Genomic DNA, 144,179 nt, shown 5'->3' with positions numbered 1-144,179 from the left:
TATTGCAGTATAGAAGAAGACGAAGACCTAGTGGGTGGATACGTGTCTGCTTCTAGGTGTGTGTTTTCGCTTTTCGCTGTCTTCTCGTGTGTGGCGTGGGTCGGACAGTGCCCTCCGTGCGACCGAATGCTGACGACGCCCCTACGGAGAAATTCCCGGCACGGCGGGCGCATTCTCAAGTGAGAAAACCCAACCGGAACCCTCAGGGGCAAGCTAGGCTTAGCTCGGCGCTGCCGAGCGAGGCCGCGCTACGCGTCTTCATGGATTCTGCGTTGTCGACGACGGCTACGCGGATGCCCGCTGTGTTGCCACCTGACGTAGCCTCCACGTCCACGCAATCGTCAGCGCCTCTAGGCCTCCAGCCTGCGCCGTCTTCCGATGCTACGACTTTGGCCTGTGACATGGACTGCTCTACCGCCTCCGTGCCCGTGGCACTCCCTCAAGAAACTGTGCCCGTCGCGCCAGTTCAGTATTCCCACCAAGGGCCGTCACCAGCGTCTGAGCTTCCTCCACAGATGCCTCCCGTGAGTCAAGGCTCTCTTTCGCCTGCTGCGAACTCGTTCCGCGTTACCATCAAGCCTACATTGCGCTTTGATATGACTGCCATCCCTGCCCGGAATGTTCAAGCCACAATTGACCATGCCCTTGGCTCTTCGAACTACTGCGGGTTTGTCGTCCATCGCCCGTCGAACACCATCACGGTAAACTTGTCATCCTTGATGGACGCCCAGAAACTTTGCGCAGTTACGCGGATCCCCCTGGATGACAGCAAGCATGTCCCGGTGCAAATATATTTTGCATCTGGTCCTGACACACTCCGCTGCATGGTTTATCATGTCGACAGCACGAGCCCTCCCGAGGAGGTGCGCGCAAATATTCGCTGCTCAACTCATGTTGTACTGCAAGCACGGCCTATGGGTCGCCGGGGCTCATACCTGCTCATCCTGCAAGGCCCGTTGACTCTCCCGAAGTACCTTACCTACTACGGTGCGATCGTCAAACCACAGCCCTTCCGACCTCGTCGTATTTTTTGCTATCACTGCCACAAAGAAGGACATATGCAAAATACCTGCCCTAATCCAGCAGCTGTGGCCGACATGAATGAACCAACAGCTCATTGTGCCCTGTGCAAATCGCCGGACCATGACATTCGCTCCCCCGCTTGTCCAAAGAAGAAGCAAGCGAAGAAGTTTCACAAGTCGCCTGCAAAAATGGATGTCCCTACAAGTAATCGCTTTGCAGCTCTCGCATGTGACGACAACGACTTCCCTGAACTTCCTTTATCTGAGCCTGCTGCTCACCATACGTCTCCTCGCCAGCGTACATATGCACAAGCGGCTCACCTTCCCGGATCAAATGGTACGCCCAAACGTCCAGTGCATCCATCACATGTGGATACTATAGATGAAGACACAGCTTTAGACAATGCAATCGCGGAGGCTCGCCGCCGACTAGACGAACTCACCCAGCGCCGGGAACAGCGTCGTTCTCAATCCTCTCGAAGAATTCTCATAACTCGGGAGCAATCATCAGAGGAATCACCTAGGGTAAGCACTGGCCCACAATCAGGTGCCGACCACCTGTTAGCCGTGACTACCCCGACAGTGGACAAGATATTAGCGCTGATGAAGCAGGTGACATCCCTCATCGTGGAAGCTCTTCGGCCTCGTCATGGATAGCGCATCATCATCGGTGGTGGTGCAGTGGAACTGTCGAGGTTTCGCTAATAAGGCCTCTGAAGTGAACATCCGCCTTCGCGACGGAAAGCTGAGGGCATGGGCGTTCCTACTGCAAGAGCATAATGCACTCCCACGCCTTTCAGGTTTCTGCGCATACCATTCACCATCTATCCCTGATCGCCGTTGCACCGCCTCCTCCCTCAGCCCAGGTAAATCTGCAATTTATATTCACAGTTCAGTTCCGCACACACCGCTCGACCTTTCACGGTGGTGCAACACACGTCAAGAGGTTGTCGCCCTTCTCGTAAAACCTGCACGCACACCCCTTATTCTAGTTTCTTTTTATAGTCGTCCTGGCTCCGCATCTCCCAATCTGGGATGGGTTCGTTTTCTACGTTCTACCAACTCGGGTATCCCTATTCTAGTTGGCGGTGACTTCAACGGCGCACACACTGCGTGGGGTTACCCATCGGATTCCTCAAGGGGTTCACACATCCAAGGGAGCTTTTCAGATCATTCCTTTCAACTTTTAAACCACCCGAATACTTCTACCCGCCCACGAGGTGGCCCGTATTCACCTGATTTGACTTGGTGGTTAGGCCCCGGTAACCCTCGTTGGGCTGTTGATTCTGATACTTGGGGTAGCGATCACAGCCCTATTTTTATCTCCCTCACGCCTACGCGTCTACGGAAAATACGCCGCACTGTACGAATAACATCATGGGATTCTGTACGCGCAGACAATCATTTATCTACATTCAACCCCTCTTCAGCATTGTCTACTCTATCTGATGTTCTCGCTACTCACACTATTACCACTACTGTAAATGAAGATGACCCAAACCCGGACATACATCTCTTGAATCTGTGGGCTCTTCGTCGCCAGGCGGATCTTTACGCTACTCGTCACCCCGATGACCCTTCGGCTCTTCCTACTCTTCACCGCGCTACCGCACGGGCGCGGCGCTATGCAAAGCGGCTAGGCAGGCAACGCTGGGCTGCATGGTGTGCCCGCCTGTCCTCTACGCAGGGCAATCGACATCTTTGGAGAGTGTTTCACGCCATGGAGCGCCCTTCTCAGGTTGCAGATTACACAGAGAGCATTCGCCTCGCGCTAAATGTGGATGAGGACACATTTGCACAACAAGCGGCCCGTCAATTTTTTCCAAACCATGACTGCACCGCTACGTCTCCACCTGACTTATCGGTAACAGAGCCCCCCGATGGGATTACTTCTGACCTCACCATGGCAGAGCTGCTGGCCTCCATTGACCGTTTAAAAACTACTACTACTCCCGGGCACGACGGCATACCTAACTCCTTATTCCGTAACTTGGAAGGGAGGGCTTTGGAAACCCTACTTGATACTTTTAACGAAGTGTGGCTTTCTGGCATCATGCCGGGAGACTGGAAGCATTCTATTGTGGTTCCAATCCCCAAGTCAGGTCAGCCTCCAGTATCTCTCTCGGCCCATCGTCCAATTTCCCTTACCCCTACCATCTGCAAGCTTTATGAAAACATTCTAGCCGCACGCTTATCATGGTGGCTGGAATCCCATGATTTTTACCCAGATTCCCAAATTGGTTTCCGCCCACATATTGGAACGGAGGACGGCCTTGCTACTTTGGCTGCTGACGTGCTTGACCACTCTCCACAGAGTCACCTTGTACGAACCGTAATCGCTACAGACATAACAAAGGCATATGATAACATCCTTCACTCTGCCATTCTTGCCTCCCTTCAAACTCTTGGTCTCCCTCACCGGTTCCTCCTCTCCATTCACGCCTTTTTAGCAAATCGAACCTTCAGCGTGCGTGTCCACGGAAAGCCCTTTGGTAATTTCACTTCCAATAGAGGAGTGCCGCAGGGCTCCGTTCTCGCCCCCACATTATTTAATGTGGCTTTAATTCCTCTGGTTCGAGCCCTAGAGACCATCCCTTCTATCCGCGCGCTTGCATATGCCGATGATATCACCTTGTGGTGCTGTCATCCAGATGCGTCTATTCATCAGTCGGTCCTTCAACACGCGCTGGATGTATTGACATCTCGCCTCCCACCTTTGGGTCTATGACTCTCTCCTACTAAATCATGTTTCATTCGAATTGGAAATAAAGCCGCCTTACGGAAAGCTCCCCCTTTAAATTTTACGGTACATAATTCTCTGATTCCTCAGGTAGAAACTGTTCGTATTCTTGGTCTTCTCCTCCATACATCTGGGACTGGCACCCCGTGGCTGACAGCCACCCGTAAATCGGCTCACGCTACTCTAGGTCTGATTCGTCGCATAGCTATGCGCTCTGGTGGCGCACGTGCTCATACGGCCCGCCAGCTTGTGCGCTCTATCCTTCAGCCACGGATAGTATATCAGGCTCAATTTCAACGTCTCACCCGCAGACAGTGGGACTCCCTTGAAGCTATCAATCGTGAGGCTATGCGCGTCATAACATATCTGCCTCGTTTAACACCCATACCTGTGCTACAGGAGTTCGCCCAACTTAATACACTCAGTGAGATCATCGACCAACGGGTGGCAAATAGAGCTCGAAAACAGTCTCTCAAACTTCATCGTTTAAAGACACTTCCACCGTGGTCCTATTGCCAGCTCACTGACAATCGCCCCACTGTTTCCCCGTCGGTATCAGCAGCGTATCTGCCTGAAGGGTGCATATTATACACGGATGCATCTCATTCTGCAGAGAGGGGAGTTACTGCTGTGTATAGTCCATCTCATCCGCATCTCAACTCTCGCGCGACGTATACTGCGGATACGTGCACTCCCCTGGCATTGGAACTTCAAGCCATTTACAATGCCATTGCTTCCCTTCCGCTCGTTCCAACATTCAATACAGTTCACATTTACACCGACTCCCGCGCCGCCCTTAAACAGCTGAAGGCTGTTCGACGAACGTTCCAGATTTCACAATCTATTCATGTGCTCTGCGCAAAGTATCCATGTCCTGTGCGCATACACTGGATTCGCGGCCATGCCCAGGATCCACATAACATTCAAGCGGATGCTATGACTCATCTTCATACATTAGACGATCCGCCACCTTCCCCTCTTCCCCCAGATCCGTTCCTGTCCCACGTTTCCGATTCCGAAGTTCTGCGCCAGCGAACACGCGCTCTAATTCCTCCGTGTTCGCACCCTCTCCCCCGTAGTCTTACTCGGCAGGAGGAGGTATCCGTGCGCCGGATTCGGGCAGGGGCGGCTCTGACACCATCTGTCCGTCATCGGTGGCGTGCCAAAGATCTGCCACTACCTGACAGGTGCCCTCACTGTGGCGCTGCACCGGACATATGTGATGTGCGGCACTTGTTGTGGACGTGCCCAGCGACGGCTGCTATCAGAAAACGGCTCCTCAGGGAGGTTGGCCTGCGGTGGAACCGCGAAAGTGACTTCGTGAAGTGGACAATGGACAACCGTTTCATTAACAACCTCTGCGACTACCTCAGCGCAACGGTTCTTCACTCCTTCTTTTAACTTTCAATCCCGTGCATTCCTTCCCCCCTTTCCTTTTTCAACTTATGCCTCATGGCACACTTCTCGAATAATAAAAAAAAAATATTGCAGTTTAACACCAGGCGTAATCGGCTGCGGCAATAGCCTATTTTTTTTCCTTTTTATGAATGGAAATGAAACTCGCTAATCTACCAAATGATTTACGTACAGGTGCCCACAAAAGTTTTCGGAACGCCGAAATAACGAAAAACGTCAAATTCCTCGCTGACTAGAAGCGCAATCTGCAATTTAAATAGTCACCACCTGGTTATGGCCAATCCCCCTTGTGGGTATGTGCCATTTTGTGAGGGGAACAACAATAACAGCGCAGCGAGGCGCTGAGTGCTGCATTGAGTAGGTCACGCTGTGAACTACAAAGCATATCCTCCAGTTCATGGCTGCATGTTTAGGCTGTAGAGTAATGAGCCTTTGTAGTAATTTTCGTGTTCCGAAAAATTTTTTGGGCGCCTGTACATGGATACTATTCCGCGATGCAGACACACATTATCATGTCTTCGTAGACTGCACTCCACCAGCATATAAAGATTGCGGGAGACATACAACCACCATTCAGGCGGCGGGTCCTGCGCAGCATAATTCCCCCGCTCCAAGGCGCACTCATAGAGAAAGGAACTTATAAAGAGTGGACACTGGGCGAAATCTGGCCCCAGGAAATGCGTAGCAGATGCAGATGCGTAGCGGGGCTGCGCCTGCGAGCGTGCAGCGTTTTCTTAGCGCGCTGTGTTTTTGTGTAAGCCTCGGTCTTTGACCCGAAACTCGCGCGGTTTCTTGTGACCGGAAGGTGAGAAATGCTTTTTTCCCAACTGCATTTCAAGCAGTTTACGCTGACCACGCCGGCCGGTGCATTGAATTACGCAGTTCGTGAAGAGGCGCACACGCTTCGTGGCCTGCCGGCTGTTCTGGCGCAGTTAGTGTCACTCTTTCCCTTTCTTACAGCGGCAAAGTGAGGAACGTTTAGTTTTTGCCGAACTACGCTGCATTTCAAGCAGTTTCGCTGAGCACGCCGGCCGGCGCATTATGGCGGTTGTGAAAGGAACGCCTACCTCATCCTGCTCGCGCCATGGCGCCAGTCGGTGCGCAGTTAGCGAAGGGTCAGCCCATGTTATGTGCGCTTTGCCTATAGCGGGTAGTTTCGCATGGTTGAGCGTTGAGTTTTACGTGACGCGAAGCTTTTTATGGCCCCCAACGATACTCAGCTTTCGAGTGGATTTGCAGACGGTGGACTGAAATATGTCAATTTGAAAAAAAGGCAAACTTGCCGAAAATGAGCGCACTCGCGTCGTAAGTACGGGCGCGTAATTTTCAAGGCTGCCGGGAAAAAAAAGTGTCTTAAAAGCTCACTAACTAGAAACTTGTGCGTTGAAGACTCCGTCGTCTGTTCCAATAAAAACGCGCATTGCGCCCCGCGCAGTGACAACACCGGAGTGCGATATTCAAAACGACCAGGGGGAGAAAGTTAACTCGTATAAAAACAAGAACCTGGAGCAGGAGTACTTGCTGTTAGGCTAGTTGGTTCATAATAAATTTGAATGACGTTCCTTTGTGCCATTCAAATTTATTAAGGACCTGGTGCGCCGAAAATTGTCTTCTTGGCTTCTGAAGACATGCAAATTGCATCTGCGCATTTGTTCTCAGTGCTTCGACCTCCTGTGAGCGACTGATTGGGAGCCCGCGTTGTAGCCGTCACGGTGCCAAACATTTGTCGAACAAAAGCACAGTTGGCCGTGGAATAGGACTTATAGATTTTGAGGGGCAGAGAATAACTCCGGGGAACGGAAGAATGCTTGTAAATCATTGGGAGATACCTTGTAGTATTGTGAATGGTGCACAAATTTTCCGCATGCGAGGTTCGTAAATGCATGTTTTCCTTGTTCGTAATTTCGTCGCTTTCACGTGTTTAGCCTGTTCACACAATTTTCACGTAAGGTTTATCAGAATGACACCTGCTCGTAATTTTACATTTTTCAGCTGGCGGTGCACGGTGGTAGGGACAGCCATTGCTATGAGCCGTGTTGTATAGTAGCAATGGACGCGCAAGAACCGCTTAGCGATGTGCAATGACTTTGACTACTGCATCGGTTTTGGGTTTCTATGCTGCACAGTAAATATTCATTTCACAAAGCACCAGGTGTCTTTTGTGGATTGACACTGTTTGACGAAGGCCGTGGCGCAGCTGCGTTGATGGGCGGTCAAGAGCGCCTCTAATATAGTTTTTAATCTTTCTGGACCCAAAGTTAATAACCGTACGTGACCATGTTTAACCGAAATAATGCACCATGAGGGCGCGGCAGGCGCTCCTTGACCAGTAGGAAAGCTTCACAGCACAACTCGTTCTGAGCTTGCGCAACAGCGCGTCTGCAGCGTCTGCATCAGCGCCGAGTTCCCAAAGACAGAGCGAACATTTGCTGCGGCCGCTGTAAACAATGAGGTGTTGCCAGACTAACTACCTTTTACGGCGAGGCCATCTAGAGAAATGACATAATACGCGGGAAATGCAAAAAGAGCACACACACATGCGTACCTCGAAACAAATACATTGTTAAATATGTGTGCTTGCTTTTATTTTTAGTTTAGATAAATATATTTCTGATGTTGGGCGTATATTTTCGACACCAGATGCCTACAACCTGCTCGTCGTCACTCTGCAGTGCCTCCTTTCCATAGATATTTATTTTTGTCTATTCATAGTCTATAGACTGTCTATAGACAAAAGTCTAGTAAAACTGTATGGCCATAAATATATAGATCGTCTATAGACTGTCTATGGGATTTGTATTGCCTATAGACTGTTCTCTAGGATTTGTGTATAGGCAGTCTATAGACTTTATAAACAGAAGGCTATGGATAAAGAAACTTTTGTAAGGGTACAACGCTTCCTTGAGTTAAGGAAGCATGGAGGGCTCCTCCTCTGAGGTAAGGAAACCGTGTTATCTAAAGCGCGTTCTGAAATTTAGCCCTTTGTTTAAATGGTATAGCTGTGATTGAACTAGCCCTCGTCTTCAGCGCTCTCGCGAAACGCAGTGGGAGATTTGTTACTCATGGAAAGCTGCTGACCACTTTCGCCAGCTTTTCACTCAGGATTACATGTCGCGGCTTACTTGAATATTGTGACACGTCCGCCTTCTTCAGCCAGCTTGAACATGTTCTTGAACCCTCCGACGTGCAGTGCAGCCTGCGGTTGGGCAAGGGGTACAGCGGGCGTGCAGAAAGCCACAAGTGTGATTCCTGAAGGCATATGACGACTTGAGTCAAAAGTCGAATGAACGAGGCAGGTGGTGTATGTCATGCGCTGCCATGATAATTGAGGTAGGTATAGGTGTCTCGTACGGCTGATAGTTTACCTGGTTTAATGTTTCTTTCTCGTCCTATTTTTTATTTTGCAGTGTATGATGCTGTAGACGTACCTCACAATCCCGCAGTTCTACGTAATGAAATAGTAACGTGTTCCTGAGCCTATAGACAACTTGGCGCCGCAAGTGTGGACGCCATTTGGAAGCGAGCAAATGTATTTTTCTATAACATCGAAACTTGGGCTTGCTGGTTCCCACTTTATATTGTACAGGTAATGTGACAATCTGTCATTTTCTGAACTCTTCACCGTGTCGGCAAAAAATTTGTACAATTTGTGCAAAGCCGCAAATTTCCAGAGCCTCTCCGAAAGCTGCGACGCTTGAGGAACGTTACAGCATATATGAGTCACGCAAGTCTAGGCTCATAAATCTGGTGGTCCGTTTTGGCTTTTTGACTGTTAGAGGCGCACATTCGTTCATTGATACAAGCTGGATTTTTTCCAGGTGAGGACAGCTCACTCGCTTTGTGGCTGCGACAGTTATACGTTCTTAATGCGAGAAACATTAAAAGCCTAATCGGGAAACAATTTGTCGTCGGTCATACAATTTGCGCGTTGGCTGGAGGGAAGTGGCGTCAGCAGACCGGAAATGACGTCATGCCCGGTAATGACATCAACATCTGTTAATGCTACTGCATTGCCAACACAAAGTAATTAGATAGCGTTGTGAATTTGCTGCGCATCTCTTCACGAACTTCGTTATATACGGGTTGATTACACGACAACGTCTATGCAAGCACATGATTGGTATTTCATCCCTTTTCCTGTGAAGGGCTACGATCGCTGAGAAACCTCTACAGCAATTTCCTATGAACCTTTACATATACTTCTTGGACAGCTTGGTTACGCAATGCCTGTTTGACTACAAGGATTTCACCTCAGTGAAATACTTTCTCATAATATATTGAGGCTATACAGTGGTTGGTTATGTTCTGCGCATTTCTCTATCACCTGATTGGTTGTGTCAACATGGCCAATTGTCGAGTAGCCTTTTCGAAAGCCAGCCTAGTCTCTTGGTGCAATGAAGTCTAAGGTTGATCCGATTTATTTAGAGATTACCTTAGTAAATACGCTGCTAACAACGACTGGTAAGCTGATAAGTCGGCAATTTTTCAAGTCCTTGACGTTCCGGTTGTTAAGAATTAAGATGAAAATCTTCTTCCAAGGCGGTACTATCGAGGTTGTCAGGCACTTCATACATAGGGTGGCAAGCTTTTCTTGTACAATCTTCCCAACGTCCTTCAACAGATGTGCTGTTACCTGATCCTCACCGGTTGCTTTCTCATTTTGCATTACACGCAAGTCTTTCTTTACTTCCTGTGTGGTTACCGACGGGAAATCCAATTCATCCACACTACTGGCTTCATCATTAGCATCCTGATTACTCTGGCTGATGTAGAGATCTGTGTATAATTATTCAGCTATTTTAACTACCTTATCCATATTGGTAATTATATTGCCCTCCTTGTCTCCTAGCTCGTGCTTCTGATTTTCAGATTACATCTGGACGAGGTCAGTGAGCGTCAGAATCAACAGAGCGTTTTCGGCGCACGGAGCAAGCTACGTAGGCAATGGTTAGCAAAAAGTCGACGACAGGATCTTGACGTGTGTCTCCGCTATTTTTAACGAGTTGAGTGAAATGTTTATTGGAAAGGTCATTGACAAGAAAGCCAATGGTATTTCCGCGTCGGCAAGCGTTACAAACACCGGTGTCTGCTGTTCAAGACTAGCGAGTTATAAGCTACGGTGATGCTTATAACTCGCCCATGGTCGACAAAGATTTGTTTGGTTCTGAGGCTGTTTCTGTTCTGTCCAGTCTCTTCAAACCTGAACCGCTTATTTGGCAGTCGAACCGGGTACAGACGAAGATTATATTGACGCTGTGGGCGCCAGTAATCTGATGTAATAAAACTTGGACCCCGAATGATTTGCGCGAACGCTAAATTCAACGAATGGCTGAGATTCATGAAATGGCTATAAACAGCTATAAAACTGTGGATGACAGATAAATGCAATATTATGAAGGATACGTACCCCGATGATGACTAGTAGATAGCTTGCGTAGATCAATACCATCTGAACTGCGTCGGTCCATACCACTGCCTTCAGGCCTCCCTGGTGCAGAAGACAGTACATACATTTTGCGTTAGCTTGTGAAAAAAAAAATTGAGCCTGCTGGAAAGTAAAGTCTATTGCTGCAGCAGAGAGTGGTGGTCTTCAATAACACCATTGATTTTGGAAACGCATTCAGCCGAAGTTAAGTATGCGCTCAGTGTAGTCCTTTATATTTGCCATGACAGCCATTCCGACTTAATTGCTGCGTAGGCAGAGGGCAACTGCACCGTTTTTTCTACCCCTATAGATTTTACTTAAACTTTCACGGTAAGTTCTTCACAGTTTACAGGTTCATTGTGCCGAATTTCGCAGCGAATAGATTTTTTTTTGCAGCGCAAACGAACAATTAAATTTTGCATTTCGTGGCCTCATTCGAGCCCAATTCTACGAACAACTTTGCATGCGTGACGTCACTGTTTGTACGCTCTTCTATATTCACTCTGCGTTTACTGAAGGACAAAACTTAGAGCTTCTTTTACTCAGTTCAGACAAATAACGACCCAAACTGTCACTTCGAGTCGCCAGTTTTTCCAGTCAACGTGCACATGATATACTCTGTAAGAGAAACCCTGACGTCACAGCTTGGCCGAAACCAAATTTCAATTTCCTGCCGTTTGCTGTTTAAATATACTTATAGTTGGTACTCTGAAAGGCGTTTATTTTTTGCGCCGGTGAGAGGACACTATAAGGAATGCGATTTGATTATCAACTCAAAATGTTTAGAAAAAACCCGGAGTTGCTCTTTTCAATGCTTGCTGTAACTAAAGAACACAAAATAAGAACTGTACGTTTCGGCATAAAAAAGAAAGACGAATAGCACCAGCGCACCCGGAATATGAAAATACACGCAACTACTAAACTACTTGAGTGCTCTGAGGCAATGTATCGAATACCGGATATGGGGAAGACCTCACGGCTGACAGTGCAAAAACATCCAGCAACGTATAGGTTTCGTTTATGTTGCTTTTTCTGGGCTAAAAAAATCTACACTGTCGCAGCTCCTGAGAACTAAGAGTTGCAGCTGCACTGCGAAGTTTTTGCATGAAGAAAATCACAAGAAACTTAAATTTTTTCTTAGTTCGACAATTAGTGGTAAAAGCGCGCACTTTGAACTAGCCGCGCGTGTCATATGCGCTGTGCCCTTGTCAATTACAGGCTGTTCGCCGAATCGACGATAGAGTTCAAACACCTTTATTGCTTCCGTATTCAAAAAAACTTCCGTGAGCCTGAGCTCTTAACGCAGTGCGTTCTTAAGGAAGGCGGTCTTTCTACAGAGTGTCAATTTTACAAGCAAGACCTCAGGCGTGTGTTAGGCTGCTGTCTCAACCAATGTCTCAAACGGTTACTAGGTGTTTGATGGCGGCGTTAAAGCTAGGACGTGTGTCTGCCAGAACTTGGGTCGTAGCGCTACCAAGCAGTCACTCTGCTGGGAAGCTAAACTCTTGAACGTAAAATGAACAGTTGATGTACTACGGATTTCTGTTGCAATGCAATGGGCAGTCGCTACTGCCAATGCGAATGAAGCAAGTTAGTCAGAAACTGTATTTATGTACGATATGCTTCTCCTTCTGATCTAGCGCAAGCTGTAGGTGCCACCCGAGTATCAACAAACTGCGAGACAGAGTACAGCAATGTTCTTATCGAATGAAACGACCAATTTCAAGGCTGTGACTGGCGTGAGGATATTTTCCGTAGTCTGCCGGACGTATTCCATACTTACGATGTTTGTGTAGAAGGTGCAGACCAAGCCGTTGATGACGATTGAAGACCACACTGACATGCCGGTCACTAGAATAAACACAAAAACGAAGAGCTAAATGACACGCGCCGCCGCACAAGCAGTGGTTTAAATAAACAAGGCTCACGCCAGCGGACTTGGCCGCTGTCAGTGCAAAGGACGCTAAAATTAGCAGAAAATAGCAGACGGGTGCTGTCTATATGTCAGCATTTTTTATGCTTGCAGGACCCAGCGCACAAAAACGAAGCGCAAGACCAAGGACAACAGGATGTTCCTTCTTGTTCTTGTGCGCTGAGTTCCGCAAGCATAGAGGTGGAGGAGGAAGGACTTTAATAGAACAAGAGCCGCAAGCATGGAATCAGACCAACTAGCCTGACAGCAAGTATTGCCAAGCATTTTACAGAATAGGACGCCCACAAACATTACGGGACTCCGATGTCTTGTGCTATAAGGGCACGGCTTTGCTAGCTGTGTGCTGCCTGTAGTTTCTGAAGAGCTCTGCGAAAGCTTCACCATATACCGCGGAGCAGTGATTTCCCGGTGCACGCTTAATTAAGGCACCCCCTTAATTCGCAACGATTTTTTTTGCACATTACGGGGAATTTCGTTTAATAGCGTGGAATAAGGGCATGGACGCAAAGGGACACTTCGTACACAGCTGGTTTGGGGTGGAGGAAATCCCTACTTCCACACTAAAGAAAGTACGGTGGATATGACGCCCTCACCCTCCCCCCTTCTGGGTTTCAGAATAATTTTTTGCTAGTAATCTGAAATGCCGCGTCGTTTCTCGACACATTTTATGTGGAACTCGCTCTTTAGTTTTGCTCGTTCATAAATAATTTAGCCCTTGTGTGAAGTAACTGTTTGTAATCTCCGTCATGAGTGTTGTGGTCATAAACGTTGTTACTCCTACGCGAACATCAACGATACAAATAAAAATTGAAAATGCCTACCGCTTCTCCTTTACCCTCATCACAACACTGCCCTGGAAATTTAGACACTCCCCTCTAATTTCATTTCCTGTGAGAGCCCCTGGCCCAGACACTGCTGTAGTCATCAGCGGCTGGGAAATAGTGACAAGGGCGTATGGACCGGCACCACCTGACTAGCGAGGTACAAGAAAAGGCGAATTTTACCGCGAAAGCGTTAGTACCTCCAAGTCGGCAAAAATTGTCCGGCGTCGACGTCAGCGTTGGTGACCGTTTGAAACCTCGCAGCCGGAGCAACTGACAGTTCCGGCAACCTAGGTGGGCCACGTGGGTCATGTGACCTTGTGGCGCCATCACAACCGGCCCAACGGATTGTGAGCAAACTGACCGCCATGGCACGTGGTAGTTAAATTAATCATTGGTCGCGATAAATCTTGCTCGGGAAGAGCAATCTGGGTCGCACAAGCCCCACCGGTGGCAGCACTTGCCACCGCAGGGTAGTGGCGTATCGCTTAACCGCTGCACCACTGCGCCAGGAAAGGTATGGAGGCTCCCAGCTATCTATGAATGGCCTTTTCCGGATATATGGACATGAACTCATTAACGCTCTCGCATCATATCCTTAAGGCGGAGCTTAAGTGTCTCCTCCAGTTTTTTAATGCGAGAGCATTAAAATACTGATCGGGAAAATTTGTTCCGTTGGTCATAAAACTTACGCATTGGCTGGAGGGATGTGACGCCACCAGAGAGGATAATTCTCATTGGCTGGAAGGAAGCGACATCACCTGACTAGAAGTGACGTCATCTACGTTAGATGCGTCAACAGCTTTCAATGCTATCGCATTGCCACCCATATTTAGGGCACCTGAGAATATTTTCATGCTCTTTCTCGCAGTCTTGGTATTCTTATGCATTGACGCTCCCCGAGCGTCAATCCATAAAAAACCTCACATGAAAAGTTTTGTATCAGTACTAAATAGAATCAAAGTACTTCCGCAAGACGAACACCGAAATCGAAGTCTGTCTAAAACAGTGCTTCCGACTGCGCTTTCCCACGTATCCGACAGCCCTATCTGCGATCCTGGAACGTGAACAATGTAAGCTTCAGGGAGAGTGAACTCGATTTTATTTCATTCGCAACAGCCTCATTTCGTGCAGGCGGTTGTCGCTCCCTGTTTTATAACTGGATCGATGTAATCTACAGAGTTCCCGAGTTGCCGTACCCAGCAAGTGTGAAATAAAATGGAGCATACCTGACGAGACTGCCAAGGACGGTCCGTATAGTGCCACCCCGGTGTACATCACCTGTGGAAAGAGAAATGAGTTTAGCCAAGTCTGTGTGGATTGGTTAAGAAGCAATGAATGGTCATTAAGGATTGAATTTATACACGCCCTCATGAGTCGCGAATGTATATATGTGTATATGTATACACACACACACACACACACACACACACACACACACACACACACACACACACACACACACACACACACACACACACACACACACACACATATATATATATATATATATATATATATATATATATATATATATATATATATATATATATATATATATATATATATATATATATATATATATATATATATACTTAATAAGGGAGCCAACAGTCACCACCGAAACCAAGGTGCATAGGGGTATGTTTAATTTTTTTTAATGCGTAGTGCTAATCAGTGGGATAATAATACTTATATTAATCTATCGCTTGAAGAAAATTACTTATAAAGCAGCAGAAAAAACAACCATACCGCCGGTGGGATCCGAACCCACGACCTCCGAATTTCGCGTCCGGTGCTCTTACCAACTGAGCTACGGCGATGGCTGTCCAATCTGCTGCTCTCGTGGGTATTTATGTTTATTGGGTGTAAGCGAACCTTGAGAGTGTTCACCAGCGCCATCCTCGTCCTTAGCGGCGGACGTAGCACGTCCTGTATTACCGCAAGTGTGACGTGGAACCTCATAAAATATATATATATATATATATATATATATATATATATATATATATATATATATATATATATATAACTTTATGCACATACACGGTGTCCCAGCTCACTTTAGCCAGGGTTTAAAAATACGCCGCGGCACGCACTCTAAGCGAAACTAGTTTGATTTTTTTTCAAGGGCGCCGCAAAAAGGTCGCTGGTAAACTGCAAATATTTTGATTAAATATTTTTTTATTTTAATCTTTAAAACACACACTCACGCACGCACGCACGCACTCTCTTTCTCTCTCACTCACTCACTCACTCACTCACTCACTCACTCACTCACTCACTCTCACTCACTCACTCACTCACTCACTCACTCACTCACTCTCACTCACACACCGTTTTCGTCAGAATCAGCTCATTGATTCAATACGTATCTAGGGCGTTTCACGTAAGACTCAGAAATTTTTAAACTCACTGTTTTTGAGTTAAACGAACGCTTTTTTTCGGCATAGCATTGTCAGTGGTGTAGAGCATCAAAACGCAGCCAACACGTGCTTACTAGCAGGCTGGTTAACTAATATTGAATAGTTAACTTTGTAACTATGACTATCATGTTTCTTATTTATTGAGAGGCTCGTAGACCACCGTATGCAAGATCTATGCCAATTTCTAGATTTTCTAGAACGCCATTCTCGTAGCCGCTGCAGCGAAAGCCGACACCACGCGGACTGAAAGAGGGACAAGCGATCCTTCATGCGCGCGTCACCTATCGACACGCTTGACAAGTGCTCTCTATCCCCGATCGCAGTGGGGCGCTGCGAAAGGAGCACGTAACGCCCCATTGTTATGATCGTTAATAGTAGAGGTCTGGATTCAAGAGAAGACAAGCGTAGCACGGGGCGGCAGAAAGATATTAGGTGGGCGGATGAGATTACGAAGTTTGCGGGTATAAGATGGCATCAGGTGGCGAAGGACAGGTTTAATTGCAGAGATATGGGAGCGGTCTTTGCCCCGCAGTAGGCGTAATCAGGCTGCTGCTGCTGCTGCTGCTGCTGCTGGTGATGATGATGATTTGTGCATGCGCAGCGATTGTGGACTGCTGTCAGTGCATGTTTCCTGAACAATTTCAGCTACACAAGAAAATATATTTGTTTGCACGAAGCTATATGCAGCTGAACTATTGATAAAGTGAAAACTGCTCCCGCTTCATCCTAGAAGAACGGTAGAAAGCCATTACTTGAAGCAACGTTGCTTTTGGGTCCTGGTGCAACTGATTCGATTTTCATTCATGCGCACTCACTCCAGCCTTGACTGCCAGTAGAGAGCGGGAAACATCGAATAAGTAAATTAATAAATGACTGAAGAAATAAATATTGGCCAATGAATAAATTCAATGGATTCCAAGGAGCAAGCTTCAACCTTTTTTAAGCCGCGAAAACAAATTTTATTCCCGGAGCCCTTTACTACGGCGTCCCTCATAGCCTGAGTCGCTTTGGGACGTTAAACCCTAATAAACCAAACCAAACCAAACCAAACCAAATGTTATTTTTCAAAGCCTAAATCACGTAAAATTAGACACAGGAAGTTACACGGCTGCAACTGTAGCTGGCGGAGGATCGGTTTGATTGGAGATATATAGGATATAACCGTTGCCCTGGAGTGGGCGTTGTTGTTGTTGGCCTCTGTAGACATGGCATATACAAACGCGGAGGGATTGGTTAGGGCTTGGTGGTGAGTCAGGATGCTGCTGCTGATGATGAAGTTGTTAACTCAGCGGCGCCAAATGGCGACCGCGGGCTGATGCCCAGAGTGATTGGCTTTTTTTTAACCGATGAAAAGCTTGAAAGAAAACGTTCACGGTTACCAAGAAACTTATTGCGGCGAGCTTGAAAAAATAATCAAAGTTGCATATGTAGCTTCGCTTTACAAGAAATTTTGTTTCACCGACTTTCTATTTTGATCGGCTATTTCAGGTTGGAACTTGATTCTCTGGCATAAATTACTTCACTGCAGCGCTACAGACTGAAGAGGTGCGCATACATGAGGTTTAATATGTGGGGTAGTGAGCAAAAAAAAACTGAAGGCTCTTTTGCATCTACACAGGGAGCCAAGAGTCATCGACATTTCGGCAGCAGCGCGGGAAAAGGTGATGATGATGAATTTTTATGGCGCATCTATGGCCAAAGAGCGCCATGGCACAAGGTATTTTCGTCTACACAAGGTGGGGTCAAAGACCCATTTCCCAAGCCTTTCACCCTAAAGAAGCCGAGCACCAGGCCAGGGGAAAGCTTGTACGCATTGTATCGCCGGTGGGTAATCGGCGGCATTGGGGATCGAACCCCCTACTTCTCGCATGTGAGGCGGATGCTCAGACGACTAGGCCACCGCTGCGGTCCTGTTCAAACGATCTGCAAGCATTACCACTGCGCCAGTGGCAGCTCTCAGAGCTACCTCTGCAGCAGGGTGTTAGCACTGACACTTCCTCCACGACTGACAGTTCTCGGCAGGCGTATGGTATGTTGGCTAGAGTTTACTGACGTACGAACACCCAAGGCGCTCTCAGCAGTGTAAATACCAACTCCTTCTCAGTGTGGACATCAACTCTGATAACCTTGTGACGTCATCACGACCTCCCCACAGTGGCAAGTGGCAACCCGTTTGAGCGCAGTTGGGAGAGTTGATCTCCACAGGCCGCTGAGTAAAGTTGTCTTTCTGCTCATTCCGGTTTAGTGCTCGTATCATCTTTGCCTAGATTTAGTATTCCCATTTAGGATGCTCTCTTGGGGCTGGAGGACATATACCTGGTAATTGCGCTTTTTTTGTGACTTCTAATACCAATTTTGGTGCGGTATGCGTCGCTGAGCACGTCATCACGTGCCTCTGGACGCATGGTATACTGCGGGCAGACCATGTGCTTCGATCGTACAGTGAGTTGGTAGAGCAAGCCCAGCCTTCTAGGACACCTCGATGTTTTGAGAACAGTGTGAAACAAGCCTTGCACTTACCGTTTGAAGTACGAAGATACCGGAGGCTATGTTCCTGATGAGAGTCGAAGCGAAGCGCTTTTCGAGGTACTGAAAATGCACAAAAACGTAACCGTAACACAAGGGCCGCGATAAACACTGGGGTGGCTGGATTTGAAATGTAAATGTAATGATGAAAAGTTTATAATGAGCTTGATCTTGTAAGATCGCTGGAGTATAACATTTGCTTATGCTTTGCAAAACTGGTGAAGCCAGCTTCCCAGCAAAAAGAATAAAAAAGTTCTCCTTTCAGGTCGGATCTTGGCTCACGCTTTGAACATCTTGAAAACCATCGAGAAACTCTCAGACATCCACGTCGTCTTGACCTCGAGGCACGAGTCCCTGGCGGGAACTCGGAGGCCGACGCAGCGGCCCGCGAGTATACCCCCTTCCCCCGAGCGTGCCGCGGAAAGTGGACAGCGTCCACAAGAAGTGTTCGTACATCCTACAGAGCCGGAAATTAAAGAGGAGAGTCTACGCACTCAACTGTTTCATCAACTCTACCATACTGAACAGTGTCTATCCCACGTGCTACGAATTCAACTGCAAGCGCTGCAAGGTGCCCAACACCCTGCGCCACATGATCGACAGCCATCTGTCGATCCACGCAACAGCCATCTGAAGAGCAGTGGGAGGCTCCGCTAACCAGCCCCTACTCCGTCGTTCAGCTCATGCTGTTGGACAGGGCGCTGTCGAAAGACAAAGGCGGCCTCCTGGTCTAAGGACGCTGTGAATCTCGCCTGCTTATTTAGGCACCTATGTTTATTACTACTACTGCTCCCTACACTATGGCGGCGCGGTCAGTCCTTGGGTCCAAAACTATGTACCACACTGAAGGCTTCTAAAGCCAGAATATTTCCGGCGTTCTTCCTACTCTTTATGGCCAGCGCTGCAGCGTTGCAGTCGTGGTCAACAAGCCAATGAGCGACGCGACTCAGCAAGAGATAACTTTTTGTTACAATTTATCGACTTCAGCTTGGGCTTAATTGCTCAGGATGTCCATCCAGACCCACCTGTTAGTGTTGGATCAAATATTATATAGCCTTTGTTGTGGAAAACACGAGACAAAAAATTTGCTGCTGTTGGGAGCCGAGGCGCCTCACTATACAATGCCTCATCATACACTTTTACGGCACAGCCTCACCGCCAGACGCGATAACTCTATGGACTAAACAGAATTTTTTGCTGAGCTGGTTGCAGCAAGTTTGTCCACATAATGTGAACACTTTATAGACAAGGGCGGCAGTACATCAGCATCATCCGGCATCGTAATCAGCACGAGAATCAATGAACCAGCCAGACAACGAAGCTCTGGGGAGGCTAGCAGTCTTTAGGTGGCCATTTTTTTGGGGTGTCTTCCGGCTATCTGGCATTATCCTCATAGCACTGCTGCTAGCAGTGCGCAGAGAGTTTAAACTCAAGGCCTAACAAAGTTGCGAAAATGATGCTTGCACACCGTGTCCTTTGGACAAATATCAGAATTCAGCTCCTCGTGGCAAAATCTCAATTACTTTAGAAGTTGACCTCATGCGCTATGTACTTAGTAGCATAAAAAGTCAGAAATTCCGATGCATGCTTTCAAAACCGCGCTATTTCTATGTCACCGATGACCTACGCTAAGCAGAGTTAAGCGCGCAGTTTTGCCAAAGCACTGCCCTGCAGCTCAGCTCAGCATGAAGGGACCCCACGTGGGCATGAGACAACTCAAGTCTCCATTGCCGCACCCAGACTGCGACCGTGATGATGGACGGCGCCGTCGTAGAAAAGAGATTTCTGCTACGCAGGGAAGCTGACTTTAGATGCTTTGCAAAAGGTCCATAAGTCACAAATAACCCTTTATGCACCCTGCGGGGCTTTAGGTTGCTTTTAAACGCTGAAAAAAAAATTCACAATACCCCGGTAACCACTTGCATGGCCTGTTCGTCATGGCTGTTCGACATGCCATTTAAGCTGCTTCGTTTGAACAAACGCAGTTTCAAGCACCTGCTCATGCCGTTTTCTGAGCTGCCTTAACGAGTTGTCCTTTGGTATATGAATACGAAGTTACACTTGAGTTCCATCCAATAACAAAAAGAGAGAGTGAGGGAGAAAGAAAGACGAGGAGATTAATTACAAAAGAGTTCTAGGGCCATAGTTTATAACGTTTCATTTCGTTTTCACTGCGTTACATCAGTCATGACGAAAGCAACAGCGGATGGGGAAGACCAATCACAGGCACGGCCTTCACACAGCTCTTCACAGGCTCTTCAGGCACATCAAACGCGTCTTCAATCTCCATCATTTCGTACCCAGAAATTCTGGACAAAAGCATTTTTGAGCGGGAAACTGTTTAACAGCTTAATGTTTTTGATGTAATGCAATACTTCACTATAACAATCAATATATACACAGATCACCCGACGGCAGTCTTTTACTTTTTTTCTATTCACGTTTTTGCTATCGTCATAAGCGTTCCCTATTGATTTTTTTTTTTATGACAGTCTTAACTGTTAGATGCGATCGCTGGAAACATATTAAGAGAAAGATTCTGCTACATGTCAGAATAATAGACCATTACCTTCAATATTTGCTAACATTGTCTTACAATTTTTCAATGTTCAAAACTTTTACCCGAGAGCGCTGGACTTAATCGGCGTCGCCGACTGTCCACCAGTGTGGCATGGGGCGTGAGGCGTGTTTACACAAGTGGCACCAAGGGCGAATTTCAACCACTTCATCCCCACGGCCTAACTCGAGACAACGAAGTAATCCAAAGTAATAGTAATCGGGTTGAAAATGCATAAACGGATCATTGCTCTGGGGAATTAAGAATGTCGCGGTGTTTGGGGAACTCTAAGCATTTTTCTTTCGATGGCTTTCAAGCTTTCGCATGCAACACCGTGTTGCACCGGTCACTTCTTCTACAGAAGTTACGCCGCACACTTCATGTCGCCCAGCCTAGTTACCGCTTCACTTCTTGAACTGCGCGGCACATAGCGCGTACCTCGTTGATGCTGGTGACGTCGAGGCCGTGGTAGACTGGCAGGAAGACATACGCCGACAGCAGGACTCCGGCGGAAGTGGCGAACACACCCATCCACAGGACAGAGCCCCGCATGAACACCTGCGGCCACACACGCCAGACTTCAGGTTTCGCCGGCAGAAAGGTCAAAATTGAGAAGGGATCGATTTCACCGTTGGCCTGCACATATTCTCCTCTCTTTCTGTCCCCTCACCTCTCTCATTTCATTGCTTCGTTCTGCCTGCTATCCTTTCTTTCCGCTGCCCCAGCTCAGGTGCTTCAGTATCGATGGCAGATGCCGGGGCCAGCAAACGTCTTTTCCTCCCTTTTTATTATTATTTTAATAAAACCACTTACTACTTACTACAGTACACTAGAATCCTGGTAACGTATATAGTCGCCTCTATAAAGGTTACAAACAGTAATGATCTCTACAATGAATGCTACAGGAAGAGTACATTTAAGGTTTTCATTATTCTCGGCCGCTCTAATAGTCATAGCGCCTGAAAACGGACGATTTTAACGTTTATTCGGAACAATCTGCCATGTAACTGATACAGAAACAGCAAACCAGTTTTCGCGACTTCGTAACTTACAAACTGAGACAGTTAGTTTGCGGTAACATAAACGGCTCGGCAGCCACACCCCGTCGAATGCAGGTGGCCTAGGAGGAAATTTTTTTTCCTGCAAAAAAAGGTTTCTTTCCACCGGGGCCGCCTGCGCCCGACGCGGCTGCACTTTATTCTAAGTATGCAAAGCGCAGCCGAGCAGACGTGCCATTTCGCTTCCGTTTGCCGTTCGCTGACTCGCGCCATGTTGGACGTCTTGCTTTTGCCTTGTGCAGCTCCCGGAACGTAAGGATTCTTCTCTCTAGCGTCATGCCATCTCTCGTGCCCCGGATATCTGTTATCTACGCCTGTTATCAGTGTGTGGTAAATGTATATGTGCCTGGCTCCGAAGCAACAATGCGTTGCACTTCGTGCTTCCGGAGAAATCACGGTCAAGGATTCATTTCGACAGCGTGATGTCGATGCTCTGTTGACATGGCGGACTGCCATTAGACATATTTACATTTACGTTTACACATCATATTTTGATATGAGGCTCGAGGTTCTCGCGTTTTTAGAATTACGGTTGCAAGGCACGTTTTCGTGTATACTAGATGTTTCAGGGTAGACTTTACACAACTTTTAAAAAAAGGTTTTTGAGAGTAAGAAAGAGCGCATTTTTCGGCATAGCATTGCCGGCGGTATAATCAGAATACACGTAAGACGTGCTAACTTATAGACTGGGTAACTAATATTGAATAGTTAACCTTTTGACTGTTACTGTTAGGCTCTTTCATTATTGAGAGGCGTGTAGCCAAACGTAATATCCATATCAGTTTGTGGAATTTCGAAAACGCAGTTACCCTCGGCGATGTGGTTGAACAAATTTTCGCCATTTCGATCAGCTACGTGCACTGGAGCGGTTGCTCTGCTTGCAATCTTCTGGGAAGCGCATGTGTTTTGGCGCGAGTTGATGTACTTTAAACGGCAGCCGCAAGAGGCGCGATAGAGTGCGGAATGGCCATTCGTGAGCCCACTTCGACTGACGCTGCAGCAGACACTGGTGGACGATATTAATGTTGCGCGTTGCACGCAGTGTCCATCCCACTTAACCGCTGCAGCTGTCGATGAAAGTACTGCCCTTCTGCTATTTATTATGCTAATGAAAATGATGATGAATGTTGATGGCGCAAGGACATCTGTGGCCAAAGAGCGCCATGGCACAAGGTTTTTTTGTTCTACTCAAACGGGGGTCAAGGACCCATTTCTCCAGCATTACACACTGAATAAGCCGAGCACGAGGCCAGGGGAAAGCTTGTACTCATTGTATCACCGGTGGGTACCCGGCGGCACTGGGGATCGAACCCCGCACCTCCCGCATGCAAGGCGTACGCTCAATGGACAAAGCCACCGCTGTGGTGGCTTCTATTTATATTGTGTGCGAGATGAGTTCTTCCATGAATAGAAGGAGCCAGCGTACCCACCGCCACCACGTGCACAAGTTACTGTGTGCTTCTACCGGCGCTCATCTCTCTTTGCTCGAGGTCTTACAGGTTGTCAAAAATAAACTGCAGCGTATGTCATGAAAAATATGCGGTGACAGCATCTAAAACGTCAGCTAATAATGGACAATGCGCCGTCACAGGCAAAGATTCTCACATGCTGATGGCGTTTCTCACTCTAAGCTTGTAAGCGGTGTCAAACTTCAAACTCTCCAACAAATTCCGTTCCGTCGTGACGAAAATGACTTATTTACAGTACGGGCTACTGTTGGAGTTGAGCAGTCAAGATGATGAAGTTGAGAATACGGCGCCATCCTATTCGCAGCAGCTGTTTCTAGTCACGGCAAGACTAACTTTACTGGAGTGAAACGCAAAGCTTAAATACATGTTGGGGCACATGGTCTCTAAAAAGCACCATCATCGATTGCTGTGCACGAGTACATAAGCACGGCGCCTATCGCAGCGTTCGGATCGCTATGAGATATAACCCCCCCAATTTCTTCTCTCCACACACACTGCTCGCTCGTGCATTCGTTTTGGCATGTTCACTGGTGGCCAATTAATTTTCGCAGCAGCTAGAAAATCACAACTCCTATTAATATCTTATTTAGCTAGTCATTACGTGCCCTATACTACCACAAATTCTTGTACTGGAGTAGAAGGTGTATGAGCACGAGGCGACGGCACCCAAACCTGTGTGGCTGGCTAGGGAGCTAGGGAGCTCTTGATAACTGCACACGTTGTGAAGGAGTCACCTGACGTTCGTAGCCTCTGCTTCAGTGTAAGTAGTTGTGAGATAAGGCAGGAGTGATTGTGTCACGTGTCACCGACTAGAGCGGCTATTACCTGCGCAGGCAGCCCGAGCACGTTGACGGCCGAAAAGAAGCTGGCCATCATGGATAGGGAGACCGGCAGCCAGCCCAGCTGCCCCCGCGCCGTAAGGAAGTTCCTGCTGCTCTGGCGGCGCCGGTCCTGCCACGCCACCCAGACGCCGATGGACACCGACAGCGCCAGCAGGAGCGCCAGCACTGCGTAGTCAGCCGCCGTGAATCCACCCGCCATTGGCTCTGCAGGTGTAGGTGCTGCGCTGGGCCGTTCACGAATGTTCCCCGGGCTGTGAGGGCATCTCCCGTGGACATGCGGGGGCAAAAAACAAGTTGGCCCGCGGGTGGTGGTTTATAAGGGGCACCTTATAAAGGTGTCACAACCGACCCTTTATTCGCTGGCGATAAAGAAAAGCGGTTGTTGATGTCGCATGGGTGAGTTCTGGGCAATATAAGATGGCCCGAAAAAGAACGTAGACAGATGACGAAGGGTGAAAAGAGTGAGGGCGCATCTTTGTTGTTATGGCTGTATATGTCGCAGAAGCAAAGCTGATGTGCAGATTCGCCAAGCGTAGTGCGACTTGGAGAAATAAATGATCGCAGACGGACCTGAAGGGGAGGAGGAGGCAGATGAGGGCGACAGATATGTGGAGGTACGTCTAGCAACTTGGCAGGTTGCTTCGGTTGCAAACGCCGTAGGAAAGAGATAAGGGTCCTTATTATCGCAGCACGGATACGCAGCGAAAGTATGCTCTCTGTGCTTAATGACGACCATTTTTTTTTTTCGGAGCGATGCCAAGAAAATTAAGCTCCAGCTGTTTGCGTGGCTGGATATTGAGAACGAATAGACTGTTGAATGTATATAGCCCGCCACGCCAAAAAAATCAATGCGGCTTCAATGAGCTGTTCGCAAAAACGCGAGTGGTCACGAAGGGAGGGCCTCTCTTGATAGTCGGGGACTTCAACGCACATCACTCGGCATGGGGGTATAAGTATAAGTACACGCAGGTAAAGGACGCGAAATATGGACCAGTATTCAACAGTATGATCTAGTGCTTCTGAAGGTTCCCCTGAAACCGACCCGTCAGGGCAACAGCGTTTCGATAGACACGTCCCCGGACATAACTCTAGCCGGAGACCGTGTCTTTGCCACATGACGCAACACGGGCGAAAACTTGGGCAGCGACCATAAGATTATTGAAATTGTTGTAGACAACGGCCCACCGGTCACCCGCACCAAGAAGGTAACGTCGGTCAACTGGGAGGCTTTCCGAAATTACCGCACCGGTCAGGAAGAAGGCATCATTAATATTGACGATTGAAGTAAAAAGGCCCTTCAGTCAGTCCGCGAAGCAACGTAGGAGGTGGATGTTGAGAAGGACGTCGAAGCAGTAGATCGCCACATGGTCAGTCTCTGGCGTAAGATGAAGGATATGGAAACGCGGCTCACGCAGAAAAAGGGGAACAGGAACTTGCGAAGAGAATTGGCTGTGCTTAATAAGGAAATCGAAGAGTACGCGCTCGTTTTAACGAGGCAAAACTGGTGCAACGTTAGCGAAAAACTGGATCAGAACATCGAGAAGGCAGGTACGTGGCACTTCTTCGGCACCTTTTAGATCCGGGAAAGTCCAAACTGGAGGCCAGACAACTTCACAGGCTAGTACATTAGTACATACCTTTGACAGGACCACGGCTGCTCTCATATCCCAAATCCGGGACCGGTATTTGAGCTGCGCAAACGGTACAGGTCAACCACTGCCGGATTAAGGGGGACAGGAATTCCCGGAACTAGATAGCCCGATGACGACTGCCGAAGTCCAGGCAGAAATAAGCAGACTGAGAACCAAGACTGCCGCGGGTGTGGACGGGGTCTTCAAATTCTCAGAAACTTGGTTGACGCGTCGATCCGACAACTCGCAGCCTTCATGCGGGAGTTTTGGGAGGCCAGTCAGCTGCCGGTGGGGTGGAAGGGTGCGAACCTCGCGTTCCTCCCGAAGCCGGGGAAACGGCCGGGCTTCGAGCACCTGCGTCCCATCTCGCTCACGCTGTGCGTGGGCAAACTGATGGAGCATGTGATTCAGGTCCGGCAGAAGTGGTTTTTGGAGCACAAGAGTATCTATCCGAATACCATGATAGGATTCAGACCGCACTTGCCTGCATGCGATGTCATGTTGCCGTTAAAAGAACAGATCATATACAATTCCTAAGTAGACACCAGGGTGATCAATGGTCTCGACGTGTGGAAAGCTTTCGATAACGTGAAACACTCACACTCGGCCATTCTGGAGAATCTGGGTGCGTTAGACGTAGGAGTTCGCACCCACAACTACATACGTGAATTCCTCACAGACAGAACAACAACTATCAGTATGGGGGGACACACAGAGGGGGGTATTCAACTCGGCAACAAGGCCACACCGCAGAGATTGGTGTTGTCTCCGACCTTGTTTAATATTCTCATGCTTGGCCTCTCCACACAACTGGACGAAATCCTGGGGCTACACCACACATTGTACACAGATGGCCTGACCCTGTGGATGTGCAGGGTTAGTGACGGTCAAATTGAGCAGACGCTTCAGCGAACAATCAATGATACAGAAAGATACTTAGAACTGATCGGGCTCAGGTGCTCGGCCGAGAAATCGGAAGCGCTCTTTCTCGCGTCCTTGCAATTACGCCAGAAGTGACGTATAAAGCACGACGGACCGTATAGCCCGGGAATCACACTCAGGGTGAACGGTAACGTTATACCAACGGTGGCAAGCATTACAGTTTACAGTTCTGAGATTATGAATTCAAGCCAACGGCGAGAACTCGGAAACTATTCAGAGGCTAGAGGCTAGCACCAGTCAGACTTGTAGACTCTTGAAACGGATCGCAAACCAACATACGGGAATGAAAGAAGCTTACTTCCTTAGGCTAGACCAGTCTTTCATAATCAGCCGGATTGTCTACGTGGAGCCGTATTTCATAAGACGCAAAAAGACGAACTGGACATTCTCATTCGTAAAGGGATCAAAACGGCACCAGGTTTACCACCTAATATATGGACGAACAGGATTTTGAGACAGCGGGTTTCCAATACCCTCTAAGTGCTCATTGAGGCTGCAACGACCTCATGGTACCAGAGATTGTCGCGCAGTCGTACTGGTCGCAGCATTCTGGAAAAGCTGGGACATGAGTCTCGAGCATGTTCCAGACGTACTGACAAGGTCCCTAGAAAGAGTAGGGACAAATTAAAGACACCTCCACCCCCCCCTCCAAAAAAATAAAAATAAAATAAAAACAAAGCACGCATCCCATCTACTATGAGAGCCGCAGGACTGATAGAGCAGCATCGTTGCAAGCCAGTTTTGAGAGCAGACAGAACGTCTTGTATACAGGTGCCGCAGAATGCGCAGACGGTATGGGGCGCGTTTCGGTAACAACTAGGGAAAACGGCGGTCCGGCAGTGTGCTGCAGCACCCAACACTCGACCGCAACGGAGGCGGAAGAGTTGGCCATTGCGCTGGCTCTAACTCATCGACAGGTCAAAATTCAAAGTCAAACAATTCTAACAAATCGAAGTCAGCGATTCGAAACTTTGACGCGGGCCATATTTCAGCCGCAGCAGCACGAGTGCTGGCCGTTGGCCCACCACTGTCACAACAGGTCGCGCTCATTTGGACACCGGCGCACCAAGGGTTGAGGGGAAACGAGAAAGCGCACATAGTGGCCCGAGGATTAGCTATTTTCCGGGATCCCAGTGGCGTCTCTTACGCAATCCCGACCTCCCCCCCCTCCCGCGACGAGGAGCCCATACAGTTCGACGACGATCTTAGTACGTATGAAGAAGTCATAAATCATTACAATTTAGACAGAGCGGTGCTTCAAAAAGTGTGTAAGCAGCTCACCAAAAGCGAAGAGGTAGTGTGGCGTAAGCTACAAACCGCAGTATTTTCAAATCCCCAGCTTTATAGCAAGTGGCACCCGGAAATTTTCAGCCGCATGTGCAAGCGTTGCGAGGGCATAGCGGAAATGATCCATATGATATGGACGTGCCGTAGCTTTGGAGAACCTGACAGAACGAATGTATCCTGGGAGGCATTGCTTCTCGAACAGGAAGAACAGGGAAAACGGGAAGTCAACCGTTTCGCCCTGGCCGCTGCTGAGATCCAGGAGATCCTGGTCGACGGCTGAGGGGAGGACATGGCTGGGACCGAGCTGTACCTCAGATCCCAGTCAAGCTTTTTACGGGTGCTAATAAATGTTATTTCTCTCTCTCTCTCTAGCTCTTTTCCACCAAACAAATTTGAAGTTGCATGTAGCATTTCTCTTGAAAACAATGTTGCGAACATTTCAATACTAAATGACAACAGGTTGCGCTTGTAACTACTCTGCGATGATTACAGATTTGCGACGAACAAAATAAATACAACAAGCTATGTATGTCCTCGATCGTGCTTTAGATGGTAATCACCGATGTAACGTGGATTTCATAGTAGCAATAGGCGGAGTTAATGTCTGCCGAAGTGCAGTCAACCGGTCGCAAAGAAACACTGCGCGGCTATCGTAAATATGCATAGTTAAGCGGTCAGTCGTAGCCCGGGTTCGGAGAAAGCTGCGCGGCGTTTCTCTTAAGCATTATGGGTCTACTCAGACGGATACACAGTAGCATGTCACAGAGCTCATACAGCGGCGCTTTATACGCAACATTTAGTCCAATAATAGCGCAGAAAAATGTGAACTCGCAGAAGTTCTCGCGTATATTTATGCGCAATAACAGGTATGAAGCATTTGACGAAGGTCAAGTTCGTTGTTGTCACGTCACTGCCGGTATTGGCATACCTAGAAACTCTGTACAACCGCACGCTTTCAATGGGAAGTTGTTTACGAAAGCAAATTTTTCGAGTATCGTATGATTTCACCGCAGTAGTCAATATAACCACTGATCTATCCTCAGGACGCTTGTAGTTTTCTGGTGCTTGATGTAAAAAATTCACACCATTGCGCTTGAAATGATTCAGCGCATGCCAGTCGGCTAATATTTTCGAAATATCTGCCATATTGCAGGATCAAGGATTCAAACATTACGAGAAGAAAAATTCCCATATTGAAATCTTAGTTTCTTCTCAAACATAGGAGGCAGTCAATGTGTACAGGTTCCTATATGTTAAGCCGTTTTCCGTGACACGGTCAACCAGACATCGCCAGTCTCATTCAATAACCCCATTCACCGCTAGAACTGGCGTATTCAGTTATTTCTTCTTCCCTCGCGCAGTAACTGACCGGAATGCTTTAGCATTCGCTGCCCTAAGTGGTGTAGATTCCGTAGAAAAAATAGAAGATTGATGTCATCAAATTTTTTAGATTTGTGTATAAAATTTTCTTTCGGTGCTTTTTGGATTTGTATTGCAATGTATCCCCCTCTTTGAAAAGAACGACCAGAAATGCCTGCAGCATTCTGTAAATAAGTAAAAATAAATGAAGTGGTTTTATATGGCCGTCCGAACTGCTCGGTGCGAGTGCCTGACAAACTTTAAAAGGACGATTTTGCTGCGCATTTGAAGCGTTCAAGACTGTACCTCACAGTCTGACGCACGCTGGAGGCCCAACTCAAAATGCTACGTCCGCTGGTCACCTGTTACATTGACTACGGCACCAGATCTGAACTGCCTGCTTTGTTGTACCATCGCGTGAACATTATTGTGCTTAATGGCACACACACACACACACACACACACACACACACACACACACACACACACACACACACACACACACACACACACACACACACACACACACACACACACACACACACACACACACACACACACACACACACACACACACACACACACACACACACACACACACACACACACACACACACACACACACACACACACACACACACACACGCACGCACGCACGCACACGCACACGCACACGCACACGCACACGCACGCACACGCACGCACACACACGCACACACACACACACGCATATATATATATATATATATATATATATATATATATATATATATATATATATATATATATATATATATATATATATATATATATTAGCAAACAAACATATTAAGAAAACCAACAGTCACCGAAAACCCACGTGCATAGGGCTATTTTTTTTTATTTCTAGTGCCAATCAATTGTCATTAAAGAAAATTATTTATAAAGCAGCAGAAAAAACAACCATGCCGCCGGTGGGATCCGAACCCATGACCTCCTTTACGAGCTGCTTTATAAATAATTTTCTTTAAAGGCAATTGATTGGCACTAGAAATTTTAAAAAATAGAAAAAATTCCCCTATTTACCTGGGTTTTCGGTGACAGTTGGTTTCCTTAATATATATATATATATATATATATATATATATATATATATATATATATATATATATATATATATATATATATATATATATATATATATATATATATATACAGGGCAAGAAATAAAAAGTTCCTAGGGCTGGTTTGGCAACACAACGAAAGAAAACAGACGCGAGGAGCAATGTGCTTGACGTTTCGGCCGGGAGCCGGTCTTCGTCTGAAAAGGCCGGCCCTGTCGGGATCCGCTTACCCGACAGTTCTGGACAAAGACATTTTTTTAGCAGGCAACCGTTGATGAACCAATTTTTTCATATAATGTAAGATTTAACTGGCATGGGCAATGACAGTGCTCGTTCACCATGTCTGTGTTCTTTCGTATATATATATATATATATAATATATATATATATAATTATATATATATATATATATATATATATATATATATATATATATATATATATATATATATATATATATATAAGAAGTAAATGATCACTAACTAAGGTGCTAGCTCTGAACATTGCCTACAATTAATGCTTATGCACATACCGTTTGTCTGTCCTCAGTCTGGGCAGCGACTAATCGTTCCCGGGAGGCCGCACGCTGTGCACTCGCTGACCGATATAACGCTTCGACGCGGTCGGCACTCGTCGGCAGTGGAATATCAGGCCGTCGACTGAGGAAGGACGCGAGGGCGCACACCTGGTCTGTGGCACACGACGAGAGTTCGACGAAATGTGCACGGCTGCGCGCAAAACGGAAACGAGCTGGCGAAACGCGCAGCGCATTGAAATTCAGCTATTGTGTGCCCAGCACTGCCGACAGGTGAGACCGTTCGCGCAGTTGCTTCGCAGGTCATCATCTCTTTCCCCTATTTTGCTGCTGTTTTCTGCGAGGCGCATGTGAGGGGATGGGTATGTGCGCGGCGGAGGAGCAGCAACCGCAATGCCGTGAGGCTACGTTGGGATACCCTTTCATGCAGAGGTAAAGAGTGCGTCAAGCTGGTTTTACACGACATGTGTAGTGAACTTTCATCCAGGGAGAATAATGTATGTTGAAAAAGCCAGCGTTTATGCGGCCTGTTTTGTTTATTTAATGTTGCTTGTTCCTGTGAATGAAAATTGGCCATGATATGGAAATTAGTTCCCCGCCGCGGCGGCTCAGTGGCTAAGGCACTCGACAACTGATCTGGAGTGCCCGGGTTCGAACTCAACCGCGGCGGCCGCGTTTCGATGGAGGCGAAACGCAAAGGCGCCCGTGTGCTTTGCGATGTGACTGCACGTTAAAGATCCCCAGGTGGTCGAAATTATTCCGGATCCCTTCACTACCGTACCTCTTTCTTCTCTTAGTCCCTCCTTTATAGCTTCCTTTTACAGCGCGGTTCAGGTGTCCGCCGAGATGTGAGACAGATACTGCGCCATTTCCTTTACCCAACAACAAATTTTTTAGGGAAAGTGGATTTTCAGGAAAGGATATGGCGCAGTATATGTCTGATATCTTGGTGGACGTCTGAACCGCACCGTAAGAGAAGGGACAATGGAGGGAGTGATAGAAGGAAAGAAGAGGCCATTGGAATAATTTCGACCACCTAGGTATCTTTAACGACCACTGACATCGCACAACATACGGGCCTCCACTGAAGCGTCGTCATGGGAGGAAAACAAAACGTGTTGCGGAGGCGAGATTTTATTTCTTTTATGTCCATCCTGCTTTCTGTTCTTTTTTTTGCTCCATATTTACTTTGTTTTCTTTGTGAACTGAACAGCATCTTTTTCTCCCAGAGGTTGTTACAGAAAGAGTGTCGTTTTAAAAGCGACATGCTAAAATAAAGAAATTAATCGAAAACAAGATTAATAGAAGCAGACATACACCATATTCAACTACAACTTAAGAATGCAGCAGAAGCCGCGCTTCTCAGTGCTTTTCAAATAGTCATAAACCCGCCTGCCAATCGCGGCAACCACTGAGCTAACGTCGTGGAAGAATGCTATGCTTCTTTCAAAATGGCCGCTCGCGGTCGACAGTATGTCGTTTTCTTCCTTGTGGTGGCGTGCGTGCAACGAAAAAGAGTTGGCCTTGTCGTCACCATACGCCTTTGTCTGAACGCAGCGGCGCGAAGCGCCAGAATCTCCAGAAGCGCCATGAGCAAGAGCCAGAGTGGTCGCATTGGATACCCTGATCGCGACGTGCACCGACGCCGCGGCAGTTCGTGACTACGCTGTGCCAAAGCTCACTTTATGCCGTGCGTCTTGAATAATAGGCAGGATGCTGGCGACGGATCCGAGTCGTGGTCTCAGCGCCTGTCAGCGGGAAGATACGTTGGAGGCCTTAGCCGTACCCAGAGTGTCGACGACCGTTTCCGAGTAGTAATTTCCGAGGAGTAAAAAAAGCAGCTGGGGGCCAGGCCGAGAGGGCCGTAATTAGGGGGAACTTGAGCTCCGCCCTAAGGGGTGGACGCGACAGCGTTGATGGTTGTCATTTGCTGCTTCCTTTCTTAATTACACACACTGATTATAGCATGCATCAGCAGGCATCCTAGACCACGTAATACATCACACGACACACGAGATCACACATTAAGCAAGACTAATGAACGAGCCTCAGTGGTTTAGAAGTAGCGTGTCTGACTCGTACCCCAACGGTCACAAATTCAGTTTCCAACCAATTACCCCAATATCCCTTCCTGCGAAATCAATGTGCTTTACATCATTATAGGTCATTAAATTTCAGTCATCCTATGACATCATAGTCACAGTTTAACTCGAATTGTATTCGTTTTCATTCCACAGTTCAACGTGTGACGTCTTAACCGTGTCGGGTTTTCCTCCGAACGTCAGCTCTAATGCTGCCGCGTTAAAAGGGCCGGCTAGGAGCGGCGTAGACGTCCGCTAGCGGGACGAGCGACGTGCCGCCGGGAAATAAGCCGCGGTATGCAACGTGGGTAGGGTGTTTAACGTGTGACATCGCGACCTTGTGAGCATGAGCGCGAAAAGCGTGCGAATCCGTTCGACCACTAATGCTCGGTGTGCGACAGACTGCGGTTGCGGCGATATTTGGCACCCTTGCAACCGGAGTACTATAAGCGCTTAATTATTTACTTATTTAATAGCTCTCAGGGCCGAATCGTTACAGAGAGGAGTCAGTAAAGATAATAAAATTGATAACACGAACAGAATCAGCAGAGCATCACCATGTTATATAATCGCTAACGGCATTTTAAACAGGTTAGCGTCTGTAATGGAGGCGACGGGAGTGGGAAGGTGGTTCCACTCTTTAGATGTCGTGGAGAAGAAACATGCGAAATGTACGTTGGTGGACACGTGAACCTTTAACTGGTGGTCGCTGCGTGACGAGATATATGGCGGCGGTACAACTAGCTGATCTCTGAAATTAAGGTAAGAATGGTAAATTTTGTGAAAGAGACATATACAATTGTACGACGAACTGAAAGATCAGGCAAATTTAGATTTCACTTCATTTGTGGTACGCTTGCATTCCGATGAGAGCATCAAAAAATGAAACGAACAGCTAGACTTTGGATGGACTCGACCTTCCCAATTAGCGAGTTAAGGTGAGGGTCACAAACTGATGATGCGTATTCGAGTTTCGGCCTGACTGTAGCATTTTGCAGAGGAGATGTTTCAGGCAACTGGGCAACAAAAGAGAAATTACGCCGTAAGTAACCGAGTGTGCTTCGAGACTCTCTGACGGCTGATCTGAGAGCTATTCATCTGTGTGCCATGCGCATAAACCATATGTGTGCAATGTGCCGCACCTGTGCGCGTCCACCGCTTAGACGACTCCGCCGATTCCGGTGCATCTGCCACCGCTCGACAGCACCTGCTCCGCTTTCGGCCGCTGTAGCGAGTCACGCAGTAGTGCGCAACCGGCACAAAATTTTGTTTGCGTTTGTTTTAGCTCTTACGCCGCTTATTCTCCCGGCGAACGCGCACGCTTTTTTTTCAGCGATGCGGTAAGGGTCTGGCTCCTGCCGCAAAACTCACAGCAACGCCCAGGCAGCTCTTCGGCGTACACCCGTTCAATTCTTTAAGAGTATCGTACGACCATCGACCCATACAGGCTTGTCAGTGCCTTATCATGTCGCGGGGTGACGAAATAAACGGGAATAGGCGCACATGAGCCGTGATAAGGTGCTGACAAGCCTACGGATCAATGGCCGCGCGATACTCTTAAAGAACTGGCCGGGTGTACATCTAGCGACAGCTTAAGGAACGTTGCGGCAAGGCATTCGCGCGTGTGGCCTGCACTACTGCCTCGCGCTTTGCGCGTCTGGCTTCAGCCTTGCGCACGCTTGCGTTGTCACAGCTCGGGGTCTACCTTGCGCTTACGTCGCGTACACTAAGCGTCCTTCGCGCTCGCTGTGGGATCACACTGTCGAGCTTGGCGCTTTGTTGCTAGACCACGTTCATGGACTGCAGGATTCTGAAAGAGACCATCGCTTCCGTTTAGCAGCTGCGGCACACTTCTTCTCCACTGTTCACTCACGACGTAGTTCGCTCTGGTTCCATATTACATGTCCGGACCGGCCGCACTAAAATAAGAGGAAGACTGCAAGAGAGTGCGCTCCGCGCTCTCATTGGCTTCGAGGGGCCCGAGCAGTTCCGACCGGTTCCGAGTGATTCCGAGTATGCGCGCAATGGCTGCGACTGATGACGTTGTGTGACGTTACACCTCATTATGTACACGATGACACACATTCAGCATTTTGAGATTTTCGTGTTTAAAAAAAATTGCCGGCAATTGCCTTTGACTCCATATACACTGATATGATACATTTTTACATCCCGCATATTGAAGATGCATCATATTGCACAATTCGACTTTAAATTCGTGATAATTCGTCAAACTAATTGTGCGGCGGTGTGACCCCGAACTGGTTTCGAGCTTCCGGTTTCCAGCTTAAGATTTGTGAGGATGTCCTTGTTCTTCGCATAAAAAGAACTTTTCCTCTGGTTGCGCAGACACAATGCGCCGTTTGCGGGTCTTGTACTTTGTCTTGGTGTCGACGATGAGAGCACACCGAATACACTCCTGCATTCATACAGAGTACGGAGCGACGCAGTGGCACGGGAACGAATATACCTTCAAAGCGCGTCGTTTACTGGGCATTGTATTTTTCTGCTGGTATTCTGTAAGCGAATAACCATCCGTTATTGTGGCCTTGTTCTAAACGCTGGATTTTTTAAAGCCAGCAGGTTTTCTAGGGTCTGTTTAATATATTGAAGAGCGAAGAAGGCAGTGGAACGTTGCGGACGCGGAGCTTCTGCAACATTCTCAGGTTGTAACTGACTGCAAAACTATACGAGTATAAGATTACTATAAGCAGATTTGGCCGCCGCGGTGGCTCAGTAGTTATGGTGGTGGGCTGCTGACCCGAATGACACAGGTTCGATCCTGACCACGGCGGTCGAAGCTTGATGGATGCGAAATTCTAGAGGGCCGTGTGCTGTGCGATGTCAGTGCACGTTAATGAACCTGAGGTGGTAGAAAATATCCGCAGTCGTCCACAATGGCATCCCTCATAGGTTGAGTTGCTTTGGGATGTTAACTCCGTTAAACTAAATCAGACCACACTGGAAGCAAAATAATATAACTCAGCGCAGACTACTATGCAGGTTCATTAACGTAACAAGAACGTTTTAAATTTTGTACCTCTTTGCACGCTTTTACAATCGTGCTTTAAAATGATCTTCCTAAGAGCTTCTACATCATTTAGTAAGACAGTGAAGGCGGGACAGTGGTTCGATTCGGTGGTCGTTTCTAGTGCTAGTCACAGGGGGCTATTAGCCGTTAAAGATAGCCTTCACATAAGGACTCCTGCAGTTGGGCGCGCGGTAAATATTGATACCCTTGATCCGACCGACGTGCGGTTAGCACTGAGAACGAAACGGCAATGAGGATAGGAGAAAGAAGGAAAGAAGAGCAGAAAAAAATTGTATATGTGTCGCGCCATGTTTGTCTGAGGTATAATACCGGTTCCTCGTTGTGCTCACGAGTGCACCCTATAAATCTGTTCAGTCGAGGAAATGAAATAAATTCATGTGGATATGTAAAGTTGCGTTCAGACGGAGGATTTTCCAGTTGGCTATTCTCATTTATTTAAAATGCTACCGAACTAAAAGCCTCACCAGAAAAAAAAATGTCATCGATCATAAAATTCGCCCATTGGCTCGAAGGAGCTGGCGTCACCAAACCGGAAATTCCTATTGGCTGGAGGGAAGTGAAGTCACCAGAGAGAAAGTGACGCCACTTCCGGGAAAGGCATCAACCGCTGCTAATATGCTGTCGCATTGCCAAAACACAAGGTAATTACTTGTCCCTGTAAAATTTTTCTCCGAGATTTAAGCAGTAAACGAAATTTTCTAGTTTTTATTTATTTATGAATTCTGCGATCTTGATATATGATCATAGCCGGTGGGAATATTGTTTTCCCAAAATACAAAAATAAATCCATGTACAAAACGAAGAAAATGCACACAACAGGCTCAGCAAAGAGAATACCGCGGTAAGCTAAATAACACTAATCAGTTCAAATGCTCTTCAAATAAATGAAATAACTTCTGTTTCACAACTTCATCAATGAGAGTGTTCCAGTCAGTGGTTGTCCTTGTTACAGCCTAATGCCGGCATATAGAATGGAATGAAACACATTTTGCGTCTGCTTTCGAAAAACTTTCAACCAAATGACATTCTCGTTCTCCACATTCTTCATATCCGCCGCGGTGGCTCAGTGGTTATGGCGCTCGGCAGCTGACCCGAAAGACGCGGGTTCGATTCTGGCCGCGGCGGTCGCATTTCGATGTAGGCACGTTAAAGAAACCCGGGTGGTCGGAATTTCCGGAGCCCTTCACTACCCCGTCCCCCACAGCCTGAGTCGCTTTGGGATGATAAAACCCTTTAAACCATAAAACAAACGTCGCTTGAGGACACCCTCTCCCAGGTGCATCTGCGTCACACTAGATGAGGGCGGGCGCTTTCCTCTGCACTATGCTAAGCTTAGCCTGGAGAGAGCCCTTCTTGCAACCTTCGCGGGTAACAAGCGGGAAGGCGATGTAATCGGATGAACGTCGATGCTATCACTGCGGGCATTCCAAGAATAGCCCTCAAAGCGACGACCGCCGGACGCAGAGGATTGGATCTGGGGGCCCCACCATCGTACCTTGCAGGGAATTCGGTCGGAAATACGTGGACTCTTTATTTGTGCCGAAAAGCACGCTGTCGCAACTAAAATACAAAATAGAAGTTCATCGCACCAAGGTAGGGATTCGCGCATATTAGAAACTTTCCAATGTCGTATCGAATATCGCCGTGTTCGATTCGCACGCGAATCAAGTAATGCATTTTCAAAGTGTTTTTAAAACGAATCAACTATGTTTTTAAGTTTTCACATATGTTTTGAATAATCGGCTCGAAGTTCCATTACGGTAACACGCAGTTTTCTTCTACGGCTCTTTAAAGAACAGGGTCCAATCCAACTCCGCATTGCATGCTGCCGTGATCGGTTTGGGCGGGGAGGAGGGTTCAGCTCCGTGACGCAGTCCATTCATACGGTGGTGTTCTTAATTGCCATACATGACCCCCAAGATTGAGAAATGCGGCAGGGCATAGGCAAGTTGAGCAAACCCTGCACTAATGCCCGATCGCGAAATGTACGTAGATCCCCACCATCGCGTCCACATAGACATGCACGGCGCAAGTGTAATCGCTGTCATCACCAGTAGCAAAAGATAGTTTTCCCAAGCGTACGGCATGAAGTACAAAGTTTTAATGTGCTGACTTCATGTTGCGTGCACCCTAATGGAGACCAGTGTTGCGTCTTTTGACAGCTACAATTATAACTCTATAAGTTATAGCACCGTACCGCAGAGCCGCCACTAGCGCTCAGCGTTATGGCACGATTATTCGTTCTGCATGAATATTCCCACATGTGCTGTATATTCCTAAAAATATTCGACTCGTAGTTATTCGGGTTTTTAGCGACCCTATTCGAATTCGACTCGACAGGAAAGCTACACTATTCGTATTTGATTGGGGCTTAGAAAAAAGATACTTTATCCTAAATGCTTATACGTAAATGCATAGGCTAACGCGATAGCACAATGTGATACGCAGAGTCTGCTTTAGCAATACACACATGCCTTTTCAGTTCGGCTAAGAATAGAGCCAAACGCACTCCGCGCCGATAGGCACCTCTCATAGTGCCGCTTCCGCACTCTCATTCAGTTCTGTATTCTGGTCTAATCTTCCCGCATGTAAGGGACAAGCTGGCAGCTCGGCGTGCTAGGTGAATTTTTTCGACGCCAGCGACAGATATAAGAATGGGTTCAGCTTTTGCTAGCGCAGACTCGGCGTATTACATTGTGACACCATGTGATCGATTTAGCATAAACATCTCCGTTTAAACGAGATAGCATAAAATTCCCGGTTAGCCAGAAAATCCGCCGTCGGCGTTGTGAGCGAAAAATGACGAACATGACTCTGGCAGTTCGTCCCCAGAGAGCAACCTAGGAGGCAGGTGGGCCACCTAGGTGATGTGACATTGCGGTGTCATCACAACCTGCCCACGGGATTGTGAGAAAACTGCCCACTGTGGCATGTGGCTGTTAAATTAATGATTGGTCGCTCAGGAAGAGCAACCTGGGCCGCACAAGGCCCACCGCTGGGAGCACCTGCCATCACAGAGCAGTGGCGCATCGCTTAACTGCTGCACCACTGCGCCAGGAGAGATATCAGGACTGCCAAGGATCTATGAATGTAGAGTTGAGAACGACCTGAAGATATCGGAAATAGCCCATTACGCTATCGTGTCACACCTTTGAGGCACAGCTTAGGTGTCCCCTTCAATTTTTGTTTTCATCATGGCAGAAACTCTTCCGTTAGTTGAAGTGTCGGTTTTACAACTGATATACTTGATTTGCGTATGCACGGTGATATCAAAAAGTAATGACGAGGTTTGGTATTCCCCAGATCACTGGCGGCACTGAAAAGAAACAGCAACCATTTCGTTTTTCTCAAAAGATACTTCTTCAGCTTGATTTCTTGTCAAGCGTAGGAAAACAGTAGTGGGCTGCCGACGACGGAGTTAGCCAATTTCTCCTGTTAACCAGGAGTGGTGCGCACTTGTGATAACACGAGGAAACATACCACGAGCGAGTTAACTTTTTGCCTTTCGACACTGCACCATCTGACTATTCGCATTTGGTTTGGTTTGATTTATTGGTGTTTAACGTCCCAAAGCGACTCAGGCTATGAGAGACGCCGTAGTGAAGGACTTTGGAAATTTCGGCCACCTGTGGTTATTTAACCTGCACTGACATCGCACAGTACACGGGCCTCTAGAATTTCGCCTCCATCGAAATTCGACGGCCGCGGCCGGCATCGAACCCGCGTCTTTCGGATCAGCAGCCGAGTGTCATAACCACTGAGCCACCGCGGCGGGGTTATTCGCATTTATGACAGCTTCTGCTCGGCATCAATGCTTCTTATCGTACACATGATGCAAAGATGACCCTTTTACCTCTACGTTTGTCCTCCAAAATTTTACATGGCACACAAATAGAACTATAGTAGAACCTCGTTGTAACGAAACAGTTTATAACGATATAAGGAATATAACGAAGCGATGACAATTCCCCTTGAATTTTCGGTCGACACGGGCTATAACGAAGCTACGGCTATAACGAAGTAATTGCCGCTCCTCTTCAACTTCGTTATAACGAGGTTCAACTGTATTGCAAAATTATTTTATTTCTTTCCCTTTTCGACCAGGACAAATTCGAAGCTTATAGCAAGGATCGACGGTGCTTGGTTTTATCAACACCTATGGCGGTGCTGAAACACACAATTTCAGAAAATGGAGCACATCCGTTCTCTTTGTTAAAACAGCATGCAATAAATTGCACGTTTTTTGCGAATTGTGAATGAATAAATTGTGCGTTGCTTTCTGGCATTAACCTATTGCATCTTCTCACACTTGTCAGAAACGACTCCAATTAACGATTTGATGTACTTGATGTTCCAATAGAAACTGTGCATAGGACGAAATAGAGAGAGAGAGAGAGAAGTGGTAGAGGGAAGGCAGGGAGGTTAACCAGTAAAATGTTCCGGTTCGCAACCCTGCACTGGGTGAGAGGGTAGAGGGGGGCGTAAAAGAATAAGAAGTAGTTGAGAAATGCGGTCCGTAGCAAGCCTGGCAGGCAATTACACAAGCACGGTAAGTCACAGGTCACTGCAGCTGTAGCCTGCACACCTTGAGGGCTGCCGACTGCTGCGACCTGAGTGGAACAGATCGAGGGCCCTCCATGACAAGGCAGCGCAGACGTTTCAATGTCAAGAAAGGCTGCTTGCCGTTGATGCTGATAATGTTGATGACAACGTAAGCATCGGGCTTCTTCTCGGAAGGATGAAGTTGGAGGATGCGTTGCGCCAGCTATTGGACAGCTGCAAGCACTGGATTAAACAAATCCAGCATCTGCAGTGCATTCTGTGCAGCTGGCATGTGCATGCTGGAAAGCAGCACACGCATGGCATTCACAATTGGCTTTAGCATTGCATTCACTTGCTCGTCTGCGACCTGGTCAGGTTTCTGACCTACTACCCGACCAGCAGTAGGCTCACCAAACTGGGTGCGCAGTGCTGGGGTGGGTGCTGAATGCTTCGGGAGCGATGGCCAAGTCACTTGCCGGTCCCGGTCTTGGACCGGAGTTGTGACCTGTGCTTGATTAGCAATGGGCTAGGGACTCTGAGTACGCAATACCTGCTTGGTCACTGCGGGTGTGTGTAGCTCAGGTAGGATTGGCTAAGGCCCGTTCGCGACAACCGTCTGTGCCTCGCCAGTCACATTGCTTCCAATCCAAGTAGTATGCAGAAGGGGAGGACAAGTTGCGGAAATTCTTGGACGATCTTTTCCAATGCTCGCTACACATTTAGAAGGTCTGTGACGAGGGCGACGACGTCGTCGCGCCTTAGCGGCAGCTTCTGTGTGTGTGGAATTGTCTCTTGTCATTTGTTTGAGTATCGCCCTTTCCCTTTTCAGGCGAGGACAATCTTTTGAGGCAGCGTCATGAGGGCCGCGGCAATTGGCACACGTAAGGACTGTTGGCCGGCAAGGATCGCCGCTGTGTGGCTGAGTACACCGTGGGCACACGATGAGGAAATTGCACACGCTACTCACGTGTGCTATCTTCATGCATTTCCGGCACTGGAGAGGCTTCGGAACGAAAGCCCTAACTGCATGCCGAAAGTACCCAGCCTTCACGTACGTTGGAATGCAGTCCCCTTGGAAGGTCAACTTGATGTACTTTGTCCTTCCAAGACGCTGAGCATGCAGTATGGCTACACCGTCGGTAGCTGGCTGAATCAAGTTGGGCAGATCAGAGTCGCGGATGGCTACGTCAACGTCGTAAATGACGCCTGCCGTAGTGCCACTGCCTAGAATGACATGGGAACAAAGCTGATGCCGCCGAGCGTTCTGGTGTTGCTCAAGCTCCCAAGCGCGTTCCGGTCCATGACATCAGTGGTGACGACATTCCTAAAACGATTCACCCTCACATCGTTAATTGCCCCCGGGACGCGGGCCTCCAGGAACGCAGACGTGGCTTGCCTATTAATGTGGTTGAGATTGTCGGTGGGAGTCTCTGGCACAAACAGGACAATATGTGCCGATGATCCTTGCTTCATAGTGATCGTGGACGTACCCGACGACGACGTGTCCTCACCTTTGCGCAGTCTCAGTTTGGCCTTCTTGTTTACGGCTCTGATGAAGCCGTCGTCAGCCGAAGAGTCATCACTGATGGCCAAGTACCCCACGGTGGCCTGGCTGCTTGCTCGGGAGGCCAAGACGTTTCCTCTGGGCGGAAGCGGCTGACCGACCGGGCTGAAGTTCAACAGCCTCCACTTCCATCACCGTCACCAAGAAAGAAACAGTGGTTTCATTATAATGTCGTAAATCAGGAAAAAACAAGAGGCGAAGGGACGGCGTTCTAGGAAGGAACGAAGGCCTCAAACGTTGCTGGCACCTACCCACTACGGGGGAGTGGCCAAGACACAGGCGGTTAATTGCTGGATACGAGAAAGTTTTGACGGGAAAAGTATTGGTAACAGTATGTAGACTGATAGATTGGAAGACGGAACGACAGGGATCCTGTTAACTTGGAGATCTAAGGCGGGACAATGGCTTAATGTGCATAACAGTATACAATGCCTGTAATGTTTCAATGTGCTACTGAGAGCGGGAAAAAGAAATTAGAATGGGAGTCGCTGCGTTTCTTGAAGAAAATTTTGCACAGCAGAGCGCACACTCCTGTCGCTTCGTCCAAGCAAAGAAGCGCCAATGGAAAGAACAACAGCGGAGGACGCAGGCAAACCCAGTTCATGAAATGGAATTAGCAAAAGACGCTTCCTCAAATGAGAGAAGCGGCGACACAACAGCAGGAAGTGATCTATTGTCTGGTCTATTGTCGGCGTTCTCGTCTAGAGCTACCACTTCATCGTCTTCTTCAAACCGAAAGCATCCAGTGTCAGGACGACATAGAATTATGCAAAATACCAAAATAAAATTTTGTGCAGGTGTCCAAGGTCGTGAATAGGGGAATGCTAAAAATAGGATGAAATTTGAATACATGCCGCCTGAACTGAAGTTGAAGCTTCATAGCGCATGGGCAGTTAGTGCTGCTATGGGCTTCAGTCACTTCAATTATTGCGCAGGAGCGGCAACTGCACACTGCGAAAGTAAACCGCGCAGGAACAGAAGGTGACAGTTTCAGCTTCCTCACAAATAGAGGACGGGTACGGAAAGAGTGGATCTAATGCAGGGCTTCTATTAAACAATTAGACTGCTACACAGCTTTCAGTGAGAGTTCTAATCGCTCAGTGGTTGGTTTCAATAACAGTCTTGCGTGCAATATGACCTATCTATGGTAAAATGCTCTCATGTGGTGCACTTTCTGCTATTTGTTTTACTAGTTACGACTTCTTCATCCGGTCACCAACTGTGGTGCATGTGAATTTTCTAGGATCCTCAGAGCTTTCGTGGGCAAAAAAGCTTGGTCTTTTTGAGAACGTTCCTCCGGTACAAATAAATGACAACAATATACTTGTACCTTGCATTATCGTTCATGATAGCCACGTCTTATCGCCCACAAGAGCCTATCTGTGGTCATCTAAATCACATGAGCGCACAAGGCATATCTTCTAGTGGGTCCAGTGGCCTACAGTGCTTACCAAAGAGAAATTATCCTGCATATGTCTCGCCACTGATAAGAGGTGAAAGGAACAATGCGCTGTTGCGTTAGAAGAGCATTACTGACAGGTGGTCAAAATGGCGACTGCCTCTCTGTGTACTGGCACGCTCGTCACTCGGGAGCTTGGAGAGCGCTTTGACCAACATCCATTTATTTGCCCTTCGCTTCCTAAGTGAAGCATGTTGAGGAACGACGTTTGAACGAACGAAAAATCTCTTTCAAAGCGTTCACGTGACGAAATTTTTCTTCCTCGGCGTCGTGGCCAGAATTCAATGAAACAGCTGTAGATGTAAACAAGCGTTCCGAATGGCGTACACAGCAGACACTGCTGATCAAAGGGCATGATCATGTTTGGTGATGGCATACACCTAGCGGCGTTCCGCATAATTTGCTAGTAATACCGCTGCTAAAAAGGGCAGACTTGTATTTTCACGTAGCTTGACTCACAATTCTTCCAGGAAATGCGTGAAGCGGCCACAGAAGAAATAGGACCAAATGGACTCACCGTAGAAGCAAAGGCTGGAAGCCGGCGCAGTTGAGAGCAGGTTTCGACGAGTCACCGACATCAAATCAAATCAAATCAAAATTTATTCGTATGTATGCGTACATATTCATACATTCTGATCTGGCTAAGCACATTTTGCTTGTTGGCTGATCAAGCAGCAGGTGGAGAAATAACTCTGTATGAATGCATTTCTTTTCTAAACAGTCATGCTAACACAGAGAAAAAGTTCTGAATACAAAATAACACATATGAAAGAACTCAAGTTATACGCAAAGAAATACCTTTGCACACCAATTTTTATGGCTATCATCATCCTACGCTTGTTATCTGCAATACATAGATAATCGGGAATTTTATTAAATCAGCTGGTATATAATAATTGCGCATCTTTTTACCATAGTTTGTATAAACCGTGGCTTAACAAAACGTTCCGTTTTTCTCAATGTGACATCTTTTCTTACGGGAGTCTTATACACATTTGAATAGTAATACCGCGTTAACACAACAAAGTGGAAGTGTTCACGAATATGAAGGATGCCTAACTCATCGTATTTCCCTTTCGTGTCAACCGAGTGTAGTCTGGTGGCGTAAGATATAGTGTTCACTATTCTTTTTAGGATAACATTTAATGCTTCTTGTACTCGGAGCAGTTAACATATACAGTAATGCAGCACTTCAAAACAGGTTCTACTAAAGCTGTATAGATCAATCGTCTAAGATGAAGCGGAGATTTACCACGAAGGTAATACATCATAGCCGCAATGGCCCTTAACTTTCTAGAGAGGTAGACGGTGTGGTCGCTCCATGTGAGGTGTTTGTCAAAGTGGATGCCCAGGTAGAGAACTTTTCTCTCCATTGGCAAAGGTTTACAATTACAATGATAACAATGGGATGTTTGAAGATACAGTGGTTGGTTGAAAATAACAATTTTATGGGGGTTTTTAAAGCATGTCAGTTTTGTTTTGTTAACGTCTAAAAAATGAAATTTTGTGAGAACCTGTCAACGACTCCACTTATATCTGTTTGAAATGATTCCACGCCTGTACGATAATCAGTAGCTTCAAGTGCTTGCGCTGTAGCGTCAGCGTATTGAAAAATGTGTGACTTAAGTTGTAATAAACCCAAATCAGATACATATACGTTAAAAGCAGTGGGCCAAGTGTACTTCCTTGAGGTACACCGAATTTAACATTTTTTTAAATCTCCGTGCATATTATCAAGCATCACACACTGCAACCTATCTGTAAAATAATTGGCAAAAAACTTGTTAAAATGACCGCGAAAACCAAGTGAGCTTAATTTTTTGACTAGTAGCGTATGGTCTATCGTGTCGAATGCCTTAGTTAAGTTCAGAAATGAAGCCAAATTCAGCATTTTTCAAAGAGTATTTTTCACAGAATGATTCCATAACATATGCAACATGCTTTCCATACATGTGCTATTGATGAAAGTATTGTGACTTGCCAATAATTTGTGTAATCACCATTTTTCCTGTGCTTGTAGATCGGCCTGACAACAGATATTTTAAGTTCTTGAGGTATATCACCAGTTTCGATTACACCATTCAGTATGTTCATAAGCACTTCTTTCAAAACGTAAAAATTGCTGTAACAATCTCTTAGACGAATGGCATCATATCCCGGTGGCCTGAATGGCTTCATCCTGCATATAATGTTCCATAGCTCGTCAACTGTTATCAGTGGCAGATATGCGGTGTGCACACATGCCCGTTTCTATCGATGTTGTACAGGCCGACTGACTGCTATATTTCGCAACTTTTTTGTTGTGTTTATAAATACATTATTAAATTTATCGCAGAGCACTTTCACGTTCTCCTTTGGAAAATTCTTCTTTACTGCTTCATCAACGCAAGTCTTTTTCTGTCTACCCAGCAATTCACTGGCAATTTGCCACGTTTTCTTTCCGTCATGTTTGTTCAGTGAAAACTGTTCTGCGTAAAAGGAGCTTTTCGCCAGTCGCATTTTCGGCGTTACCTGATTCCGCAATGCGCGATATTCATCTCTTAAAGGTTTATCTTCAGGTTGTTTCCTACATTTTTGCTACGCTTTGTCTTTCACGCAGCACAACTCCGCTATCTCATGAGTTATCCACTTCTTATTTGGCCTCCTTATTTTGATGTTAACAGATTTAGTTGACCGTGCATAGACGTTGCGAAAGATTTCAATAGTTTTGCTATATAAGCTGATGTGATCTAAATCTAGAAATGAACTCCAGTTAACATTACGAATTAATTTGTCTACTTTTCTGTTATCTAGAACAGAACCTGTAATAATACCTCCATCAGTTGCATGATCGTCAGACATAATTGTAACCGTTACAAGGTAATGTTCAGCTAGTTTTTGCTTTATAACTCCCGAAACATATTGCTGGTTTTACAAACGAATAATCATGTGGTCAATGCATGACTTGGTAATATTAGCACCTAAGTATGCCTCTCTCGTACATCCAATAATTATGTTCACAAGTTCAAATTCTGTAAGCAAATGGAGGTAATCTGCTGTGATACCTTTTGTGTCTTTCAAGTCTATGTTTAGATCCTCTGCAATGATGAAGTGTTTCTCATTCATGTATTTATGACAAAAAGTATACAGCTCATCTAGAAATGCACTGGCATTCAGATTTGGTGGCCTGTATATTGCACATAAAGTGTAATCTATATTTCCTTTGGAAATAGAAAGAGTGACCGCCTCTGCGTGAATAAAGCTGACGTCAATTATATTCGTGAACCACTCATTTTTTATGAACAGCATAACACCACCTCCTTTGCGATTTTCACGGCACAATGCGTACTGAGTGTACCCCGCAAATACAAATGCACATTTTCTCGACACATATATATTAACCTCAGTGAGAATAATAACACCAAATTGAACCTTCACAGACTTTAAAATCAATCCTAATTCATACCAGCATTTATTCAAACTTCAGATATTGACATGCAGTAAACCGAGTTCATGGTGCAAATCTGCATCGCTTTTTGCAGTTTCAACATGGACGTTCTACAGGCGAAATGAGTCAAAGGAAACCATTACGTTAGTTTCTCGAGATCCCTATCAGAGTTGATACTAATGATCGATGCACCTTCACTTTTTCGGACAAGAATTTTCCCGTTGCTCACCCAGACAAATTTGAACCCTCGATTTTTCGCAAGCTTGCAATCTGAAAGCAGCAATTTTTGAGCTCCTGTCAGGTTCTCATTTATGTAGATTTTTTCTATTTGCAGCACGCGCTTTTTCGCCAGCCACATGTCCCGCGTGGCTTGCTCCACAAAGCGAACAATAATAGGCGGAATCTTATCTTTTTGTGCCTTGAGTCGATGCAGCCCTTCTATCCTCTGTCGCTTGGGTGTCTGTATCTTCAACTTTGCACTGAGGTCAGTCAGGACTTGGTAAAGGTCCTGATTAGGGGCTTAAGCTATCTTGTGTATTTCTACGTTTCTGCACCTTGTGTACTGCTCAGCGTTTTCAACACGATCCTTCAGCCTGGCAAGCTCAGAGTCCTTTTCAGCCAATTTTCCCGTCAGTTCTTCAGTTGTTGTTTTCAGTTTAGCTATCTCGTTTTCATGACTGGTAATATTTGACTAGAGTTCGTCGTACTTGAAAGCAAGCATTTCCATTGCTTTTTCTACTGCCTGTGTGGTAGCGCTCTGCTTGCAACCTTGTTTTCGAGCGTTTCCAAATGGCGCAAAATTTTTCTAAGCTTCTGGCTGAAGCCTTCAATCACAGTGCTCATAGCGGTTGTCTTGACAGACGTGGGCCTACAACTCTGCTTTGTCTCATCATTTTTTCTACCCTATGTATCATCATCAGTACTTTCTCTTTCCCTGCAGTCAACACACTTCCAGACAGATAATTCGCTTGAACCTAAGTTGTTAAGAACTGATTCAGTTGTACCTGAGCATTCAATGTGGAAAGACTTCTCACAGTTACTGCATGCTAAAAACGTATCTTTTTTTCAAAACCCTTCGAACAAGAGAAACACTGCTGAGGAGCCATTGCTGACTAAAATGAAGGCCACAAAGAAGGTGCAGTTCAGTGGAGCGTAGAACAAAAAAACGTATCGCTTACCTAAATGTAGCAGGACAAGAATTAGCACAGCATTCGATGCTACACCGGACTGCCAGCGGTGCGCCCTCGCGTCCTTCCTCAGTCGACGGCCTGATATTTCACTGTCGACAAGTGCCGACCGCGTAGAAGCGTTATATCGGTCAGCGAGTGCACAGCGTGCGGCCTCCCGGGAACGATCGCTCCCGCAGTCTGAAGAGAAACGATATATATATATATATATATATATATATATATATATATATATATATATATATATATATATATATATATATATATATATATATATATATATATATATATATATATATATATATATATATATATATATATATGAAGGAAGCCAACAATCACCGAAGCAAAGGTACATAGGGGAACGTTTTTTATTATTATCATTATTATTTGTAGTACTGATCAGGGGGAATCATACTTCAATTAATCTGTCGCTTAAAGAAAACTACTTACAAAGCAGCATAATAAAAAACCATGCCGCAGATGAGATCCGAACCCACGACCTCCGAGTATCACGTCCGGTGCTCTACCAACTGAGCTACGGTGACGGCTGTACAATCAGCTACTTTCGTGGGTATTTGTTTATGGCGTGTAAGCGAACCTTGAGAGTGTTCACCAGCGCCACCCTCGTCCATAGCGGTGGACGTGGCACGTCCTGTAATACCGCAAGTGTGACGTAGAACGTCATCTAACGGCGAGGGCGGAAACTGTGCGAGAGCCCTCTTATGCTACCTATGGCATCAAGACTGACAGAACCGAGACCTCCGTTAAGCTATTAGCAGACAAGGCAAATGAAGTCAGGGGCTCGTTTGACAAACATATTAAGGAAGCCAACAAAAAAAACAAAAAAAAGAAGCATTCCCCATATGCACCTTGATTTCGGTGACTGTTGGCTTCCTTAATATGTTTCTCAAACGAGCCCCTCACTTCATTTGCCTTGTCTGCTAATAGCTTAACGGGGGTCTCGGTTCTGGCAGTCTTGATGCCATAGGTAGCATAAGAGGGCTCTCGCACAGTTTCCGCCCTCGCCGTTAGATGACGTTCTACGTCACACTTTCGGTATTACAGGACGTGCCACGTCCACCGCTATGGACGAGGGTGGCGCTGGTGAACACTCTCAAGGTTCGCTTACACGCAAAACATAAATACCCACGAAAGCAGCAGATTGGACAGCCGTCGCCGTAGCTCAGTTGATAAGAGCACCGGACGCGATATTCGGAGGTCGTGGGTTCGGATCCCACCGGCGGCATGGTTGTTTTTTCTGCTGCTTTATAAGTCATTTTCTTTAAAAAATAAAAAAAAAACTAATTGATTGGCACTAGATATTAAAAAAAAGAAGCATTCCTCTATGCACCTGGATTTCGGTGACTGTTGGCTTCCTTAATATGTTCGTCAAACGAGCCCCTCACTTCATTTGCCTTGTCTGCTAATAGCTTAACGGGGGTCTCGGTTCTGGCAGTCTTGATGCCATAGGTAGCATAAGAGGGCTCTTGCACAGTTTCCGCCCTCGCCGTTAGATGACGTTCTACGTCACACTTGCGGTATTACAGGACGTGCCACGTCCACCGCTATGGACGAGGGTGGCGCTGGTGAACACTCTCAAGGTTCGCTTACACGCAAAACATAAATACCCACGAAAGCAGCAGATTGGACAGCCGTCGCCGTAGCTCAGTTGGTAAGAGCACCGGACGCGATATTCGGAGGTCGTGGGTTCGGGTCCCACCGGCGGCATGGTTGTTTTTCTGCTGCTTTATAAGTCATTTCCTTAAAAAAAACTAATTGATTGGCACTAGATATTAAAAAAAAGAAGCATTCCAATATGCACCTTGATTTCGGTGACTGTTGGCTTCCTATATATATATATATATATATATATATATATATATATATATATATATATATATATATATATATATATATATATATATATATATATATATATATATATATATATAATGTTACGAACGTAGGTTGCGTTGGCTCCGCAGAATAAAGATTTAAGAGAAGTGGGCACTTCTACAAAGACACTTTTATTTATCGACCTTTCGACCGCGGTGCGGTCTTCTTCAGGACTGTAGTGGTCTCGCGTCAGATGGACGTTTTAAGTTTGTGAGCTCAAGAGGAGGGAGAAAGGAGTGTAACACGCAAATAGCAACAACAGTTCAAAAAATTGAAAAAAAAAATTAAAAAATAAAGATGGGGGTGCGGGGAGCAGACAGGGACAATATTGGGGGAGGACGCAAGAAAATAGAAATAAAAGAAAAAAAAGGAGGGAAAACTAGTATAGTAAGGAGGGGTGGGGTACAAAAGGAGATGGCGAAACGAGAGAAAGGGAGAGGAAGACGGTGCGGGGGACATGGGCAGCACGGCAACCACAGGCGTACGAAAGCAAAACGTGCAAACAAAACACACAAACAAAATGCACAAACACAAAGGGCGCCGCTGCAGATGCGTGGCCAAAGAGGAGCCGCTGCGCAAATGACACTGGCAGTGACGAACAGGCCAAACCAGGCGCCTTTCGGGGGTCTCACTAATTTCCGGTGAGCCGAGGGCTAGAACGTTAAGGAAGTAGTGGGCTACGTTAACGAGCACATGTGTAAGAACTTACTCACGGGGTCTGGGTTTCACTGAACGGTGCACCCCTCTCCCTGGGCGGGTCGTTGAACCGACCTCGCCGGGAATACTTGAAAGATGTTCGGTCAACACGGGCTATAACGAAGCAACGCCTGTAAGGAAGTAATCGCCGCTCCCCTTCAACTTCTTTATAACGAGGTTCAACTGTATTACAAAATTATTTGATCTCTGCCTCTTTTCGACCAGGACAAATTCGAAGCTTATAGCAAGAATCGATGGTGCCTGTTTTTATCAACAGCTATGCCGGGGCTGAAATAGGCAATTTCAGAAAATGAAGCACACCTGTTCTTTTTGTTTTGTTAGAACAGCATGCAATAAAGTGCACGTTCTTTGCGAACTGTGAATAAATGAATTGTGCTTTGCTTTCTGGCATTTACCTATTGCAGCTTCTTACACTTACCAGAAACGACTCCAAATAACGATTTGATGTACGTGGTGTAGAAACTTTGCATAGGACGAAATATAATTATACAAAATTCCAAAATAAAATTTTGTTTAGGTATGCAAGGTCGGGAATAGGGGAGTGCTAAAAAAAGGATGAAATATGAATATATGCCGTCCGAACTGAAGTTGAAGCTTCATGGCGCTTGGGCAGTTAGTGCAGCTATGCGCTTCCGTCACTTCAATTAACGCGCAGGAACGCTAACTGCGCACTGTGAAAGTAAACCGCGCAGGAACAGAAGGTGACAGTTTCAGCTCCCTCACAAATAGAGGACGGGTACGGAAAAAGTGGATCTAATGCAGGGCTTCTATTAAACAATTAGGCTGCTACACAGCTTTCAGTGAGAGTTCTTATCGCTCAGTGGTTGGTTTCAAGAGCAGTCTTGCTTGCAATGTGACCTATCTATGGTAAAATGCTCTCAGGTGGTGTATTTTCTGATATTTGTTTTACTAGTTACGACTTCTTCATCCGGCCACCAACTCAGGTGCAAGTGAATTTTCGAGGATCCTCAGAGCTTTCGTGGGCAAAAAAGCTTGGTCTTTTTGAGAACCTTCCTCCTGTACAAATAAATGACAACAATATACTTGTACCTTGCATTATCGTTCATGATAGCCACGTCTTACCGCCCACAAGAGCCTATCTGTGCTCATCTAAATCACATGAGCGCACAAGGCATATTTTCTTGAAGGCCCAGTGGCATACACTGCTTACGAAAGAGAAATTATCCTGTAAATATCTCGCCACTGATAACAGAGGGGAAAGGAAAAATCATATGCATTTGCTATTGCGTTAGATGAGCATCACTGAGAGGTGGTCAAAATGGCGACTGCCCCTCTGTGTACCTGGCACGCTCGTTGCTCGGTCGCTTTGAGAGCGCTTTGACCAACATCCATTTATTTTCCCTTCGCTTCCTGAGCGAAGCATGTTGAGAGACGACGTTTGAACGAACGAAAAATCTCTTTCAAAGCGTTCACGTGACAAAGTTTTTTCTGCCTCGGCGTCGTGGCCAAAATTCGATGAAACAGCTGTCGATGCAAACAAGCGTTCGGAATGGCGTACACAGCAGACACTGGTGATCAAAGGGCATGATCATTTTTGATGATGGCATACGCCTAGCGGCGCTCCACATCGTTTGCTGGTAATACGGCTGCTAAAAACGGCAGACTTGTATTTTCCGTTAGCTGGACTCACAATTCTTCCACGAAATGCGTGAAGTGGCCACAGAAAAAAGAGCACCAAATGGACTCACCGCAGAAGCAAAGGCTGGAAGCCGGTGCAGTTGAGAGGAGGCTTCGACGAGTCGCCGATATGTATCTGTATAAGCAGTGCAGCTGTTTTTGCTCAACACTACATTGCCTGTTAACTTGCATACGGGCGCTTCGCATCTGCGATGTTCAGTGGCACAGCTTGGGGCCACTTGTGATGTGGATTTCGGGTGCCTTGCACACCGTTGTCGATAGGCCACGGTAGAGGTATGACCTCAGCTGAAATGCGACGCTTGTGCACGCACCGTTCTACAGGTACGGCGTATGCTTCTCGCAAACAGTCCGAAAAACGAAAAACACAAGCACGACATACAACTGGACGAGTCTTTTTTGTGCCGTGTTTGCAAGAAACTTGAAACGACTAGCCCCAACCAAGCTTCTTTCTGTTTTAACGGGCTATCAACCATTAACAGTTGAACGGTGAGTTTTCATTCCGGCATGCGTGAACGTCTGTTCACCGCGGTTTCTTGTCGACAGCGTCTGAGCCAAAATTTTTTAGACGTATCTGCGTCTTGAGCTTTCTTCAGGAATGCAAAAATGCGCCTCGGAAGCCGTAAATTGACCGCTTAGCGAAGTCCGGTCAGCGCACTATGAAAAAATGTAATGCTCGATTCGATACAGTGAAGTCGATACACAGTGACAACTTTTTGCACATACTTTTTTTTTTGTAATTCTTGCTGTACACTTTGCCGCGCACTTTTCACTGTGTGCTTGCTTAATGTTTTTTTACGCTCTCATGACCCGCCCCCCTGTGCCAAATGATTTTCAGATGCGAGCGGTGAGATAAGAGGCTGGGCTGCAGCCGGCCTATGTCCCTCTCCTGGTTGTTGAAATAAAACCTGCAGCTACTGCATATTACAAGCAACCTTGAATGAGCAATACGGGGCACAAAAATGGGCGCTTTATTTCTTTTTTTTGCGGGTAGAACAAAGGCAGTAAATGATGAAGGAACCGTACTAGCAGAGTCCTTCATAATGCTCGCATTCCATTTCAACATAATCATCATCAGCCTGACTACGCCCACTGCAGGGCCAAGGCCTTTCCCATGTCTCTCAACCCTCTCCTTTGCCAGCTGCGCCCACCCTATGCCGGCAAACTTCTTAATTTCATCCGTCCACCTAACCTTCTTCTTTCTGCCCCCTGCTACGCTTGCCTTCTCTTGAAATACATCCGTTACCCTTTAAGGCCAGTGGTTATCTTGCATTTGAATCACACGCCCTGCCCAAGCCCATTTATTCCTCTTGAATTCGACTAGGATGTCATAAGCCCGCGTTTGTTTTCTCATCCACTTTGGCCGCTTCCGGTCTCTTAACGTTGCATTTATCATTTTTATTTCCATATCTCGCTGCGTTGTCCTCAACTTAAGCGGAACTCTTTACATCAGATTCCACGTTTCCGCCCCGTTGGTGAGTACCGGTAAGATACAGCTGTTAAATACTTTTCTCCTGAGGGATATTAATAAACTGCCATTCATAATCTGAGGTAGGTAGGAAAAACTTTATTGAAAATGCCGGCAACCGACGGTTTGACGCGTCGTGACGTTGGCCAAGCGTCGACCCGGGGTTATGCCCTCCTCTGCACTACCCCCGTTCGGCCCGTTTGTGGTGGGTCGTGAGGCTTGTGCTTTTCGAGCGCACCCCGGGCCTGCTGGACGGCCCATAGTTGAATGTCCTTGTCTGCAGACTGCACTGCACTTTGAAGTTCGGGCGGGTATATCCTGGAGGTAGCCTCGGTCGGGAACCTGGCACAGTCCCACATGATGTGCCATTGGTCCGCCGGACCAGCTGCACAAACATTGCACACATCGCTCGGATAGAGCTTTGGGTGAAGTACGTGTAGCACTGCCGGGGCGAGGAGTGACCCGGTCTGTATCTGTCTTAGGATGACGGCCTCCTCCCGACTGAGTGCCGGGTGGGGAGGCGGCATTGTCCGTCGAGCTAGGCGGTAACACATGGTAACTTCGCCATAACTGGTTACGCGGTCCTTGGTTTCGAACCACCACACGGAACGGTCACTCTCGGGGGCGCGGAGGGTAAGCGCTCGCGCCGCCGAATGGGCCGTCTCGTTGTGGTTCGGCGAGGATGCACACTCGCCCGCGTGCGCCGGGAACCACTTGATACGGATGGTGCTGCGGCGGTCTTGGGGCTGGAGCTTGCCGATGATGGCGGCCGCCGGCGCGCTCACTCGCCCCTTGGCAAAGTTGCGCACGGCGTTCCTCGAGTCACTGAGCACGGTGTGACACTCGGCCTCGGAGCCGAGTTATTTCTATTTATTCCGAGTTTTTCTAGTTATTTCCCTATCATGGTCCGTATCAGCATTCATTATCTGCCCTAAGTAGACTTATTCCATTACCGCTTCCAGCACCTGGCTATCAGTTGTAAACCGCTGATTACTTGCGAGACTGTTGAACATTATTGTGGATTTGAGCATGTTAATTTTAAGGCCTACCGCTCTGCTCTGACTGTGTAACTAATTTATCATGTTTTGCAGTTCATCTCCTGAATGACTTAGCAAGGCAAAGTCATCAGTGAATCGGAAATTACTTAGGTGTTCTCCATTAACTCGTATCCTCAACTGTTCCCAATCCAGACCTCGGAACACCTCCATTAAACAGGCGATGAATAGCATTGACCAGATTGTGTCTCGCTGCCTAACACCCTCCCTTATTGGAATTTTGCTGAGTTTATGAAGGACTATGGTAGCTTTGTAGTGTATATAGATGTCTTCTAGTATTTTCATATAAGGCTCTTCTAGACCTTCGTTCCATCTCAATGAGCACTTATTAAATTAATTTCACAGAAATTAAGTCTTGAAATGAAATCTACACCTACTACACATCTCAAGGAGCCGCGCAGTAGCAGAAGGCAGGAAGCATTACAAGCAATTGCGAAGAGCTGAGCACTCGGCAGAGTCTTTATTGGAGGACTCTGGTATTATCACTAATTCAGTAAAGTGTAATTGTGACGGGACAAACATTTTGCGGCCGATTAACAGCAAAGCGCTCGCAAAGCGGGTTTAATACCCTTGTAATGCTTTTCCTTTATTGAAGCGATGTTGGGTAAAAACACGTTTACTGTTTGTTTACTTTATGAATATTTTTAAAGGTTACTAATATTTGTCAATTCTAACGCATTCTCTCTGTGACTTCTGGTCACGGGCGGTTTTATTCGCTTTCAAGGCATGCAGTTCGTAGTCGCACATTGCTTGCCCGGCCTAAAGCGAGCGGCATTGTTAACTGTAAAATTTGGCTGCGTTGAGCGCAATTTTGCAACCGTTCAACGCAACCGCCACCTCTGCGAGTGGCGCAGACAGTCGAACTGTGTGTTTACGCAGACATTTGAAACGAGATGTGGCCAGCCTGATATATTTTTTATTTTTCCTCTGACATCAGCCGCTTGAGTTCCGTCGGTGACACTCCGTTCTGCGAAGTTGAAAGAATAAAAAAGAAAAAATGACAAAAAGCACTAAACGTAAAAGTAGGTTCTCTACGACGCTTGGCTAACAGCCTTGTTTTTCGCTGCTTTGAACTACGCGCGTAAACACAATATTCGATACATGGTGCTTAAAAAGTGGTGCTAGCGACTTGCGTATGGTCGTAGTCATACTCAACAGTTCTGGACAAAACCATTTTTGAGCGGGGAAGCAGTTTATGAACTCAATTTTTTTAATATAACGCGAGATTTCAGGATATCAATCAATATTCCGCCGACCACCCGAGGGCAGTCCTGAATTTTTTTTTTTTGCCATTAGCGTTTTGATGTCGTCAGAATTTGAAACTGATTTTGTATGACAGTCTTATCTGCCGGATGCGATCGATGAGAGCACGTTAAAAAGAATATTATGTTACATATCACAAGAACGGACCACTTTCTACAGGACTTCCATAACAGCATCTTACAATTTTTCAATATTAAACTTTTGTCCGAGAATGTTGGACGTGACTAAGTAGATGCAAGGCTTTTCAAAATTTCGATCCTGCTTGTACACATGTATATTTAAATCCAGTTTCATTTTGCTGTAGAATACATTAGGACGTCCCATAGGGCACCATTACTTTGGCATTTCTGTATGAGGAAGTTGCTTGCCTTCGCCTGCTCATTTTTTAAATTTGACTTACCGCTGCAACCTCCGCAAAGACTTTCTAAGCAGGTAAGCAATCAATCTGTAGCGAACCATCACGGCCACGCCAGATAGAGTTCCTCCAAATCTAGGTTTTTTTGCGCATTATTTTTAACTGTGAGGAAACTGAAATATTGCAAGGTACTGTTATGAAAATATCGAAGGTGATGGTCCATTCTTCTGTCGCGTAGCAAAATCTTTGTTTTAAAGTTTGTCCGTCGCTCGCATACAGTATCTAAGACGGCCGCAGAAAAGCAATGGGGAACGGTTTTTACGATAGCAAAAAAGGTTAAAATATGAAAAAAAAATCAAGCCTGTTGAGTGGAGACCTGCGGATATTCTGATTGTTGTAGTGGACTCTCACGACGTAGAGGGTGTTTCACATAAGACTTTACACAATTTTAAAAAAATTGGATTTTTGAGCTAGAACAGCGATTTTTTCGGCGTATCGTTGTCAGCGGTGTAGTACATCAGAATACAGCTGAGACGCGCTAACTAGAAGGCCGTTTAACTAGTATTTAAAATTTACTTTTCAACAATTACTGTTAGGTTCCTTAATTATTGAGAGCCATTAGCCCAGTGTAATTATTATCCATATAAGTTTCTAGGTTTTCGAAAACACGGTTACCCTTGGCGCTGTGGTCCCAAAAATTCTGGTTACATAGCGCCAAAATACGCTTGCTTTTGAGAAGCTTGCAGGCGAAGCAACCTCTCCAGTGCATGTGACTCGTCGAAATAGCCAAAATTTGTTGGCCACAGCGCTGAGGGCAACGGTGTTTTAAGAATTTTATAAACTTATATGAATGTTACGTACTGTAGGCTACACGCCTGTCAATAATTAAGCACCCTAACAGCAATAGTTAAAAGGTTAATTATTCACTTTTAGTCAATCAGACTTCTAGGTAGCACGTTTTATCTTTATTTTGATGTACGACACCGCTGACAGTGCTATGCTGAAAAAAGCGCTGTTCTAACTCAAAAAGCCTATTTAAAAAAAAAAATGTGTACACTCTTAGGTGAAACAACTTCGTGTTGAAAAACACCCTTGCCCAGAATTTCTGGGTATATAAAATCACCAGGGAAGGGAGAGGGGGGGGGGGGGGGGGCGCTAATATACGTTGTTGCTAATGCGGCTTTTTCGAAGAGCCCTTTATCCGTCACACAAGTGTTGCGATCTTCCTATTTGGCTTGACCAATGTTCGGCCCAAATTGTGGATCTAGATGAACAAATATGGCCGTGCCGCGATTTATGTGATTTTATATTTCGGAACAATATCGAATGAAATGCAGAACTAGTCCAACATTCTTGGACAAAAATTTTGAAAATTGGGAAATTGCAAGGTGTTCTTGTGGGAATGTTGAAGGTAATGGTCCATTCTTCCGATGGGTAGCAAAATCTTTTTTATGTAGTTTTTCCATCGCTCGCAATTAGCTATTAAGACTGCCACAGAAAACCAATGGGGAACGCATTTGATGATAGCAAAAGCGTTAATAGCAAACAAAAATATTCAATGCCCGAAGAGATATCTGCGGATGCATTGATCGTTGTAGTGAAATCTTACAATATAAGAAAATATTACTTCTCCCTCCACCCCATTCCCCGTTCAAAAATGCTTTTATTCAGAATTGTTGTGTATTTGAATATACGAATGCGTCAATGCTAAGTTACTGAATTTTGCAAGAAGACGAAGCTGGCTTCCTGTTGCGTGCGCAATGCATTCTTTGAAACATCATGCTTTTCATTACATTAGTGTACTGCACACACACAAGCGCTTCATATTTGGCGCATTTGTAAATTAATCGAGGATGTTTCGGGATTCTTCTCCGAGAACAAGGCAGATTTCCGCAGCAGAAATCGCCACTTCCGGCCTCAAAACTAGCAAAGCTAAATACGAAGTTAACACTTCTCGATATCCCCCATTCAGTCTCTGCTTGCGTTTTTTTTTTGTTTCGCACTTGAATAAGCCAACGAGCTTCATTTGGGCATTGCTTAGCAGCTGCTTACCGTTTCTATACATGATTCCCCTATCCGCGTGTTTCAGATTAATTTACACCGTGGGGGACCTCCTGATTTCAGCTAGACTGTTTACGGCATCCGTTTGCACAGCGCAGTCATATGCTGTGCATTTCTCGCACGTATATGTGTGTTTGTGTGTTGCGCATAAGCCTGTCAATACGAGATCATGCTTCTATTTCCCCTTACTTACGTTATCCGCAATGAAATGTTGTCAGCCATACTCATGCGATAACGTGCTCTGTGGTAGCTTATACGTGGATAAAATAAAAAAAAAACATTTAGTTTAAGGTTTAATGCTTAGAGGCCTCTAACGTGGCCATTCGATAAGGTCAGAAACCCCATCGAGCAACGTTTAACATAATGAAAAGGTCTAAAGACCGGCAATTTTTTTCCAGGCACTCCGGACACATTAAAGAACATTCCAAATATTACTTACTATTTTGTTCTAGAAAACTACACATTATCAGTCTTGCACCCTAAAAAAAAAAAAAAAACTTCTGAGAATGTGGCTAGGGCCGGCGGATGCCCAATCTAGGCACGTGGTTTGGCATTTAGCCCCTTATTTTTTCTCAAAACTAGTTGCGTGCACCAACAAACGAAAAAATAAGGAATGGTTTTGGACAAAGTTATTGCTGCAAGGCATTCTAAGAAAAAGTGCCTTTCGGGTCGTTGCAAACTATCGCCACGGTTTAACGAGACTCGTTTGCACTGGCATTCGCAGTAATACCTGCCGGCCACCTGAAGTCTTCGCGCCGTAGTTGCAAGAAACATGAAGGCAGCGGCAGCGCTGCAAAACTCGAGCCGAGGGACTTTCCGACGTGTCCGGTGCCTTAGAAAACCGAAGAGGAGCTTATTTGCATAGTTCGCTGAACGTAGAAGATCGCTTCAAGATATCGCGCTGCTTTGCCAGCTCTTCCCTTCGCTACCGCCATTACTGAACGGATGTCAGGCTGAAAGCGAACTCAACCATCCCCCCCCCCCCCCCCCCCCCTACTAAAAGGAGGCAAGCTATATTTGACACTTGCTTCACTGTCTTGGAAAGCCCCACTGCAATGATTTAAGATACGTAAAAAGACAGCATAGCACTTTACATGTTTGTACCTCATAAAATAGACATCGTCCCTTTTTTAGAGAGGTAGGCTGAGGGAAATAGCGAGGTTTTTTCGCCTACGGCACGCATACAGCTGCAGAAATTTAATCGGAAAGATTAATCCAGCGTGACGAAACAAGGACACTGGAACAATGAACCAACTAGCCTAGACCAAAATCCTGATTGAACGTAGTTCTGATTCAGAACGGCCTTTTTGCATTTATAATGTTCTCGTTAGTTATTTTTATAGGCTATAAATTTATGTTTTTAATTGATACAAAATGTAATACGTTTTTTCCCCTCTGTTTTTTATCGCATATCCTTCGAGCTTTGCAATCTCCACACTGCACAATGCGGTTATTGTTTGTTTATTGAGCGTAAATTTTCTTTACTATGTACTCAACAAACGTTTAGCATGGTACCCAAATAACACTGCGGCTGGTTTCTGCTGTTCTGAGAAGCGGTTTTGAAGCGGTATTCCCGCGACCCAACTCTGCGCACACGTCTCCGCGGTTGCATTAAATTTAAAGTGTCCCGCCACATCTGCATGAACTGTGCATTTGTGGGAGACGTGCAGCCTTTTCTTGCAGTGTGCCCTTGTTCACGTGTGGAGCGCCTGATATTGCTGCGACGCACGAAAAAGTCGCATGTGCCATCTGATGGCCTGTTTCGAGCTGCGCTGAATGAGGGATTACGAATTTAAAGATGCCTGGTAGATTGGCTAATCCCCCCAAAATATATAGCATCATAAGGTACGGCGGGCTTACCGTCTCAAAAAAGCACTAGAGCTAATTATTAGGCACGCTGTAGTGGAGGACTCTGGGATAATTTTGACCACATGGGGTTCTTTAACCTGTACTAACACCGCACATTACACACTCGTTTTTGAATTTCACCTCCATCGAAATGTTGCCGCATCGAAATATCGCCGTGGAAGCTGCATTTCGATGGAAGTGAAACGCAATAACGCCCGTGTGCTGTGTGATGTCAGTGCGTGTTAAAATAACCCTGGGTGGTCCGATTTAACCCAGAGTCTTCCCTACGGTTTTGATTTGAGCCCGAATTCTTCAGATTTGCAGCCAAATGGGGTAGCCACAAGTCACCGCGGTGAGTGACAATTTGGGAGTATGCCGCCTTTTTTTTTTTTTACTGCGAAGCGCTAAGTCACAGTAACTGCCGATATAGGTTTCGCGACTGCAATCTCAACTTCACCACAACTACTAGTTCATCCCCTAAGAAATTACACTACAAGGAAATCGGGGCAAGATGTTCTAGTTCCCTTGCCTGCCACCACGTGACTGATGGCTTTGAACATGAAAGAATAGCGTGTTGACATCATCCACTACGTAAGATAGAAAGGATATTACCGGCTGGCTGCAGAACAGAACGTCGTAGGCCGCTAGCATTAGCGACGATGGCTGGACGCTGTCTCGAATTCCTGGCCATGTTGATAGAACTGACTTCTTATTTTGCTCGCTTTATTTTGTTGATTTGTTTAAATAGCTGGGTTATTTATGGCTGCAGGCTTGTTTGTTGTTACTGATCATTGAGAGTCAGAATACCGCACTCATGCCTCCATACACTCTACGCTACTACTCTGCGGTACATAACGGTGTTTGCCACATCAGCACATTTAGCACATCGTATTCAGATGCACACTGAACGATTTCGTAAGCCGAACTGACGCCATCCGCTGTTCAGAACATTAATAACTTCCTGTAAACATAACTATGTCTATTGCGAGGCTAAGAAGTGGCCGAACCGCGAAAGTAAATAAAAGACAAATCTGTTGCTTTATCTTTTTGGTGAGTAGAGAAAAACGAAAGGAAAGTCTGATGCGTCATATGTAGGTAATAAACGCTGTGAAAGTCGCAGCAATAACATTGCGCTCGCTGTGAGGAGATCGACCCCTCTTTAAAGGGCATTAATACGTCGGCAACGCAATTGACTTTGCGTGGTTTAAAAGCCACGCAAAGTCAATTGCGTGGCTTAAACCGTGGCTCGTTCTAATATAGCGCGTGACGCATGCGCACTGCGGAGTAGATTATTTTTTAGACTATATGCGGTCGCTTTTACGCGTATGACTACGTCATACCTAGCTATTCTGGACACAGTAATTTTTAATGGGGAAGAATTTATGCATGCCATTTTTTCATGCATTGTGATATTTTACTATAATGACCAATTTATTCATAGATGTCCCGTCGGCAGGCTTCCTTATTTTTTGCTTTAACCTCTTTGCTATAATCAGAAGCGTTCTCAATTGCTTTTCTATGGCAGTCTTAACTGCTCGATGAGAGCAATGGAAAAACTTTAAAGTAAGATTTTGCTACGCACCGGAAGAACGGACAATTCTTCATTATTTACATAACAGTACCTTACAATATTCCAATATTCAAAATTATTTGTCGATGAATGCTGGACATGTATATGGTACAGAAAAATCTGCGTTGGTAGCATTAACAACAAATGCAACTGTTCAATGCGTGTTACTGAGTTGTCGCAGACAACTGGCTGAGTGAGAGTTGCGCAGGGGCGCGCATTGTTTACGGTGACTAACATGTCTCCACATGCGGCGTTTAAGACACCGTGAAGAGTGCACACTAAGAGCCATAAAATACGCTCAGTGCCTATCAACGACACTGCTTGCGTACGTGATTTTTGTGCCTGTGTCATGGCGACCATCACAACCATTTTTATATCCGTCATGACAACACATCAGGGCAACGTCTGTCATGGCGGCGTTGTCATGAAAACACCTCGCTGTTCGTGGGCTGCGAATGTTTAGAAGGTGGAGCCTGACTCGCGAGCACACGCCACACTATCACAACTGCAGAGCATGAAAGATAAATTCGCAGTCGTCGTATTCACATCCGTTCTTACCGCTGCCAGGGGTTCCTTGAGTCCGTTGGTGGTGCCTTTCTTGACGTAGTTGCTCATGTACTGCCGCACGAACGGGCAGATTAGCTTGGGGTTCACCTCTTCTTTCTCGTTTCGTTCTGCACGGGCCAATTTCGGAAATAGTCAGTTCGTGAATGTTCCCTTCCGTGTAGTTCCGTGCATGTGTGCTTCTCCTTTATATCTTCTACTACTCGTTTTGCGTGTGCTTTTCCCGAGAATTTTGACTGGGCATTTCTTTCACCTCGGCACAAAGCATGTTCACGGATTGCCCACCATCTTGTGCCGAGGGTGACTTAAAAAAAAAGATAGACAGACAGAAGCTGCAGTGACGTGTCGATCAAGAAGCGAAGGTCATAACTTTCTGCAAGTTCACACTCATAAACGGAAAGTAGTTTTCAGGGCACGAGTAGCATGTTTTGTATGTCTTTCATTCTTCGCGCCAAGAAGCCGAGTGCAGCAACATGAAAAGTGATCTGCCTGAAGTTTCTGGTGTCAACTCTGTGTTTAGTTCGCGTTCATGTGGTAACTTCTGCACAGAACTTCAAAAACTGCTTCGCGGATCACACGGCGAGAGAAAAGTAACTTATAAAATACAAAATAGTATGCTTCCCTCTGACCGTCGGGGGAGTCATTACGGGTTGCGTACTAACGATTTGTTCCAGTTCCTTTCTATTGTAGTTGTGTGCTTCCTCATAGCAGTGCAATGAGTGCGCCGCTGCGGTCACTGAACAATTTTTGATTTGATTTGTTTAATCATTGCGGCAGTGCCTTGCTAAAACGACGAGCAGGAAGTTGTCATTGTTGTATTCAGGGCTAGGCAGCTGGCCCGCAAGTTTGAGGCTATGTTGGGTCGTTTCTCTTCTAGTTGTCGGTTATATATCCTATACGGCTGTATTCAGCGGCTCCGGAAGCATAAAAGCAAGTATAGATTTCTGGGATCTCCACATCATTCCTGCATGAAGTCCGTGCACTGCATGTGACAGTTTGGTTTACGTCCCTTAAGTGAAATTTACCATACCCTTTAATAAAAGTTGAGCTATTAAGGTCATTTATTGGAACGGGTGTGGGAATTTTTAGTCATGCGAGGCAACATGACGAAAAGTGCTGCGATTCTCATATTCGATGCTTGCCTTTCTCGGCCCTTGTCAGCTACAGCAGTAATCCTGGTAATGGTTACCCAGCTAGCTCAACAGCCCGTTTACGGTAAGTTTTCTACCTAAAGCCCGCAAAGTGCTCAGTGGTGAGCAGGTATCAGACATTCGCAACGAAGAGGCACAGATAATGGCAATTAATAAAAAAAACGACATGTAAGAAAAGACGAGACGACACGCACAGAAGCGCTTGTCGCCGAACTGATCAGCTCCTTTTTAGAGTACAGCAATAAACACATACTGGGAGAAATAGAAAGGGGGGAGGGGCAGAGTAAAGTAGTAACACGAGGTGCATTATAAAACTTAAAGCGTGACTGGGACTGAAGCGGGTGGGAATGAGATGTATAAGGAGAAGCCGCAGTAAGCAGTTCTTCGTTAGCCGGCTCCTATCTCCATTTATTCTGTTTTTTCTATTATTTCCCCGTGAAAATGTATCGGACCGTCTTGAGGTGAGTAATCGTTATATCCCACCAGGCTTTTGTTTCCAGAGAAGCCTCCCGGAATACCTTTTTTACTTAATATTAAAGTTTGTATCTATATGCTCCCACCTGCTTGTTCTTCCGAGACAGCAGTCTCATCAAATAATAAATAAATAAATAAATAAATAAATAAATAAATAAATAAATAAATAAATAAATAAATAAATAAATAAATAAATAAATAAATAAATAAATAAATAAATAAATGCGATAACCAAAGATATGTTGACGACTCATGCGAAAAGTGGTCTCCGAATGCATTCTTTCCTTCCCTTTATGGAGTCGACGACGACGAAACCACCAGAGCCCTCCATCGAGCTAGAAAAATGGGCCGTATAGGTCGCGCCGAATTAACGCTTACACGGTGACTTGGGCTCAGGGAGCAATCAAAGGAATGGTATTTTTGGTTCATGCGAAACTTGACAGCCTAGAGACTTTACATATGCTCGTGTAAAGAGGGAAAATTTAGTGTAACTTTCACTAAGTGACGCTCTCTGTTAGTGCGGTTCGGGCAGTACCACGCGGAAATAGAGACACTCGCTTCTGAACGCACTGCCATTTTTGCACTGCCTGAACACAGTTCACTCTATCCACGTGCATAATCTTGATACCGGTGCTTCACAAGACGAAGCTGTTGCTGCGTGATAAAACGAGTTATTTAATTTTGTTTGTAAAAAAGTGTGTTTGAGTTTACAATAAAATGGAAAATTGAAAAAAAAAACTAGTCCTTTATTCTGTGACAGTGTGCATGAGTACTTCGCGCCTCTCTTGACTGATATTTTTTTTTTATTCTAGCAAAGTTTCGAAAAAGTTTTTTTTCTACTGAAAGAAGCCAGGTTGAGCCCTAGAATATTTAAAATATAGTGAAAGCAGTCAGCCCTTCTTAGTGTGTTGCGGAAAATGGAGGGCAGACCAGTTCTGCAGAAGGCTGGGCCTTCCATAGCCTATAGGTATGAATATATGAATAGCGTACATGGTAATCAATCATAATTTTCATCTTTGAACGACACAGTGCAAGATACTAAGACTCAGAACTAATTACCATGAACAATACCTAAAATATGATTAATAAAAATGTGTAAATAATAGACAAATAAATATATAACAGGAGCTATTTAAAAATGCCCAATCAATCGAGGTTAGAAATCGGCGCATTCATTCAAAAATTTTGAGCACGCATGAGCTTTACGGACAGTGACGACCTAAATTGCTAACATTTGTCTTCACCGCTTACCATCGCACTGCCAAAGTGACATTTCCTGAGAGGAATTGCACTAGCTGAAAGTGATACTCATTTTGCCCACCGGCCTGCTACGCTGTCGAAACAGAATACATTTCAGGGCCTGGCTACGCACAATGTTTTTGAGACAAGCAGCAGCTGATTCTGTCTTCTTGTAGACATGTAAAGCTGGATCACACTGGGTTTACATACTGGATCAGTACATGCTAACTCAGGGAACAGGTTTTTAGCCAAGAAAGAGGGAGAATCCCATTCGAAAGCCCTGTGGTGAATCTAAAGCTTTTGCTAGTTGTTTCTATTGTGACTGGAGAAGCTTCACCACCGGCTGTGGTAGGAACGACTGCGTGGTGTCAGTTATGCTTATCGACTTGTGATAACCTGCTTTTCAGTCATCGTGCAGGCAGAAGGGCTCGTCGCTGGGCGCTCACCGAAGATGAGGCTGACGGTGAGGGAGACGACCATGTGCACGATGAATCCAACGATGCCGATCCAGATGAACGAGATGTGGTAGAACTGGAAGATGCCACTGCGTGCCGGAGAGCGCGCAACTCCTATGTTACGTGTATTTTTTTACTGAATTCTTGTCCTTGTAAGAGTTACGCAGAATAAGGACAAGAAGAAGACACGCGTTCACATGGAATGCAACCTACAAGGTCATGCTGTGAGTTATGCCTACATGCGAGCATGCATCTTTTTCGTGTGCGGCCATGTAGAATTCGTAGAAGCACACGAATCGCATTAGTTTAAAACTTTCGAAAGCACTGCGACAGAGGACACCAAGAGAAAGAAAACGAAGGACAAGAGCAACCAAGGTGCGTTGTCGATTGTGTGGATGCCTTGAAAGGGACTGAGCGGGGGTCGGGTATTAAGTGGAGTTTTGCTCCTTTGGTCTACTTCCTAACATCGGAAAAAACTACGTGTAAAAAAAAAGTGCTTGTCCTTCGTTTTCTTTCTCTTGGTGTCCCCTGTAGCAGCGCTTTCAAAAGTTTTAAAATGATGTACCAACTAGCTCAATTGTCCATGTTACTCGAATCGCATCAGAGATGTCAGAAACTAGCCTCTACCTAATTTCTGCTAAGCTACATGTTTCCGCACAAAGAGCTTAATGAGGCGAACTACAAAATGTGAAGAGATTCGGGTACTGTCTGTTTAGCTTTTCAAAGTTACATGTATACAATTAGCTCTCCCGACCACATTTTTCACCGTCTTTTTGTTAAGACAAGGTGTGGTATCGTATGGTATGGTATGGCGTGGTATGATATGATACGGCGTGGTGTGGTATCATATGGTATGGTTTGATAAGATATGGCATAGTATTGTCCAAAGCAACACATGGACTACGAGGTACGCCACAGTGTAAGGCTCCAGAACAATTAGACCACCTAGTGTTTTTAAAGTGCGCACACATCGCGCAGCACGCGATCGTTTTCGTATTTTGCCTTCATCTAAATTCGACCGGCACGGCCGGGATCGAACCTGCGTAATTGGGGTTAGCAGATGAATGCCGAAGCACTGAGACACAGCGGCGGGAGTTAAAACAAGGTAAATCGTTAAAAAAAATACGCGCTGAAATATGCGTGGTCGTGCTATATTTTGCGGGTAGAAAATAAAAATATGCTGGCGTCGGGGTCATTAATGCAGAAGAAGTTTATACGATCACAAGAACGATAATCACTAGAAAAAAATAAATGTAAGGAAGTATAAATAATGTCGACGTTATCTTCATCGCAACCATCAGCAGCACTGTAGCCCGTAAGGTATTGTGTGAATGCACCGTCTGAGCACCCCGTACCCTTACAGACACGTCAGTGCGAGCAAGGCGTCGCGCGCTTACCTGGGCAGCGGCGGCGGGTCGAATGATCCAGCCGTTAGTGTTTGGTTGAACGCGGTGCATCTGGCCGTGGACGTGGGCAGGTCGTCCGCGTCGCGGGGATACATGATGGAGCCCAGAGCGAGCCACCAGGACATGGTGATGGCCAACACAATGCCCGCCAGAGCACCCTGCATGCATGCGCGTGTTTGACACCATAGCATATATGCATTCGTTCTCGATGTTCTTGTCAACCACCAGTCCATCGACCCCCATTGCAACTGTTTAGGAGGGTTCCAAATGACCTCGGCCATAAAGAGAGAAATGATGTGGTTCCACCGAACCCCTTAAGAAAAATTTAGGAGATACTTAATAACGTTACGTGCTGAGAATAAGGTAGCATTAAAGCCTGAAGTCCACTCGGCCTGCGGTGCAGCCGCCGATAGTAATTCTTCAGTGACATACCACCGTGGTCTACCTCTCCACATAGGCCTGCTTGCGGGGACATACACGGCGCTTATTCTGGCTCTATTCTAGCCTCGTACCCGCAGCTGTTTAGACATGTCTGCACAGAGCCAAGCGCACCTGCCATGTGACGCTGCCATGTGACCAGCGCATCTGACACCTTCCACCTGCCAACTCGGCCATGTGCCATGGCCTCACCAAGTCGCACAACCCGTCGACCAATCAGCGCTCTGTCATGTCACGTGGTCTCACGACATCACGCACATCGTCGACCAATTATCAAATTTGATGACAAAAGACGCCGGACGACACCGAATGCCGCCGTGTATTTCCTCCTATGAGGTTTTTAATTACACCGCACTAAAACGCTGGACACTACTCTCCACTGCAAACAAGAAATGAAACTTCACTATGACAACATTAGAGGAACTCTTCGAACAGTTCCTGTTCCGGACAAGTCTGTCATCACCACTCGGCTATCATTTTTCGACGCCTACACCTAACTGCACTCCTTATTACTGCGCGTTCTTATCCCTACCGTGACCGACACTCCTTCGCTTGTGCGAACTGTCCTGAATTGTCATAGAATATTTCCTTTTCTCCTGCCCTGTTGCCGTTCAGTCCCCTCTTTTCCCATATCCTTCTCCCGCAATGTGACAGGCTTAGCTAGCCTCGGACCGGCTCACAGACTAGTTGGCCTTTGTTACCCTGGCCCAAGACATCCTTGAAGCTTCATATTGCGTTAAAATAAAGTTTTCTCTCTCCCTCTTTCTTGGCCGTAAATAATGAAACACCTCTCGACAAGGAAGTGTCGAAGCGGGTGACTCGCCGTGCCCGTGACTCTTCGTCACTCCTGCAGAATGTGATGTGTGACGACAGAAAAACAGCGCCCTTTTTTCGTCTACAACACCCCTTTCCTTTCCTCAGAAAAATATTTCTGGTTACATAACCGCTTCCTGAGTCTGGGTACAGACATCAGCCGCCGAAGAGTTCGTTAATGTTTTCTGTACTCGGGATGGAAGGCTTGCTTTCACGCAGCAATAAAAATAGGAACATCGAGGGGAGCTTCTCCGACAGGATATAAAACTCAACGCAGATTTACAAGTATTAACGCGGTAAATCGGGAGACGAAGATACAGAAGTAACGGATTATTCCGAGGGAACGCGCCGAACCAAGGTTTAGGCGGCCTTAAGTACGGTCTCACTATTTCCACGTGGCACTCGCAGTAATACAGGACGTTTCATGTCAGCCGTTATAGACGAAGGTGGCGCTGACGAATACTTGCAAGGTTGCGTTACACGGAGAAATAGCCCCGAAAGTAGAAAGTTGCACATCCGCCGCCATAAATCGGTCGATAGAGAACCGTACACGACAAAATGAAGGTCGTGAATTCGGGTCCTGCGGGCGGCATGTTTTTTTTTAAACTTTTAAATCGCTTATATTTCAGGCACAAAACGTTTACATTTCTCGTTGATAAACACAAAACGTCAGTGCGAAAATTCCTCGTGCTTTTCTTTGTTATGGATACTGTTGGCTTCCTGCAATATCACGAACTTTTAAAATACAGTTTTAACTGCAGCGCTAAATTTCCTGCAGGCTGCCGCTGACACGCTTCCCTTTGCGATCGCGAAAATGGTAGCATGTGTATTTGATAGTATATGTAGAGAGCCCGGCACCTTGCGAGGGTCATATTTTGCAAACATGTTTTTCTCCGCTCCATTCTTTTCCTCTTTCGAATTTGCTTATCCACCTTTGAAACCACAGCAAGCGACTGACAGCCATGACGCCACAGGCGGGAGCTGCCAATAATGATCGGGTGAAAGACACTCACCAAAAAGATCACTGCAAAACTAAAGAAATTAAAGACACCCTGAATGTTCGGCTTCCCCGCGGTGAAAATGACTGTTGAATCGTGGATAACCCTCACCTGGCTCGTTCTCCATGCGGTGCACACTCCCCTCGTCACTCACCCCGTATGTATGAGCGCCACGTAGGAAACCAAGTTTCTGGCCAGGCGCTGGGCAGTTTTGCGTTGCGACACGCTACGCCTGTAGCGATTGCTACAGGCAGTTGACTTTGCGGAACTGCGGAGCACTTTAAAGAAATCGAAAACTCGACCATTATCTAATGCGAATACCACTGGGTTCTTTTGGCTCATCACTCAATGAAACAGGAAGCCAGCCGATTCCCGTTGCAGTTGTTTAAGTCTACAGGCATAATTGACAGCTTACAGCATATGGAATCATGAAGGTTGGTGGAGGCTTTTGTGCGTAAGCTATGTCCTTTTTCTGCATTCCATCTCATTTCTATTCTTTTTCTTTTATTCCTCTTTTCCTTTCCTGATTTGTGGGGTAGCAAACCAAACCCGAGTCCGGTTAACCTCCGTGTTCTTCCCTTGCTGGTTTTTTCTCTCGTTCTCTTTCTCTCTAACCTGTCATGCAGGTATTACTGTAAAATAGCCCGAAGGTGTGTTTAGGAACGTTTCGCACACATCTGCCGGAAGTTAACGCTTCTTCCGCCTCTGCGGTTATCGCCGCCTTCGCGGCGCAGCGGGAAATGAAGCAAATAGGAAAAATCCCGTGCATTCCTTCCCCCCCTTTCCTTTTCAACTTATGCCTCATGGCACACTTCTCGAATAAAAAAAAAAGGAAAAAAGAAACAAAAAGAAAATCAACGTCCAAACGTGTGTAGACGGTTTTACACATCACTAGTGGCATCATCCAGGTTTCACCCAGTACCGCACGACATATTTGGCATCAGGCCAGGTTATGGCCTGGAGTTGCTACTCTTTTTCTAACTCCTTGCTGTAAGGCACTCTGGCCTTGTTTCAAACAGCGACGCACTACTGCTTTAATTATCCTAACACGATTTCTTTCTTTGCGCTATACAAACACGGTACAAAATTCAACTTTACTCACATAGCGGAGAAAAGAAAAGTAAACAAAGCATACTTCAAAGCACTTCCCACTCCTTCGCGCCCCATCTAGCACTTTCCGTATACCAGGCGGATGCGCTAACCACTAGAGTACCGCTGCGGTGGTCCAGTGGTTACAGCACTGTCTTTTGTCTTTTCATCTTAACAATTCATATAAAATGAATTTCCCGCGCAATAAAATCAGTTGATAGTTTGCGCCCTGTCTGTATGTGTCGTTCTTGTCTGTGTAAACCTTGAGTAGCGCAATAACAATGCCGAAGGTTACAGCACCCGCTCTAATATGCCAGCTCTTATATGACTTCATTCCACCGTGATCACAGACAGCTAACGCTATCTCGGTGCCTGTAATCGTATTTTATTACATCGTGTGCGTTTACGCAAGGTGCACTTATTTTTTTCTCGCGATGTGTGCGTTTGGGGCGGGCAGGCTGTTGATGCCCTTAGTGCTCTTGAGAACATATGGTTGGCTCATCAGGCAGTGTGGGCGCTGTGCAGCACTTGGCAGACCTGCGAAATATGGCTGTGGCCAAGCAAATTTCTCTCACGAAGCAGTCAACGATTGAAGATTTTTATTGCGAAGCAATACTACTTTAAGTCGCACTTCAGCCCGTTCCGTGGCGAGGCGGTGGTAGGCACCAATGACCTTTAGCGTGACCTCGCTGCGTGACGTCACACCACGTGACCTAGAGTTTACACCAGCTGTCTAAAAACGGGACCCCATCTCACGCCGTCGCGAGGCGAGGCGGTAGCCACCAACGGCGGCCTAACTCCCGCTCCTCTCACCAGGGGCGCTACGGTCGGTGTGACGTCACACCAGCTGTGTAAAAACGGGGCCCCATCTCACGCCGTCGCGAGGCGAGGCGGTAGCCACCAACGGCGGCCTAACTCTCGCTCCTCTCACCAGGGGCGCTACGGTCAGAGTGACGTTACACCAGCTGTATAAAACAGCTCCGCTCCTCTCGCCAAGGCAGTCATACAGCCAGATGTTACGATGGTGCCTACGAACAAGGCAGCTCGGCAGAATGCAAAGAGGAAGCATCAGCGAGCTACGGAGACGGAAGAAGAACGAGAAGAACGACTTTCTAAGCGGCGTGCTCAGTAGGCAGCTCGACGACTTTAAGTTTTTCGGCGACGATGCCGTAACGTGGGAACCCCTTCCAGTGGATTACCAGTGCCTGGACGGTTTGACGTGTAGCAACGGTCGATTCGTGTTCACGAAAAGTGGGTATGAAGCCACGTCGTGCACGCCATTCGAGCCATACCGTCGTCTCGCCGGTCCGTCAAAGACGCCGCCCAACCCCATAAAGCGGTCTACTCGAACCATGTTCAACAAAAACAATAAAAACGCGTTTTGCTACCTGGACGAGGTCTCTATAGGCGACGCGTACGAGCGCGTACCGCGCTACAAGAACGACTTTGTAAGACGCAAGATGGGTCTACCGCCGGACCCCGGGGCAACCAGCGACACGTCGGACACGCAGATGCACAAGTGGGGCAAACTTAAGATGACCGACGAACGATGGGGGTGTTATGCAGACAACTTGGCCATCTACAACGTGGCCGAAACATACAAGCTACCGTTAATGCATCGTGAAGACGACGAGGAGACGTACAGCAAACTGTATCGCATTTTGGACGGGGACAATAACCCCAACATTTATTACGGCGTAACGCTACCGTACTTTAACGAACGCTACTGCAAGCACCGAGTGGGCATATCTTACGACGCGGAGAAAATGTGTTACCGCACCGTCGGCCAATCGATACTGGAAGATTTTGTAATGGGCACGCTGGTGAGGGAAATGTTTGTCGGCATACACGGATTCGACTGATGACTTCCTCTTAGATGATTCACTGTAAGCCATAACACTAGCATAACCCAAGACTACCACCAGCCATACTACCAGCTGATCCGAGAATAACACACTATTGCTTCGCAATCACCAGGCTTAACCAAGCTAAGCCACGGCCGTTTTTTTTTATTCCTTTCCGCAGCTGTGAGTCAAGATTCCGTGTTTGGTTTCGTTTATATTCACATGTCCCCATTTGTTTCTTGTCTTCCTCAGCCGGTCTTCGGAAATATTTTCCATGCGTTTTTTGCACTTGAAAGCATGTTCAGTCCATATCTGCTGCTTAACTTGATTTGCAGTCTTGCGCTAAGCGCTTAATGCAAACTTCTCTCCAAACTCTTTGGTTCCCTACAAGTCCTGATTTTACTTGTGACCTTATGCAGAACACTGTGTTTACAAACGTAAGCCTTGGCATCATTACTGCTTCTGTAACGACGAAGATGTGTCAACGTGGTGTGTCGCTGGGCGCTCGCTGCTGGCTGGCCCTAGAACAATCGCCGACGGCCAGAACAACACCGTTCAGTGCCTGGTTCTTTCAGGGCCAGTAAACCCTTTTTAAAGTGTTGGAGGTCACCCTGACCCCGTCCTGGAGCTGCGCAGCGGCACTGTAACATCAGAAATTGCGAATAACGCCCCTCTGGCACCACAGCCGCCGCCTGATCTGCTTGTCTGCTCCGGCACGCCTCGACAACGAGATCCGGCTGTCTTCAGTGGGCTCGGCGACTCTGAAGTCGAGGACTGGCTGGCTTCCTACGAGCGGGTCAGCACGCACAACCGCTGGGATGACGCCATGAAACTTAACAACGTCATCTTTTACCTGGATGATGTCGCAAATCTCTCGTTCCGCAACCACGAAGCGGATATCGCCCGATGGTCCACATTCAAGCCAAGATTCACTGAGGTATTTGGCCGTCCTGGCGTGCGTGAACTCCGCGCTGAATAGCGCTTACGAGAGCGGGCTCAGCAGCCCGCCGAGAAATTCACTAGCTATATTGAGGACGTGGTGGATCTTTGCAAGCGCGTGAACAGTGATATGTCCGAGGCTGAGAAGAAAAAAAATATGAAGGGTATCGATGATGCTTCTGGCCAAGCAGCCGGACACCGTGGCCTCCGTTATCAGTTTGTGCCAGAGAGCTCCGCAAGCAACGCGTCCTCACTCGCCCCACTGTACAGTATGCCGAGGCCCTGCCCGCTGATGCCGTGATCGCAGGAGGGCCGCAGCTCAGGCACGATATTCAGCAATTCATCAGAGAATAGAACGCACGTCAACTAGCGCTCATCCCTGGAGTTCGGGACCCCCCAGCGGCGCTGACTCCCACCCTTCAGCAGACGATCCGAGCCCAGGTCGCGGAGGCCCTGCCACCCCTGGCTCAGCAACCTGTGGATACCCCTCTTACGTACGCCGCCGTTCTCGCCAGACCGCCATCCCATCCCTTGGGCCCTTTTCAAGACGCCACTCAAGCGCCGCTGCCTTCGACGCCCCCGCCTGTTTTCTCGTATCGGGCTCGGGTGGCACAACTGTCGCCTCGCTTCGCGCCGGCAGTCTCTCACTGCGGTCGTCCGTGGCGTACTCGTGACAACAGGTCCGTTTGGTTTGCCTGCGGCTTCGCCGGCCATGTAGCCCGTCACTGCCGCAGTCGTCCTTCTTCGCCTGCTGACGTCCTGCCACCATCTGCGTATGGGTCTTACACGCAGCCGCACCGCGTACAAGCAGACCCTCTGCCTCCTGCCTTCTTCACCGACCGCCAGGCTGCCACCTCTCGCCGCTCCTCTTTGCCGTGGCGCCGTTCCATCTCCCCTATGCACCGTCGCGCCAGCCCTTACGCTGCGGAAAACTAATGCGCGCAGTTCCCGAGGGAAGAGCTGCGCCTCCTGGGATCTCTACAAGGCCTCTGATCTCACCAACAAACGTTATTGACGTTTTGTCGAAGGCGTTGCAACCTGTGCTCTCCTGGACACGGGGGCTGCTGTCTCAATTATGGATGCGAAATTTTGTCGAAAACTGAAGAAGGTTATGGCGCCATTTTCTGGAGTTTTTCTTCGCACTACTGCCGCCGAACAGGTCGAGCCACTCGTAACATGCACAGTACGAGCCGTTATTCAAGATGTCTTGTACATAATTTTATTCCTGGTCCTCTGCTCTTGCTCCCATGACGTAATTCTCGTGTGGGACTTTCTTTCGTGGATTGCGCCCGCGCCGAAGTTACCTTCTCTGCCCTGCCCAACGCCTCCCAGGCCGAACCGTCTCCTGAGTATCCGGCCAAAGTACATGTGTCTCACGGTCGAGCTCCCTGCATATTCCTCCGTCCTTGTATCCCTCTCGTGCGCCTCACCACGCGACCAACGCCCCGTCCCTGTACTCTTTACTCCCTCTGAGTTATTCCTTCGCCGCAAGAACACGCCGCTTCCATTCGCTGTTCTCACGGTGACCTATGGAAAGACAGACATGCTCGTCAGCAATCCCCTGGCATCTCCAGTGACCCTGATTCGTGGTGAATGCCTTGGGCGCGTCGAACAGGCTGAATTCCTCCAAGTCGTCGACGAACGCGAAACTGTTCTTGCTCCATCGCTGGACTCTCTTACTCCTGTTCCCCTGTTATCCCGACCGCCGTCTGACAACCTGTATAGCGCCGTGGATCAAGGTCTTAGTTCTACGTACCGTGAGCAGCTGTTATGCCGGTTGCACTAATTTTGATGATCGTTTGACGCATGCCAGTCTCCCCTCTGGCGTTCTTAGATGTCCACCATACCATCGATACTGGCTCCCATCCACCTCTGCGACAGCGCCCGTATCGCGTGTCAGCACTCAGCAACAGAGCGTGGAGTCATCACTGAGCAAGTGGACGACATGCTCGATCGCGGGATTATAAAGGCACAACTCTTGGTCATCCCCGGTCGTGCTAGTTCGAAAGAAAGATGGCTCCATAAGATCCTGTGTGGATTATCGCCGCCTGAACACAATAATTCTGAAAGATGTCTATCCTCTGCCGCTCATAGATGACACCCTCGATTGCCTACAAGGTGCTGAATTCTATTCGTCTCTGAATCTGCGTTCTGGATATTGGCAAATCCCCATGGCCGAATCCGAACGTGAACAAACTATTTTCGTGACGCCCGACGGGTTATACGAATTTAACGTCATGCCATTTGGCCCTTGCAATGCCCCCGCAACATTCGAACGCATGATGGATAACGTCTTGCGTGGCTTGCGCTGGAAGACGTTTCTTTGCTACCTCGACGACATCGTTGTTTTCTCGGCCGATTTCTCCACACATCTGACTCGCTTACGCCAAGTCTTGATCTGCCTCGCCGCCGTCAGCCTGCAATTAAATTTCAAGAAATGCCACTTCGGAGCTCGCCAACTTACCATACTCGGCTATGTCGTATCCAAAGCGGGCATCCTTCCGGATCCGGCAAAGCTTCGCGCGGTTTCGGACTTTCCAAAGCCGTCTACTCTCAAAGAACTGCGGAGTTGGCCTCTGTTCCTACTTTCGGCGCTTCATACGAAATTTCGCTACCATAATTTCGCCTCTGACGCGGCTTCAAGCCCAGATCTCTTTGTCCTCATGGTTCTCTGAGAACACCCCCCATCCTTCGTCATTGCGACCCTAACGCCCCGACAGAGATACACACGGATGCTAGCGGCGTGGGCATTGGTGCTGTGCTCGCCCAGCGAATACCTGGATTTCAAGAATACGTTGTCGCCTATGCGAGCCGCACGCTGTCCAAGGCCGAGATTAATTACTCCCTCACAGAACAAGAATTATTGGTCATTCTGTGGGCGATAACCAAATTTCGACCATACCTCTACGGTAACCCATTCGACGTAGTTGCCGATCATCAAGCTTTGTGCTGACTGTCGTCGTTGAAGGATCCATCGGATCGCCTTGGCCGTTGGGCTTGGCGCCTTCAGGAGTACGACATTCGAGTCGTCTACCGCTCCGGACGCAAGCATTCTGACGCTGACGCCTTCTTGCGGTCTCCGCTGCCTTCCAACACTGCGACCATCTCCAGCATTGGCTCCGTGCTGTCCTCGTTGCGCCCACCGAGCATGCTTGTGGAACAGCGTAAGGACGCCTGGATTACATCTCTCGTGCACCATCTGTCTGGGCGCCCTACGGCGGCAGCCTCTCGCTCCCTTCTGCGTCAAGCCCGTCACTTCACTTTGCATGAAGGTCTCCTCTATCGTCGTAATTACATGCCCGACGGTCGAAAATGGCTCCTCGTCATTCCTCGCCCACTACGAGCTGAAGTCTGTGCCTCTTTCCATGCCGACCCCCAGACTGCTCATGCTGGTGTTGTGAAAACCTACACTCGACTTCGACACCGGTACTACTGGCATGGTATGTACAGCTTTTACGCAAGTACATGTCTTGACTGCCAACGCCGTAAGTCCCCACCACAGCGCCTTTTTGGCCTGTCGCAGCTATTACCTTGCGCTGCCCGTCCCTTTGATCGCGTTGGCATCGACCTTTACGGGCCCTTGCCCTCTTCCCCTTCTGGTAACCGTTGAGTTATAGTCGCCATAGGCCATCTCACACGCTATGCTTAAACGGGCGGCTCTTCCGGCGGCTACTGCGCGAGATGTGGCTTTCTTCATTCTCCGTCAGCTCATTCTCCGCCATGGCGCCCCTCGTGAGCTTCTGAGCGACCGCGGCCGTGTGTTTTTATCAGAGGTTGTCCAGGAGCTCCTCGCAGAATGCCCCATCGTTCACAGAACCTGCACAGCGTACCATCCTCAGACCAACGGCCTCACCGAATGGTTTAACCGGACACTCGGTGACATGCTCACCATGTACATCAGTCCCGACCATTCTAACCGGGACCTCGTCCTTCCGTTCGTAAGCTACGCATATAATGCCGCCGTCCAGTCCACCACCGGATATTCTCCGTTCTTTCTTATTTACGGACGCGAATCGACAAGTATGCTAGACACAATTCTTCCCTACCATCCTGATGCATCCTACTGCGCGCCTGCTTCTGAAATTGCCAAGTATTCCGAGGAATGCCGCCAGCTCATCCGTTCGCTCACGTCCGATGATCAGAATCGAGAAAAAGAACGGCGAGATTCTGGTGGTCAAACCAACGTACCACTTCACTCCGGCTCACTTGTTTGGTTCTGGATCTCTGCTGCTCCCATGGCCTGTCGTCCACATTTCTCGCCAAATATCGCGGACCTTACCGTGTTCTGTATAAACCTTCCCTTGTGAACTGTCGTCGAACCATTGACACCCTTCTCTGACTTTCGCCACAGTGGCCGAGAAATGGTGCATATCAGTCACCTGAAGCCCTTCCATGACCCCGTAATGTGCACTACGCCTTGAGTCGCCAGGATGGCTCCGCGGTAGCGGCAGTGCTATCGCTGAGCCTGCGCTGCTGGCTGGCTCTAGAACAACCGCCGACGGCCAGAACAGCACCGTTCAGTGCCTGGTTCTTTCAGGGCCATAACCTCTTCTGCCTTCCAAGATGCTGCATTACACCTTATAACTAATCTATCCCACCGTTTGCATGCTTCACTACTGCTTCCGTTTAGCCTTACTAGACCTGTTCATGCTCTTCTGTGAACTTCTTGTGCAAGGTTATCCGTACTCATATACCTGCCTCTTCTGCCCCTGGTATCGGTTACCTTGTGTCAGAAGCACCGGATCAGCGGTATTGTATCAGCGGTGGCATTGATCATGAAGCCTGATTTATTAAGCCTCAAATTGAAAGCTGGTGTCACATCTGTTATCTCCACAAGGTGCTTACGGTACTTCGGCTCTCAGCTGAGTATACAGCATTTGAATGGATTAAGCCAGTGAGCTCTAGATCCACAACCATTTCGTGCAATTTCATATAGTGTAGCTTACGAGATAAGTTATGACCCTTCCTTGTAAATCCTTCGTTCATTGCATTGTATTATGCAAATGTTTGTGGGATGTGGATTATAGGGAAAAAGATGTTTCTGCGCGGTCGGCCAAAATAGGCCAATGAAAACCACACCGCCGTGGCGTGCCTTGCGTTCTCCACCTCTTGTAATCGATATAAGCTGACTGGCTAGCATTCATCATCATCACTCCGACTACGGCCACCGCAGGGCAAAGACCTCTCCCATTTCTCTCCAATTAACCCTGTCCTGTGCCAACTGCGGTCACCCTATTCCCTGCAAAATTCTTGATCTCATCCGCACACCCAACTTCTTGCCACCCCCTACTACGCTTGCCTTCTCTTGGAATCCACTCCGTTACCCTTAAGGACCAGCGGTTATGTTGCCTTCGCATTACAGGCTAGCAAAGCAACGCATAAATGCGCTTTTTTTTCTGCGAATACGTATCTCGCAAACTTTCGGCCATGGCTGTACGTACTTCCTTGCATGATTCTTGCCATTTTTATTCTGTAAGTCATGAGCGGTAGCAGTGAAAACGGGCAGCCCTGTTTCCAACACATCGTGAGCGCCAATTGTCGTCCCATTGGTCATCCCTCCCCGCGCGACTTGAGCTTTTATTCTGGTACAGGAGCCACGCATTCCAAGGGCATCGGGTGGCCAGCCGGAAACTCAACCGCTCTGCCACCTGGGTTACCGTGTGTGGAAACTGGGGACCCGGCATTCTGCAGCACCAAGTGCAACCGCTTCGTTTGCTTCCATGGGCGCGCCGGCGTTTTATGCCCGTTATCTCGTCGCGCGCTGAAATATTGACCCAGATGAGAATTTTGAAAAGAACTTACCTTTTACCACTCAGCCTTGCTCACCAAGCAAGGATAAAGCGCCCGGAGAACAAGTTTATTACCATGAAGCGCCCTCTAAACTCTATCGCTGGAGTTAATAGGCCATACTTTACTATTTTTGTAATATTTGGCTACGTTACGGTAACAAGTGTACTAAAAATTTGCCACTAAAGTGTCAAGGATGGCTCAGAGTTATTTTTGTGCTGGTGGCATCTACAGAGTCCGAAAATACAACTGTCTAGACTTCCGGGCTTTCGTGGAAACGGCGAAGCTTGCATTCGGTGCCACCCTAGCCTGCCTCTACCCGTATCCCCTATTTAACGTTGTCTTATCTAGTAGCATGCTAGCGCTTTCGCCAGTGAGTCATTTACAGACCTGTCCGCTTTCACGTTGTGTGATTCCGAGAGGGGTCGCGGGCATTTACCGGGTTTAGTTGCACTCACCTTTTTCTTGACGCAAGGGAAAAAAGTGCCCAGAACGAAGATAGCCAGCAGAGGACCGGATAGGGCACCCACCAGCGATGCGGAGGCCTGCGTTCGCGTAATCCATTGGGATGAGTTTGCCTACCCGAGCAATAGCTCATATTTCATGCATGCGTGTGTCTCCGCGAAAGATGCCATCTTTAAATGCATTGATGAGTCGAACTGTACTCGTGGCGCATGACAGACACATCATTCAATGAAGCATAAGCTGGGTTCAAGCTGGAGGCACAGCGCACGAAGGACGGGACTAAGAAAGGGACAAACACAGCACTGGATACGGTTTGGGTATCCAATTATCCAGCCACTAGACAGGAAAAGAGTTCTTTTACTTTATGAAAAAATAAACTATGATATGGTCCAGAAAATTTGGCTGCGCCTCGTTCTCTCAGTCGCGTTTAAGGAAAAAAGAATGCAAACTGACCTGTATGATAGACTCCATGGTACCAGTGAGAAAGGCGATGGATATGGACAACATGCCGTACGCTGCGGCTGCAATCGGAGAGCATAAATTGTAGTCACTGCTTCACCGCCATTCCAGAGGCTACAGATATACATGGCAGGTTGGGTTAGAAGAGACGTACCCATGGCCTTTGTGAGTCGGAGCGCGCCGGCATCGCTCATGGTGACCCGTGGTCGAACGAAGTCGTCCCACGTCACAGCTGCCAAGGCGTTGTAGCCCGATGAGAGGGTGCTGCAAGACAAAAAGAAAGAGGAATGTGAGTGATAAATTTCGTGCGAAATGAATGGTTTATTCGGGTTCAATGTCCTAAAGCGACTCAGGCTTTGAGGGACGCCGTAGTGAAGGGCTCCGGAATTTTCGACCACCTAGCGTTTTTGAACGTACACTGATATCGCACAGCACACGAGCCTCTAGAATTTCGCCTCCGCCGAAATTTGACCGCCACGGTCGAGATCGAACCCGCGTCTTTCGAGTCAGGAGCCGAGCGCCTTAACCACTGAGCCACCATGGCGGCTCATTATAAATAAAATGTACTTCCGAAGCGCTATATACACATGCCAGTAAACAACCGAAAACCTGCAATGTATCAAAACGAATCCGCAATGGTACAATTATTGGAAGCTCTGCGACACTGTGAGTGCCAGTTACACTCTGTGAAGGAAGAAGGAAGTGCGCGAAGTAGAAGTAAAGGAGACGCACGCGACAGTGGCCCTTCGCCTGTGCGTGAGGGACGGCGCTTGTCCAAATATTGGAGGCAGCAGCAGTAATTCAGCGCCAACAGAAACAGATTGTTCGAAAACCTCAAAAGCGTTAACCTCAAAGATGCCGTTGAAGACTGTGACACTGATAGCCTTCCTTCCTTTTTTACTTTCTACAAGCATCTAATGACAAACTGTCTAGCTGATATTATTTATGTCTTTGTGAAATGGAAGACATCTGCTCTGTTCTAGAAGAACCCCCAAATACTTCAGTCTTATTATTGCGACGTGAATCAGTTTCTGTACCATTCACACTTCTTTTGTGGGACACCTAGCATATAGGCTAAATTAGAAACATTTACAATACGGCGTACCACGATGCGTATGCCCAGGTAGTTCCTACAGGCCACTTGTAGACCAGCGATGGGCGCACCTAGAGTCACTAAATTTAGTGACTTTAGGCGCACCTATAAACGCCCCTTAGAGAGGTTGAACTAGGCAATGTGCATTATGCTAAAATCTTCTTTTAGAAGATTTAGAGCGATGATCTAGTGGTTTGAGCATCCGCCTCGCATGCAGGATGTGCGGGGTTCGGTCCCCACCTCAGCCGGGTACCCGCCGGTGACACAATGGATACAAGCGGACGCTTGGCCTGGTGCTCAGCTTCTTTAGGGTGAAATGCTTGGGAAATAAGTCTCCGACCACACTTTGGGAAAAGAAAAATACCTTGTGCCATGGCGCTCTTTGGCCCCAGATGCTCTTGTTCCAGAAAAAAATTATAATAATCATCATCTTATAGAACAGAGTTCACATCGAGATGCATAAGTCTTGCCTTGGGCGGTTGCCTAGCATCAGCAAAACTTGTAAATTGGTTCCACAGCTAATCACGCAAAACACCTTCGTCAGCCTGTTGTATAGCCGCTCAAGATTTAACTTCAAACAAAGCAGCACCAAGGACAGGACAGCCGAAGCAGGTGGGACCGAGGCTATCTTTGTCCCCTTTGCCATTCTCTCCGTCGTTCGCGCTTTTTTCCCGCGAAGTATGTATCAGCTTAGATTGAGAGCGCTTTGATTTATCTTCGTAGTGTTCACTCTTAACGTGCGCTGTACGCAGAGGCTGTAGTCGTGAAAACCCACCTGAGGGAGCCGCTGAAGACAGAGGCCACGAGGAGACCGCTCAGTCCTGGATAGTTCCGCAACAGGTCTTGCACGATGTACGGCATCAGCTGGAATCAGAGCGAAGATTGATCATTTGTAGAGAGGAAGTTATATTTTCATTAAGCAACGTGTTATTTGTGGGCCCTGGCCCCTTTACGAACCGCCATTTCCTTTGGGAAGAGTTCCTGCAACAGTGCGAAGATTTCTCCCTCCCTGTTCAGTCTCCAATGACAAAGAGCAGAATGGGAAAAAAAATTTGGCCCCGTGGTTTTAGAATCCGCCTCGCATGTGGGACGTGCGGGGTTTCCCGCCGATGATACAATGTGTGCAAGCTTTCTCCTGGAATGGTGCTCGGCTTCATTAAGGTGAAGTACTTGGGAAATGGGTCTTTCACCCCACCTTCAGTCGACGAAAAAAAGAACAAAACAAATAGGCCACAATGGACTTCACCGCATAAGGCGGATTTGGCTCCTTTGCGGATAGACTTCAATCGAGGGAGGGGTGAGGTTAACCAAACGACCTTTTCCAATCGCTTAACGTCAGCAGTGCCAAGGCCCAGGCCAGGGGAAATCTTGTACTCATTAGAAAAGCGGTAGGCACCCGGCGGCCTTGGTTAAGTTTCCTTTTCTATTTGCCGCAGTTTCAGGTGACAATAATGCCAATGACTAACATGAATGCGTGCTTTGTGCCACATTTTTTAAAGATCCCCCTCTCACTTCTTACCTTTGCCTCTGTATTCTGTGTCCTAAGGAGTGATAAAGTGGGCTCCTATTTCTGAGGGAGAAATTACCAATGACATAAAAGGAGAAAGAATTGGGAAAGAATCGCTACGAAATACGACCCGTTGATATTTATTTGTGTTTAGTTGTAAGTATAATGTGGATTGCAGATGTGTTTTTTTTGTGCCTGTGTGTGTGGTGAAGGGTGAGGGCGGGGCAAACTGACGAGGAAGTTTTCGAGCTTCATGAAAAGTGGACTGTAGGGGCCTGATGAAAAGATGGGGAATGCCAGGTTACTACTTTCGGGGTTAGGTGTGCATGTCGCATAGGGTGTGCAAGCGTACTGCTGCTCCAGACATTAGACAGTTATAGCTTTGTACAATGTCGTAGTTGCGCTTTAATTAAAGTACACCTGGCAGCGCACGAGTGGGCGCCACCGAGTGTACAGGTATAGCTCTTATATGAAATAGAGCAATGCGTTTTCACACATGAAAGAAGTGTCATGTTAGTCCTTTACTAAAGTTGAAAATGTCTGATGGGACTTTTATAGAAAAGCTCTTTAGAACAAAGGGAAAAGTCTGGTTTTTATTCGTACTGTAGGAGCAATCCTAAGTTGAATGCGGATACTGTGCTCTGTTTCATGGTGGAGTTTCCTGCGCATTATAAAAGTAAAATGCAGCTGCTGCAGCATTTGTCATTGCGATGTGCTGCTAGCTCCGTATTAACTTTAGTCGAAGCCGGACGTTCCAGTTCCAGTGCGAAATTAAGCGTGGCATTCGAATTCAAACACTGCGCGTGCAGTTGTTGTTGACGAGAAATTTGAGCTTTTCACCTGCCGGAATCGACAAAGGGAGTAGTCTGTAGCGCACTAGCCACAACGTCAGCAGGGGCTGATTATTACACCCTAAACACGAGCAAGCCTATATGGAAGTAAAAAGGGAGTAAGTCAGTGCACTCCCTTTCAAGGGCAGGGCATGCTGCCAAGTTCTGGGGTAGATTTCAATCCCTAATATACGAATGCTTAGTCTTGGAAACGGAGGCATTTTTCCCACCATAAAGTATGGTAACTAGATGCGGTTAGCAATAGAAAGACGCTTTTAAACGCGGCGCCAGAGTTCTCGAGGTTAGCAGATTAATGTTGAAACCTCAGTTAAAATGTTTGCAACTGTCAGGACTTCGAATCTTTTGAAAATGACATTTGTTTCCAATGACAGCCTTAAGTATCGCGTACTTTTGCTATGGAAATATACCCCTGAACTTGGTCATCATAAGGAAGTGCGGTAGAAGAAAGTTTGCGCCCCTTTTCTTGGGTTGAGGACGAGCACGAGCATGCCGGCACGAGCACGAGACGCGCGCCAGCCGCCGCGAGCCGCTCGCAGCCAAGCCAAGCCACGCAGACGCCTAGCCACTGCATGTGCCTACTGCCTACAACACCTTTTACTCCAATATAGGCTTATTCGTGTTCAGAGTGTTCAAAAAGTAATTATATCTCAGGGAAGTTAACTTGCAGTCTTTCATTCATGTTGCCCACGAGGAGGATGTGCCGGCTGTGGTGGTTGCCACAGGGCATGCTGTGAGAGCTGAACCCCAAATTTGTTTTAGGATTCGTTTAATGAAGCAATTTCCTTTACCTGGTCCGCCTTGTCGATGTCGCCTGTGAGCCTCGGGTCGCACTCCCCGTACACTGCGTAGATGATCAGTCCCGAGAGCACGGACATCAGCAGCGTGATAGCGACGCCAGGAATGTTCAGCAACAGAGCCCTGCGCGTGTTGGTGTTAAAGCACCATTCATATGTACACGGTATTGTATCAATTCCGGAAATAAGAAGTATGCATACCTAAAGTTTCTGGACAAGCACTTTTTTTTCAACCGGAAGTTGTTTTCTATTGCAATTTTTTCGCATATTGTAAGACTGCACCATAACAATCAATATATCCGCACATCCGACCTCGGGACGCTTGTAGCTTTTTGCTATTTCAAGTCAAAAACACTTCAAGGTGGCTTTCTATGCCAGTCTTAATTACTCGGTGCTAGAAAAGGACAAACTTTAAAAGCAAGATTCGGCCACGCATTGGAGGGTTTCGCCACTCGCGCCACCATTGCGTTCATAACATTATCTTGCTGTATTCCACAGCTACCTCACAGTTATTGTCAAAACCCTCATCCTATTGGTTTTCTTTGGTAGCCTTAACCACTCGGTTTGAGCGCAAGGTGAATTTAAAAGCAAAATTTTGCTACGCATCGGAAGGTTTGACGATTCCTATCAATATGCTCTTAACACTATCTTACTTTTGTGAACTGACTATGTGTGCAGTGAAATCACTATCTAGATTTGTGAATAATGCTGCCGTACAGGAGCCGAATCGTGATTCAATCTCTTCTTTTGGTCGGTGTCTTCCATTTTCGTCACTAATTTACAATGTTGCATAGTTCCTCCCAATTAAAGAATGACGCCCCAGAAAGCAGGACTTGCAGTAAATACAGTTCTGAAAGAAGTTAGAGCGTTGCTTTGTTTTGACTCAGCGTGCTTCGTGGTCGCTGAGAGGCATATATTTAGGTATATGCACACTAGACTCTCTATTTGTAATAGGAAATCACTATTTAAAGCTGTACGGGTGGGGGATGAAGGTTTCTTGTACGTAATTAGAATTACACTGCACTTATTTATTGGAAAATGTTAGCTCGGTAATGCCTTCGGCCGTGAGCACACCTTTCCTTAATCGAGTTCAACAAAAGCGTTTTCCAATTTCACGCCTTTGGAGATTCAGAACTTTTGAGGGCTCGTTTCTTTGCAAAAGGCAGGTCTGAAGTCCATGAAAAATTGAAGAATTCAGTAATAGTATAAATGTAATGCCTAATTAGAGCAGTTAACTGGGTCTTTGTTAATGTGACAATTTTTTAGAGATGTTGCACTTGTTGATAGTGGCTCACGCGGAGCTAACTACGTTGTTCAGGGTAAAGTATTTGCATGAATAGATGGCTCAATAGATTGTTTCGAGCGCAATAAGCTTTCTGACTACATTAAAAAAAGGACTACTGTGGCAGTGGTTTATGCGTTGCAACAAACAGTCCCGAGTTTCAAGACACCTAGATGCAGCGCAGTCTGCTTCTTCGCCGTTACGCGGTGTGTTCTACGCGTCCTGACTTTTTTCCGGGGTTGAGATTCGCATAATTTAGAGGTTCGCGGTTTTGAGGAACCTCGTTTCTGCGCGATAGCAAAAATTATCGTGAGAGGTAAGCGTGTGGGCGTCTACCAACCTGCGTGCTCGCCTGAGCGATTTCATGCTGGAGTAGCGCTGCACTTGCGTCTGGCTGGCGCAGTAGGCGCTCATCCACCCGATAGTCCAGCCCAGCACCACGTTCCACGTGGTGTACGTGTCGTACAGGCTCGTGCTGAAGCTGCAGAGACGCGTGGAATTCAGGCACATCGAAGTGTCCGGGACACAAATGTAAAGAAGTACATTTCATTTTGTCTCGTTTTCTGCTGGTCATTCTGGCCGTCTAAGGTCGGGAACGCATTTCTGTCGCCAGTCAACTTAATTTGTACCACGTGGTCAGCGCGTCAAGTGAGTTTGTTCTCACAGTGAAATCTTATAATTGAGGTATCACGGGACCCGCCGCGGTGGCTCAGTGGTTAGGGCGCTCGACTACTGATCCGGAGTTCCCGGGTTCAAACCCGACCGCGGCGGCTGCGTTTTTATGGAGGAAAAACGCTAAGGCGCCCGTGTGCTGTGCGATGTCAGTGCACGTTAAAGATCCCCAGGTGGTCGAAATTATTCCGGAGCCCTCCAATACGGCACCTCTCTCTTCCTTTCTTCTTTCACTTCCTCCTTTATCCCTTCCCTTACGGCGCGGTTGAGGTGGCCAACGATATATGAGACAGATACTGCGCATTTCCTTTCCTTAAAAACCAATTATTATTATTATTATTATTATTATTATTATTATTATTATTATTATTATTATTATTATTATTATTATTATTATTATTATTATTATATTATCACGGGACAGGTGGAAATGTCCGAATTAATCGAGATGTGGAACTATTAGGCGGAACAAAAAAAACACAACAAAGTGTCCGACATCAACAGAGTATTACTGCTTCAGGAACAACAAATTAAAAAATCTGCAATCGTTGACTGCTTCGTGAGAGAAATTTGCTTGGCCACAGCCATTTTTCGCAGGTCTGCCAAGTGCTGCACAGCGCCCACACTGCCTGATGAACCAACCATACGTTCTCAAGAGCACGAAGGGCATCAACAGCCTGCCCGCCCCAAACGCACACATCGCGAGAAAAAAAAGCGCACCTTGAGTAAACGCACACGACGTAATATAATACGATTACAGGCACCGAGATAGCGTTAGCTGTCTTGTGATCACGGTGAAAAGAAGTCATATAAGAGCTGGCATATTAGAGTGGGTGCTGTAACCTTCGGCATTGTTATTGCGCTACTCAAGGTTTACACAGACAAGAATGACACATACAGATAGGGCGCAAACTATCCACTGATTTTATTGGGTGGGAAATTCATTTTGTATGAATTGTTAAGATGAAAAGACAAAAGACAGTGCTGTAACCACTGGACCATCGCAGCGGTACTCTAGTGGTTAGCGCATCCGCCTCGTATACGGAAAGCGCGAGGTGGTGCCCGAAGGTGTGGGAAGTGCTTTTATGTATGCTTTGTTTACTTTTCTTTTCTCCGCTATGTGAGTAAAGTTGAATTTTGTACCGTGTTTGTATAGCGACGTTTCCTCCGCGTACAGTTTGTTTGGGGTCTCAGACCCAGTCAGGGGCAAGGAAGCACCTTTTGTCTGCGACCCTTTAGTTTCTTATACAAGGAAACTAAGAACACAAGTAAAGAATAAAAAATAAAAGGCACTGAAAGGGAGGTGCTTTTTTTTTACTCGTGGGCACCTATAGTTGCACCCCCCCCCCCCACCCCCCACCGGAGTGTTCTCCCTCCCTCAGGAGCAGGGGGGCTATGCGGAGGGCGCCGCCGATGCCAAAGTTTTGAAGATGAGGTAACGGCTAGACGCTGTGATACAAAATAGCGAAGCACAGCAGAAAAAAAAAACAAATAAAATGCACACCTCGTTTTACCCTCCCTACTGACTATCATAGTTACAATTGGACACCGGCGCGACTCGTGGTATAGTGGTCAGACTTCTAAGTCATTCGGTCACCATCATCATCACCCCATCTCCACCACCCTGTGCACACAAAAATCCACTTCAAGCCTGAATTTGCCAAAGCACGGCCAAATTCCACCGAATTCACGTGAGTTACGCCAAAGAACTGCTCATACGTCTGCCGGGGCCGAGCTTCTTTTGGAATTGACGAGGCTTTACTGTACTTGCTCTGTAGCCTCAGAGCCTCTACATCTATGAAATGATCGTGAAACGAACAAGCGTTTAAATGTTGCCATATAATAAATAATAATAGCACTCGAAAAGCGAGAAAACAATTTCCAGAGCAATTAAAAAAACGAGCACCGCCTCGCAGGTGATTGCATTGCGAAGGGTTTAATGAAACAATTTTTAAATTTCGATCGATACAGGTCTAGAAATATGTTCAACCACATCCTTAGCTCAGTGGCTATGGCTTTGTGCCCCTTAGCATAACGATGCAGGTTTGACACAGGCTTACAGATGCCTTCTACATTTACAATTGATATTCAGGAATATAGCTGGAGCGTTCGATGGCGACTGCAATTGGAAACATCCTGTTTTGAAATAAGCGACTTCGACCGCTCTTCTGAGTAAGCATCAGCACCTTTGTTCGATAATGGACTCAGTGATTATTATTTTGTCTCTCTTTATGCTTTTACCAGACTTAACGCCTACCAAGGGTGTAGGAGATTTGAGCTTCAGCATTGCCAAAGTCTTCAGCCGCCGCGGTTTCCAACACCGAGCCCTCACCTCCTCAAATGAGGATACCTTCGCTTGCACAACACAGGGGAGTGGTGAACCGCACAACGCGCTCCGCAGCAGCGCACGCACGCACTTAAGTTGCTGATCACCGCTAGGGTATCACGTGCAACTCACGAGGAAGGGTCACTGCCCCGTTGCCGTGAAGATAGTCAGGCCTACAGCGTCATGAACGCGCAGAGCCGTAACAGCCTTATTGTCTGTGTGCGCAAGAAAGACGCACAGATGTTGACAAAAAACAAACAAACTGAATGGTGTTCTCTTGAGCGACACGACAAAAAATGCGTGAGCGGTCGCCATTACAAAATATGCTCGTTGGTCGCACACCGATTCATTTTTATTTTTTTTTACTTCTCGGCGCCTTCGTTACAGTGTTCTTCTTTTAACGCTGCAATTTCGGCCATTCTCTACTTAACATTCATAGATCCCTGGGAGTTCTCATACCACTCCTGCAGCAGTGATGCAACGGAGATGCGCCACTGCCCTGCGATGGCTGGTGCTGCCATCGGTGGGGCTTGTGCGACCAAGGCACGAGCAACCTTTCGCGACCAGAAATTAGTTTAACGGCCAATTGCCACGATGGGCAGTTTGCTCACAATTCAGTGGGCAGGACTTCACTCTGTTTACCGCGATCAGTCCCCTATAATGCACACGAATTAAAAATGATCAAACACTACTTCTCTGAAAGGGTTGTCGCGCCTTAATATCCTCTAGGACACTTTCATTAGCCTAGGCCCGCAGCTGGAGAGTACATGTTGTTCAAAAATCTAACCGTGCGCCAGCACCCCATCGACACTTTGCAGCTATTCTTTTTGCAGTTGGACGCCCGTGCACGAGCTGCACTTGAATGTTCTACTTTATTTTGTCGACAATTCCACCTCCGTAAGCGTATCATGGCAGCATTAAAGTCATGTCTGATTAAGTAGAGAGTTGCGTCCTTTACGTTCTTTCTTGTCTGCATCCTCCGCCTTCAGTCTATATAATTATCGCAGTTTGCTTCAAGGGCGCTCAAAGGCTTGAACACAGGAACGAAACGCGTCACCTGGCATTGCGTCTGCTACAGACAACACCGCAAGCACATCGTTGTAGAAGCCACTTCTTGAGGTCTGATAGCAGCTGGCTTATCTCTGGACACGTGCACGTAATTGCTGGTGTGCAGGCTGGGAGAAAGGGGTTGTGTGCCGCTTACGCCCGGTAGCCGGAGTGCGAACAGACCGCGCACGGTGCCGCCAAGGCTGTCGCGACACTTTCACGGTCCCCGGATAGCTATATTACCTTAATTTGCATGCGCCTCGTTGAGTTCCTGATGGACAAGATAGGCACCTCGAGAAAGGCAAATATATAAACCGTCTAGATATGACAGATTTTCTTCCGTCTTGCCTCGTATGCGGATGTGATAGCTAATATCTTTTCCTCCCTGTAGAAAAAAAAACAAGGAAAGCAGAAGTGCTGATGTTTTCACCGCCCCCCCCCCCCCTCCACCCCTTCATTCGCTTACTGAGTCCCTCTTTCTTTTTGAAGGACACTTCTTTTCGACAAGAAAGGGGGAATCTGTATGTAAATGGACCACAGGGTCCAAAGGGACTTAGACCAGACTAGGTAGAGTAGGCGGGAAAATTTTCATACGTGGAAAGCTGCGTTAATTTCTGCGATTTTTTGAGCACGAGGACTAGTACTCGAGGACTAGTGCCCGAGGATTAGCGAATGGGTGAGTGGAAGAGAGGGAAGCAAGAGAGGACTGAGTTTGCCGAAGCCAGATGGTCTGACTTGAGTAGAAATCAGTGATGCGTTGCTGAGGTGATGTCTTTACGCCATTGGCCTGTAATCCTCTGCACGCCATAACCCTCTTTTCCTGCACTGGCGCCCAGTCACGTCATGACGGACGTGGCGCTCTAGCAGTCTAAACCAAAACTGATTGCTATAAATGAGGGTGCAGCATTTTATTCTCCGCATGCTGAAGCAGTATGGGTTTCTTTCATGTTTCATGAGTTAATACTTACGTTGGCACGTCGCGGTGGCTTAGTGTTTATGGCGCTTGGCTGCTGGCCCGAAAGATGCGGGTTCGATCCCGGTCGCGGTGGTCGAATTTCGATGGAGGCCAAATTCTAGAGCCCCGGGTACTGTGCGATATCATTGCACGTTAAGGAACTCCAGGTGGTCGAAATTTCCGGAGTCCTCCTCTACGGCGTCTCTGATAGCCTGAGTCGCTTTGGGACGTTAAACCCTCATAAACCATAATCCGTTAATACGTACGTATTTAACGGAGGACCATGCGGAAGCAGTGTATATGCCTGCACAAGTCACTAGCCTTACCAGCTAGCTATGTCACGAAATATGCCTGCGCACACAAGCTAAAAAGGAACTTTTATTTCTGCCTACTGCATGCGCATCGCCGTGCTACGCCGGAATTTAATAAGACATTGTTTTTCCTGACGGTAGCATCTGCCTTACCCTTGCATGAGAAAGGGATGGCCGTATACCTAAAATGCGAATTAAGCAGCGCAGGAGTCTGTTAAAAGAGCTCAATTTCTCTGTTTGTTTTGTTTTCTAGGCACGGAGCCATTGCTTTTGTTGTCAGAACTCCTTTGCTTTGCCAGGCGTTTTCAGATGAACTGCTTTCACACCGTAAAAGCTACCTACCACCAGAAACGTAACCTAGCTTTACTGTACAACACGCCCTTTTCTTTCTTATGTCCCGACACGCTTATCGCGACAGTGGTGATAGTCTGTTCTAAGAACGGCCTTTAATTGTGCCGGTATCGCAGCCTAGAATGACGTCAGCCAGCGCCTCAGAAATAACCGTCACGAAAAGAGTGTATTCATTATTGCTGAGTCCAAGGCCTGTGATACGGTACTTATCGCTTAGATTCCGGCTGTCTAACTGCCTGCAGAGACAAAGGCGAGCCCCATAAACGCGTGCGCCATCAGCGGTCCCCTTATGAGGGTCTAGCGTTAAACGCGGCCATAGCATAAACAATAAAAAACTACCACAAGAGTTTCAACTAAGATGTGCGTGCCCACGAAATGCAGCCGGAGTTGCTAAAATGCATTTCTGTTTGCTGTGTCGGCACTTTCCTTAGTGCTCAAGCGAGCGCATACAGCGGACGTTGGCACCGGAAGCTTAGCTCTCACCCATCTTCTATGAAACAACCGTAAAGCTGGCCTAGTGGTGGCCTTCCTCACGAGAAATACATGCAGTGCAGTCTTACTTCGCTTTCTTTGTTTCACGCGACTGCCGCCTTCGGAGGTTTATGTGCATCATGGGCCTCTAATTCGTGAAGGCGTTGTTGTTCTTGCTTCTCCCTTTTCACTAAATGTAAGCCCTATCCTCCACTGCCCGCGAGGCAAGATAGTTCGTGATTCAAGCGAAGGCTTTGAGAAAGATTATTTTCTCGTCTAGTTCGAAAATATGATTAACTTTTCCCTTTCAGTCGACCGGTTCGAAAGAAGCACACTGAAAGTAAAAATATGCAGCTTGTGCATTATACTTCACGTCTTACTCGACAAAAATGAGTCGGCCTCCATCGCCTGCGATCCTCCACATGTTGCCGAAACCGCCCAGGTGATACAGGCCCTGGAACAAGGGGTTTAAACAATGAGCTTACAGCCCCGATAAACTTTCCCCCGCTAAAGACTTTACCCATAGACTAGGACAGCGATAAGAGTTCTCTTTCATGCCATCCCCTGAGACACGAGTTAACAAACATTCAATTCTTAAAAACAGAATATTTTAACCTCTTAAAACAAACTTCCTGGAAGGCTTTCTGTGAATGTGACAGAAGAGGAGGATGCCCAGATAAGGTACAAGCAGTTTTTTCTCACAGTTTTGTAAGAGTTTACATAGAATGCACAAGAGAAAATACCGAAAAGTTGATGACGATAATGAACTGTTGCTGCACCTGATGGCTGCTGACATTGTGATAGGGGACCTGGGACGAAGAACAATCTCAAGCAGAGCATAGTTGACTCTTTTAAAAGAGTTTTAGTCCGGGTGCAAAGGTTCTCTCGGGTGTCTATTCCAGCCTTAGCTATGCTTGGTGGCGTCACTCTGTCGCCTGTGACGTCATTAAAATAAAGCATCGCCAGTAGCTATGCTTGCAACAACAGATGGAACGGTGAGCGCGTTTACAAGCTCATCCGCTAAAGAAGAAAAGCGGAACATATTTTTATGCGCACGAGAAAAGGCGAAACATGAGGCTGTCTGATTGGCAGCATCCCACTAGTCACACAGTGTCTACGTTTGTGGCGCCCATCGCCCTATCTATGCTGAGCGGTCAGCCAGAAACCAAAGCTTAGGAAACAGTTGCCTTGACCAACGCCTCCTCGATGTCAATGCCCGACAAGTCAGTCGGCTTCTGCAGATTGAGCCCTCTCTCACTGCCCTTTCCTTTGTCTCTCTCTTTCGCTAGCCTTTGCCCGCTTTCCGCAAGTGCAGGGAGGGGGAGAGAGCGACCCTTAATTTCACGCTAAGCCATAAGTCAGCCATATCTGCGTGAATGGCGCGTGCCCAACAATTCCTGAGAAAAACATTTTTGAACGGGGAAGAGTTTATGAACGAAATTTTTCATAGGTTGTGAAATTTCACTATAAGAATGAATATATCCGCCAATCATCCGACGACAGTCTAGAATTTCTTTTTCCTATTAGCGTTCTTGCTGTCGTCACAGGAGTTCCCCAGTGGTTTTCTATGGCAGTCTTCACTGCTCCCGAACGCTTGCTGACTTTGCATACTGACTTCATTTTCTTGCTACTTCCTTTTCTCTTTCATCCTGGTATCCCCTCATCCCTCTCCCCCCGTACAAGGTAGCAAACAGGTTTACTTTTCCGGTTAACCTCCCTGCGCTTCCCTCTGCTCCTCCTCCTCTTTGAGTGCATCATGAGAGGGATGAAAAAAAAAAAAAGATTTTGTTACACATCGAAGCATGGACCATTACCTTCAGTATTTTCTATTTTACCTTACAATTTTTCAATATTCAAAATTTTAAGCCAAGAATGTTGGTCATGCACACCGGGATGACTAAACGAACCGAGGTGTCTAAACGGGTCTTACTGCGGATCGAGCAATGCGCCTGGCATTGAAACATAGGAGGCGTTGCCTACACAAGAGCTCGTTTTTCTCCGCTTTCCGTCTGGAATTCCTTACAAGGCATTTATAGAAACAAATTTACTGGCTCTAATGCAAAGAAAAGCTGCGGCATTGTCGCAACAAAACAAGTACTAAACAAGCCGTAATGAGCGTAAACGCAGTCGCCGTTTCTGGACCACTCTACTACTTTGTTCGTATATCGAAAACATTGATGTTTGAAAGGGGCGGCACAGGTTTATGCATGCTTTTTTATTTTCTCGCATGACAATAGCGACGCCCCAGCTGAACGCTAAGGTGGGGTACGATGACACGTGCACCAAAGCCCAAAACAGCTGACTGTGACCTATTACAAACCGAAGCCTGTGAATTAGAGCTGCAGTGTTTTATTACAAATAAGCAACCTTTCGCAAATCCCTGAGCGCATTGAGGAAGCAAGGTTGTGAATATACAGCTCACAAAAAGAAAAACGGAAAATAAAAACAAGGGCGAGGAACGTGGGCGCTGTGTTTTGCATTTTTTTTTCGCCTGGGCTAGGTCAAGAAGTGAGACCACACAACTATCTCAGCACCAAGTGTTACTACAAGCATTATCAGCATTCATTTGTGACCAGAGGACTGCTTTCTACTCACCGAGACGATGACCATGATGTATCCCACGTAGATGAGGACCATTTGCACTACGTCTGTCCACACCACCGCTTTGATGCCGCCCTGTAAAAAAAAAATGGTGGTGCTTTAGCTCTGGTTAAACCTGGAGTGACGCGATAGCTACAGCTGCCCGTATGAAACTTGGTCACGTGACGAACCACGTGACGAACCACGCGATCAGCCACGGCGCCGCGCTGCCAGCAGCTGCTCCGTACCACGTGACCAACCACGTGACAGCGTGGCGGCGCAGCCACAGGGTGTCGCGTCTCCACGGGGTGGCGCCACACTGGAAGCTCTAAATGCTACCGTAATGTAGCTATCGCGACAAAAAACAAACTTGCTGTACGCAGTGTACATCCGCTGCTCTGACAGGCACACACACACACACATGCTGTAAGTACACGCCTATATTCAGCATGCAGAAAGCTGACTCACAAAAATCGCATGCATCTATTGCTTAACACTGACACGGGTTGTCCTACGCAACCTGAGCTAACTCTTTAAAAATAAGTACTGGGTTTAGTGCGAACTAAATCTAACGAGTATTGGTGACTCTACTCTAGAGAAAGCAGGAATGTTTATTTGATTGAAACAATTTTTATCAACTGCGTAAAATTAATCAACCAAGTTTTGGCCGCGCGAGATAAGCGAGACGTTTCAAATAGAAAGTTTCAGAGCATCAAGAGAAACAAGAAATGACGTGATTTTCGTAGCGGTATAGTTTCACTGCTTTTTGTGTTTTCCTCGTTTTGAGTAGAGCTTACGAAAATCCGATGTGGTCAGCACAACAACGCCTGTCAACCAGCGCTGTCCCGCAGGCCGACACGGCACAGCCATGTAAAGTCGCTGTTGCTATCAGCGCGAGTGGCTAGCAGTAAAAAGGTCTTTTCGCAGGTTTGAGAACTTCTATTTAGAGCCAAGAAGATACACCGAAAGCATTTCAACCTTGTCTCGTTTCTAGGGGTAGGTACCACGAAATGCTTGATGCTTCACAAAATGGTACAGCCGTATTCACTTGCGTGCGTTCCTATTCTGGCCGATATGCACTCGTGGTGTTGCATTCGGCTAACGAAAGTGTAATGCTGGCGCAAGTTGATCTTAAGTACTGTCGAGTGCTTTGTTGGCTCTTTTCCGCAGCTATGAGTACGCTATAGTATGCAAAATCATGTTTACATTTCCGAAATATTTGAGTAAGAGTCAGAGACGCTGCCAGCGTCTACATCACGTTCACCTGCTTGTCTCAGACGCTTGCCTTTCAATAAAGACTCAGGCGTAGTTTAATATGTTGATAGGTTTTTGCTTGTCAAACGTTATATGAGCTATTCTGACGGCTCAGTTGTGGGCTGCACTGTAATTTTGTAATTTTGATCAGCTTGAGCTCCCTGACACGCACTAAAATCTCAGTGCACCGAAATTTTCGTATTCCAAGTCAAATGAAAGTCTTTTAAATCTACCGCGATTTTTTTTAAAGAAACGTCAAGGACACAGTAACTGTCTCGCTTCTCGATGGACACTTGAACAGTGCCGTCAGGGAAGGTATGAAATAGATAAAGAGATGTCATAGTGGAGGGCTCTAGAAAAATTTCGAACACCTAGGGATCTTTGACGTGCGTTGACATCGAAACCAGGTCCTAATAATTACCAAACCAGCCCTTTTTTGTCTGGTTGGGAAGGGCGTTAGAATTGCAAGCGAAGAGAGAATTTTGTTCATTGTTTGCAGGCGCGTTTCAAAGATGGCGGCTAGGGTTTTCTCGACGTGTTCAACACGTAATGCGACTGGTAGAATTGATGAGTCAGTAGCACGAGGGCGCATTAGGCGCTATCTTTAGTTCTTGCTAAAATATGATAGAGTAGCGTTTCGTGCTTTAATAAGCACAATCTTCTTTGATTTTACACTTCCACTGATACAATATTTATGAGAATTTCGCCATCCCTGTTTTCAAATGCACTGCTGGTTTTTCATTGAAACTTATTTGGAATTTTCAGTAGTTTAAATTATATTGAATTAACCCTAATACATTAATGAAGTTAGTGAGGAGCAAAGATTAGCCTACAATTACGATTTAACTGTTGCAAAAGCCACCTGTTTTTTTGTCATGGCGCGTGGGACTCAAATATTTTTGTTTATGATTTATTGTTTATGAGGCGTAACGTCCGAAAGTGATTCCGGTTGCGAGGGACGTCGTAGTGGAGGTCTCTGGATAATTTCAGTCACCTGGGATTGTTTAACCTTCACTGAGATCGCACAATGCTCGGGTCGAACATTTCGCCTCCATCGAAATGCGACCGCAGCAGCCAAGATCGAACCCGCGCTTTCCTCATGTGTTTTGGGAGAAAGCCGCTGGGCAGAAAAAAAAATGGTAATGTTACTACCATATATGCATGCTTGAATACAAGGACAAGTGTGAATTTAACCAGACGAGCATCGAATTCTTGGGACACAGGATTGATGACTCAGGAGTACATCCCAGCCGAAGCAAGACGGACGCCATCCAGCAAGCGCCTGCGCCCGCAAGCAAAAAGGAGCTGCAAGCCTTTTTGGGATTGCTGAATTTCTACAGCAGTTTCCTCAAGGGCAGGACGGAAGCGGCCGAACCGCTTTATCGACTGCTAGACCGTGACCACGAATGGAAGTGGACAGGTGAGCATCAGCGGGCTTTTGAGAGACTGAAAAATTTACTCAGCTCAGACGCCGTACTTGTGCCCTACGATTGCAAGCGTCCTTTAATTTTGTGCTGCGACGCATCGCCTGTGGGGGTGGGGGCAGTGCTAGCCCATCGTGCGGATGACGGGAAGGAGCAGCCCATAGCTTATGCTTCTCGCACTCTTGGCGTCAGTGAACGCAACTATGCTCAGATTGATAGAGAGGGTTTGGCTGTGGTCTTTGGCGTAAAAAAGTTCCACCAGTACCTAGCTGGGCGAGAATTTACAGTGATAACAGACCACAAGCCGTTACTCGGCCTGTTTAACACGGACAAGCGAGTGCCCGAAGTTGTGTCGCCCAGAATGCTGCGTTGGATTTTACTGTTGTCTGCGTATAACTACCACCTTGAGTACAGACGAGGCCAAGACAACTCCAACGCCGATGCACTCAGTCGTCTACCAGCCCCGGGAGAAGAGGACGAGCCAAGACCGCCTGGGGACGTGCTCTTGTTGGAAGCGGTCGACTGCGCACCGCTGCAAGCGGCGGACATTGCTGCGCTGATCAAAAAGGACTCGGTTCTATCCCGGGTAAAGGAATGGCTACTCAGTGGCTGGCCGTCAACACAAGTGGACAGCAAGTTTGCGCCTTATGAGGTGAGACGGTCGGAGTTGTGATTGCATCGTGATTGCATACTGTGGGGGAATCGCGTCATAATTCCAACCGCAGCAAGAGAGAATGTGCTGCAACTCCTGCATGCAAATCATCCAGGGATGAGTGCCATGAAAGCATCAGCTAGAGGGCTCATGTGGTGGCCGAAGATGGACCACGAAATTGAGGAGTTTGTTCGGCACTGTCATCCGTGCCAGAATAACCGGCAAAGTGATGCCAAGGCTCCAGTGCATTTTTGGATCAAGCCAGATCAGCCTTGGAGTCGACTGCACATTGATTTCGCTGGCCCAGTCAAAGGAGACGTTTTCTTAGTCGTGGTAGACGCGTACAGCAATTGGGCTGAAGTCGAAATCATGCCATCCATGAAAGCTACGGCTGTCGTCAACAGCTTAAGGAAGATGTTTGCGACACATGGTGTACCGGACGTTATCGTTTCAGATAACGGCACAGCTTTCACTAGCACAGAGTTGCAAATGTTTTTGAAGTGTAATGGCGTGCGTGCAATTTTCACTGCACCTTATCATCCAGCCAGCAATGGTAGGGCGGAGAGGATGGTAAGAGAAGTTAAAGAAGCATTGAAGAAGCAGCAGGAAGGTTCGACACAGTGCAAGATTTCCCGGTTTCTGTTTAAGCAACACACGACGCCACATTCGGTCACGGGAAAATCGCCAGCAGAGTTAATGTTCGGACGAAGACTGAGGTCAGCGTTAGACAGACTCCATCCGGACCGGCAACACGCGCCTGAGTTACAACGACCGGAGACTAAGAGGTTTCGTGTCGGTGACGCGGTCTACGCTAAAAGCTTTTGCCCAGGTCCAAGGTGGAAGGCTGCCAGTGTTGTGGCAGTCAGAGGTCCGGTGTCGTACGTGGTACAGCTAAACAACGGCGAGCGTCATCACAGGCACCGCAACCAGTTGAGGAGCGCCTGGACGCGGCTCGTAGTTGACCCAGTCACAAGTGAGGACTACCACGTCAGGCTTCCTCCTACAGCCAGGCAGCCACAGCCGCTGTCTGCTAGCCCAGAAGCAACCCCTGGGGCGAGTCCAGGCCAAGCCACCCAAGTACCGGTCGAGCCGCGAAGATCAACGCGTGTTCGACGGCCTGTCCTGCGTTATGGCATTAATGGCTAGCTAGTCCGTTTTGGATTGTGCAAATCTTAGGAGAAAGGAGTGTGGTATACTGATAGCGCATGTTTTAAACTGCATTTTCATGTATCGCTTATCAGCCACGCAAGCAGTCGTCGGCAGATCACATGTTCATCGGCCTATAAAAAGGCACTGTCTCAATAAACCTTTGGTCAGTTCCAGCCTGGCGTCCGTCTGATACACAACAGTAATGTTACTACCATATATGCATGCTTGAATGCAAGTATGCCCATATTTTTTGTATTAGCATTTCAAGCAACCAATCAATGGCAAATGCGTCTGAGAAGCTCCACACAGTTGCTTTTGTAGCAGAAAAATGCTCGCTGTATGTGCTCGGCACTGTACAGTTCAGCAGCGATACTATTTTAGCAGAATGCGCGATTATTTGGAATCGGCAAGAAACAAATTTAATTTGGGTCTCCAAGAGGTGCATACTGCCAACGCTGTTGGCTTAGGAAATGCGCGTAGAAGTGTGCGCAGGGTGTCCGTTATTACTTACTATCGCGGTGTAGAAGGTGCACACAATGCCGTTCAGCAAGATGGATGACCACACAGGTATGCCGGTCACTGCAATAAAAATATTTTGTTTTAACTCGTCGCAGGCCCAGTTCATTTGTACACATCTGCCAGTGCCGCCGCCTGCTCTGTCTTTCCTCCTTGTAACCTCGCATCTAAATTGCATACGTAAGCAATTGTTTCGACGCCATTAAGTGGTAATTTCGGCTACTACTGGTCCGACATAATCTTGGCACATTGGATTCACCAACGGCCCAGCAGCAACAGAGTTTGCGGCACACAACGCGCACCACACACGCACTCACGCACAGAATTAAGTAATCTTTCCTATATATTTACCTGCGAAGGTAACCTCTTTGGAATGGATGCCGCATTTTAAGTAGGGTGCACAACGCATTGCGGAGTACATTTGCAGCTTATCATGCTTAAAACCAATATTAAATATCGGATGAAAAAATACTAAAAGCAGCAAAAATTAAGTGGAGTGGGAAGCAATGTTTGAAGGAACAATGTGAAACAAGGAGCAAGGGAAGAAAAAGCAAACAATTAGCGCACTGTGAACCGCAATGTACCGTCGCGCGTCAGATCACGTTATTCTAGTAAAGGGACGCGATAAAAGGAAATACTTGCTGGTTCATACAACATCTACACCCAAAAATTCTGGGTAAAAGCATTTTTGAAAGAGAAAGAGTTTATGAACGCAGCTTTTTCTTATACTGTAAGATTTCACTGTTACAATCTACACAGCCGCAGATCTCCTGTCGGCAGGCTTGTATTTTTTTGCTATTAACGTTTTTGCTACCGTCAAAAGCGTTCCCCATTAGGTTTCTGTGGCAGTCTTAATTGCTCGACGCAAGCGATGTAAAAAGTTTAAATGAAAGGTTTTGCTACACATCGGGAGAATGGACCATCATCTTCAATATTTCTACAACAGTAACCTTCAATTTTCTGATGTTCAAAGTTTTTGTCCAAGAATGTTGGACATGTTGCTCCTTATTTTTAAGAGCATTAGCTCTTACTCATCACGTTTCAAGATTTCGTGGGGTCTGCTACCACCCTGAGATCATAGCGCGATCTGTGGCAGAAACTAGAAGAAAACACAACTCGCACTGAGACTTGTAGCACCATCTACAATGACATTGCAGAAACAACGACCTGCCGTATGCCGAAGATGACATCACGGCCCAATATACTGGATAGAGGTGAAACTATGCGATTATGACGTCAGGGGACGAAATGGCGGCATAGTTTCGGTTTATGGAATCCAAGATTGATGCTATTAAAATTGGTTGTGCCCTCCCATCCATTAACCCTCTTCCCTAAAAAGTGTTCAATAATGGGTAGGAAGTCCCTTTACGGGCAGGGACAATTTCTTTTTCGCTCGTTTCATCGTCCCACAATCCCGTTACGAGGGGCGGGGGGGGGGGGGTGACATTATTTTTCATTCTTTTTTAGGTTGCCGCAACCTTTCGAATGTCCCGTAACAGGACTACTGTACGTGTACACGTTCGTTCCGATATATATACTCCGACAACTAGGGGCACCCATCCGGGGACAGTTGTGTACAGAATTCGGTAGGCGAATAAAACCCTAAGGGCTGTGGTATAGAAATAAAACCGCAATTAAATAATAGGTAAACATTGTATACATACAATTACTAATTGGCGCGTTACCATATCGCACCGCAAGCCGAATTTAGGCTCACCTTGACCGCCCAAAACGAAGCAAATTTCGTTTGGGACGTATCTTGAGAGGGTGCAACTCGACAACGGATAAACGTGCATCGTATTTTTTTCTGATAGATGGCGCTAGGCGTCGATGGCTCCGCTAGGCTGAAAAGTTGTGTAACTTTTCCGAACCGCTCAGGGTTTTCTTCACTGGTCCCGCTGGATGCGCAGACTTTCGTTTTACTCATGGCCAATAAAGCTAACGCTCGTTACTGCAGCGTCTTCCAGACGGTGGCGGCCTTTTTTTCCTCTTATTCCTTCTTCGGGAAGCACAGTGAGCAAGGCCAATGTATTAGGGTACCCAGAAACGGGAAGTCAGTGGTTGGATTCCTGGTTCCTTTAGCAGTGCATGACCTACTTTTATGTATAACGTGGTGAAAGGTAACGATCTTTATTTGAGCTAGGCTTTGCTAAAGTCCGCCTGCATTACCAGACTCAGTGAAAACAGAACAACGCGGCGAGAAAACATAAATGAAACATCCTCATTTCCCGGGGTGGATTTTACCGAAACTTTGAGAAAGACCATTTGCATGGCAGGGCGACCTCAATGCATTTTTTTTAAAACTTTCTTCGAAAGAAGGCGGATGCTAGTGTGGTCCTCCTATGAAAAATATCTCGCTCTCGGGGGAACGAGATATGCTTTGCGGTATGTCCTGTGTATATATGTGTCTTTACATGCGTGTTTGTGCGCGCTTGGGTGATAAGCGAAATTTGTAGCCTATAGATACTTCACGACTCTACAGCAAAAGTATATGACACGTGACCTATTGGTCACCGTGCGGGAAAAGAAAGAGAGCAATAGAGAGAGAGAGAATAGGTAGAAAAGAAATGTTGTATCTGCAAGGCAGGTTTTTCTGGAGTAGGCAAGGCCGGTGAAGCCGTCTGAAAGGTGCGGCTAAGCCACGCACAGGTACAGGGACGTGTACTTGGATCTGTGTTCGAAACACGCCACAGTCTCGCAGACTGCCGGCGTCCCTAGAGGACTTCAGTTGCGCACACTTCAAGCGCGCGTATCGTTCTTGGTATCCGGCAACAGGTTCCGCAAGGCATTACGTTCCAGTCTCACCAACAAGGTTTGCGTCTATTGTCTAGGGTACCGTCGCAGCATAAACGACGCCACGGCCGCGGCTCACAAAAAGATAAGCGCTTGGGCGGAACACCGGACAGAGAGTCACGGCTCATCGTAAGGCGTTATACGGCCATACTAAGGCCATGCCTGACCACTCTGCCTGCACTGCGTTTCATCACTGTCGCACGCTATGTGACACGCAACACGAAGAACTGCCGTAGAATGGACGCACTCCACTGTGAGCACTTTCCTGTGAATCGGAGGGATCTTTATTTTGGCTAGGCGGTGCCAATTTGAAGCAGCGGCAAAGATATTCGCGGAACAACGTGCTGGTCCTGGCATTGGACGACAGCCATAATCCCGCGTCGCTTTACGACACTGACGCAAAAACACTGGGGACGCCAAAGTAGGACACCGTCTCTCAAGGTAAGAGCTTCGTTTTTTCTTTGTTCCGTACCGACACGCTTTGTATACCAACGTTGGGGACGCAGCATGCTTTCTGGTTCCGGTTATTGCCCAGCCCCAACGTAGTTCCTGTGCGGTTTGTTCGGCGTAGAATAGGTTTGAATATTACTGCTCAGTACAAGGCTTAGATTTTGGAGACACTGTTCGCCATTTCATTCGAAAAAAAAAACGCGGCCTTAAGAAAGGAGTTTAGTTTAGCAACTCATAACTTCAATTGGAAATTTTCTGCCGGCAGGTAAAAAATTTTGCACTAAGCGTGCACTAAGCGCAATTGTAAGAACTAAACGCATAGATAGCTTAACTAAGCTCTAGAGGGATTTTGTTATCGAATCGCTTCGTTCAGAGGTTTACATGGCGCCTGAAACTGAATCATACAATGCTATAGCGTGCTGCAAATTCAGTCTGTATAGGGCTACGCCGAACGACATGCTGTGAAGCTGAATGTTCTGAGGAATATTACTTAGCGCGTTCGCAGTTTTAAGAAACCAAAGCAGCAGCTTTGTAATGCGAAGAGCACTTAGCTAGCCCGAAACAAAGAAATCACATTTAGCTGCTGCACGCTCCGGAAAAAGTGCGATTTTACTGTTCAAACCATGCGTTTTCCAACCATGAATTCAGTGCTCAGAAGCTGAGGTGCTAAGTGAACGTCACGATGATTTCCGTAAAGACTTCTCAATGTTCCCATAGGTGCGGCATACCTCGCGCGACACCAGTAGTGCCCCGCAGTTGTTTGATACGAAATATTCAATTCTGTGCACGATAAAAATGAACGGTAATGAGTGCCTCGGTTAAGCGCTCAGTGACAGGAGGACCCCGTTTTCGACCATGTGCCAAGCGTGCGTAGACATAATAGGAGGCCGTAAGTTTTTCCCTAATGGTGGCTTCGGATAGCGCCAAAGTCAAGGCCGATTGCGGAGCTTTGATTTACTATAGCTGAATAAGCTTTCAGGAAGAGCGACCCAAAGACACTGCCATGCCTGCATACAAGATATGTCTCTGTGTTTTCACCGCTGTCTGTTCCTGTGTTCTTGGCCATTTTCCCAATAAAAAGCTCCAAAGTTTGAAAGCAGTGCGACAGAAAACGTTACATAGAATTAAAATATATGTTATTGTTTCAAATACGGTTGTTTTTTGTATTTCTTGGAAAGTGTATAGAGAAAGAGCGCATAGTTAAAAGGGTTCCTAATAGATTTTTTTTATGGTATGTTATAAATTTTAACCTTATTATTCTGCTTCATGCCTGTTGGAACTTCTTCCACAGATGACTGCGTGAACTCATGTTAATGAAGGCGATCTAAAAAAAAAAGTCGTGGATAAGCAGCGGCTTTTATTCATTTTTTCAAGAAAGACAGTAACGCCATCTACTTACCCGATCCAAGAGCCAGTGAAGGGCCGTATAGCACAACTCCCATGTAAAGCAGCTGAAAAATGAAGCAAGCACTTCGTGAGTGCGCAGCGCCAGGTCCTTGCAATGGTGCTGTGCAGTGGCAAAATATCGCACTCGACGAGGCACAAGACAAAAATATGCTCACGAATAGACCTCTGCGTGCACCGAACATTTGCTATTGCACATCATTCCTTTTCGTTATAAACTTCGGCTCTTAATTCAAACTAATGAGGTTTTTTAACCATCATCCTTGCTTCTCAAAGAACCACAAAGGGTAATAGAAACGTACAGGTGTGGACAGAAGTAAACGATGCATACTTTCGCGTTCAAAGCTTTATGGAGCCTTGCCTAAGAAAGACAAGGAGATATGGCATGTTTCTATTGACAGTGGTCACTAGTACAATTTCTTAAGGAGACACAGTGGTGGTTGATACCTGCAAATCAGAGCATGGTTCAGTTTAGGACAGCGTGCTCCGTCTCCTCAGGTCCACACCTGTACGTACGCATTTCTCCAAGCGCTCTAGAAACGCACACATTTTTTTTGGTGCCATCCTGTATTCGAGTGCCTTTCGTAATGTTAAAAAGGTTTTTTTAATAAATATTTGCTGAGCTCACCGGGAAAAGTCGTTCGCTTTTACGACGACTGCAAATACTGTCAAACTGCCGTGCGCTCCGTTGTAACGCTACACTCTGGAAATCCGTGCGATTGTTTTGTTCCCCCAGTGGTCGAAATTTAAGGAGCTCTTCACTACGGTGTCCCCCATAGCCTGAGTCGCATTGGGACATTAAACCCTCATAAACCAGTGATTGTTTTGTTCCTGGCTACTGTTGCGGTTTCTGAAGTTTCGTTCTTTTCTGTAGCTGTATCGGACTAAAGCTTGACTGAAAGTCGCTAACTGCAAATAGGCTAAGCAGTTCATTAACTGCACTGGCCGTGTTCGGGAAATAATATTTGTTTAACCCATTTCTATTCGGCGTGGGAAAGGTGTGAAAGAGTAGGAGAAATAAAATACCCAGCACTTGTTTCACCATTCTGCATTGCATTAATTAACTCATTCGCTTGCTTGATATTTCTGACCCTGCCGATTAAAACTCTGGAGTTAGCATTGAGTCATTCAATACAAAAGCCCTGTCTCATTTTTTTAGCCTCACGCTACACAAGGTTGTAACCACTTTGACAGCAGCAGCACTGTTGCCATTGATGACTTGCTTGGTGCTCTATGATAGAAGCCTGGGTGTATTTAAACTTGTATTTTGTAGGAGTGTACTAATTCTTAATCTTTATTGTTCTTCGCACTCCCCTTCATACCGTCGTGGCTCCAAGGACAAAAAAAATGAACTGGGAAATAACACAAACACTAAAAAAGTAGGTCTTTCGAGCATTGACCAGCTGAACGTCAACTTTCACTACAGCAATCGCTTGCGTGCAGCAAAGAAATGAGTTTGCGGGAAGCCGTAATTAAAGCATATGATGGCGGATGCCGCAGAATGCCATCCAGAAGAAAATCTTCACAAATTTACTACAACCGACGGTTACAACGTAGCGAAGAGCGCCAGACTTAATAATGGTGGATTTACTGAGCGAGCCAAACGGGAAGAGCCAGAGGTCATAGTCTTTAGTAGAAGGCTAGCGCGGATAAAGAAATAAAAAAGCGCTGTCTACAGCGCGTTAATCATATAAATTATACCATGATTGTGCCCTAGCTTTACCATCAGCTGTAACCACATATGCATTAAAAAACAAATTTTATGGCCGATAGGACAGTAGAAAACTGCATGAACGTCCTGTGCGATCAATGTAGGCACCTCAAATTGTATTTAGAGAACTTCATTCTAGCTGTAACCTCGGTTCATGCAACCATGTCCTCCAACTTGATTTGAATCTTCCCCAACAATGGTTCTTTTTCTTGATGGAGAGAAATGTACCGTAGTTAGTAAAATATCTAAATTATGACAACGTTAGCACAAAAACAAATGTTTGCTGCCCCGGAGTCAGAAAGCTGATAACGGTTGATACACAAAGGAAGCTTACCGTTTGTACAATGAAGACGGCCGACGCAATGTTTCTTATAGCAGTTGACATGAACCTCTTCTCCAGGTACTGGAATCAATAGTCGGGGTTTAAATTTAGGGATCATAATTTACTTAGTGAAGCAGAGTTTTGAAGCGAAAAGCTTCACTACGCTAGTCAACACCGCGCTTCGCGCGAGCCGGCGTATGTCGGAGCACGAGTGACGTTACACACGGCGCAAGTGGCCGCCGCCGACTCCGTTCTCTTTCCTCTTTCTCTTCCTCCTTTATCCCTTCCTTTACAGCGTGGTTCGGGTGTCCACCGAGATTAATTTTTTCTAATACCTGCTTGTGAAAAAGTCTCTGCTGCTTTTTTGTACTGTTGCACTTAAGATTGGCTTGACACACCAGTGTTTTACAAAATATGGACGCAAAACATTGCAGCGGTTGCTTGTTATTTCCTCAAACAAAGAAATATCAAGCTACAAACATGTGAAATTCGAAGAGGAAAACATAGTTCGCACTCAAGAACCAAAAATATTTTCATTTATGCATTGAACTTTAAGAGGCGTTTAAGAAATCATGGGTCTCGCAGAAAACTGCCGAGGAAAAAAAAGTAATATCATGATCACCTATGGCCGAGGAGTAATTGTTTGCTGTAACGCTGGTTAGATCCAAACAAACAAGATCCAATGTGAAAGTTTTGATAATAATGGGGTGTCCATGGTGTCCAAAATTATCGAAATGATCGAACTGTACAGACGAGCGAACTATGAAAAGCTATAATAGCCAGGCAAGCATGTTACAAACGACTTCACGCAAACAAGGAAAGAAAAAAAACATGGCAGTGAGACGAACGGAGATCTCTCCATTACCTGGAGAGGTCGTGGCTCCTCACACACTTGCGCGGAGAAAAGTGATCGGGCCGTTTGCACTGCGTGGCTTGAGTGCCAAAGAGGTCACGCACTGGAACTCTGCTGTTTCTACTAACCAGAAGAGTAGTGACAGAACGAGGCGGAATGAATCGACAACTAGAAGGAAATGGGCAGCAGGCGTTGTCGATTAATATGACCTCGCACTGTATGACTCTTCTGGCCTTCTGCTTACTCCTGCTTGTGCAAAAATTTGTTTCGAAACTTGCGGGGTGTTGTCCTTGGTTTTTTGGACGAGTTAGGACGCTTGATAGCCGGATCTTTCTGGTATGAAATAGTAACTTAGCTTTGTTCCTAGCGTTGGAAGCTGAAATGAGTGTTTTGCAATGAATACACGTGTCCGGTAGTCGCGAAACACTGCCTTTTGTTCTCTGTGATATGCAGAACCGGCTGATAAAAACTTTAAGCGAACTGGAACAAGAAACATGGTTTTCCTTATACACTAGAACATCAAGCACGGCTTGACTTATACACATCTTCTTCTAAAACGGTGCGCTGAGGTGAATGCATCATGCCACTTTTCACAGGTTGTCGTTCATGGAGTGTTTTCTGATTGGAACTTGCGTCACGAACAGATATCGCTTAGTCCTTGTTGTACCTTTTTTTTCTTCTTTTTTTCTTTTTTCGTGCATTGTTCTGAAGGAGTTCTGCGTCTCTTAGCTCATGGTATAAAAACACAAAAGAGTGAACAAAAAAAAAGCTAACGCCATAGTGTTTCTCAAAGTTACAAGGAAAAAAAGGCGCCACATCACCCACCGCGAGAATGTTGGGAAGTGAACACTTCGTGTTTGGCTTGCCCAGTGTTTGGATGAAAACGTGGATTATGACTAATTTTAAAAGCTACTTCCATTAATGCGTTGTACCTTCTTAAAATAAAGTTAACTCAAGGGAATGTTTGATAGTAGGCTCGTATAGATATTACCATCGCCTTCCTTGAGGGTTTCGCCTTTGTAAAAGTGCTGTTACAACCGAATGCAACTGCTGTGCCCAGCACTAGCCAAGTCAAATACGAAGTGTCCCCTTCCCGGCACTGCTCCACCTCTCCACACTTTTGCAAGCTCCCGCAGCGCCACTGTCCAATCCAGGCAATTTCGAGAAACAAGCGCTTTCAGACTCACCTCGTTGATGCTTGTGATGTCCATCTTGTAATACATTGGCAAGAAGACAAAGGCGGCAACTAGCACCGCTATGCTGGATGAAATGGCACCCGTCCAGATAGTCGCGCCACGCACAAACACTTCCGAGGGCAGTCCCAGAATAGCTATGGATGACAGGAAGCTGGCCATCATCGACATGGACACTGGAACCCAGCCCAGCTCCTTGTTGGCCGTCAAGAACTGTTTGTTGGACTTGTTCCGGCGGTCGCGCCACGCGAAGAACACGCCGATGCCAGCTGAGAGCACGAGAAATCCAACGAGCACCACATAGTCCCGCACCGCGAACTGAGCGGCCGCCATCTTGCTGCTTGCACTTGGAGTGTTTCTTTCTGAGCGCGCACTTTCTGCTTCACTGTGCCTAGGTGTTTTCGGCAATACTCAAATTGAGTGGCTAGCCTTTTCTTTTTAACCAGCAGGCACAAGCCTGTTCTTGTCTTCTAGTCTGGCCGGACTGCTAGGCCCTCAGGGGTGCGTAAAAGGGAGCGTCTGTGCCCTGAACTGAAGCCTATATTATTACAGCTCTGAACGTGCCAGAAGGAGCCCGTTTGTGCGTTTGTTTTCTTGGTTTAACTTGCCACGCAAATGTCCAACAGCTTCGTCGGAGCAGAAGCCTGCCTTTCCGCTCCCCGCTGTTGCTGGCCGCTGCTGGAGTTCCTCTACAATTTCTGCGCACCTCCACCTTTTTTTGTGGTGTACTTTTTATCGCAGCCCTGATGCCTTGCGAAAAACGTTCGCACCTGCCCTTTGGTTACCTCCCACTACCACTGCTTACCTTTTATATCTGCTTGTCTGTTTGGTTTGTTCGGCCGCCTTCTCTATATGCGGATTTCTGGTATGAGCCTTTCCCTAAAGTGCCACTAAGTTAGTTTGTTTAGACTGGCCGGTCCCCACTAGTGTCTTTGCTCGGTTATTTTTTGGGCGTGCACCGGGTCTCAGGCCATTCAGATGTTTCGCCGTATACCCGGAACCTCTCCTTATCTTTCGGGCGTCGATGGAAAGGGGGGAGAGTCAGACCTTCTCTTCCGCTTCAGTACTGCGGTCGACTCGTCAGGGCTTTTCTTTGCGTCTGCTCTTGGTGGCGTGTGTTTGTGCTTGTTGACGATTGCCTCTTAATTAGCTCTCACTGCTTATTCGGTGTGACCATTACCGTACTTCTGTCAAGACACATGTATCCGAAGCTTTGGATTCACTGGAGGGGCCAAAAGTTTCACCTTTACTTGAATGCAGTAGAACAAAAAAAGGTTTATCATTCCCACCAGGCCACCACAATGTAATCACCCGCCAGAACGCAACCTTTCGTCTTTAACGGCAGATAATCATTTTAACCGCTTGACCTTTTTCGTCCGGAAGCCTTCAAGACGCACTTCAAAAGTTCTTAAGCCTGCAGATCTTGTGGATGAAGGGCGAGCCACTCCTGATGACCAGGCAGGCTGAAAACACACACGCACATAAAAAAACTTTAGTAAACTTACGACTGAAAGTCAGTGATCTTCAAAGTGACTTCTGTTCGTGGATATCAAAGCATCCATTTAAACGCTTCTCATCCATGAAAAGGGAAGCCTCCCTCGTACACGGTTAGGCAGCAAAACTGGAAAAATCTTAGGCAAGGAACTGCATAACAAATAGAGACAGAAATAAAATAGAGAGCATGCTAGTACGCGTCCTTTTTTTTTTCAGGTAGTATTGTTCAAAAGTTTTTTTAGAGAGAAGCAGAAAAACAGTCCGTGGCCAGATTTTGCCCGCCGAGCTAAATGCGGCGCTGAGGTTCCCAAGCCTTTTAATACAGTCTCTGCTTACCATATTTTCTTATTTTCTTTGCTATTCTGTGATGGGCGCCTTTGACATATGCCCAAAGCACTGGATGATATCGGTGCTCTTTGCGTCTCTCCAGAACTTTGTTTTCTGCGTGCTGGCTGGCGCTCATTTTTTTCTTTTTGTATCTTGAGACTATCTTCGAGAATGGGGAAACACGGGTAGAGCTTTAGAGCATGCAAAAAAACTACTACATGCACTTTTGTCCCTACAAAACATCATAACGTCGCCTTTGATCCACATACAGCCTGCTGCTAAAACCTGCTGCTGAAGCATTGCCTAAGATAGACCAATAAAAAGTTGTAATGACTAAACACGCGTTAATCTAGGATGTCAGCATTAAGCTGCACAACCTTTAATAACCTGGCGCGGAGAATTTCGCACTTTTCTGACCGCTTTTTTGTGCACCAAATTTTAGTTCGCATTTTTTTTCTCTGCTTGCATGGGCTCAATCTGGTCAGTCTTGAACTAACTCATAGTGGACACGTGGCAAGTCAAAGCACATAAATATCAACTTAATGTCACGGCTAATTTAATCTTTAGAGTGTACCAAGTAACACAATATCGAGTTATGCTCCATTTGAGACACTGACCAACATAGCGGCCTTATGCGCTCTGTTCGTCTGTTTCTTCGTCCTATTTTCTTGTCTCAATTCGCGCTGTTCGTTTCATCGCGCTTCGCAACCAACTAGCCGGTCAAAACTTCTCAACGCATTTTCATAGGCAATGCCTTGGTATTCAGTTGTGTTCCTGAGGACTATTCACACGCTAAGCTAGATTAAGATAAGATAGTGAAAAAAAATCTGGCTAGGGAAACATACGAGAGCAAGCTAGACATAAAAGCACCCGGCAGTCCGGCACCAGGCAAGCGGGCATAGAAGGGCGAAAACACAGGAGTGAGAGAACGAGATAGAGAGGAGGAGCAGAGTGAGGTAGGCAGATAAAATACGTGCAGCCCTTGTCACAAGTGTTCAGCCATTTATCGTTCGAGAGATTACGGTCGCTTAGTATGCATAACCAGGCAAGCTGAAGGCCTCGCAAGCAAACCCCTCGGGCTCTATACTTTTGACTTGGGGTGTAAATAACGATGTACGAAAAGCGTGTTAGGTTGCTGAAGTCTCCTGACTTCGCAGGCTTAATCACGATTCACATCGTTTTCTGAGCAAGAAAGTCTTTGAGAAGAATCTAGGTAAATTGATTGTAGTTCTTATAGAGATCAAACAAGAACACTAAAGTGTAGGTTGTGCACAAAAAATTTAGGCTGATTTCATTAAAAAGTTCCATGCCACAGTCATCGCACCATAGAAGTGAAATTGAAGTGCACTGATATTCATGCTCCTCTAGCTAAAATCATCTCGTTTTGCGGTTTCAATTTTCCTTGCCTTGTTCGCATTGGATTTGACGTTGACTGTATAGACCGAAGGTCAAAACGTGGGACATCGAAACGAGGACAGATGCAAACGATGTGGACAATGGTTTCTTCACACCCGCGGCTGTCGTACGCTGGGCTGTCTGCCATTCCAGTCATATATAACAATGAGGATTCGTAGACGTGTGGCCCAGCCATTGGCGGCAAATCAGAATTGCACTAACTGGAGACTCCCAATGGAAAGCGACCGTTTCCGTGAGGGGCAAATGTTCGGAAACATCACACGCGAAACTCATTCAGTCACGGTGATATGCTGGATAATAAAAGTTTGGGGGGGGGGGGGGGGGGGCTGGAGCTGACTGGAAAATGGAAGCGTCGTCCACGTGGCGGTGCCCAAGAACACCACAGACAGTTGACAAGCTAAAAGTACCGATCATTTACTAGTATGGCCTATGAGGAAACCATAATAACCATTCATGATGACTAGCAATCATTAACGAAAACGGATATCATAAGCACGATGGTAATAGCGTTATAGTGAACGAGTAAAAACAAAATTCTGGGCATTTCTAAGAACTTAGTCACTAGAATTCAAGCAAAAAGTGCTCTAAAACATACCGCAGTGTCTCGCTTCTCTTAGCGTGTCGCGTGTTTTTTCTATCGCACAGCAAGCCTCACTGTAACAATAAAATGTAAAGCATATCTCGAAGCCTGACGATGGATTCTGTTTCATATTGTAGCACAGCCTACATGCAAGTATTGAAGCATATTGTACTTAAAGCGCCAGAAGGTTAGCGGCCATGTTCTAGAAGCAGTCTGTTAGTTTAGAAAGTCTTTCTCGTATACTCGTCGTGGTCTTCACCGAAAGCAACCGCAATAGTGACTTTTCTTGCAAGTACTCCCTATGCTAAATAAAATCAATGTTGCTATAGAAGTGGTGACTGATCACAACACAATGTCAACCATTTGTCATTAAAGGGGCATTAATGACAAATTGAAGTTGGTGTATCAACTGATTACCGCGCTATGATAACAAAAAGTGTTTAGATAAAAAAAAATGGCAGGCACTGTATCGTCGGCGCGTGCTGTTTTAACAAGCTCCCTTCGTTGAACTCGTGGGCATTTTTTTACCAGATATATAGGGCTAGAACACACCACGAGCCCCTTCAAGCCGGTGACCACAGGGTCCCGGGGCACTCCACTTAATATTTAAAGCTACGGGTTTGAAATGAGGGATGGAGAAAAAAATATTTAAACTTTTTTTCGCAATAAATATGTTTTGCTGCCCTTAAAACACCAAAACAGCCACAAAAAATGCAATTACCCAATTTAAGAATATAAAAAAATAGATGGAGATGTCTGCAGATTACATTTAAAATAAGCCGTTAATTTCAGTGAGTTACACGGAGAACGATTGCTATAGAGCATCTCATGCTGTGAATCAATCTTTGCCCTTGACCTGAACTCCGCCGTATAGCGCAATTGTTGTCCAGATGCTCTGTCGCCGCCCTTTCGCAATAGGTGTTCCCCGAACCGATGCGTTTAGGTTGATCGCGTCCCACGACAGCCTTGATTGACGTAGCCCCGCGGTTGCCTCGGACTGGTGACGTCACGACGGCTGTCCATGAAACGAATAGAAGCGACTCCCCAATCGTGCCTCATTTAACGGTCCGCGCTTTAACCTTCGGGTCCCTCGTGTACTGTCCGCTTGAGGCATGAATTGCTCGACTCGTAGCAGTTAGCCTCGCCGCGAAAGCCAGCATCGCGTGTTCAGGGCAGTTGCTACACCTCTCGTCCTCCTTAGGTCAGTGGCCCGGCAGAATACGCATTTAGAGCAAGCCAAACTCGCGGGCCAGCTTGGTGTATGCAACGTCCCCTCCCTTATCGGCTGCACGTCCTGACAAACATGTTATGCTCGCTGTTGAATCTTTTTATGTGAGATATTTCTTGCACTGTGAGTGTTGTGCTTGTGTCTCTTGCAGAAAATTGACTATTGGTTCATTTTTGATGTGCAATGTTGTAAATGTTGCCCATAATGTTCTACGCATTAGATCCGCGGTTTTTGTGTAAGAACATGCCTAAAGCATTAGGAAACATTGTTAACTGTCTTGCCCTGTGGAACTTGTCTATTTAAATTTCACGATTATTTATATTGCCTCTGTCATATTGTATCTGTATAACTGTTCTTTGCCTTTGTTAGGTTGGAATTTGCCTCCGATGCGCTGCAGTGTCACTATTAAGCTTTACAGCTTTTAGTCCCGGCTCCTACCTTTTCGACTGGAAAGGAAATAAGGATGAAATGAAATGAAAAATGAAATATTGCACGCGGCGAAAACTGATGTTTTCCCAATAGGACTTTTTTTGAAGTGGTGCACAGCTCAATTTTGATGCTCGAAACGCAAGTACTTTTTTTATCGCCAGCATTTGGGCGCTTCTAGCTGTATTATCTCGTTGGGAGTTGCTTTAGCAGGCCAGATTTTCAATAGAAAAGCAGGGCTAAAGGAGTGACGTACGCTTTATAGCACGTCGAAAAGGAAAAGGACACTTTTTGACAGCTTGGAGCCTTAGGAACATTGATAGCTCAATAACCAGGTATTTTTTGGATTCAGATTTAATGCTTACTGCCACAAGATATAAAAATCTATGCGTCTATTTGTAGAATACGCTTACTAGTGCTTAGCAGCGGAAGGCCTGAGACCCATGGTCATCTAGAGGATTCAAGAATTAGGCAATGCAATGCGATGCAATCTGTGTGATCTGAAAACGAAATGCTTGATTTCAAAGTTTTGTAATGTCTATAGAAGTGGTTTACGCTATGATATTTTTCATCAACAGATTTCCGCAAAATTTCGACCCCGAACGGTCAATAAAAAGATCTAAATGTAAAGCGTTCAACTGAATAAACCAGGTTTAAAGAGAATGCGTAGGATTTCATTAACTCGTGTTTGTTCCCTACCCATTCTGCTCTTTTTCTCTCACTTAACTTTACGTCTATCATTTTACTGTCCATAGCTCGCTGCTTTGTCCTTAACTTAAGTACAGCATTTCTCGCTAGCCTCCATCCACGTGAGTACCCGTAACTTGCAGCTATATATACTTTTCCTTGTAAGAAAAACTGCGGTAATTTTAGCGCTTTAGCTTGAATTAGGGTGAACAAAACAAATGCTGTTTGCGTGCAGGTATAAAAGGTATGCAATGGCAACTCGATAAAATGAAGTGCTTCTTACATGTTAGTGCCCAGTTTGGCTTGCGACACTTGGTAAGCGTGTTGAGACATCGCGCAAAGGCAAGGTGAGCAGTGGTGTCTTTCGGTTCTAGTGCGAGCGCTAATTGATTAAAATACGTTGTTTACTAAATGCCCTTCATGTGCACCTTGTTTGAAGCGTCTGTGCAGGCTTGTGCTTCCACCAATAGAACCTGATTGGCCAAAACGGCGCCTCTGTCAACATTTCAGAGGTTTGTCGAACTGACTTCAGTTGCCATTTAAAATTTTTGGCTTAATATGGTGCAATCGCGACGAATAATGCCCTTTCCGCTATGTTGTGGCCACAGACCTTTAGTATCCAATATGAGAAGTAGCAGCACGCGAGGAAACCATAACATGCGACGAACTCCGCTTCAAACGTCAGTTATGCTGATGGCAAAAAAACCGTACTCTTCAGTTGAACAGCGCACCACCACCTTGTCTAATTCGGGACTGAGGATGAAAAAGTCTTGAATTTCATTCAGCGTGTTCGCATTTTAAGGCGAAAGCCTTGAATGGCTCACACTTGCGGCCATGACCTTGTCCGGTCTCAGGTCATGTCCAGTCTCATGTAATGTCAAACCGATGACGCGATGACAAAAAATATCCTTGTGCACGGCGGGTTTCGAACAACCATCCTCCGACCCGCCGCCGAGCGTGCTAACGACTACGCTACTTACTGCGAGCGCATTTATAGTTATCCTTGCCTTAGCCCGTAATGCTTAGTGGCACGGGCAGGGACACTATTTTTCGTTCTTTTTATAGTCCCACAATAATTTTTGTCTAGCGTTAGGACGCTGGAGAGTGTTTGCGGAAAGGTGTCGAACCAGATGGATGCCTCCCAAACCCCCTCTTTTGTCTCCAGCATTTAAGATTCACAAACAATTGTCTACTTAATCAACATCTTAACCACACATCAGTGACACAAGCAGCAACACCGCACTAAAGGCGTTCGCCTCACCGCACTTTAGGTCGACAAAGTGCACCCCTGAATTCTTTTTTTTTTTTACAAGGCTGCTTGCTTTTATCGCTGTCCGTTTGATCGGGCATGGCAGTCTGGCGTCGTGCGCACGCCTGGAAAAAAAATTGAACTTATCTGTTTTTTTTTCAAGCGCATAACACGGATGAAGACACTAATTTCAAACAAAAAAGGTGATGTACTCATGATGAGTTCCACGTCGTAGCCGAGCTTTGTGAAACTTGTTCGCGCCTAGCATGTCGCGCGCACGCCTGCTAGTTGGGTCCGCAAAGCTACGACGTCTCACGCATGTCCGCTATCGGTTTAATTTCTTCTGCGAAGCTGTTGCCACAGAAACACTGAGCGTGCATCCGCACCACCGACAAATCACACGCGCGGCAATGGAGAAGCTGGGGAGAGCGACCCGACTGTTTCCAGCGAAAGCGGTCAAAAGGCTATGAGTGGCGCCTCTACAGGCGATGCACAGGGCGTGTAGCTAAAATTGTATTTAACCAGTTCTTAGATCACGTACCAACGCCTGTGTGTCTGAAATTACTAGGGAGCTGGTTTTGAACTTTGAAGGATATGACCAATAAGGAGGGTACCTGATTTTATAAGCGCAGCGCGAAGCTACTTTATGTAATCCATCTGATTCCAGAGTGAGCATTGCACGTTATTTTAGACACGTTCACTTTTCTAGCCATTCTTCCTTGTTTATATAAAAAAAACGTCAATGAAGCTTTGTGTGTTTTTTAGCTCTGAGCGTGATTACTGATGTCACCGGTGACGTCAGTGTAAACGCATCAACAGGCGAGTGTGGCAGACGCTGTCTTTTTGGCTCGGCATTTTGCTGTCGGCTTAGCCAAAAGCAAGGGCCGCTGGTCTGGCCGACATTCTTTCGCCAACATGTCGGCGATATGAGATCTACTTTCACGCAAAGCAAGTCGTTCACACGACTTTCAGAGGCGAGGCGCCACCAGGATTTTCTTTATTGCCGTGCCTTATAAAGAAATGAAAGCTTGGCAGCACGACCTGACAGCGTAAAACTATAATGCAGCTCACTCACTGCCCCGATGCTCTGAGGCCCATACCGCCTTATCTCGTGGTCGAACTGGCCTACTGCACCAGATTCTCCTCTGAACATGCCAAAAAGCTGTAGGTGAGGATGCTAAAGCAATCATGGATTCTTAACTCAGGACCTTGCGTAATATCAAAAGACGTTTTTTCTTGACATGCAACATGAAAAATTATAGTCTAAATTCGTTTCAGAGGAGTTTATAAAATTTATCACTATCTAACTTAATTCCACTTTGTGCGACTGGGTTACCTATTTTGGTCTAATAAAATCATCAAATTTTAAGTCGAGGCGTTGCGTTAGAATAAATGCATACAATATAACATGTAATCTGTTCAGTTTAATGTGGGAAGCTGCAACACAAGAAATAGGCTTTGGCACCCGTGGATGTTCTGCATTGAAATTATTATACCTTACAATCATGGTCACCCAAAATATCCTTAACAAGCTTTCTTGTAGCCTTGCTCATGCTGACCTTCGGTCAATTAGGTGTCTTCATGGCTTTCAATTCTTCCAGAGAGACGTCCTTCCTATTGTAGCTTTAATGGGTTGCACTTTGGAATGAAGCCGACTTGTTATAATAATAACAGTGCGTTCTGTGACAGGTCCTGTTGTCACGCAGCATCAATGTGAGTGAGAGAAACGTCGTATGTAAGTGGCGGGATCAAATTCGACGTTCGGAAGCTCTTTGAGACAAGCGTGGTTAGGCCTTAAGTGGCATTATGGCTGTATCTGATGTTACATAAATGCAGAATGCAGTTTGGCGAAAAAGTTATAAAACGCGACTTCTTTCAGAGTGCCGTCCATATATATGCTCTCCAACTGGTTAAGCGTGGTTCTTCGTTCGATTGGTACCTGTAAAAATGTATTCGGAGCCATATTGCGAACAAGGAACATACATGCACACAGCGAAATAAGCTTATATAATACGCGTCGGCGGCGGGTCTACTAATATCACTTCTTTAAAACATTGTGATTTTTTTCCTTTTAGGGTTGCTAATTCAATAGTGTCTTTACAGTATTTACAACGCCGCAATACTTGCGCTCACAAAACAAATCCGGTTGTTGCTACCATGCCGCATTCTTCAACAATTTATAACTATCAATCGCTGAGAAGCAATTTTTCATTGAGCACGCACGAAAGTCCAGCCTGAATGGAGGGGACATCAGACCCTGTTTTGTGTATTTATAATGTACGCCACTTTACATACCCAGCAGTTCTCTCAAAAGCATTGTTCAGCGGGAAAACGTTTATGAACGCCATTCTTTCATATAATGTAAGATTTCACTATAACAATCAGTACATTCGCAGATCACCCGACGGCATTCTTGTATTTTTTTTTCTATCCACGTTCTCTCTATCGTCAAGAGCGTTCCCCATTGATTTTCTATGGCAGTCTTAACAGTTCGATGCGATCGATGGAAACGCTTTAAAAGAAAGGTTTTGCTACCTATCAGAATAATGGACCATTACCTTCACTATTTTTATAACAATTCCTTACAATTTTCCAATTTTCAAAATTTTCGCCCGTGGAAGCAGGACCATGGGCAATTAGCTTTTCTCCTAGAACAAATTTGCTGCCATCATTTTTGTCAGGATAAATTTTGGCACTTTGGGTTATTCCATTGTCCAGTATTATATTTCAAATGTGTGGTGGATAATTTCGTAAACTTAACCGAGGAATGAGTTGGCAAGCGGGCGGAAGGGTGGCTTCGAAGACGGCAAACACTCCGGTGTTTTCTTTTGATATTGGAAAGAAAGCAAAAAAAAAAAGTGAAATGAAAGCAACGCGCAAACCTTGGATGTTGCGACGGGGCCAGTGGGGATCCTTCGCTCACGTTCCGAGGTGGCCCACCAGTGGGTCGCACGATTAGCGGGTCTTTCTTCGGGTCGGCGATGCCTGGTGTCTGGACGTCCCAGACGAACGAAGGTCGCCGGCAGGACTGACTGACGCCCGGGCTCTATGCGCGCACCGAATTGGTCACATCCTCTCAAGCGACAAGGAGCCTCTGTTCGTCAAAGAGGAAGGGAAGGAGGGCGAGGGTTAGGCTGGAGTCGGTGTGTGCGGTCGGTGAGGGACACGCGAGGTACAGGTGTTGGTGCGTGCGCGCCTGTGACGATTAGTTATCACTCTGGAGGGAGCACGCCAAGGAGGCGCGAATCGCAGGGTCATTCGCGCGTCGTCCGGGGACCATATAAACAGTTGATAGTGGCCAGTCTATGCGGTCACTGTGCGCTGCGCAAGCCAGGACAAGACGCGGATGCGAGGAAGGTGCTAGTCGGCAGACGGCGATTTGCAGAGAGGCGCAAACGAAGTCTCGTTCCCCGCCTGTCGCCTGCCAAGTGTACTTTGCTCACGTGTCCAGTGAGGACAATTGGCGGTTCAGGTATAGCTGGAAAGGGGCACAGCTTCGTGACGGAGGTGTTATCTACGCGGTGCTGTTGAGGGAAATTTCTCTTTACTTATGCAAAGGTACTTCCTACCGAAAAGAGAATCCTCGCTTGACTTTCCAAGCGCTTTTATATGGGCAGAAGAAAAGTCCGGTCTACGCGCGCACAGTGTATTCTCAATATCGAGACCTTCACCATCACCATCAACCTATGTCCACTGCAGGACAAATGATTCCGTCATATCCCTCGAATTAATCCTCTCCTGAGCCAGCTGCGGCTATTTTAGCTCCGAAATTTTCCTAATGTCATCCACCCACCTGAACGTCTGGCGCTCACCGGTGCACTCGCCTTCTGTTGGAATCCACTTCGACACCTTGAAGGACGATCGATTATACTGTCGTTGCATTACATGCCGTGCCCATGCATATTTATTATTCTTGCTTTCGACTTGGATACATTTAAGTCCCGTTTGTTTCCTGCCAAACTCTGCTCGCCTCCTGTGCATTAACATTACACCAGACTCCTTGAGCAACACATTGTTATATAGAAACTTCTCCGTAACTGTATTGGATATCTTGGTGCGCTGCTCAAAGCGGCCGCACGGCGGCGCTGGCGTCCATCGAAGAGCACGTTTTTACGAGCGGCGAAAAGGGGCGCCACCTTACTGCATAGAAAAAGCGACGTTTAGTGGTGTGTCGTTTTCCTGTTCTTGCAATTCGCCAGCCTCAGTATGGAATTATTTGAATACACGTGCTTTTGTGAGCAAGCTAGTAACGACGCCTTCACGTTGTTGTGTGACAGGCTGCCGCTCCAGCTGCAGGAGCAACGACGAAAAAGACATATTTTGTTTCCCGCCTGATGCCGACCTGAGCGAGAAGTGGACACTCGCTGCCTTCCGAAAAGAAGTTCGTGGTTTCCCATTCGGTTCACCGACTGTGTGTTTGCAAGAAGCATTTCAGTCCTACGAATATCGTTGAGCATGACGAGTTCGTAGCGAACGGAGATATTGTGTAGCTGCAATGTGAGCTTTCCAAGCTGCGGTCTGAAGCGGTTCCTAGTATTCGAAGGGCTCCCACGATATTTAACCAAGCCCAATCAACGTTCTCGGCCATCAACAGAATGACCCCGTATCGCCTCAGATACCTGCAGAACAGCGGATGCTTCGGATAACTCAGGTCCGAAAAATCTGGCCATCGACGACGTTACTGAAGCAGCTAATGAGTGTGAGCTTCAGTGTCAACACAAACCACTCGCTAGTGTCAATGCGTCATAGCTATCGTCGATTCGCTACTATACGTATAATGTGCAAAATGCACAGCCTGTGGAGTCAAAAGTCGGGCAACTAACAGACGCTGTATTGACGCTTCTTTTCATCTTCTTCTTACTAATCGTGAATGAATTGTTCATTCTGTACAAGGCATTCACTTTTTCATTTTTGCATGGGCACCACTAAAGACGGCGACAGACGGATTGCGAAAAGCATTTACATTACTATGTTGAACACGGCCGCGGTACAGTGCCGCAATGCTTTCCTAAACATGGCGAAATTCCTAACGGCCATTCAGTCCTCCTGAATTCAGAAAGAACTCTGAAGGACTCTGGTTACACCCGCCATTTTCATTTCCATAGTTCGCTGCGCTGTTCGGAATTTAAGTTTAACACTTTTCTTTACCCTCCACGTTTCTGTCCAACAGGTTAGTACAGGCAAGGAACAGCTATTACACATTTTCCTCTTCAAGGATATTGGTAAACGGTTTTTCATCACATGAAAGTACCTACCAAGTGCACTCCACCTCATTCTTATTCTTCTAGTTATTTCACTGTGGTGATTCGTATCTGCGGTCACTACCTACCATGACCACTTTCTTGCCTGACCCTTACCACTTTCAATGCTTCACTGCTGTTCAAAATTGCCGTGCCCTTCCGAGACAATTAAACGTTGCTTTAGATACCTTCATATTATTTTTTTTCGGCCCACTGTGCTGCTTTCTTTGTCCAGATCCTCGATCATCTCTTTCAGTTCGGCCCCTGAGGTACTCAGCAAGGCGATGTCAATAGCGAATCGCAGGTTAGGAAGGAGCTTTCCATTAGCTCTTATCGTCTACTCTTCCCAATCTAGTTCTCTGAATACTCCCTCTAAGCACGCGGTGAACAGTACTGTAAAGATCGTGTCTCCCTGCCTGATACCTTTCTTGAATGAGATTTTGTCACTTTGCTTGCGGCGATCTGTCTATAGCGCCTGTGCAGCCGAATAGATATTTTCCAGTACGTTCACCTATGTCTCTTTGACACCCTGGTAACGCATTGCTAGCATGACAGCTGAGGTTTCGACTGAGTCAAATGTTTTCGCATAATAAATAAAAGCTATATATAGCGGTTGGTAATATTCTGCACGTTTCCTGATCATCTGGTTGATGGCATGTGTATGGTCAATTGTCGAGAACCATTTCCGAAAGCCAGCCTGGACCATTGGCTGATTGATGTCTAAGGTTTCTCTAATTCTATGTGTGGCCACCTTAGTAAATACATTGTGGTCAACGGACAGTTAGCTGACCGGTGTGTAATTGTTTCAAGTCGTTGACATCCGCCTTCTTATATGGATTAAGATGATGTTGGCGTTCTTTCCAGACTGCGGTAGTCTCTAACTCCTTAGGCACTGCGTGTACAGGATGGCAAGTTTCTTGCAAAATGTTCCCACCGTTCTTCAAGAGATGTGCAGTTATTTAAACTTCACCTCGATCAGCCGATTTTCTCTTTCGCATTGAATGTCTTTACTTCCTTTTTCGTTCCCAATGGCACGTCTATTTCATCCACACCACTGACTTCATCATTCTCATCTTGATTATTTCCGCAACAGTAGAGGTCTATGTACAATGCTTCGGCTTTTTTAACTATCTTATCCATCTACCTCAACTGTCGTAACAATCGTATCGAGGGTCCGTATCATTGGTCTTTCGGAATTATATTGGCACGGCCGCAGGCTGGGACAAAGGAGATGACGAAGTGTAGTGCAAGCGTGTGGCTGTCGAGGAGGACAATGTCTATTCGGGCGTTGGGCCCTTATTGTATGGTTCCTTGGCTGTCTCTTGCTGTATATATGTGCAGTCCTATTTTATAATTATATTTCATCCCGTTACATTATACTGCTTCGGTAGTGAGCTGGTGGCAAGTGACAAACGTTGTCATAGAACTCTGTGGTGGCGCCTTTTTTCTTGAGAAAATAATGAAACGTCGTACCCGCGGTAGAGTGCTATCGGTGATACTCGAGTCAGTCACCTTACAGATGCGGATTGAAACTAGTTAACAGTGAAGTGAATAACTTAAGAATGAACAATAGATGCACCGTTAGGGAAGGCAGCACGAAAACACGAGAACCAACATGAAAGGCGGACAAACCCTGTTCGCCTTCTATGTTCTTCCTGATACCGCGCATTCCTTCCTGAACGATCCAGATCTAGCGATTCAAACGGAAAAACAAATCTAAACCAGAACTCTAGTTCAACTACAGATGGCCTGCAGTAATTTATCATTCCTGAAAATGTGCGAGTCATTTTGCAGCACGTTCATAATAGAACGGTTCTCCACCAATTCCCGGAAAAAAAATTCAGGGGGCATTTTGTTGACCTAAAGTGCGGTGAGGCGAAAGCCTTTAACGCGGTGTTGCTGCTTGTGTCACTGATGTGTGGTTAAGACGTTGATTAAGTACACAGTTGTTTTTGAATCTTAAATGCTGGAGACACTGGAGTGCGTTTGGATGGCATCCGTCTGATTCGACGCCTTTCCGCAAACACTCTCCAGCGTCCTAGACAAGGGGAACTACGCATGCGTTGGCAGGAAGTATTGTAGTCGTTATCACGCTCGGCTACGGAACCAGTGGATGGTGGCTCGAATCCCTTCGCGCACAAATATTTTTTCTCTTATCGAGTTGCTGAAGAGCGTAACGGACGGACGGATGGACAGGGTCGTGAGCATGAGCCATTTAAGTCTTTCGCCTTAATATCCTGGTTCCAGTCTATGGATAGCAAGAAATGCTGACTCCGGGGCAACAAGATCACTTACAATGGCCACACTGTGGAAAGATACCGATGTTTGCCTTGGCCCAACGAATACACGACTATCGGTTGACCTGTTTCCGCATGGCTGACAGAAGTTGGAATATCAGTGGAAAATCCACACTCCTTGCCAAGCATGTCACCGACGGTCCTTTGGAAGAACCGGCCCACTCCTCGCTGGAGTTCTGTGGCGAGCGCGTGACGGCGAGTTAGAACAAGCGGTGGCGCCAGCGCTCTGCACGTGTTGGCAACGGCCCAAGAAACACCTGCGTTGACTCTTGTATGCAAAGAATAAAAATGCCGTTTGTAGTGTGTTCTTATCAAGCACCATAACAGACTGTTAGGTGAGTAGATGCATGCTGCTATAGAACGATGACGCAGTGGAGACGACACAAGAAAGAGAACAACACATGCGCATGATGTTCTTTTTCTTGTGTCGTCTCCGCCGCGCCGCCATTCTACAGCTTAGGATGCAAGTTGCACATTGTGTTTCTCTAGATTGTGTTCTACGCGGTAACGTCAGCTCCCCTTGTTTGAGGTGGCTGTGCCATACCTGCGCGCTCCCGCGCCTGTGTTTTTGTGTGGTGTGTGTGTTTGTGTGCGTGTGTGTTTTGGCAGTTCGTTTCTGTTCTCGTCCCTTCGCCCCCAACAACACACACTCGAGAGCTTTCCCCGTTTCCTCCTTCTCCTATCTGATCTCTTTCCCCTATACGACAGACAGCGCGCACAGATTTGCGCCTACATTTAGGTAAGAAATTCGAACATGTTATTGCCTTTCATAACATCTGCAAAGAATGACACCAGCGCCATACAGGACATAATAAAGCTTATTCAGCATTTTTAGCTCTATTTATGAATGCGACTTTTTGGTTTTTGTTTTTTTAAATTCAGCGGACATTTTTTGGTGTGTATTTGTGAACGCAGTTGTCATTTCTTTTGTGATTAGTATTACTTCATGTCAATCAACCATTTTCTTGGGGCATGCCGGACGTTTCCTCTAATACGTTCTGTAATTTAAAAAAATCACGTGCTCTAAGACTGGCTTTTGACGTTAATGAGAAGATACACCAGCAAGCGCTTACAGTTTTCTCTTTTTCGTACTGACACTCTTATAAAGTTTGGCACATTTTGTACAGTTGCTACTGCTTGTAAAAATGATTATATGCAAATGGATTTTTTCTTAAGCGCTGTTTTCAAGCGCTTTTGAGCTTGGGCATTCATGTGCTTTCCACAAAAGACAATTATTTTCGTTGGAGAAAAGTACAAGGGCTCTTTTAAGCGACAACATTGTACAAGCCTCAAAGTAATACCTCTATCTTGTCTGCTCTTTAATATATGTTACCTTCTTTAGCTTCATCCGAAAAAACAACCATTATCAATAAGCGAGAGACGCCCCATTGAGCTGTGTGCACATTAATAGCGGCAACTACACTTTTTCTGCGCGGAGTCAGTGCTTGACTGGCGATATTTTTTTCTACAAGGGGCTCTACTTCACAAGGCGGATTTCAGTCCATCGAGGATAGATTAGCCAACGAGGGAGGTTGTAATAGATGGCCTCCCTTACTAGCAGGGAAGTTTCTTAGAACGAGCTGAGTCATCTTTTGGAGGGTTGAGGTCCCGTGATCGCCAAGCGTCAGGCCGGGAGCGCCCTCATACCTATTTTAGTGGTAAGTACTGGGAGACACCAAGGTGTCTCCCATGGCCGTGGCGGATGCTGAACGGCAAGGTCATCCGTGGCTGAACGGGGAAGTCCGACATTTCCCGTCAGAGGGAGTGCCATAGACTGCCCTTCCTCAGCACCTGGCCGGAGGACATCTGTACCCATTTAGGCCGTTGGGTTCCCGCCGGTGGCAGTTCGGGCCCTCCCGCAGACCAGGTCGGATGCTCCGAGACTTGCGGCCCTCCTGTGGTGCTGCTTGAGAGGGTTTCGACCGTTGCATACCCACACGAAGGACTGAGCGCGCCAGGCTGGGGTGTTCGCTCGTACCTATTTTGCCGGTAGGTACCGGCGACACCCTTGACAGGCGCCTCCCATGGCTGCGGCGGACGCTTCACGAAGATGCCGACCATGGTCGAGAAAAATCGCTCAGTACCTTTCTTAGCAACGGTGCTCAGTGCCACTATAAGCCCCCATCCGAGGCGTGACCTTCTTAGAAGGCTTAACACCAAGTCAGTGGACGTCTCTGGGGATTACGTGCACAGGTCTGCGTCCACAAAAGACGTCAGCGAATCGCTCATGCATTATGTGCGCGTAGCTGAATCTCAAGATAGCAACGTCGGCTTTCGTTATTCCGCGCATAAGTGTTAAACAGGTTCTCTACAGAATGCTTGCTTCTGCTCTGAACACGGCACAACTCAGTTTCGAGAATGATAGCGTGTTACGTGGTGCTCGTTACAATATTGTGAGCACTATGGTGCAGCCAAATGTTAGCCGCAATTTCTCTCTATGAGAACCATGAAAAAAAAGACACATCAGAATTACGATACTCGACAGTGCGCTATTGCGGGTGATTTCCTCGTTTTAATGTAGAAGTAATGTTAAAAGACCGGAAGCTGGCAAAGTGGGTGAGGGAAGAAACGGAGGTGAAGGACATCCTATTAGAGAGAGAGAGAGAGTGAGAGAAAGACGAACGGAAAGGCAGGAAGGCTAACTAGGCGACGCCCGGTATGCTACCCTGCACGTGGGAAGGGGAACAGAGGGAGAGATAGAAAACATCCTATTAAAAATCAAGAGGAAGAAATGGGCTCGGGCAGTGCATGTAATGATGAAAAGGCAAGATAACCACTGGTCCTTATTGGTAACGGAGTGTATTCCAAGAGAAGGCGAATGTAGCAGGGGGCGGCAGAAGGTTCGGTGGGCGGATAAGATTAAGAAGTTTGAGGGGTCCGGTGCCTGCAGCTGGCAAAGGGCAGGGTTAATTGGAGAGACATGGGAGAGGCCTTTGCCCTGCAGTGGGCGTGCTCAAGCTGATGATGATTATGATGATGATGATCATTGGTGTATTTGATATTTCGTTCATGCATATTGAAGTGCCGAATGGAAGCACTGGAAGTATTGGAGGTGGATGGAGTGGACAGCTGGATCTTGACGTCGGTGCTGCGATTCTGCTTCGACAGTCACCAGAGCTGATCCTGGCGGCGTCGGCGCTGTGCTTCAGCGCGGAGGGTGTGTTTACGATTACGATAACGATAACAATTACGATTACGATTGCGTTTATGATTACGACTACGACATTGAACCAACACCACCCCTGACGGTAGACTTCATTTGTCTCAGCAAGAATGATATGTGGTGCATGATGTATTGCGTCAACTTTGTTCAATTCTGTGCCTAGCGTGACGTCTATTTGAACAACTGACAATAGATGCCGTAAGTTGTACGAACGAAGTGCTGTCGTCTGGCTCCACTGGCTAGGCAGACTGGCGACCCGTTGAAATACAAGCGCTCATTGCTGACGGCATAAAGCGCTTACGTCATCCGTTAGGCGAGGAGGGTTAAGACGTTTGCTGCGCTCTCCTTGCCACCACGGTTATCTAAAACACTATTACGCAACTCAGACATCTTTCCGCGCTCATCACGGCGTCTGCTGAAATAATGCAAGAAGACGCTTATTATGCAACCTCTTGAAGAGTAAGGAGAATGTGTTTCCGCAAGAGTAGAGCGTTTTAGTGCAGCGTACGCAAAAAAAGTGCACTCTCGCTGCGCGTCCGTATTACACTTTAGGAAGGTTTCAGGTAAGGTATGCGCATTTCAGTGCGTTAGTATCTATAGTGGGCATTTAGCCGTTGTCTATTTGTCTCTCTGCTTGTTTGTCTGAAGCCTGCTTCGTGGAAGGCTGCTTAGCTGCCCATGCGTGCGTGCGAGCGCGTATTGTATACACCTAGCAACCTGCCCATCGTGGCAAGTGGCAGTTCAGTTAATCGCGAGAGGTTTCTCCGGAGGAGCAACCTGCGTATCAACCCAACCTAAGCAAACCAAGTCCCACTGACGGCTGCAGTTGCCATAGCAGTGCAGGGGCGCATCGCTTAACCTCTGCACCGCAGCCCCAGGAGTGGTAGGAAGACTCCCAGGAATCCATGAATGGAGAGAATCACAAATTCTGCATATACGGGCATTAACCCATTATCGTTATGATAATTGGTTTTCGGAGAAAGGAAATGGCGCAGTATCTGTCTCATATATCGGCGGACACCTGAACCGCGCCGTAAGGGAAGGGATAAAGAGGGAGTGAAAGAAAAAGGGAAGAAAAAGGTGCCGTAGTGGAGGGCTCCGGAATAATTTCGACCACCTGGGGATATTCAACGTGCACTGACATCGCACAGCAAACGTACGCCTTAGCGTTTTGCTTCCATAAAAACGCAGCCGCCGCGGTCGGGTTCGATTATCGCTATCCCAAAAACTGCCTTCCGTGATCACTGGATCTTAATATCAGAACCGTAGTGCTAGCGCACCTAATTCGCATTTCACCTAACTACGCAAACCGACCATCATTTTATAGTTCGCGTTCTGCTTTTGCTGGGATTTTGTTGACAGCCTCGACAATTACTAATCGTCTCATTCGCCTGTTTCGGGCCGAATGCACCATCGCTACTTCTTTCGACGAAATGGCTGCTGGCTTTAAAAGGTGAAGCTCGATTTCACTTCGCACAATTTCGCTGGTAAGTTTGCTGGTAAGTTTAGGGTCCTTCGTTCCTTGATTTTATTATATATTTTCGGAATTCAGGAGGTAGAAATTGGATGCTTTTGTTTAGTTCAAATTCGGGTACAAATCGCGGCTATTAGGTGTAAAGTTTGGTAATTCAGGGTTTTTCAGGCTTCATTTTCAGACATAAATTAGTGGCAGATAGCGCTAGGTATTGTTATCGAGATCAAAATTGTCTGTCTGCCCTCATTATAATCAAAAACAGACTAGAAATGATAGCTTGCACAAAGAAGGGGTTCTCTGCGTGAGGTGTTTCTATTTCTTGCGATTACAAATGTTTCGTCGCGTGCATTGCCATTCTCGTGTGCATCACTTCCGCGTCTCTGCTAGACCTGCCTGCCTTTGCACAGTCGGGAACAAAAGTCTCTGGAACGCGTGCTCCGTAAACGAAGCATTAGCTCTATTGTTGGCACCGGCAGGAAACCACACTGTGGAGGCGAAAGACCAGGATTTTGACTTTTACCTCCGCAAATGTGCTTTCCAGTCGGTGTCTAACAAAAACGTTAGGAACAATCAATTGGATTGACGCGAATGAAGTGTGATAGGAGTTTTCTGACACTCGCCTATCTATTCCTGTTCTCATTATCGTTATCAACACAGCAGCATTCTGAGTGCGACAGCAGGGCAAAGACCTCTCCCATGTGTCGCGAATTAACACTGTCCTGTGCCAGTTGCGGCCATCATATCCCCACAAACTTCTTAATCTCATTAGATCAGAAAATGAATGCTGCTGTATAGAGGCTATCACTGTGGGATGCTGCATAGAACAGAGCTGTGAAAGGCAGAGAGGAAGTGAGGGTTGTGCCGCTTGGGGGTCTCAATCTCACTTACTAGTATGACGGGCACTGTACGTGTTTCACACGTAGCAGGCAACGCAGCTGAGGCTGCAGAAGTAATGCGTTCGCGAAACCATACTGCTCCGCCACGTATCATTCGTTCTTCTCGAAGCCTCAGCAAGTGTTCGGACGAAAACAAAGAGTGGTATAAGATCGAAGGCGTAGCACTGAAAATCACGGTCGAAGCTATGGGGCACTCAGTGTTGGAGTCTTCTGGCAATAGTTTTCACCGAGTGTGAAGTACTTTCTGGGCGCGGATGTAGCGATGCAGCGATGGCGTAGAGGTAGATCATCCACCTCGAGTGCAAAAGGACCGGCGTTCGAATCACGGTGGCACGCAATTCTCTACTGGATTAAAAAAAATACTCTGCGTGTCGACGGAATTGCATGATCAGACCTGGGGTTCGTCCTGATCTTGGTGACCATAACCGAAAACGCACTCCTTCACCAGAATAGTATTTGGCCACCCTAGTGTAGCAGTTGGCCGCAACCTCCTATGTATAAATAAACCAATTCCGAATATATTTCAATTCGAAGTTTATTCACTGTTTTTTCCATACCAATTCTAACTGTATTCAAATCCTAGTTCTATTCTGATTCTGTGCGCTTCTTTTATTAATTTTTGCTGTGTCCGTTTTTTTTTTTCATATGAGCTGAGTAATTCTTGCACCCGCGTCTTCGTTCTTTCCCCTACAGTGGCGAGAGAGAAAGGGTGGATGGGGAGAGAAAAGGAGGAGAGAGAGGGGTTGAGGCGGAGAGCAGGATGGTTGGCAAGTGGCAGGTGTGGTCACCTGCAAGGTGTGACGACGGCGGCCGACCGGTCGTGGCTCCAAAGAGACTTCTATGCTTTGCGCACTGAAGAATTGAACTTTAAAGGTGCATTTCCGGATCTTAATCTCGTTTAGCCAGTTTTTAAGAGCTCAGCCAGGAATGTAAGAATCAGATGAAATCTAGCTTTACCCGAAAGCGAAGGGCACTAAATATTAGAAATTGAAAAACATTGTTTTGAGGACAGATATTTGAGCGTTCTGTCAACATTTACATTTTTGCCTAGTGTCTATTGTTTTGTTTCCTGATAAAGCAAAAGCTGTTGCTACAGTAATCATAGTCATCTACAAGGCTGGCAGTTTCCTCCTATCTTGTCGTCGTTTGGTCTTTGACTGTTTTTGTGGCGGGGAGGTGTACACAACCTTGGCCCCATCTCGGTACTGCTTGTTTTCATTCATCTGAGGAGAATGTCCACACTGTGCGGCAGTTTCAAACGACGAACATTCCAGAGTAGTCTGAGGATTGACTAACGCTGTTCTGAACAGGCGTGAAGCTAGCACTTCATTTGAATTCCGCTCGATTGTGGCTCTTCTAGCCATTCACTGCAAGGTCGAGCGACACCGCACCCTGGTATCCCTGGGACTGCGCATTGCTGGCTGTGCTCGCTACGCACCGGACTCAGTGCGGTGGACGATAAGGACAAACTAGAAGTGGAAGAAAAAGAATCGTTATATTATGCCGACCCTACAGCTAAAAGGAACGTTGCAGCACTTCCGGGAATTACTGGGACCTTTCCTTGTCACCATCGAAGTAAGTACTCACGTGAGGCCCACTTCAACACAGAGGCCTGTCCTAGAGTCGTCAGATTACACCTGTCATGCGCCAGCCATGGCTACTCCTATCTCAACAAATACCATAATCTTATCACTTGCAAATATCATAACTGTATGATTCCCCCTAAGTCCTGGAGGCCTCGTATTCCCCCCCCCCCCCCCCCCCTCCGACTCCCCACCCCTGGCAATCCGTTTTCACTACGCAAGATGTACTGGTTATTCGGTTGTAGGTTTCATGTCTAGCCCATGTTAATTCCGCTCGCTTTCAGGCATGGTTACGTCAGTTTCAGTTGGATCTTGTCCGCGCTGTTTGTTCTCTTTGAGTTTCTTTACGTTAGGCCTGTTTATTTACTTAATTTATTTATGTATTCGAAAAAAATACTTCAAGACTTACAGTACGCCAAAGCAGAAAGGACATAAACATGCACACAGCAAGCCACGAATAAAAAATGAGCGGATGCAGAGGGAGCGATCGAAAATAGAGTGTTAACCGAACTAACATAGGTCGCCGGTTCGAATCCCTGCCGTGAGCTAGACTCTAACTTAACTAATCAGTTTATACTGCATGAAACACGAAATCGTATGCCACAACCCCGAACACTCTGCGACAAACGCTTGAGCCGCAGTGACCATAAAAAGATAAGTAAAAGTCGTGATAATGAGGGCACATAGGTGACCGGTTCGAATCCCTGCCGCGAGCTAGGCTCTAGCTTGACTAGCAACGACTAGTTTCTAGATTGCTAGTTGCTAGGAAACTGAACTAGGGTTATGCGGCACAAAACGCTGAATCGTATAACACCATCCGGAACATTCTGCGGCAAACGGTTGGTACACAAATTTTACAAATGTCGACACTAAGTGACCCGACTTTGACGCCTGCCAGACAGGGATATATATACCACATCGACATAATTTAGTTTCGAGTTGCGGTGCTCGGGCATCGCTGCCGCTTGTTATTATTTTATTCGATCATGTAACCACCACGGCTGCCATGGCAACCACTGGGTTACGATTTGCGTTGTAACATATAACGCTGAATCCGGAAGCGTGAGAACTAGAGCTTAACGCTCTAAAAGCAAAAGCGATATTGTTTCGTTCACTCTCAAAACATGCTGGTCCATATAGCGGACCACTTAACTATTTTAAAAGTGTGGAATTGTGGTTGAGTTCGGTGGAATTTTGCAGCTTTTCAACGCAACCGTCGCCTTTTGGTGTAGCGCAGGCAATCGAACTACGTTTACTCAGTCACTTGACACGGTATGCAGCCAGCCATTGTTTTTATTTGTCCTATGGCCTTAGTCGCTTGAGTTCCATCGGTGACACACCGTCCTGCGAAATGAAAAAAAAAAAGACGAAACCAGAGGAAAACCAGTTACACGTGATAGCAGAGATTTCCGGACGCTCGACAACTTTTTTGTTGCGAAGTAAGGTTTCCAATTTGTGCAGAATTTGTCAGAAGTAAACAGCCGAAGGGGTTTCATTTTTAACCATACTGTGTAGCTGGCTATTCATCACCAGAGCTCCAAATCTATTGAAAGGGCTTGGGACCTCCGTCCCCACTCTTTCAAATCTTATAAAACTTTCACGGATGCTACAAAAGCCCCTTAGCAAACCCACTGACCTCTACAGGGTGTTCAAAGTTGAACTTTGAGGATTTTTAAAACAAATACAAAGATCACTGCACAAAAGTTCTTTTTGCACATTGTATATGCGGCCAGGCGGACGCTGACTGTGATGATTATTGTCATTTGAACATCAGGAGTTAACTAAATGCAATAATTAACTTTTTATTCACAGCAGTTAGCATGCAATGCTTATAATGAGAACTTAAGAAACAGTGGCACTCGATGGCTGTTTCATTTTGTGCAATTTAGTAACGCGCCTGTGTCCTGACATATGCACGTCTGAAATTTCAGCCCGATCCGTCTAATTACGCATGCGAGAGCGCGGCACATGTTATGAAGCTCGTCCCTGGTGTGAGGCAGCTGTTGCCTATGGCGCTCTGTCTCACAAGGATGTGCACCGAGAGGCGACGTTGATTACTTTTCGTTGTTGGCCAGCGAAAGCGAAGAATGACCGTGCGGGCAACGTGAGGCGAGCACTGCTTCTTTGAGCGATTGCTATTAGACTGAGTGGCAAGACGTGGTGCCGAGTTAGACTTCGCATGCAGTCAAGCGCAACGCTGCTGGCCAAGAGTGGAGAGTAATACCCGTCGCCTGTCACTCCACAGCTGCGTCACACCAGGGAGGAGGAGGAGGAAAAACTTTATTAGACCGAAGGGTGTTTAGGGCACGTAGGCCCTTGGGCCCCCGCACGACCCCACTGCACTGAGACGCTCATGAGTCCATGATGGCCGATGACGTCATCGGCCCGGTCTGTGGCGATCTTTTGCGGGTCCAGGTCCGCAACAGGGCCTCCCATTGCTTCAAGCTGTTCAAGTGCTCCAGGCCCCGCGGGGGAGTACCCGCCGGGCATTGCAAGAGGATGTGGGGGAGGGCGGCGTGTGAGTGGGTGCAGAGAGCTTAAGTGCAGCGAGTGGGTGCAGAGATTTTAAGCGAGTAGAAATAACCTAGCGAAGGTTATCTGATTGGTGGCTAAAATCAAGAGAAGAGTAAAATTTCATGTCATAGCTAGGCGGCTTGAGCCACCGCCCGATTTAAAGGGTTCAGCCGTATCCATCCATCCATCCAGAGAGCAGGTGGGGGTGCAGGCTCCCGGGTGGATCCGGGAGAGGATATAGGGGTATGGGAGGGTGCGGGCCTGAGGGCGTCTCCAGAGGAGCTGGTGGTAGTTATCCAGGGACGAGGGAGGGGGGGGGGTAGAGGTGGCACTCGTCCCTGTAGGCTTGCGTCAGCTCGCTGAAGGTGTGCATGCGCTCCCGGAAAGAGCCCGGCTCAGAGACCGCCACCGCCCGGTTTATAAGATCTAGGGCATGGTCACTGGCGGCCTCGTTGCCTGGGCATCATGCCGAGTGCCGCGGTCTCGCAAGCTTAATTAGACAGATTAGGCTGAAATTTTAGGCACCCATATCTGAGGATGCAGGCGCGTTACTAAAATTGACAAAATAGAATAATCATCAAATGCCACTATCTCTAAGTTTTCAATATAAACATTCATGCTAATTGCAGTGAATAAAAAAATTATTATTCTATTTAGTTAATTACTGATAGTAAGAAGACAATTACCCTGAACGTTTGCGACCGCCTGGCAGCATATCCCATGTAAAAAAATTAAGTTTTGTATAGTGCTTTTTGTGTTTGTATGTACGAGACCAGCGTAAAATGACGCAACAAAATAGAAGCGGACACGAGGGCGCTGGCCTTACAGCAAACTTCTTTCCTTGAAGACAAGCACACGCATCGGCCACAATCTTAAAAATCCTGAAAGTCCAACTTTCAGCACCATGTATACTTTTGTGGGGACGCGCCTACCCAATGCTAATTAGACAGAGGCGGCCTGATCATATCCTCCTCTCCACGCGGCTGAGGTGGCCTGTGGTGGCAAGCGCGGGTGGTTTTCGCGGCCGCGGCTGCAGCGTCAGAAAACTTAGACGATGGCATCCGCGGATGGTTATCGCATCTCGCGGTTAAAACCACCTGAGCCGGTTTTTTCACCGTGTCATGCGAAACGAGAAGGCAGACCATTGCTCTGACGAAGCGCTTCTCGGGGCTCAGTTTTATCGGCATATCGCGTGATCCGGAACACGAACATAACCACTAGTTTCAGAATCGCCCGTCGCTTTCGCCGACAGTTGTCTGGCCCTCATTTCTCGCCGGCATGCCGAACGAGACGGGACAGCTGAAGATGTAAGTGCGGAATTGCCGTTCCACCGCTGTGTTCTATTGTGCCGGTGGCCAATTACCCCGATGGCCCTAAAGACAGTGTTTTCGCTTTTCCGCGACTCTCCGAACGCCGAGACAAGTGGCTTCGGGCCATTCCTCGCAAGGGATGCGTACCGTCGCAGTCTTCAGAGGTAAGCACCAATGCTGTCAACTGCTAGCGCACATGTCGCAATTCACGCGTATCTCCTGTTTTGAGCTGAACTCACACTTGCGAATGCAGGTTTTAGTTGGATACGAAAATGACTTGCGAAGGAATATGCACTGAGAAGCTAAATGGGGGCAATATGCAGGAATTAATATCTCTCACACCGGGCATCATCCAAAGAAATGCTTTGAGTACTGTCAATGATCAGTGCAGTATTAACTCGCACTTCCTTTTCTTTTAAAACCCCTGCTAAGTTAACTGCTAAAGCTCATACATGATAAGTATGTCGCGCAATAACAGAAACAATCTGGCTCTGCAGTTAGAATGCATTGCGTAAGGCTGGTCTCAAAGTGCAGAATTTTATCAGAAAAATTTAACGTTAGACTCAAGGATCACTTAGTGCTTGTGTGCTCTTTCATACAAAACACGGCAACATAGAAAGTGACAGAATTAAAGGCGTCCTGCCGTACTCCTTACTGACTTGGAAGGTAAGCCACAACTCAACAGGTGCGCTTAAATCAAAGGCAATGTAATTAACTCGCTCTGTGACAAGTAGGAGCGTCATTAGAAAGCAGGTAAAAGCGTTTTTCAGGACGTACATAGTAAATATAAGCAGAGTCTCACAGGAAGCAGTAATTCATATATTAACAACCAAGAGTATTTTCGTTACTGTCACTTTCGATATCATTTTTGAAGGTATGCACATTGTGCAGAATGTGCAGAGCGCAAGTAAGCAAAATACACAAGAGCAGCACTCCTATACCAGGTTGCAAACAAACCTCTCACTGCTTAATATTGGCATGAGTCGGGCGACAAACGAGAAAAGCAAGGAAATGTGCGTCAGTGTCAGTATTGCAGCGACAATCTTTATTCACATATTTATCACATAGAAGCAAGACAACACAGGAGTTTCGCATACCCCAACGCAACACAAAGCACGAGTACCTAACAAACGCAAGGGCGAACACTAATGTGTTGAAGCTCGTCTCACACTTGAAAAATACTATAGGATAGTTTCGATGCCACAAGCACTGCACAAAACGTACATTAACGGCGAATGCATGTAACACCATTCACACTTTTGTAATTTGTCGATAAACTTGTTTCGAACAATTCTGTGAATTACGCGGCCGACGGCAGGCGAAACCGGCGGGAAGACACCGGTGCAGTGAGTACTTGCGGTGCAGTGAATCTCTGTGAATGTTTGGGTACCGGTGCAGTCAGAGCGTTTTTTTTTCATTCTGAAGTACTTGTCTTGAACGTGAAGTGCTTGTGTCGTCGCAAAAAGAAGTAATGCACAGCGGCACGTACTCCACTTTCTTTTTGCGCTTTCATAACCGCTCACTCACACACACTAACACGCACACAAAACCGCTGGCATCGGTTGGCGTGCAGTAGGCATAATTGTAGATCGCTTCGTCACTTACTGTCATGAAGTGCGCGCCGTTATTTCCGAATAGGTAGCCCTTAAAGATTCACTGGGCACTTATTTCTCGATGACAACAAGAGTTTCGGCAGATAAGGTTTTCCGTCATAAAAAAACACCGAATAAGAGCGTACGTACACGAAATGACACAGCCGGCAGCTACTGGCAAGCTGCATGGCGGTCGTTCCCTAGCCGTGGCTCGATTTTCCCCAACTACTCTGTTTTCGTTTCAAAAATAGTGACCAGGTCTTCTCTATCTAGGGGGCATTGACCTACTACATCCTTTTCGGTTTGCCTCCCCACAATGCGTCTTTCCTAGTTAGTTACTTTAACTAACAAGGGAGGGCGCCGGCGTCACAGCGAAACGAGCGCCACGAACGGCGGGATTGCTGCGCGCGCGCGCGGAGGACAGCTCTTATCTTCGTATAGCAGCGCGATACACTGCACGAAGTAGAAGGAACAATAGACGACCAGACTTCGTCCTGTGTGTCGCGCTGCTATAAGATGAATCCGTTCCAACTTGCCCACTTTTCTGTTTTCTTCGGCTGGGGAACTCGTCGCGTACGAACCGTTCGGCTCGGCGCTCCGCTCTCCGCCAATGGGGCGAGGCCCGCATATTGGGGCGGGGCGACGCGCGAAACGTGCTCTCAGTTATTGTCCCGTCCAGCCTCGGAGTTTCTCCCTTGCCCTAGCGTGGGCGAACTTTCACTCTGAACCATGCCGGTGAGTCAGACGACCTCGATTCCTTAGCGCATTTTGTTCCTAGCTAGCGCTATTGATTGTTGTTGCAGCAATAAATTCCAGTTTATGTCAGCCAGAGTGTCGTTCCTTTGTTTCCTATCGAGCAAAGCTCGCCGTGGTCGGCGTGGGCTCTGTAGCCCGCGCGACCACTGGGTTGGGTCCGGGCGGTGTTGAATTGTGTCAGCCGCGGTTAAGAGGGAAGAACTTATTTATGCCCCAGTTAAAACCCCAGCTTTTAACTAGGGCTGTACGTTACCTTGCGCATTGGGTGTTTCAAAGTGCACTGAAAACTTTTTTTTATAGAATGTTAGTGTGGGTTACTATGACAAAAGAAAATTATGAGGGGTTGCTCGCGCTGCGGAAATGCTTCGTGCATCTATTTTAAAGCTATACAGGTAAAATCATTGTTGTGCCGAGAATGCTACCCTTCCCCAGATGTCACTTATTATCTCGATCAAGATATGTTTCTCAAAACTAATGCAATCAGTACACAAAACAAAAGCTTTCCGTAAAACCTACAGGTATATCTTCGCAATGTAGCCTTCTGACTCATACACATGAACGCGAAAGGTTAGATCCAATTATACGAGACAAGATGTTGATTATCAAGCAATTGATGACCTAAATAAATATGAGTGCCACATCAAGCTCACAATACCGTTTAAACCCTTCAAACTAAATTACAAATAGTCCTTAATGACCGCCAAATATACGCTGCGAATATAATTATAATCAAGCATACGCACATGTTATCAATTTTTCTCTGTTCCAGTCATGGTGTTTCTTGTTTTAAACTCGCTGCCATATCTAGATCACCTTATTCGCTTTTCTCGCCAGTATGCTGTCATGCAATCCATAATGCATCTTTTTATTTATAATAATAATAATAATTGTTTTTTTTGGGAAAGGAAGTGGCGCACTATCTGTCTCATATATCGTTGGACACCTGAACCGAGCCGTAAGGGAAGGGATAAAGGAACTGTCGTTTACACTACGGTATATAATGTCACTAATTTTTAAAAATAGGGTTTTTGAGTTGAAGGGAACCTTTTTGCGGCATAGTAATATCAATGTCGGCGAATATCGAAAAACAGACGAATCATGTTAACAAGAAGAGTTATTAACTAAATTTTAATAGATAACTTTTTAACTATTACCGATAGGCACCTGAAAGCAATTGGAGATTTGTAGCCAGCCCTTAGTAATAGCCATGCCAGTTTTAAGAATTTCGAAAGGGCAATTACCCTCGGCGCTGTGGCTCGACAAAATTTGGCTAGGTCATGCCAATATGCATGCGCTTTCGAACAGCATGCAGACAAAGCAACCCCTCCAGTGCGCGTTACTATTCGAAAAAGCCAAATTTTGTCGAGCCATAGCTTCGAGGGTAATCGCGTTTCCGAAATTTTAAAACTTATATGGCTGTTACTTACAGTCAGCTTCAAATCTCCATTTTTAATCGTGTGCCTATCTATAATACTTAAAAAGTAGTTGACGTGATTAGCCTGCTTTTTGACGTTTGCCAAAACTGGTATTACTGTGCCGCGAAAGTTTCTATTTACCTCAATAACCCATTTTTAAACATCAGTGATCACTTTCTCTGAAACACCTGGCATATGTTCTTTGGGTTAATCTCTTTTGTTTGTAATTATTTATGTCAGTTACGTGTATTATGCATATTTCTTGTGGTATAATGTTTGTAATATTAACAGGAGCCTTCGTTTCAATTTATTGGGGAGTATTTTCTACTCCGAACTACAGCTAGGAGCTCCGGCTTAGTGCCTTTTGGCTGGACCTTCTCTTTCATCTGAAAAGAAATAAACTTAAACTGACTCTTAGGATCTTTATAAAAAGAAAAAAAAAGTCATTTGGTTTCTTTACACATTTTCCACATTTTGTCAGGTTAAATGATAGTGCTCGTAAACGATCTCGCGATTAGTTGTACAGCCATGGTTGCTGCGACCAGATATACAAGGGTCGATCAAAAAACAATGCCCAATCCGTTGTATCTCTCTGATGGCAAGCACTAGGGAAGTGAAATTTTCTATGTAGAAGCATGGGTCCTTTATACCCTAACCCATGTCGCATCATTGCTTCCTGGTAGGTAAGCCACCATGCACGATCAACGTGACACTCTAAGTACGCCACCGTGCAGGGATCGATTTCCTAACGTGCACTGACATCGCCCGTGTGCTGTGCGATGTCAGTGCAAAATCTCCAGGTGGTCGAAATTATTCCGGAGCTCTTCACTACGGCACATCTTTCTTACTTTCTTCGTTCACTCCCTCCTTTATCCCTTCAATTACGGCGCGGTTCAGGTGTCCAACGATATATGAGACAGATACTGCGCCATTTTATTCCCAAAAAACCAATTATTATTGTTATTATTCAAGTCTTTCGATAATTCAGCAACATCAGCTCACTGGAAGCTGTTGCCAGTCTATGGGGACAACACAATGAAACCCAGTAATGTATTTTCATGGCTTGAGATTCTTCGGCGTGGTAATTGCAATATATCCAGGTCCTGCAGCTGCCAAAAAGACCATCAAGCATCATAACCGATGAAAATGCATCATTTAACCATGAATTCATTCAAAATGACAGATCAAGCACCACGAAAGATCAATCTGAAGACTTTTCGAATAATGGGGACAGAGAAAAATATGTCCTCGCTTGGTTCTAGGGCTTTTGACAAAAGAGTTGTTGCAAATCATGAAATGTGTTTGTGGTCACGTCCAAAGCTCCTTTAAGGATTGGGAACAAGGCTTCCATGAAGTTAGTCATGATGAACTATTGAATTTTTATCTGTTCGGACGATTGTAGGTTCATCTGCGTGGGAAACAGGTTTTAGATGACCACGAGTTCATTGCGTGTGTGAAAAAGTAATGTCATGACCAACCCCAAGAGTTTTAAAAGTTCATGGAAAACCAAAAATGGCTACAGTGCAGTGATGAATAAAGGACCAATGCTACCACCTAAAAATTGTAATTTCTCTCGTGCTTGCCATTACCGAACTACCGTGGATTGTGCGTTACATTTTGACCGACCTTTGTACATTATTTATGCAATAATACGGATCCATGCAGCCTTCAGCTTATTGTTGCGCAACACTTATACCTAGGCCCATAAATACGCCTGCTACCATGCCGCGCTAAGAGCTAAAGATTTTCCTGGTGTGGCAGTCTAGTCACACGCGTCTTGACGGTAGCAAATGACTCGTGTAGATTTTCGGCAGATGTACAGCTGAACAGCAGCATCAAATGGCTTACGTTTAGAAATTTCAAGCCAGCTTGCAGCCTTGTTTAACTTGTTCTTTTCATGTTTGTGGACTTATTTAACCACTCAATAGTGAACATGATGTGGCGCACAGCGATCTCCCTCCGCGAAGCCCTTCTAAGCGAACAGCAACCAGGTGCCCAGCATGTCGAAGTCACCCGTGCCCAAAGCAGGCCGCACCGTCTACGCGCCAGCTTCCTAAAAACCGCTTCATCTGTCTCCGGAATGCCGAGGAGAGTTAAGTACATGGCTTAGTCAAAGCCTGGCCGAGATCGTGGACTCGGCTGCACGTGCAAAAATATCGCAACGCATCGATTGAGGTGAGAGCCTGATTGCGTATTTTAGAAGAATGCATTAATAACCTTCCAACTTTCAACCGTATTTACTCGCATATTGGTCGGCACATCGTGCAGGTCGACCCCGAATTTCATGAAAGGAGATTGTCAATGCTGTAATTCCATATTGACCGGCCAGTACAGGTTTCCGGCCACCAACGTGCAATTCAGGCGGTCGTCACAGCGCACCAAATTCGTATTGGTCTACGCACGGCTTTGAAAAGTGCGATTTGGAAATAACACCTAAATGTATACGCGGGTAAATGCCGGTAAACTGCACAGAGAGCATTTATGGTGTCACTAAACTATTCGCGCAACGTCTCGCACACTACCTCGCGACTAAGATAGCGTGCCAGCTAAACGCGATTTCTTGTGGATTTTCTGTAAATAAAACAAAAGAGCAGTGTGGTTTGGAAGTGCACAGGTGAGCATGGCCGTCATATTAAAAAGAGCGCGCTGCGCTTGTGACAGGAATGCGCCGATAGAAAACGCAGGCGTGCAGTTCTGCCATCCCTTGCGTGGCCTCCCCGCCTTTGCACACGTCTTTACTTCCACAGATTAAGCGCTTTGTATTAAGCGACATTCTGCGGTAGAGGAATTCTCTTTCCGTGCTCAGCTTCACGTTTTTAACGTGATAGTATTCAAGTTGTCGTCACAAAGAAACCACCGGGTTTCTCCGTAACAAAATTCCCTGATTCTTCGAGTGCGTATTGACGTCCTTACTATAGCCAATTTTGAAACCTGAGGGCACGAATATTCGAATACCTTACATTTAATTATCATATGGGGTTATACTAATCCGACCCACTCTTCTATTTTTAGCCACCCTCTAATTCACATGATTTCACCCAATAATATATTCCACCTGTCCAGCCATTAATCCCTACTAGCAAACTTTAATCCCTTTCCTGGGGTGGGCCGACATTCAAAAATTGGGGTGGGCCAACTTCCAAATGCCATCGCATGTTTCTTCTTTAAGAATATTGTCCGAAAGTTTCCAAAATTTTTTACAGGGACCGCTTACTAACGCGAACTTGTGTGCAATGTGAGGTTTTGATGCGCGAGTGATTTAGTCCGGAGTCAAGTTCTTATTTTTCCGCGCTTGTTAGCTTGTGGTGGGAATCTTGCGACAGCGTACTTGCCACAGTGCTGGTCTACAAGTGGATAAAATTATTTTCCCAAAACTTCATTACTTAAGAACCGTCAATGCGCTCACACTCCGTTGAGAAACTCACGTTTTCTACGCTGTGCAGCCAACATACTTGCGACTGCGCACGCTGTAAATTTTTTTTTATAACAATGATGGTTCATAGAAGCTTGCAATGCATTTAACTAAGTTTTCTTAAATTTTCAGCAGAACTTAAGTTGATCAGGCATGCATGTTTTTGAGGGTAGCCAACATCTGCCTGCAAGTCTTTCATTACGAAGCCATCTTTCTGCGTCTGTCTTGGCGATTGTCCTGCCGCTTTTGGGCCTCTTCCGTGATGGCATGTGATGGTAGCTTCCTTCGACGCAACAGTGTGGCATTCGCAGTCTGGTGATGCTTCAAAGGTGGAACGTAACCCACGCGACCAGGATAATGGCATGCAGTGACGATTGCAGCACATTAACGGGACATTTTTAAATTGAAGTTGTCTTATGTGGAGAGATTTCCGCATTTAAGCGACAAAGTCATAATAATAACAATAGTATTTATTTCCGTCAGAGGACGGAGAAATGGCGGAGGTGATGAGAAAAAAGAAACGAGGACGCTTGACTGCGTTCTTAGTACCTTTGGGGCAATGGCATGACATGAGCGAGAAACACATTTGCGCACTGTATATATCAGCTACACACAAGGATTGAAAACTTATAAAAATAAAATGCAATTACAAGTTGTGGTGATGGTGGTGCTCATGTTGAAGAGTGGCTGCAATCAAGTAACATTTTCAGTAATAAAACTTCGGGTGGTAGAACTTGGCGCGCTAAGAACATCGATATTTAAATTATTGAGCCTTTTTACCAGTAATGGGAGTCGATAGTTAAGCATTTGATGGTTGTAATTTGGCCGCACAGCAAATACAGTGTTCATTGTAGCTTGTGACGTTGTGAGTTTAGGGTCTGCAATTGCTGGAATCATGCTAACTGGGAAGTACTGTTGAAAAGCATTTTTTTAGTTTTTATATTATCTAAAACCTGTAATTATAACGATTCAGCACGTTTACAATACCGAATGTGTTAAATAAATGCTTGGTTGTATGTCTGTATGGTAAGCCGCAGATTATTCTAAACATCCTTTTCTAAGTACTGATAATTTTTGTAGGTGCGTTTTTGTTCTGGTGGCCCATACAAGAATTCAGTAATCTAAGTGAGAAGCGAATAAGGTCTGGTACGAAACTATTCGTCTCTTTATGGCAATATGTTCTCACGGCGATAAATAGAACCTACAGCTCTTAATAATTTTTATTATGTCACAGATATGTTCAATCTATTGCATGTTTTCTGAAAAAAACTGCGCCTAATTATATGATTGATTTTACTATCTCTATTCCCTCCGACTTATAGTAAAGCTCATTGAAGATAGTGCGTATCTTATATTTGGGGTCGACGAATTGCTATTTTTGATTCTGCGACAATGACGGCGAGTGAATTATTTGCTGCTATCACTGAAAACAGAGCTTCTATGAGCTTGAAAAGGGAATAAAAGGCAGGTGTCGCCGTCATGGGCTGTTTTCACAAGCAAACTGCGAGAGAGAAAGAGAGAGGGGGGGGGTGCAGACAGTTTCTTCTTCGCGGATCTCTGAGGCCAGGCTCCACAACCATTCACTTACCAGTTTGGACAAACCTTGCCAGTCCTTACCAGTTTCGACAAACATCAAAATAACGAGATAGAGTCATAGGAATAAATTTCTTCCAGAACAAAAATATTGGATGTAGTTGTGTCCCTCTAAAACGTGTGGGGTTGTGTACTAGATGGAATAAATACGTCCTCCCCGCTTAACCTTCGGCTGACACCGTTCAATACCGCCGGACCCCACGCCGTGATCGCTTACGCTACTGAGTGCATGCCGACCACGGCGGGCATTGCTCTGAGGGAACAAAGAAACGACAATTCGGCTGACACAAACAGGCACTTATTGCTACGACAGCAATAACGCCGGCTAGCAAGAAAATACGCTAAAGAATCGAGGTCGTCCGACGCACCAGCAAGGTTACGAACGCATGTTCGCCCGCTCTAGGGCAAGTGGAAACTTCGTAGCCGGACGGGACGAGATGCGGGAGAACATTTTCCCCGCCACTTCATCGCCCCGCTGACGAAGAGGGGAGCGCGCGCCGAACAGTCTGTACACGCCGACCTTCCCCAGCCGGAGAGTTGTCTCCCGCGCGCGCACGCACAGCAATCACGCCGTCCCTGGCGCTCGTGTAGCTGCGACGCCGGCGCCCTCCCTTGTTAGTCAAGGTAACTAGGGACGCATTGCGGGGAAGCAAACTGAAGGGGACGACGGGGCAGGTCCCCACAAGCTTGCAGTCAAATTTCCTTTTTACAGGTGCTCTTACCGCTGCTAAAGGTTCCTTGAGTACGCTGGTGGTAACTTCCTGGGCGTAGTTGCTCATGTATTTCCGCATTAATGGGCAGATTAGCTCGGGGCCGACCTCTTCCTTCTCGTTCCGTTCTGCGAGGGGGAAGTTGGTGAATCTCCCATTGTGAAGCTATGTAAAGACTTCTTTTACTCTGCATTCTGTTCCACTCCTTTCGCGTGTTCTTTGAATATGAGCCAATGCAACAGGCCTCTGACACACCTTTCGGGCTCCACTTCCACATCTACATGAAGCACGTTCATAGGAAGCCCATCGTCTCGCGCCTAACAGCAAGCGTGTCCTGTTTTATCCGCACGTTAAAAGAACGGCTTCATAAACATTGATCTGGGTCATCGTCGGACTGAAATGCCGTTTACTAAGGCTGGATATAGATTTTAAGAAGCTG

At 46.5% G+C, this 144,179-nt stretch overlaps 2 protein-coding genes and 1 non-coding gene across 4 annotated transcripts in view; all 3 read right to left on the bottom strand.

The window, feature by feature from the left end:
* Positions 1-24,534, bottom strand: part of LOC144097186 (sodium-coupled monocarboxylate transporter 1-like) — a 42,614-nt gene extending 18,080 nt beyond the window's left edge. For both annotated transcript variants that reach the window (XR_013306946.1, XM_077629936.1), the window contains exons 1-7: positions 24,219-24,534; positions 21,305-21,424; positions 18,304-18,372; positions 14,587-14,638; positions 12,387-12,454; positions 10,586-10,666; positions 8,301-8,374 (exon numbers count right to left, since the gene is read on the bottom strand). Coding sequence is in view for 1 of the 2 variants with exons in the window: in XM_077629936.1 (XP_077486062.1) it covers positions 8,301-8,374; positions 10,586-10,666; positions 12,387-12,454; positions 14,587-14,638; positions 18,304-18,372; positions 21,305-21,424; positions 24,219-24,434 (680 nt within the window). In the remaining variant the exon portion in view is untranslated. The remainder of the gene's footprint in view (positions 1-8,300; positions 8,375-10,585; positions 10,667-12,386; positions 12,455-14,586; positions 14,639-18,303; positions 18,373-21,304; positions 21,425-24,218) is intronic.
* TRNAS-CGA (transfer RNA serine (anticodon CGA)) lies at positions 15,107-15,180 on the bottom strand. The gene has a single exon. It is a non-coding gene; the product is annotated as a tRNA-Ser (tRNA).
* A 31,561-nt stretch (positions 24,535-56,095) lies between the features above and the next one.
* LOC144099268 (sodium-coupled monocarboxylate transporter 2-like) lies at positions 56,096-118,849 on the bottom strand. Its single transcript, XM_077632453.1, has 17 exons — positions 118,668-118,849; positions 108,373-109,841; positions 106,345-106,413; positions 104,295-104,346; positions 99,648-99,715; positions 94,673-94,753; positions 92,458-92,531; positions 86,285-86,425; positions 84,657-84,786; positions 82,286-82,374; positions 80,572-80,681; positions 80,412-80,479; positions 79,952-80,038; positions 67,577-67,743; positions 66,171-66,268; positions 62,855-62,970; positions 56,096-56,166 (listed from the first exon to the last, which is right to left on the bottom strand). Exons 2-17 carry the CDS (start codon positions 108,709-108,711, stop codon positions 56,116-56,118), a joined length of 1,740 nt encoding a protein of 579 aa, XP_077488579.1. The 5' UTR covers positions 108,712-109,841; positions 118,668-118,849; the 3' UTR covers positions 56,096-56,115.
* Between the last annotated feature and the right edge of the window lie 25,330 nt (positions 118,850-144,179).

This window comes from Amblyomma americanum, chromosome 7, assembly GCF_052857255.1.
Source record: "Amblyomma americanum isolate KBUSLIRL-KWMA chromosome 7, ASM5285725v1, whole genome shotgun sequence".
Lineage (NCBI taxonomy): Eukaryota > Metazoa > Arthropoda > Arachnida > Ixodida > Ixodidae > Amblyomma > Amblyomma americanum.
Note: the sequence above shows the minus strand (reverse complement) of the source record. Positions and strands in the feature narration are given on the sequence as shown.

Excerpts from the sequence above, each read along its gene's own strand:
- LOC144099268 (XM_077632453.1), bottom strand. The coding sequence starts at position 108,711 with ATGGCGGCCGCTCAGTTCGCGGTGCGGGACTATGTGGTGCTCGTTGGA. Across the intron at positions 86,426-92,457 it reads GGCCGACTCATTTTTGTCGA|CTTCAGCACGAGCCTGTACG; the intron begins GTAAGACGTGAA and ends GCGTCTCTGCAG. Across the intron at positions 66,269-67,576 it reads GACCCGCCGCCGCTGCCCAG|TGGCATCTTCCAGTTCTACC; the intron begins GTAAGCGCGCGA and ends TCCGGCACGCAG.